This window comes from Sycon ciliatum, chromosome 2, assembly GCF_964019385.1.
Source record: "Sycon ciliatum chromosome 2, ocSycCili1.1, whole genome shotgun sequence".
NCBI classification, from domain to species: Eukaryota; Metazoa; Porifera; class Calcarea; order Leucosolenida; family Sycettidae; genus Sycon; species Sycon ciliatum.
In genome coordinates this window covers 46444588-46566489 of record NC_088644.1, presented here as the reverse complement: position 1 = coordinate 46566489, position 121902 = coordinate 46444588, and the positions used below count along the sequence as shown (strand labels likewise).

Here is a 121902-nt window from a genome sequence, read left to right as displayed (position 1 = left end):
CTCCGCCTCCATGAGCGTTTCTGTCATGTCGGATTGGGGGAGCGTATCCGGACAGACAGACCTCACTGTCAGTGACCTTTGCGGTTGAGAATTTTGTCTCCGTAACAGCGATGACATCAGGTGAGGAGCACATTGCAACATGTGCAAGTTCACCAAGCTTTGACTTTAGGCCAAAAGCATTGGTGAGTAGGAGCCTGAGGAAGTGCTTCATTGGTGACCATGTAGGTCATGTTGTGGCGCAGATCCGTTTGATCTGTTCAGGTCTCCAGCCTCTGGTGGGGAGAGGTGGGAGTTTCTCCGTTTTTGGCCACCAGGCAGTGGAGTAGAGATGATGTCTGCCGGTGGTGGTGGCGGCGGTGGTGGCGGCGGCGGCGGCGGGGAGGAGGTTGAGCCCTGCTGCTGTTGTTGCTGTTGCTGTTTAGTCAGAACACTGGCAGAGTTGCTGTTTCTGCTACCGTGGCAGCGACTGCTGGTGCTGCCCTCAGGACTGGTTTCAGAGAACCTCCATGGCCTGCAGTATAGGCGTCTTGGCCAGAAGTTGGGCGCTGTAACTGTGGAGAATGAAGTGGCATCGATGGTCACTCTGGCGGAAGCACGCCCACTTTCTGACAGCCATACACTGCAGGTGTGGACAGGAATAGAGGCGCCCAGAAACTCACTCCTGGTTTTGATAAATTGCCTGAAGTGGCTCTCACTGCTATCTGTGGCGATATTGCCCACGTACACTACGGCACGCTTGTTCTTGGGTGGTTCTGAGGAGACAAGCTTCCATGAGTCATCCTCGATAACATGGACGATTGGCTTGCCGTTGGACTCTGTCACATCTGCCTGGGACTTGGACTCTGTCACATCTGCCTGGGACTTGGACTCTGTCACATCTGTCTTGGGCTGTGACTCAGAACACTCTGCCTTTGCCAAGCCACCGCTTCTCTGGGCCTGGGGGCCGTGGGGCTTTCGATCCGCGCTTGTGACGCCAGTACGTGATACGGTGCTGCTGGGTTCCATGTGAGCTGCAGCTTGCTTGGCGCTGCGTTTGCTGGCACGGGTACTACCGGTACTACTTTGCGTACGATGTACGTCTGCTTGAACTGGTGAGCTGTTTCTCGTCGTCTTCGGCTGCATCCAGGCAATGGAGGAGTTTTTTGAAACAACTAACTCTTCCTTCAAATCTTTTACTTCCGCTGCCAGCTCACCAATTTTGCGTTTCATACGCGCTTCGCAATCAGCAGACTCGGTCGCGAACTTTGCCAGCGTTTGCATCACTGCAAGGAGACCCTGCTCAATACCCGGGAGGGTGCAAAGCAGCTTCGTAACGGCCTCAGCAGAGAGCTCGCCCATGGCGAAGGGTTCCTGCCTGGCCCTACCTAACTATCCTACACTATTTCTACTACTACTACTACCCACCTAGCTATCTCCAGTCCGGCCTGATGCCGGCTGGGGTGTCCAAAAAAACGAAAAGCTACGAGCTTGAAAAACGCGTGCCACACTCGTAGCTGCAAAAAAAACATCCCCATCGTAAATTGGACCGAGGCTGAAATCAAGACCACAGATCGAGCGACAAGATCAGCGTTGACTGCGTCTGGATTTCACCACCCCAAAGCCTCAGTCAACAGGCTCTACATGAAGAGGGGAGATGGAGGCCGGGCCTTGGTCTCTTGTGAGGATATGCACGGCCGGAGCATGTGTGGCCTGGCCCGCTACATGAGTACCAGACCAATAGACAGAATAAGCCTGCTTTATCAGTATCATCAACAAAAACCTACAACAAAAAGCCACTCAATAACTGCAAAGGCCGCTAAGTTCCTGTCGAGTTTGGATCTGCCAGCAGCTGGACCAGCTTTACCCAATAAGCATACCATTAAACAAGCGTGCGCTGAGCGAAAATCCAAAACACTTTCCACTAGGCCGCTGCATGGGAGATATTGGAGCCGATTGGAGGAGAATCGCCTAGATAAGGAGCTTACCTTCATGTGGTTGAAATCAAGGACACTGAAACCTTCAACTGAAGGCATGATTATGGCAGCACAAGACCAATCCCTCAAAACGAAAAATCACCAATACGCCATAATGAAGTCAATTGCTCGAACTGATGCCGATTGCAGGCTTTGCAAGGGCAGCTTAGAAACAATTGACCACATTGTCAGTGCCTGCCCAGTTCTTGCTCGGACCAGTTACATCGAACGACATAACCGGATAGTAAAGTATGTGCACTTCGAAATGTGTAGAGCACGAGATCTACCTACTGGTGCTTCACGACTCGACCACGAGCTCAAGGCATTGGTCAAGAGTGATCGGTATCGCCTCTATTGGGAGTATGCTGTCCCAACTGACCTGAAACTATCAGCAAACAGGCCCGATCTGCTCCTTGTTGATGACAAGGAGCGCATCGCCTACATTATAGACATCAGCGTTCCTGGTGAGAACAACATCAATAAGAAAATGGCTGAAAAGCGCTCGAAATATTATGATTTGAAGCGGGAGATTTCCAGGATTTGGTCCCTCGCCCAGGTTGACGTGGTCCCTGTGGTTGTCGGTGCCCTGGGAGGCTTGGCGGGGGAGACTCATCAATGCCTTCGGACTGTGCAGGGAGGAGACCTGGCTATTGTGCAACAGGAGGCTATCCAAGGTTCGATTAAAATACTAAGAATTATCCTTAACATGTAGATGCACCTCTGCTGCGTTTGCATGTTCAATAGCTAAGATACTTGAATAACGACTGATAAAGACTGATATTTCTTTTGTTACTCTCTTCATTAGTGAATGTACTTTGCCTGTCGCTGCAAATTCTTTATTATTGTTTTGATGTTGGAGTTCGGATTGAGTTTCTTTCCTTTCTTCCTCTTCCTTCAACTATTTCTTGTCCCTTTGGTTTTTATTTTTTTGTACTTTGCAAATTCTTTATTATTGTTTTGATGTTGGAGTTCGGATTGAGTTTCTTTCCTTTCTTCCTCTTCCTTCAACTATTTCTTGTCCCTTTGGTTTTTATTTTTTATTTTTCACTTTCTTTTTGCTGTCCCACCAATGGAAATATTTCCCGGTGGGTCTGGCTTATCGCCTTCGAAAGAAGTGAATAAAGGAGATATAATAATATCGGCCCTAGGGCACACCTACCTAGCCTGGCCATCCGCCGCACTGTTGCCTCGCTTGCCTGCCTGTACAGGCTTCACTACTTGCCTGGCCCTCCGCAGCTGCTCTCTGTGTTGCTACCACGCCACATCATCTCTACCAACCCCAGAACTCGCAGGGAGCACGGTGCTGTCGGTGGCCATGACCACCAGCTCCAACACCAGCTGCCTGCATCTGCCCCGCTGGCACTGAAGCGCTCGTTCCCACACTGCAGCATCAACGATTGGAACTCCCTCCCTGCCGCTCTCTTATCCCAGCCCCTCCCCCCCCCCCACAGCAAAAGAATGCAATCATTCAAAACGAATGTTTACCGCCATCTTCGCAGCAGAAACTGGCTCTGGGCAGTCGATTCCCTTTTTTTCCTATGAATAGTATGATGCTAAGACAGTTTCTTCCCCACAATCGCTCGTGTTAAGCCTTGAGCTTTTGCATCTTTTTTGCCTGTAAAGCTCTATCTTCTTTTTTTCATTGTTTTTGGTGCGTGTTTTTGGCCGTGACGCCGAGACCTCAGGTCGGCAGAGTCATCAATGCCCCACCATCACTGCTGCGTCTCGGTGCAGCGCCTGCTCATTAGTTGTCACGTTTGTCCTAGTCTCTGTACCATTGTCTTTCCTTATTCTTTTCGAGCTGGTTATGTGAACATAGTAAAAAAAAAAAAAAAAAAAAAAAAAAAAACATGCGGATCCAGCGGCAATGGCAAGCAAGGAATTTCGTTTGTACTCAGAAAAGTCCTCTCTACGGAAGTTAGCGTAGACATTTTCTAGGGCATTCGACAGCTTCGGTGCGCTGACTGAAGAAGAATCAAGCGCAGCACCGAGTACTGCATTCTTTACAGTATAATGTAAGTATCGAAAAGTGGTGAATATGAGATAAGTGGTGAATATAAGCGGTGAATATTCAGCATTAGCCCCATCCCTCATACAAACAAGTCAACAAAGAGGCATCTTTGGATTGAGGAGTGCTGGTTCCGAAACAACTGGTTTGAAGCTCAAAGTAGAGCTGCTGTTAGCTCAAAGTAGAGCTGCGGTTAGCTCAAAGTAGCGCTGCTGTTAGCTCAAAGTAGAGCTGCTGTTAGCTCAACGAAGAGCTGCAATGCTGAATGGATGTAATATAGCGCAAGGCAGAGCCGCAGCAAATAGCTAGATAACACCAGTTGTGAGAGCGGACCCGATTAGTGGGTACGATAATAATGATGGTGTGAATAAGTTGGATAGGGAGGGATGGTGGGAAAAGAAACACTGCTGAAGCACGATCCGTTGTCTGCAAGAGCATAACAGGGCAAGCAAGATTTGTTTTTCTTTTCCGCAAAATGGGCTGGTGCCATTTGTGACTAGGCAGCAAAACAAAGCGCATGACGTCAGTCTTGAATGGAGTACAAAGCAATGCAGTGCAGTGTGTGCGCTAGTTCGGATTGTTGCTAACAAGTACTAGCACAGCTAGTACACCATTAGCCCCATCCCTCACACAAACAAGTCAACAAAGAGGCATCTTTGTATTGAGGAGTGCTGGTTTCGAAACAACTGGTTTGAAGCTCAAAGTAGAGCTGGTGTTAGCTCAGAGCAGAGCTGGTGTTAGCTCAGAGCAGAGCTGCTGTTAGCTCAAAGCAGAGCTGCGGTTAGCTCATAGTAGAACTGCGGTTAGCTCAAAGTAGAGCTGGTGTTAGCTCAAAGTAGAGCTGCTGTTAGCTCAAAGTAGAGCTGCGGTTAGCTCAAAGTAGAGCTGCTGTTAGCTCAAAGAAGAGCTGCTGTTAGCTCAAAGAAGAGCTGCTGTTAGCTCAAAGTAGAGCTGCGGTTAGCTCAAAGTAGAGCCGCTGTTAGCTCAACGTAGAGCTGCAATGCTAAATGGATGTAATATAGCGCAAGGCAGAGCCGCAGCAAATAGCTAGATAACACCAGTTGTGAGAGTGGACCCATGAAACCAGCATTCCGTTAACTAGGCACTATTGACGCACAGCAAGGGTCAATTAATGTCAGCTCAGGCAAGCATTGCGCAGCTAGAGTTCAGTAACTCATTACTCACCCGAGTTGGGGATCATGGCATCCATGGCACGGCAGCAAACCGGGACGATAGCTGGCGCTTAGCGCTTGTTGTAGTCCGGATGTAGCGTAGACACGCATCGCTCTTTCCACTGACCTGCCACTCGAAAGAAGGAGTCAGGGGCACTAGCCATAGCAGCGGTGGTAGCTGCACCAATGTGGACCGAATGCCCGAAGTAGTTCGACTGGGATGGTACACCGGCCGCAGCGACAAGGGACCATACTGTTACTGTGAATGACTGCCTGGTCAGCTGCTGTCTGTTCGAGAGTACGAAGAAGAGTTGCTCCGGTTCCTCGCGACGAGTGACAAATGGGTGGCTAACAATGGCACGGACCGGGCAGCACGGTGGTACAGACGGGCCAATGTCACTAATAACGCCTTTACCGAATGGGTCCGTCTTGGATGAAAGCAGGAAGAGTTGCAGGCGTCCGTCACCAGGGGAGCTAGTACAGCCCCGTGTGATGCCATTAGTGAATTCAGCACACCGAAGAAATCCAAAGAAGCAGCATGGCGGCTTGGTAGAGCAGCTTGTCATGGCCATTCAGGATACTACTTTTCCGGCGTGCATCCGTCAGGTGTCGTAGGATTGGCATAGTTGAAGGAAGGCGAGGGGTGAGTACAGCCGTACCATAGCATCGCTGGATGCCCTTTAACACCCTCTTCAGAAGCCACGCATCTACTAAGGGGCCGGCAAACCCATTCTCAAAGTGGGCTTTATGCACCCCACTCGCATACACAGATACAGTTCAGGGCACGCTGATCATAGTTCACGCATGAATGTGTGTCCAGGAACGATAACTCGGGCAGCAAAAGTGAGCTTCCCAGGAGGGACTCGAGTTGACGCTGGCCGATGCTGCGCTCGCTGCTAGTAGCCATGAGTGGCGCACGGATCACGGACAGCTCCTCCTCTGGTAGCCGAGCTTCGTGGCGCTCGCAGTCTAGGACAATACCAAGGAAGGTCAATGATGGTGAAGGCCCTTCGAGCTGGGATAGAGCAAAGAGGAGTGCCGAGATACGTGAATGCCCGGAGGGGGATGGTGAGTTGCTGGTTGGCTGCAGCCAACCTAGTGGAGATATCGAGAAAGTCATCGAGGTAATGAAGCCGGTTATCTATAGCAAACTCGTGCTGCATGATCCAGTTGACTGCTGTGGCTACTGAGTCAATGACAGCTAGGCTGGAGCGAAGGCCGAAAGGCAGAAAGCGCTCGTAGTAGTAGGAGCCTTCCCAGCAAAGTCCTGACGGCGGACTGGGATCTGCCAAATTGCACTGCGTACATCGAGCTTGGACAAATACACAGGCTGTGGGCATGACATGATGATGTTGATCGCGTTGTCAATGTTCGCGTAGTGCAGAGAGAGCGGCTCGGCAGGATTGCTGTCGTTCGCGCCGGTGCCTTCCAGACTAGACAGATGGTGGATCATTCGCAGCTTGCCGTTCTTTTTGGGGATGGCACCAATACCAGAGCGGCGCATGAACTGAAATGGAGGTGACAGAAATGGGCCTGTGGTCTCGCTGCGGGCGCAGTAAGCAGCTAATTGCTCGGATTTATATGCCGAGTGATTGAAAGCCAAGGGTAGATTATTAGAGAAAACCGTGTTGGCCAGCAGATCCAAGAGTAAAGCCACGGCGCAGGCCAAGGAGAACATACGCAACACATGATTGATCTGAGTGGTTACGTAACAGGCGGGCAAAGTGGTCAGCTAGCAGTGTGGTGTCTGCAGAGTGTATAGGAAAGAAGCTACGTACCAAGTCAAGCGATTCAGTAGCCATTCTGCTAGGATTGGCGGGGTGGCCGATTGGCTCCGCGCTGCTGCTGGTTGCACATGATACATGGGTGGTCCTTGCCACACTGGCTGCAGGTGTGGGAGAAGCGGCACGACGACGAAGAACAGCGACCTCCATTGAAGTTGCGGCAGATTTCTTGGCCGTCGCTGGTATCGTTGCGACCACTGGAGGTAAATGCTGCTGGCTTGGGGACGAAATGGACACAAACCGCCCCTGGATGGACCGTCTTACATTGAGCGCATTTTGGGTGTGCATGACCTGTGGCAGCTATCTGCCATAGGTTCACGTCGATGGTGTCCAACCTCTTCGTGCCTGGTTACTGGGTCACGAGCATCCGCAGCTGGCGGTCGTACTCTAGCCACGCGCTTGGGAAGAACTGGCGGTTAGCAGTCAGGATCAACTGCTGGTACGCAAACAGTTCAGCAGTTCAGCAGTGCAAAGCTGAAAAGCTGAAGAGGAATGGGAAGCGTGCGCTCTATGATGATGTGCTGATCAGGGATTACCGGGAGCTTGGAGCAATTGAGCTTCAGCCATGTGAGAGCGATGCCGGGTACTATGTACCGCATCAAGGTGTATTCCGCGAGCACGCTGCAACCACGAAGTTAAGAGTGGTGTTCAATGCCTCGGCGACAGCTCCAGATGGCAAGTCGTTGCACGACATGGTTGACTCTGGACCGTCGCTATCGCCGAGTCCCGCAGGTATGCTATTACGGTTCCGTGAATACAAGAGCGCGCTGCAAGCGGACATCCGCAAGGCTTTCTTCATGGTTGCGGTTAATCCCGAAGACCGTCCGTACCTGCGTTTCTTGTGGCCCGGTCGAAGCGACAGCGATGAACTGTTAACCTGCAGGCTAACGAAACTGCCATTTAGCGTAAACTGCTCGCCATACATGCTTACTGCGGTGATTCAGCATCACTTGAAGGAGCTACGGGAGTTGTCTGCACCCAAAGAGCGAGATCGTATTGATCTCTTGCTCACGAGTTTCTACGTTGACGATTTGGTCTCTAGTGTCTCAAATGCCTCGGAAGCCAAGGAGATGCAAAAGTTCAGCGTGCGTGTGCTTACGGATGCTGGCATGGAGTTACGCAAGTGGCGAGGCACCAAAATCCCGTGCGATCCAGAGGCCGGAGGTAAAGTCCTCGGTCTGAAATGGAAAACCAGTGATGACTTGCTCAGCAAAGCAGCGCTAGGCGAGTCCGATAGGCCGTCTGTTTGGACCCTGCGAACCCTCCTCAAGTGTGTTGTGTCAGTGTTTGATCCGCTAGGTTTAGCAACACTGGCAGTTGTGCCGGGAAAGATTCTGCTACAGCAAGCCTGGAAAGTCGGAGGCGACTGGGATGATAAGTTGCCTGATGGTCATCGCAGCCGCATGTGCGCAATGGTGGGAAGAGTTGGCCGAAGTGGTGAGCATTGACATACCACGTTGCATTTGCTGCAATCTTGACACGCCGATTGCGCTTCATGCCTTCGCCGATGCCAGTGAGAAAGCGTTTGGATGTTGTTTGTATGCAGTCGTCAATGGACAGTCGCACTTGGTATTTGCCAAGGCCAAAGTGGCACCCGTGTCTCCACCCACGTTAGCCCGCCTTGAGTTACAAGCAGTATGTCTAGCGGCTCGCTACGCTGTTTTTGTGGTGAAGGAGCAGCGTGTGACCGTCACGCAAGTCTATGGCTGGACTGACAGTCTCACTACTGTTCATTGGATCAGTAATCCATCGTACAAATGGAAAACATTTGTGGCTAACCGCGTCAGTCAAGTCGAAGAGATATCGAAGAAGGTCGGCATTGTGTGGAACCATTGCCCGGGCCTTCACAACCCAGCAGATTTACCGTCGCGTGGGAGTAGTGCACCGCATATCCGTAGTCCGTTCTGGAGGGGCGGACCAACCTGGATCACGGGGCCCAATAACTGGCCCACCGCATCCTCAACCGCAGCTACAGATGAGTCCAGTGTAGAAGTACGAGTATCACCCACCACCTGTGGTCGAGAATCTGAAAAGGAATGGTGGCTCCGATTCAGTAAATGGTCGAGGGCACAGGCCATGGTGACTCGGATGTAGCGGTGGAAGCACACTGAGCCTCGTGCTGAACTCTATTTTGCAGCAGACAACGTATTGTACCGCATCGTTCAAACTGCATGTTTCGCTGAGGATCTTGAGCTGATCAAGCAAGGTCAACCAGTGAAGCCTGGGTCGAAGGTGTATCAGCTTGCACCGTTTCTGGATGAGCATGGAGTGCTCAGAGCCGGGGGACGACTTCAGCACAGCGAGTTGGCGTATGGAGCCAAGCACCTAGTCCTGTTAGGCAAACATCATCTGACCGAGTTGCTGTTGGAGAAAATGCATGTTGAAAGGATGCACCAAGGTGTGGAAGGAGTCTTGTCGTTCATCCGTCAGAAATTCTGGATTATCGGTGGTCGACGAGCGCTACGCAACATTACTCAGCGATGTGTTACGTGCCGCCGCTACAAGGCTAAGGCTGCCTCAGAAGTCCGCCTGCCGCTGCCAGAAGACCTAGTTGTGCAAGAGAGGCCGTTCGCAACTACCGGCATCGACTATGCTGGTCCGTTGTACGTGCGCCGTGGTGAGTCATCTCCGAAGGTATGGATAGCATTGTTTGTGTGTACCACCACCAGAGCAGTTCACTTATTATTATTATTATTATTATTATTTGAGGGATTCCCCAAAGGCCGAAGCCTAAATCAAGGGGGTCTCCGAGAATTAATATACGTGTACAATGCGTGTGCAATAGGGTGCAATTCTTAAAAGAAAGAAAATATTACGATAAAAAAAGATTAATGTGAAGAGGTTAAATAAGAAGTCTGAGTAGAAGCAAGCGAAAAGGGTACTGGTAAAGAAGGGGGGTAATCAGGAAGTGAGAAAACCTCGAGGATGGAATCTATACCTGCGGAAATGGAGGTGGCCGATGGTTTAAGTACTGAGTCATTCTTGATAGCATTTTGGAAGTTTGTCGCGAGACGTAGTTTGCCGTCTCGGATCAGGTCTGATAACGCTACAACGTTCAAGGCGGCATCTGAAAAACTGAGTTTGCCATGGTTGTATAATCCTCCACCTGCAACATGTCATGGAGGCTTCTATGAGCGAATGGTCGGTACAGTGAAGAGTGCCTTGAAAAAGGTAATGGGAACAGCGTTTCTGAAGGTCCATGAGCTTGAGACCCTCTTGTATGAGGTTGAAGCAGTGGTGAATAGTCGTCCGCTAACTTATGTGTCTGATAGCCTGGATGAGCCACCAGTAACCCCTGCAATGATGATGGGTAACATCTGGATGTCGTCAGAGAAGCCAGCAGGTACCCTGGACACTGCGCAGATGTCATCGAGATTGCGCTACCTCAGGCGGACACTGAAGCATGTCAAGAATCGTTGGGAGGTGGAGTACCTAAGTCAGCTGAACAAGCACCAACAGACCATGTCGCGCACTTTAGCTGTGGGTGATGTTGTCTTTGTTCTCGATGATGCCAAGCGCAAACAGTTCTGGCGTTTGGGACGGATCATCGAGTTATTCCCTGGTCGAGATGGTAAGCGTCGTGTTGCCAAGGTTAAGTTGAGTACCAGTACCCTGTTGAGGCCGATCCAAAGGTTAGTGCCATTGGTATCGTCACAGGACGTGGCTCCTGGGCTGTCCGATACCGCTCAACCTGCTATCGTCCCTCAGCAGCCAGCGTACGAACCGTCAGCACCGTTACCACCACAACGGCAGCAGGAGATGACGCGTTCTGGGCGCGAAGTCAGAGCCCCGGTTCGCTTTTGACTTGTGTGCATTGTTGTACGGCGGTGAGAAGCCCTTTGGTGGAGAGAATGTTGCAAACCACCAGATCTCAATTGGGAAAGGCCTTCGCGCTTATGGCATTGTATTCGTTGCAATGATGTATTTCGACTCCGCCGTACCGCTGATGTTGCTGCATGGCATACGCTAGATTGTCAGGATCGTACGACCACACGGCACGAGGACAACTCTTTTCCTTTACACAGTATATTTCACTTCATCGAATGAACACTAATAACACCAGCTATTTATAGCATGCAAAAACAGCGTACATGCAAAACATACGCATTATATAACTGGACATAACAGCGTATACAGCAAAACGCACACAGCGCATATAGCGTATGCCATGCAGCAACATCAGCGGTACGGCGGAGTCGAAATACAACATTGCAACGAATACAATGCCATAAGCGCGAAGGCCTTTCCCAATTGAGAACTGTTGGTTTGCAACACTAATGTTTTAGCGTTTGTCTCTTGTAATTTAGTGGAACCTGTATTGAGTAACTGAGTTTTATGTTTCGTTACATTGTCGACAGATCTCCTGTGATCCGGTTTTGTGGCACAATGATTATGGCCATTATATTTTGTCGTCTTCATTCTTGTGCAATCATGCATTATGTCACCCAGCACCACCAGTTCAAACAAGCCTGCCTCCAGTTCTGTCTTGCTAGAAGTAGCACCCACTACTGAACACTACAGGAATGTTTGAACGTTTGCGGTACTCCACAGTACCAGTCATGTGCTGTTTACCGCCTCCCCGTTGTTGTATTCTAACGTTAACGTTATTCATTGACTGAGCGTTCTTTGCTTTGTACTACACCCTGCTATCATGTTAGGCTATTTCCTACAATATTTTACTGTTTCCATTCGCTTCCATGTAATTGGGCGACACCGCTCGTTTGGTTCTGCGAATTCAAATAAAAATGTACCTACCTATGTAGGTTGGTTCTCTTTATGTTATTTTGACCTATTTGAGGCTATTTCATAGATGTTGGTTGCCTCGTTGCTTTCTCTCCCCTCTCCTCTCATCCAAGCCATTCTGCATAAGCGAAGCTGTGGACGCAGCATACTGCTGCTTCACTTCAACGCGGAAATGCATATACAAATAATAACCCGTTTGTCTCTTTCCCTCGAACTAGTGAAGATTTTATGACTTGGGGCTCCCCGCGTGCTAGAGTGTACGTGAAGTGTGTGGGTACAGTGAGGGCTGCGTCCCACCCGCATATGTGGATTCACAGGAAGTGTGAGCTACGAAGTCTGAAGAAAATGTTGAACAGTCTCTGCTGGGATGACGACTACACCATAGCTCAGTGGTTAGAGCATCGCTAGCTACAAGCGAGGGTCCGTGGTTCGAGTCCAGGTGGTGACAGTCAATTTTTTCTTCAGACTTTTCCCGTTTGTCTCTTTCCCTCGAACTAGTGAAGATTTTATGACTTGGGGCTCCCCGCGTGCTAGAGTGTACGTGAAGTGGGTGGGTACAGTGAGGGCTGCGTCCCACCTGCCTGTGTGGATTCACAGGAAGTGTGAGCTACGAAGTCTGAAGAAAATGTTGAACAGTCTCTGCTGGGATGACGACTACACCATAGCTCAGTGGTTAGAGCATCGCTAGCTACAAGCGAGGGTCCCTGGTTCGAGTCCAGGTGGTGACAGTCAATTTTTTCTTCAGACTTTTCCCGTTTGTCTCTTTCCCTCGAACTAGTGAAGATTTTATGACTTGGGGCTCCCCGCGTGCTAGAGTGTACGTGAAGTGGGTGGGTACAGTGAGGGCTGCGTCCCACCTGCCTGTGTGGATTCACAGGAAGTGTGAGCTACGAAGTCTGAAGAAAATGTTGAACAGTCTCTGCTGGGATGACGACTACACCATAGCTCAGTGGTTAGAGCATCGCTGGCTACAATCGAGGGTCCCTGGTTCGAGTCCTGGTGGTGGCAGTCAATTTTTTCTTCAGACTTTTCCCGTTTGTCTTTTTCCCTCAAACTAGTGAAGATGTTATGACTTGGGGCTCCACGCGTGCTAGAGTGTACGTGAAGTGTGTGGGTACAGTGAGGGCTGCGTCCCACCTGCCTGTGTGGATTCACAGGAAGTGTGAGCTACGAAGTCTGAAGAAAATGTTGAACAGTCTCTGCTGGGATGACGACTACACCATAGCTCAGTGGTTAGAGCATCGCTAGCTACAAGCGAGGGTCCCTGGTTCGAGTCCTGGTGGTGACAGTCAATTTTTTCTTCAGATTTTTCCCGTTTGTCTCTTTCCCTCAAACTAGTGAAAATAATAATAATAATAATTTCAGGCCAAAAACGAAGCTAGGTTTAAATAGAATAAACACCTCTGTCATGTGTTTATGGGAATATAAACACTGTCTAAAAAAACCTCGGCTACGCCTCGGTTTTTATAGCAGGGTTTATATTCCCATAAACACTACGACATCGGTGTTTATTCTATACATATTCACCACTTATGTAGATGGCCAATTATATGTGGGTTAATATGGAGTGAGGTATAAAGGGGGAGGGGGGGGGGAGGGTTCCAGTATAGTCAAAACTGAATAGCTGATACATGTACATGGACACGCATCTGGTTACCAGTTGTACAGTTACGAAATTCAGGGGTCCCGTGGAACCCCTGGAACCCCTCCTGGATCCGCCACTGCGACGATGGAAATTTTTCTCACCAACACCTTGGACTAGGCTAGTATAGAACGTGGTGTTATTATACACGCATCTGGTTACCAGTTGTACATTTACAACATTTAGGGGATTCCGTGGAACCCCTGGAACCCCTGCTGGATCCGCCACTGCTTAGGCTTGTGTTAGTAAGTCAGCAAAGGATATCTACGTGCAGCAGCCAACTGAGCTGCTGCGGAGTACCATAGACTGATATCACGGCACTCCTCGTGCGTGTGTTTGGCATATGCCTGCAGAGAGTCAAAGCAGAAAGCGAGCAAATAGTAATTTATTTGTTTCATTGAGGGCTTTGCTCCCAGAAGCAGCGCTCATTTTCGCAAGGCAAACGAACCTTATCGTGATCCTTGTGCTACACCCAATTGATCTTGGAATATACACCAACAGCTGGTATGTTGAAACATTTGGTTAGTTTTGTTTGGTGAATGGTGATTGATTCAAGGTAACTCGATGGTTCCTATCCTTCTGTTGTCTCCTATAGGGTTTTGTTGGCCGGATTTGAATTTACCATTGTTATTGGGAACATTTCCCAGTGCTGGTTTTCAACAGTGTTGCAACCAGTAGAGACGAGCACTATGGTGCTTCAGTTTAAGGTAAGTGACGCTGTAATGTAGGTGTGACTCAACAATGTTTCTAAGTTAGCAGGGTTACGTCCACTATGCTCCCTAACAAATGCGGGTAGTGGTGGAGGGGCCGTGCTACTCAGGCCAGCTTGATGTTGTTGGCGTCTGCACACACAAAGTACGCCATAATCAGGATTCCTTGAAAGGAAAAGAAACGACATCAACAAAACCAAAAAGTACCACAGGACAAGTTTTCCGAATTTCATTCCCCTTACACCTCTACTGCAGAGGGAGACCGTTTCACTTACCTTCTACGTTATCTACTCTTTCTAGACATTGCCGTGATGTCCTTTCTTTTCCTTTCAAAGGACCGTTAAAATACTGAATGAAACGTATAGGCAATGAAAACATACAAGGCAAGTACATGTGTATCGGATAGGGGAAGTGTGGTTCACCATAAAGTTAACTCGTAGCCTGGCACAAGGAAAACATGGATGCAGCAAATGGGATTTTCGGTCATTGACTACTTGATGGTCGGTCTGATCTGCGGCTTGATCCTGGAGAGTTTTGACACTCGTGTGGATGCGAAAACTCTGCCTGGCTGAGTCTCATGGAAAATCTTCATTATACACGAGAGGTTCGAAGTTCAGGGCTCTAAGTTTGCTTTTTTGCCTTGGTGACCTAGGCAAAAGAAGCATAGGGATGTTTTAAAATGTTCGTTTCTCCTATAACCTGGGATTCGAACCCGCACTATCGCCCTGCGTGTATCCCCCGATACACTTCGCATACAAACTAATTCCTCCCAGTTGCTTCACGTTATGATCTTGCATTTGAAAGCCCTACTTGAATATTGGGGCTTTGATGGTACGGTACGTTACGGGACAGATACGGGATAGAGCCAAGCATGACACAAACAAACAAACATATACCAAATTAAAGCTGTGTGGACCCTGGGGGGGGGGGGGGGTCATGCCCCACAGGTGGGTTCCCTTCCATCCGCCACAATGACGTGCGCGACATCACCGCAACTTTGTTGAAGAAGGTGGCGTACAATGTGGCAGTGGAGTCTCACCTCCACCCGGTAACCGGAGAGCAATTTCGCATTCGCTCCGCCAATGTTCAGGAATAGGTCCGCCTGGATATATCTTCCAGTGTCCTTTGGGGTGGCCGATTTGAGCGCACGTTTATTGATGTCAGGGTGTTTAACCCGTGTGCGTCCTCAAATCGAGCCACTCCACTGGCCTCCACCTACACTCGGCAGGAGAAGGAGAAGCGCTGGGATTATGAGCAAAGTGTGCGTGATATCGAACATGCATCGGCTGTTCCAGCAGTCTTTGCCACAACGGGTGGGATGAGTCGGCATTGCAATGCACTCTACAAGAGGATTACCTTCCTGCTTGCTGATAAAACCAGGGAGCCTTACAGCACCGTCATGGCATGGGTCCACTGTAGACTCAGCTTTGCCCTCCTCCGTGCTAGTGTGATGTGCCTCCGTGGATCCCGCACTCTGCGCGCCCCTGTTGGCTCAAACTCCCCTGCTTCGCTTGTTGCAGCTGAGGCAGTGGTCCCAGGACACTAATCATTTGCTTTTGCTATTATTATCAGGCTGTTTTCGGTTTGTTATGATTTCTCGGTTTTCCATATTAGACTGTATTCGCGTTCCAAACTGTAAAAAAGAAAAGAAAAAAGTGTGGATCCTGGCTAGCGCCCGACGTTACTGAAGTAACGTCCTCTGCATAGCTACGGGAATAAAACTCACGTTCCGTGTCTTGTTCTCCTATGTCGCGTTTTTGGGTCTCCCGCAAACACTCCTGCTTAGCTCAAAATGGATGTGATTTTCTTTCCAGTCTGTGACGACTCTCACTGCAGGGCCTTTACTAGAGTCCCTCTTGCATTACGCAAGCAACCACAGATAAATGTAGCGTGTACGAATGTGAAGGTTACACCATACATTAGTCAGATATGATTATTGCCAAAATTTGAAGCTGTTCATTTTTTCCGGTGCATCAGGTCCCTTGGCAGTCTCCTCACCTCACAAATCTTCATGACCCGAATTGATGCTTCCCCCACTACCTCCCAGACCAGAGGCAAAACATTTAGTAGTATCTTTCTCACCCTATTCATGTCCAGGCCAGGCCTCTACAGTCCCTCATTTCTTGGTGCAGACCGCTCTTCGTGCACTACCTACGATCATACGATCTCAGCCTTCCTTGCCTGCTTTTCGCGCTAGCTGCTCACAATTTTTCCTTGGGCACTCTGTAAGAAGGCTATAGGCCTGTTGCCAGGCTGTTGGGTATACCCAAATAAAATACTACTACTACTACTTCCACTTAAACGGCAAGGTGAAGATAACTCAGAAGTTGCGACGAACTCTGCCATTTGAAAATAAATTGAAATTCGTCACCTATCCGCACTGCGCTCTTGGTTCACATTCTCCAAACCATAGCGAGGAATTCCGTTCTTGGATAAATGTATGGTGACTAATTACGCGGAGATGAAGTTTGAAAATGTTACTCGTATCTCTGGAGAGGAACCCTCCCTAACTTCGTGATATCCTATTTGTACTTTCGAACAAAAATTGATAAAAAAGGTTTTATAAATGGATTGTTACTTAATCTGCGGACAGAACTGTTTCGTCCTTTGTGGACTCAGCAGTGCAGCACAGAGGAAATGAGCCCGAACCTGGTGACAATGAAAAAAAATAGTTTCCAAGCCAGATTTAAACCAAGCAGGAACGTAACTTGTCAGAGTGCTCAAACTGACACGTCAGGAAAGCAAACAGCAAAGGTACTACCCCACACAAGAATGCTTAACTGCTACTAGCAGGAGCGTAATAAACGAATGGGTTGTTTTCTTCTCGTGAACTTTCGATGAAAAACGAGAGAGCTTGGAAGCTCAGGGCCCTACGCTATGCTTTTTTGCCTTGATGATCTAGACAAAAAACGTATAGGGATGTTATAAATTCTTATAAGTTTCTATTTTTTGTTTTTAGACATAACCTGGGATTCGAACTAGGCCTTGACGGATTATGCTAATATTTTCGTGAAATTATGCTTTTCGCATTGCTCAAAAAATTGCAGAATTATGCTATTTTTATGCTAAAAGTAATCATATTATGCCGCATTATTTTACATATGCTGCTAATGTACAATGATGGTTCTGTGCAAAAGAACAGGGGAATTTTTTTGAAGAGGGCGTTTTACTGTAGTAGCAAAAGCTCAACGGCGTCCACGCACCGTCCGACCTACATGTACATGTACATGCAGCTAAGACCGTCACTGATTGTAGTGGACTGGACATGTTATCAAGGGAGTCGTAAAACTACGACTTTCTGGTGGATCTACTTGTACTTGTACTTGTAGAACATGTACAACTGTAGGGAATTTGATGGGAACAGGCGGATTTGTCCAATTATGCGATTCGTATGCAATTTGCCTCGAATTATGCAACTATTCTATTTTAAACAATCGACGAGGAGACAATAGTCGTAAAATGGCAATAAATAAGATAAATTGTGCACTCATAACAACAGCAAAAATGAAGAAAGTCAAGTTTCATAACGTTTTCTCGTGACTGTCATCAGTGGAACGCCGTCGCATAAAAATGTAATAACTAAAACACACACTTATATACATGTAGCTAATAATGGTTTCAGGTAGAAATACAGCAGCTAACAAGTACAAAAAGCGAAGTTTGCACCTTTGTAATGTGTGAATATAGTGTATGTGAGAAAGGTAGTGGCAGATGAATGTGATACTGTGTGAATGAATGTAATGGTGCGTGTGTATTATTTGAAGAGTGTGAGTGATACAACGTTTTCTTTCTGTTTACATAGCACAGGGTCACGAGTGCGAATATTCACAGCTTCCAACACCTGCAGTTGCTTGAAGAAACGTGCGCAACGAATAACACTAAACCAGGAATCGTCAAACACCTTACGACATTCTGGACTGGACACCAAATGCTTGTACACTGCAGACTTCCTCTTGTCAACATCAAACTCCTCCTCATCACTACTCTCATCCTCCACCTCCATTCCAATGCCGCCGTCCATCCCATCGCACTCGTATTCGTCGTCATCAGTCTCAATCTCCTCGCGACACCGCTTCCACGGCATTGGAATGGAGGTGGAGGATGAGAGTAGTGATGAGGAGGAGTTTGATGTTGACAAGAGGAAGTCTGCAGTGTACAAGCATTTGGTGTCCAGTCCAGAATGTCGTAAGGTGTTTGACGATTCCTGGTTTAGTGTTATTCGTTGCGCACGTTTCTTCAAGCAACTGCAGGTGTTGGAAGCTGTGTATATTCGTACTCGTGACCCTGTGCTATGTAAACAGAAAGAAAACGTTGTATCACTCACACTCTTCAAATAATACACACGCACCATTACATTCATTCACACAGTATCACATTCATCTGCCACTACCTTTCTCACATACACTATATTCACACATTACAAAGGTGCAAACTTCGCTTTTTGTACTTGTTAGCTGCTGTATTTCTATTCTATTTTGGTAGGAATTATGCGAAATATTATGCTGGCATAATCCGTCAAGGCCTAATTCGAACCAGCACTATCACCCTGCATGCATCCCCGATACACTTCGCATACTTACTGGCCACAGTATTCGTCATACTGGTATTAGTTTAGTCCCACAACCTGCGAAAAAATGATCAGCTGCAGCACCTACTCCACTTTTATGTTATTATTATTATTAGACACAATCTCATAGCATGTGAGAAGCATAGCTAATGCAGGGACAGAATCCCCTGAGACAAGGGCGTTGAGCCAGCCACGGCAATAGTAAGCTAGGAAAACAAAGCAAATATGAATTAAAGCAGAAAATGAATGGAAAATTACAAAGAAAAACGATTAACGGAAGTGAGCACTATCAAAATTCGTGCATCACCCAGGTATTCGAGAATGTTCTTCGATGATAATTATTGCGTCTAGTTCAGTTGTGATAGTAGATCTTTAAACTGACCAATAGAAGAACAAGTTTTCAGACCGTATGGTAATGATAACCAATAAGAGTAGCCGGAAAACAAAGGGGACTTTAGATACTGGGCTGACTTAACAAGAGGCAGGGTGAGCGCGTTACGGGTTGAGCTTGTCGAAAACCAATTGTACTTCATCATGTGTGAAGGGGTTTTATGAAGAAATATCTTATGAACCAGTGTACAGAGATGGTGCTTATGACGAACGGAGAGAGGAGAAGTGTGTGCAAGTCGATAAAGGGCATCCGAAGGAAAACATCGATCCTTGTTGTAAAGAATTTTAAGTATAAATCTATGGTGGACTTCTAATTGGCTCAGAGTTGTGTCAGAAAGGCCACACCAAGCGGTATCGCAAAAGTCGAATATAGGGAGAATATAGCACTGATAAAATAATAGTTTACACTGGATGGGCAAATGAGTGCAATGCGGTTGTACCCCTAAGGCTGAACTGGTTCGCTTGCATACACAGTTGACATGTGCAGCCCAAGAGAGTTTGCAGTCAAACATCACACCTAGATGTTTGTGCTGAGTAACAACACGGATAGGCATAGTCGAGTCAGGGAAGAATAATGGTTGATCAGTAGGGGATGAAGAAATATACATGGCTTCTGTCTTGCCTAAATTGGGCTGGAGTTTCCACGTTTGCATCCACATGACAGTGCTGTTGATGCGATGCTGCATGGTAAGGAGTAATTGTGCAGGGGAGGAATCAGAACAGATAAGGCCAGGGTCATCCGCATACAAACTAACATCGGGGACAACTGAAGGTAGGTCATTAACGTAAAGCAAGAATAACAAAGGACCCAGAATGGAACCTTGGGGCACTCCAGACGTTACAGGGAGGGGATCAGACAAGAAATAGAACAAGCGAACAGCCTGAGAACGAGCAGACAGATACGAGGATATCCAACGCAAGGCAGCATCCTCCACCCGGAAGGTGACCTTCAACTTGGCAAGTAAGCCACGATGCCAAACGGTGTCGAATGCCTTAGCCAAGTCGAAAAACACCATTCCCACGTGCTCCCCACAGTTCCTCTTTGTCGCTATGTCTTGGACAAGTCGAATCACCTGGTATTGAGTTGAGTCACCACTGCAGAATCCCGACTGAGCTGGTGAGAGAGCCGGAGCGATGTGCAGGTAGAGGGAATCGAATACAATACGCTCACATGTTTATGTATCTATGTCATTCGGATCTTCCCAAGTTGTACAATGTACTGTTGATATACCGAATTCAAATAAATCAATACCATACCAATACCATACTAATTCTTCCAGGTTGCTTCACGTTATGATCTTGCATTTGAATGCCCTATTTGAATATGCATTGTGGCCAGCCGTCTTTGAATGTACGGTACGGTACGGGATAGGTACTGGACAGGTACGGTCGAGGGTAATACGACACCGTCTACCGCCTTGATTTATATTCATTTATTTATTTATTATTTCACCGTTCAATGGCAGAAGCCAATGCAAAGGAGGGGGCGTCAGCCAGCCTTGGCAAGAGAAGAAAAAAATGAAGGAAAGAAGATGATAAACGGAAGAAAATAATGCATCGGCGGGGTGAAATGTATCACTATGTTGACCATGGTGGAGAGTGGCGATGTAAGCTAGCAAAAGAGGCGAGCGAGCCTACAACGTGGCATGTTAACCCTTTATGGACGGATTACTAGCACAGTACGCACCAGAATTACAAAATGTCAGTACAATTTTCAACTTTACCATGTCATAACTTTGGTCTCCTTCACTTGATTTTCACAATCAAGGGCTCATTGGAAAGCTCTTGACGAGAGCAACGCCAGGGTACCAATCTCCATTATCCAGCCGCCACAAATCAGGCGCGGTAACACAGCAAAGTCGTCTCCAAGCCTGATATGCAAGCAAATTCGTCCCATCAACGCCATTCCATTCTCCTTCATCGCAGAACGCTCAAATCTGTTTGAGACGATTCAAACTTCAGCCGGCTACGTCATTATCATGTGCTCAGTCGCTCAAAGAGCACACGAAAAGGGGTTTTCCCCCAAAATGGCGAAATGATCGATCAAAAATTTGAATATGCCGAGGTAAGAATACGGCGTGCGATATCTCTGGCGTCCGACATCGTAACTCTTCGGCGATTGTTGCATTGGACAGCTTGGAGTTTCCGCTACCACGTAGACCCCTCGATTATGGAATTTGATTAAGAAACGATGGAGTTACGAAGATTTTACCGCCTGCAGACTTTCGATCGTATTAGATCGAAACTCGTACAGTCCGTCCACAAAGGGTTAACATGGTCTATGAACTGTCTAATATTGGATATTGTCTTCATTTCCATGGGCAGCTTGAGCCAATACGAGTATTCAGAGAAGATAGGAGATTTGGTAAACATAGTTGACAAAGCTTTGGGAATTACTATGCCATTGCGAGTGTCCCATGCGAAAGTAAACCAATTATACTTGGTGAGATGTTCAGGGACAATGTTCAGTTTATTACGATGGACCAGAACGCATGAATGTCTCTGCGACTGTGTAGAGATGGGGCTGGTGGAGGCCAAACTATATAGTTCAGTAGAGGGGAAAAGAGAGGGTTAACGAAAAATAATTTTCAACACTAGTTTATAATATATTTCTAGTGTCTGTACAGCAGATTTACTAAGCAGGGAATGCCAAGCAGTGGCGCCGTACAGAAAGATAGGAAGGAGGTAGCATTTATAAAAGAGACGAATACATTCAGGGGAAAAGTGGGAGCAGTGAGACATCAGGCAACCTACAGATTTGCTAACTTTGTTGCATACAAAATCTACGTGAGAATTCCAGGACACTTGCGAGTCAAATACAACACCCAAATGCCTGTGCGTATCAACAATATTAATACTAATAGTCGAATCAAGTCGGGGAAGGGTAAATGTCGGAGGGTGGTCTAGTTTAGGGAGAAAGACTATTTCTGTTTTCAAGATATTGGGTTTCAGACGCCATGACAACATCCATTTATGAATAACATTGATTCCATTCTGAAGCGTCGTACACAGGTTTGCAATGTCAGCGTCAAACTGAATGAGGGCTGTGTCATCAGCAAATAGTGACAAACCATCTATACAGTCAGGTAGATCGTTTATATACAACAAGAATAGTAGAGGCCCAAGTATAGATCCCTGGGGGACTCCCGACTTCACAGGCAGTGGGTCTGAGAGTACCCCATCGACTGACACTGATTGCGTTCTATCTGTTAGGTAGTCCGTAATCCACGCCAGAGACGCTCCGGAAACATTGTACATCGCAGATAATTTAGCTAGGAGTCCACGGAACCATACCGTGTCAAACGCCTTTGCTAGGTCGAAAAAACAAATACCAACATGTTGGTGGTCATGACGAAGGGCCACAATGTCCTGCACAAGGCATGTAAGCTGCATCGTGGTTTAGTCTCCTCATCAAAAACCAGATTGGACTGGGGCAAGGGCCGGCGACACATGAGCATAAAGCTTATCAAAGAATAATCGCTCACATAGTTCCGATACACAGGACAACAAGGAGATAGGACGGTAATTGCTGGCTTATGACTTGGAGCCTTTGCTCTTGTAAACCGGAACAACCTTCGCGAGTTTCCATGCTGCTGTAAATTTACCCGTCGAAAAGGACACATTAAAAATATGGCAGGGGGGGGGGGGTACGATATCGACGGGGCAAGTTTCTTCAGGACATTCGTAATGGTGTCCAAGCCAGGACTGCGGCGAGACTTTAGTCGGCCTTTCTAATATCCGCAGTTGTGGTGATGACCTGAAAAAATGTTTCATGAAGTTGACTGTGGGCACGAAGAGCTGGAAGTGATAATGACGGATCATCCGGCACAGGAACGGAGGCGCACTGCTGGTTGAGGACTGTAGCCTTGTCGAAACTGCCAGAAACTGGATGACCGCCTTCATCAATGTGGTGAGGAAGGCCACGATCCTGCTGACGATTCCGCTGAGAACGAACAAACTGGTACATGTTAAGGTTTCCTGACGCCATGCTGGCCTGTACAGATGCCACATAGTCACGGTGAAGAGATCGAGATAAGTTTCGTACTCTGTTGCGCTGAACTTTGAAGGCAGACTGGTTAGCTGGGGTTGGGAACTTCCTATATCGGCTGTAGAGTTCATACTTTAACTTAATGGCAAGTACTAAATCTCGATTAACCCACGGAGGATATTTCCTAGATACAGCTCGCTGGGTGGAGGAAGAGATTTTCCGATAAGGCGACAGGAAGTGGGAACATGCATCATTCAAGGAAGAGGAGAATCTGGCTAATGCGTCGCCGACATCTGGTGTGTCCATGAGATCATACCAGTTGAGCGAGGAAAGATACATATTTACTGCTACCCAGACAGAAGGTGGCACTTGCGCAAAATTGTATGGAGTGGCTGGGGAACTACGGGCAGGATAGCATGGTAGTTCCTTTGCAGGCGTTCGGGTTACAGTTCTGTAGAAAAGGGTGGTAACTACCTGTGAATGGTCAGACGTACCAAGCGGGGCAGCATCGTCAACAGAGAATACTGATTGAGGACGATTGGTAGCGAGCAAGTCTAGGCACGACAGGGTTCCGTTAGGAGAGGTGTGAGTGGGAAAATCTACCAGCTGGGAGAGACCGAAGCTGGAGAATATATGCGAAAGTTCCTTTCCAGCGCGTGATGTAGCGTCACCCCTCCACCAGTCAGAGTTGTGAGCATTGTAGTCACCAGTGAGGAATATATCAACGGATGAGAGGTCTACAGCCCGTAGGGTATCCGTCATCATGTCACAAAATGAGGTAAGTTCAGGCAAGGATTGCGAAGGAGGGCGATACTGACAGCCAATGAGTATAGGATTAGCATCCATGTCTGCAGGAAGTCCAAGCTCAACCCATATTATGTTTTCGCATTGGGGAGAGTCAAGGTCTGAGCGCTGGGCTGCATGCAAAAATGTCCCATCTCGTACAAGGATGGCAACACCACCATAACCTCGGAACTGGGCCCTTTAGTTTGCTGGTATTGGCCTATCTCGGCGGAAGCATGTATAACCGAGTACACTGAGCATATGTATCGGGCAGAGCCAGGTTTCTGTCAGACATAGGATAGTCGGTGTGCTGGATCGACACAATGCATGGAGTTCAGAGATTTTGTTCGACACGGAGCGACATTAAATCGTAACAATAGTGATATTATGTTGAGTCTTAGGAAAATATGGGATGGCCTGGGCGCTCAGCGGTGCCGAAGCCATCATTCTGACGACGTGGAGGATTTACCTGGTTTGTTCGTATTTGAATCTGCAAACCGCCACTTTCTTACGGTGTGCTGGATAGTTGCAGGCCAGAATCCGTCACCCAGTACCTTTTCCGTAGCTGAGGCTGGGAATGTCACTCTGGCGTAAGCTGTTCCGAAGGTGCGGGATTCCAAGATGGTGCAGTTGAGCACATCCACTGCACGCTCTTGGCACCAATCATTGATGGAGTCGGCACTGCAGCCCGTGTGGACGTTTCCTACATAGAATATCGCTTTGTCCACCTTTTCGACACCTGTCAGGACTACAGGGTTTGTTTCGACCGTGGGCATAGGCTTGACGTACCGAGATGTGACCCGACGTCGTACAACATCTACCCAAGAGCTCTGTCCATCTGATTTGTTGCGGGAACTGCTGTCCGTAGTGACGTGACCGTTGCTAGCAGGTCTAGGTGCTGTACGAGTAGTGTCTCTGGACTGGGAAGCGGCACGTGGTTGCGAGTGCATACCGGTAGTACGATCATTTGAACTTGAGCGTGCATGCTGCGATGTGGAGGTGTGCTGTGATTGCGGTGCAGTGGTGATGGATGTGTCAGTTTCATACAGGGAGGGCTCTACGGTAACTTCGTTAGCACTTGTTCGACGGTTGTGGGTGTCATTGGCAGTTTGAGAAAGTGCGCCTGTAGTGAAGTTCCTCAGCTCTAGTACTTCCAATTTTAGGCTGGAAACCTCATCCCGAAGTGAAGAAACAATGGCATTATCATGCTTCGCTTGCTCAAGTTGATCTCTTAGCTCTATCACTACACATACAAGCTCGTTTAGAGACTTCAGACTACTACTTGTACTGACCTCATTGGACTTGATCGGGGTTACACCCACACCAGCTTGTCTTAGGGAAACCACAAGATCAACTCGGCTCTTTGACTCAGCTCCGTCAATAGGATGTTGTTTGGCAAGATGTCGCAGCTCTTCGAAAGTCAGCAAGGCGAGGTCGATGTCCATATTCAATGCCATATTCCTAGTGTGTCCAGATCAAGTTCTCTGCCACAGGTACCTAAAGTAAGCGGAGCATAAAAACTTGCATCCGCACCTTACCCATGTAATCAAGAATTATAACAGACCTGCGATTTGCAGATGACATTGATCTTGATGACAGCAAAAAAAAGGATGTTATAAATTTTTCAATTCTCCTTTTTTTTAGGCAATACCTGGGATTCGAACCCGCACTATCGCCCCACATGCATTCCCCATACACTTCGCATTCATACTCCTTCTTTAAAGTTGCTTCATGTTATGATCTTGCGTTTGAAAGCCCTATTTGAATATTGCGGCAAGCTGTAGGTGGCCAGCTGTGTTTGATGGTACGGTACGGTACGGGACAGATACGGGATAGCGCCAGGCGTGACACAAACACACAACCTTGAAACCTTGAAACTGCCACCTAAAGGTGATGCAGTGCCTCAAAGAGGCAAGGAGGGCAGAGTTACTTCTTGCATTTGTTTTGAGCCAGGTACTGGGGACGTGTAAACTTCCGAGAGCAGGTCGGGCATGGAATGGTGCAGCGCTCGGAGCCAGAGCTGAATGTTCTGCGGTTGCAGTTGCAGTTGTGCCGGCGGTGCCCAGCTTTGCTCCGGAAACAGCGGTCACAGGTGTGGCAGTGGTAATGACATTGGCTGCAATCAGGTGGGCGAGGTGCAACAATCTCTGGAACTGGAGCGTCACCAAGACTGGGAGAGCAGCTGTGCACAGCAAATCCACCTCGGCTAGCAAACCAACGATGGCACGTTTCGCACAACACAGCACCGGCCTGTTCATGGATCAGCGTCATTACACCCGGACATTGAATGTTTGCCGGCGCACGGCTTTTGCTTCACCACTTCATACAAGTTTACGCACTCACTCAATTCGAAATACTGGAACGAGACCAAACCGAATGTGACTGTAACAGTATAGACTTGATTGATTGGAGAATTCGTCGAATGATGTTCAAACCAGAGGTTATAAAGCAAAAGAAAGGTGAGAACCGCAGGAGTGAGAATAGTAGGAACACAAGGTGTTACCATAAGACAAGCAAGAAGTGTCAAGGTAAAACTATTACACTCTCCCGGCCCCATAGGAAGCCCAAGGTTCTATTAGATAACACAATCCAGTTAGGAGATGCAATTGGAAAGGGGAATATTAAATAATCACTCATGCACATGCATAACCACATTGAAGTGTAATCCAACTCAACTTCATCACTCTCACAAGGAGATGACGCAAAACTATATCAGTCTATAACATAATTATTAACTATCTCAGTAAGAGATGCATATGGCTCAGCCCAGTTAGATCAAGGCTGCTGTCGTTGTGAGGCTAGATAGTTCTGCAGCGGTTTAATATTCCGACCAGACTCATCACATAGGTTGCCAGCGGGCTCCCACGTAGCTTCGCTGCTGGGGTAAACCTTCCAATGCACCAGGAAGTGTTGCTCACCACTGCGGTGTCGGTGATTCAAAACGGCTTCGACAACATAGCGTGTGTGTCCATCTAGATCTGTGAAGGGCGGAGGCGGGGGTTGGTGTCTTCCAGGAATCGTGTTCTCTTCGTAGCGTTTAAGAGCAGTGACATTAAACACGGGATGGCAGCGAAGTTCACGGGGTAGTTCCAAGCGAAAAGCATTCGCTCCAATCTTAGCCTGGATACGATACGGACCAAACCACTTGGGTTGCAACTTCCGAGAGGGCTGGCCACGAGCTTCCGGGGTCAGTAGAAAGTCTCTGTAGACAAGAACGCTATCACCAACCTTCAAATCACTGGGCGTTCTCGTCTGGTCTGCGTATAGAGCTTGCCTTGCCTGGGCGTCGAGCATAGCATCTCGAGCTATCCTTAGTGCGGCTTCCTGCTCATGAAGCCAATCGACCGAATCACTCCTTTCCCCTCCCGTAAGAATGAATTCGGGCGGGGACTTAGGGTCAAACCCATAGTTCAGATAGAACGGTGTATTAGCTACAGATGACTGTTGTGAACTATTTATTGCAAACTCGCAGAGTGGTAGAAGCGAATCCCAATTGTCCTGTCTCAAGTTCACAAATGCTCTTAGAACATCTCCCACTTGCCGGTTAACTCTCTCTGTCAAACCATCCGTTTGAGGGTGGTTAGCAGTGCTGAATGCCAATTTAGTTCCTAGCTGAGAGAATACTTCTTTGAAAAAAGCTGCAGTGAATCGTGGATCGCGATCGGAAACAATGGTTGAGCTCAGCCCGTGCAGACGAAACACGTTTTGAATGTACAGTTGAGCGCTGCCCTTAGCATCAATCTTCGAGTTGGTTGGAACAAGATGTACGCATTTCGTAAGTCGGTCCACAAAGGTGTAAATTGCGTCGAAGCCACGAGAAGTAAGGGGCAATCCAACAATAAAATCCATTGAGATATCCTGCCAAGGACTATTAGGTATTGGAAGTGACTGGAGAAGCCCTGTTCGTGGCTGACCTCCCTTCGTTCGCTGGCAGAGATCACAGGTTTTGACAAATCTCTTGATATCGAGACCCATTCGGGGCCAGTAGAAAAAACGTGCTAGGCGGAAGTACGTTCGATCACGACCCGGGTGGCCAGCCGTTGCACACTCATGGTGTTCTTGAATGAGCTTTAACCGGACACCGCACTGTGGTATGCACAACCGGTTATTGGGGGATGCCTTGAGGTACAAGCGATCAGTGGATTCGTCCCAATAATAGCGATCATGCAAATTATCTCGGAGAGAATGCTTCAATCTTTCTATGATGGGAGTTAGCTCTTTGTCTCTCTGGTAGGCATCTGATATTGTATTGGACACGTCATCATTCATTGCTAAAGCATACTCAATAGCATTCAAACGTGGTACTGCATTCTCCACGAGGTTACTCTCATGGAGATCTGGGCGACGCGAAAGGGGATCTGCAGGGTTCTCTCTGCCGGGTCTGTGACGGACTGTGTAGTTATAGTCAGCTAGGAATTCAACCCATCGCGCCTCTCTCTTTGTAATGCTTGGTTTTGTTTTCAGATAAACTACCGCCATGTTGTCTGTAATGACCTCAAAGTGTTGAAAGAGGTAGATGCGCCAGGTCTTTAGCGCAAACACTACGGCCAATGTTTCTCTTTCTGTAGCTGTATAATTCTGTTCCGCAGCAGACAATTTTCGGCTAGCATAAGCCACTGGATGCCAGGCATCTTCCTCTAGTTCTTGGAGAAGAACACATCCCAAGGCGAAATCGCTTGCATCTGTTACCACTCTGAATGGTCGGTTCACATCAGCCAGCCGCAATAGGGGCGCATTCAACAAGGCATGCTTTAGCGATTCAAAGGCATGTTGCCGAGAGCTGTTCCACTCGAATCGTGCATGTTTTCCCGTTATCTCCTCTAAGTTCTTAGAGAGCGATGAGTATTGATCTATGAATCGCCTAAAATAATTCGTAAATCCAAGAAATTGCCTCACCTCTGTGACGGAAGTCGGAGCGGGCCAGACCTTTACTGCGGCAATCTTGTCTGGGTCAGGGGCGATGTGCAGTCCATCGATGCAATGTCCCAGGAACCGCACACTCTCCACGCCAAATTCACATTTTGACCGTTTGCAAAATAACTGGTTGTCCCGGAGCACGCTCAATACCGACCGGACATGCTGCATATGCTCCGACCACGTTTTGCTGAAGATGAGTATGTCATCTAGGAACACGACTACGAACTCCCTCAGATATGGTTGAAGAATCGTATTCATCATGGATTGAAATGTTGCCGGTGCATTGGTGAGACCAAATCCCATGACCCTAAATTGGTAATGCCCAAAGGGAGTGTTAATCGCGGTTTTGGGCACGTCCTCAGCTTGAATGCGAATCTGATTATACCCTGATCGGAGGTCTAGTTTCGTGAAGTACCTAGCGCCCTGTACGGTATCGAATAAATCATCCACATTGGGCAAGCACGCCTTGTTCTTAACAGTTATCTTGTTTAGCTCCCTCCAATCGCAGACCATGCGTAACGAACCATCAGCTTTCTTGACAAAAAACACCGGTGCACCAAAGGGGGACTTACTTGGTTCTACGAAACCCTTTTTCAAGAGTTCTGTGAGCTGTTTCTTCAATTCCTCCATTTCTGGCCTGGGCAGGCGATAGGCAGGTCGCGATGGGGGTGATGAGCCTTCCTCCAGGCGGATTTCGTGGTCTACAGACCTCTCTGGTGGGAGTCTAGCTGGCAGATCATCCGGGAAAAGATCGTCATAGTCACGGAACATGGCCTTGAGATCTGGGTGCTCGTTCTGAGTGGATTTGTCGGGAGGTTCCTTGCCAATGCCGTCTTCTACGCTGACCCACGCCAGAACACCTTCGTCTCCACTCCTAAGGGCATGCCTAGCCTGACGACCAGATATGAACATCGCCTCCACAGGAGCGGTCGGTTCGCTTTGACTGGGCGACGCACAAGGCAAACCATTCGAGTTCAACCTGACTTCATTCGTCCGGAAGTTTATGTCTGGATTGTTACGCGTTAACCAAGGTTTCCCCAATATAGCGTCATAGCGATGAAGGGGGAACACCGTGAAGGTTTGGTTATCGCTGAAGTCGCCTACGATAACCTTCAATTCATGGGTCGTCTCCATGGGAAACGAGCTTGATGCTCCATCAGCCAGCGTGACATTCAGGTTTTCCGAGCCAATTTCGGTTGGCAGGTTAACTCTCCTGGCAAACTGTTCGGCAATGAAATCATGGGTCGAGCCCGAATCTATTAACATAAGCGCGCGACGACCGTTGATTTTGCCTTCTACACGCAGGAGCTCATGTTCCGTTTCCACATTGACGCTGGTAACCTGGGCCTCAATAGTTGGTGTAACATCTCGCTTGAAATTGGCTTCGGAGCATTCAGCATCATCGTCAACATCCTCCACAGCGAGGCTACTGAATCGGTTACGGGTAGAGACGGAGCACACACTACACGCAGGTGATGCCTTTTCTTGCTGCGTCAGTAATCGCATCGGCCTTACTGACGTCCACCGTTTGGGTGATCTCGATGCTGCGGGCAATTCTGGGCCATATGGCCTGGTCGACGACATGCGAAGCAGCCCCCCTGGGCTCGTAATGTCTCACGTTCCTCGGGGCTTAGTTTTGTTAGCTTTTTGCTACCTGATGGTGGTGCGAATCCCGGCGCGGTCGCCAGTGGTGATCTGCGCTGAAATCGGCTGTCTGAGGCGACTGCTAGCGCTGACTGAACGGCGGCTGACAGTGTAGTGGGGTGTTCCTTCACTACCAAGGTCCGCATGTTACCGTGCAGGCCGTTGACAAATAGCAAGGCTCTGGAGAGTTCGTCAAGTTCCGGCACCTGTAAACTTAGCCGAGAAAACTCCGTTACGTACGATTCAATTGACCCACGCTGTTGGATAGAGAACATATCCAACCGCACTCTTTCCCCATCATAGTGCGGGCCATACACTCGCGCTAGGGCGCTTTTCAAAGAATGCCAATCCGAAAATTGCTCACCTGCTTCCAGGGAAGAAATTAGCCAAAGACGCGCATTCCCAGCGAGGTAGCTAGCCGCAAAGTTAACTTGGCTCTCCGGGTCACCTTGAGGTGAGCACTTCAAGGCTAACTCGACCGTAAATACCCATTCTTTGAACTCGGAAGGGTTGCCATGGAAAACATTCGGTTCTCTGGTAACGCGTTTGACGCTCGGGCTTGTCTGGGAGAGAGAACGCGATCGACACGGGGCTAGATCCGGAGGACTTGAGCTTGATGTAGCAGGTAATTGATGTCGTCCAACTGTAGCAGCCACGTTGTCCCGAGCGCGGCGGATCTCACGGAAAGCGGCATATAGCAGAGCAGTAGCGGCCAGGAGCACAAGGCACGTCAAAGGGCAAACGATGATCTCAACCATCCTCAAGCTACCAGTGTAACAGTATAGACTTGATTGATTGGAGAATTCGTCGAATGATGTTCAAACCAGAGGTTATAAAGCAAAAGAAAGGTGAGAACCGCAGGAGTGAGAATAGTAGGAACACAAGGTGTTACCATAAGACAAGCAAGAAGTGTCAAGGTAAAACTATTACAGTGACAACTACAATTATAAGAGCGAGTTGTGCATTTGTTGGAACAACGTTCGGGCATTGCGAGAAGGATATCAGCAGGGTCCAACAATGGCAGCAACAGCACCAGGTGATGATGGAGAGTACCAAGAAGCTTGTATCATGCACATTACAGTGAGCAACAAGAGAAACTGTACTGTGGTACGTGAAATCAGAGCCTGGGCAGGATGATCGAGACTGTGCTACAGCGCCTCAATTGTGCGAAAGAAAACAAACAGACCAGCAAGCACAGATCATGAACTGGTACACAACATTGACAAAGCACAAACTGCACAGCATAGTTACAGGGCCGCTATGATAGCCGAGCGTTTTGTTGCCAATGCATTGATTGAGAAGGGAGCAGTATTCCTTGTAACATTGCATGGAGTATACGAGAACGCAGGGTCAGAACCAGGCGTAGCAAGGCAAGACGGCTACTGTACAGGGGACAGGCTTGATGATCACTTGCATACTCGCAATTTTGGTACAACCAGGAAATTAGGCATTACGTCACACCGAAGTGGCTTCGACACGCTACATTGCATTCATAGCTGTACAGTGAACCTGTTACACGAGCTTCTGTGAAACAGACAGCATGCCAATGACCTGCAAGAACCAACAAACGCAGCCGGTAAAACAAACGCAACATAACTGCCCAACATAAACTTGTACATGCTGATGAGAAGCAAGAATGTGCTTGATGTTGGAAGTTATGCTCGCATATTCAAAAACATGCATGGAAAAACATCAATGACATTGTTCACGAATACAACAGATACATCATACAGGGAGAATAAGTAATCCTTCCTCCGTTTTGTATACGCGCACGCGCACGCGTGGTAGATAAATCTGTTTGGCATGACTTTCGATCGAGGTTGCTTTCACTGTAGAGATAGGTGAACTCGAAGCCAACACCTCTCACTTTCGCTCTACTGCCCCTTTGAGGCCGATGCGATCCTTGTGCAAAGTTGTGGTAGTGGCTCAACAGAACATGACAGGTGTGTGTGTGTGCACGCATGTGTGTGTGTGTGTGTGTGTGTGTGTGCGTGTGTGTATGTGTAAGTGTGGTTTCTGAACTTTTCTCACAATCGTATAAGTTAAATGCTAGTGATAAATACAGGTACTACGAAATACTGTCTTTTTGATCTGTTAACACAAGCTGGCTTTGTAGCTTCAGTCGTCCAGAATATTCATTTTATTTCGCGGTTGCCGCATATTTAACACGCAACTGTACTTGTGCAAGTCTCCAAACGCTACATAATTGGCCGACATTTACTTGTCCACGGTGATGAGAAGCACGGCTCCTAATTTTTAAATCATGAAAGGATTACATACGCAGGTACATCCACAAAATGTGCACTATCCTGAAGTCGTGCGCAAGTATTCAAAATCATTCACCGAACACAGAGAGGCGCACATACCGTAAAGTACCGCGAGAGCGCCCCACCTTGATTTTGCCGCGACAGATTTTACAGCCAGGGAGAGGAAAATCGTATGGTAGAGTGCAACGAAGTTTGTACGGGGTGAGCAACTTAGTGTACGAAGGTCACACTAAGCAGGTTTTTGTGTGAAGCTCGTGTCAGCTCCAAGGTACGGATTGTCTGCAGAACGTGCAATATGTGTACAAAGTTCGTGTCGAATAACCTACAGACAGGAGACCACCTCAACAATACGACCCCGAAAGGACGAGATGGTGGGGCGCTCTGGCGGTACTTTACGGTACATGTAAATACGAAGGAACCACATGCGCAGCAAGGAGATTAGTCATTACTTTACTTATGAGTTGATGGATAGAAGCTTCCTTTCAGCTGACCATTATTATTATTATTATTATTATTATTATTATTATTATTTCACCGACAACACGCACCGCTACACCTTATTCCACAACACGCACGATCCACTCGACCACGGAGGGGACGTCCAGCAAAGAATCATCCTGGTACAAGATGGTCCAACGCAGCGGCATCAACACCAAGGAACGTCACCTCACAATTAACTAGACCACCAGAAAAACAACCGGACAAGACACCTACGTGCGTGGCAGTGACAGGAACCGCATCAACCAGAAGAATAACAAGATCGGCAACGGCGGCGATGGCAGCGACTAAAGCACAGACAGAGGCAACGGCTAGGGTCCACTCGACTAGCCATGTGAAATCGGATGTGTCCACCGCACATGCTGATTGTTCTGATGTTAGTTCTGATAAGTATGAGTCGTCCATTGCTAGTCATTTGTTTGAGCATCCTGATTGTCGTGCTGTGTATTCGGATGATTGTTTTTCGATTGTGTCACGTGTACGCAGTGCTAGATTGCTGAATGTTTTGGAAGCTGTATACATCCACACAAGGAAACCCAACCTTTGCAAGCAGAAACAAATCAAATTCACACTTAGGCTGTTAGGTAGGTCGTCAAAACCTCGTTAGTTACATGTATGTCCAGTGGTTGTCTCTTGTTGTCGCACTACATGTCGCGCTTATTGAGTTTTCTCGCATTTGCACCTTTGTGTCATTATTGCAATTTTCGCTGTTTACTTTAGCTATCTCCTTTCTTTCTTTCTTTCTTTTTGCGCTGTTTTACCACCTTCTTACTGTATTTAATCCACTGTTCCTGTTCCTTTTCCCTTGCCTGTATTTCACCTGATGAGAAGGCTTGAAAGTATACTTGTGAAGACAAAAACTTTCAAGATGTTTGTAATGAGCCTGAAGTGTGTCCTTTTTATGAGTATTATTATTATTATTATTATTATTATTATTATTATTATTATTATTATTATTATTATTATTATTATTATTATTATTATTATTATTACGAACATAGAAGTTGCGACTTCGGCGATAATAGTCAACTTCATGATTATTATTATTATTATTATTAACTGGTTTGAGGGAAAGAGACAAACGGGAAAAGTCTGAATCTTATCGCTGAAGTCGCCTACGATAACCTTCAATTCATGGGTCGTCTCCATGGGAAACGAGCTTGATGCTCCATCAGCCAGCGTGACATTCAGGTTTTCCGAGCCAATTTCGGTTGGCAGGTTAACTCTCCTGGCAAACTGTTCGGCAATGAAATCATGGGTCGAGCCCGAATCTATTAACATAAGCGCGCGACGACCGTTGATTTTGCCTTCTACACGCAGGAGCTCATGTTCCGTTTCCACATTGACGCTGGTAACCTGGGCCTCAATAGTTGGTGTAACATCTCGCTTGAAATTGGCTTCGGAGCATTCAGCATCATCGTCAACATCCTCCACAGCGAGGCTACTGAATCGGTTACGGGTAGAGACGGAGCACACACTACACGCAGGTGATGCCTTTTCTTGCTGCGTCAGTAATCGCATCGGCCTTACTGACGTCCACCGTTTGGGTGATCTCGATGCTGCGGGCAATTCTGGGCCATATGGCCTGGTCGACGACATGCGAAGCAGCCCCCCTGGGCTCGTAATGTCTCACGTTCCTCGGGGCTTAGTTTTGTTAGCTTTTTGCTACCTGATGGTGGTGCGAATCCCGGCGCGGTCGCCAGTGGTGATCTGCGCTGAAATCGGCTGTCTGAGGCGACTGCTAGCGCTGACTGAACGGCGGCTGACAGTATAGTGGGGTGTTCCTTCACTACCAAGGTCCGCATGTTACCGTGCAGGCCGTTGACAAATAGCAAGGCTCTGGAGAGTTCGTCAAGTTCCGGCACCTGTAAACTTAGCCGAGAAAACTCCGTTACGTACGATTCAATTGACCCACGCTGTTGGATAGAGAACATATCCAACCGCACTCTTTCCCCATCATAGTGCGGGCCATACACTCGCGCTAGGGCGCTTTTCAAAGAATGCCAATCCGAAAATTGCTCACCTGCTTCCAGGGAAGAAATTAGCCAAAGACGCGCATTCCCAGCGAGGTAGCTAGCCGCAAAGTTAACTTGGCTCTCCGGGTCACCTTGAGGTGAGCACTTCAAGGCTAACTCGACCGTAAATACCCATTCTTTGAACTCGGAAGGGTTGCCATGGAAAACATTCGGTTCTCTGGTAACGCGTTTGACGCTCGGGCTTGTCTGGGAGAGAGAACGCGATCGACACGGGGCTAGATCCGGAGGACTTGAGCTTGATGTAGCAGGTAATTGATGTCGTCCAACTGTAGCAGCCACGTTGTCCCGAGCGCGGCGGATCTCACGGAAAGCGGCATATAGCAGAGCAGTAGCGGCCAGGAGCACAAGGCACGTCAAAGGGCAAACGATGATCTCAACCATCCTCAAGCTACCAGTGTAACAGTATAGACTTGATTGATTGGAGAATTCGTCGAATGATGTTCAAACCAGAGGTTATAAAGCAAAAGAAAGGTGAGAACCGCAGGAGTGAGAATAGTAGGAACACAAGGTGTTACCATAAGACAAGCAAGAAGTGTCAAGGTAAAACTATTACAGTGACAACTACAATTATAAGAGCGAGTTGTGCATTTGTTGGAACAACGTTCGGGCATTGCGAGAAGGATATCAGCAGGGTCCAACAATGGCAGCAACAGCACCAGGTGATGATGGAGAGTACCAAGAAGCTTGTATCATGCACATTACAGTGAGCAACAAGAGAAACTGTACTGTGGTACGTGAAATCAGAGCCTGGGCAGGATGATCGAGACTGTGCTACAGCGCCTCAATTGTGCGAAAGAAAACAAACAGACCAGCAAGCACAGATCATGAACTGGTACACAACATTGACAAAGCACAAACTGCACAGCATAGTTACAGGGCCGCTATGATAGCCGAGCGTTTTGTTGCCAATGCATTGATTGAGAAGGGAGCAGTATTCCTTGTAACATTGCATGGAGTATACGAGAACGCAGGGTCAGAACCAGGCGTAGCAAGGCAAGACGGCTACTGTACAGGGGACAGGCTTGATGATCACTTGCATACTCGCAATTTTGGTACAACCAGGAAATTAGGCATTACGTCACACCGAAGTGGCTTCGACACGCTACATTGCATTCATAGCTGTACAGTGAACCTGTTACACGAGCTTCTGTGAAACAGACAGCATGCCAATGACCTGCAAGAACCAACAAACGCAGCCGGTAAAACAAACGCAACATAACTGCCCAACATAAACTTGTACATGCTGATGAGAAGCAAGAATGTGCTTGATGTTGGAAGTTATGCTCGCATATTCAAAAACATGCATGGAAAAACATCAATGACATTGTTCACGAATACAACAGATACATCATACAGGGAGAATAAGTAATCCTTCCTCCGTTTTGTATACGCGCACGCGCACGCGTGGTAGATAAATCTGTTTGGCATGACTTTCGATCGAGGTTGCTTTCACTGTAGAGATAGGTGAACTCGAAGCCAACACCTCTCACTTTCGCTCTACTGCCCCTTTGAGGCCGATGCGATCCTTGTGCAAAGTTGTGGTAGTGGCTCAACAGAACATGACAGGTGTGTGTGTGTGCACGCATGTGTGTGTGTGTGTGTGTGTGTGTGTGTGTGTGTGTGCGTGTGTGTATGTGTAAGTGTGGTTTCTGAACTTTTCTCACAATCGTATAAGTTAAATGCTAGTGATAAATACAGGTACTACGAAATACTGTCTTTTTGATCTGTTAACACAAGCTGGCTTTGTAGCTTCAGTCGTCCAGAATATTCATTTTATTTCGCGGTTGCCGCATATTTAACACGCAACTGTACTTGTGCAAGTCTCCAAACGCTACATAATTGGCCGACATTTACTTGTCCACGGTGATGAGAAGCACGGCTCCTAATTTTTAAATCATGAAAGGATTACATACGCAGGTACATCCACAAAATGTGCACTATCCTGAAGTCGTGCGCAAGTATTCAAAATCATTCACCGAACACAGAGAGGCGCACATACCGTAAAGTACCGCGAGAGCGCCCCACCTTGATTTTGCCGCGACAGATTTTACAGCCAGGGAGAGGAAAATCGTATGGTAGAGTGCAACGAAGTTTGTACGGGGTGAGCAACTTAGTGTACGAAGGTCACACTAAGCAGGTTTTTGTGTGAAGCTGGTGTCAGCTCCAAGGTACGGATTGTCTGCAGAACGTGCAATATGTGTACAAAGTTCGTGTCGAATAACCTACAGACAGGAGACCACCTCAACAATACGACCCCGAAAGGACGAGATGGTGGGGCGCTCTGGCGGTACTTTACGGTACATGTAAATACGAAGGAACCACATGCGCAGCAAGGAGATTAGTCATTACTTTACTTATGAGTTGATGGATAGAAGCTTCCTTTCAGCTGACCATTATTATTATTATTATTATTATTATTATTATTATTTCACCGACAACACGCACCGCTACACCTTATTCCACAACACGCACGATCCACTCGACCACGGAGGGGACGTCCAGCAAAGAATCATCCTGGTACAAGATGGTCCAACGCAGCGGCATCAACACCAAGGAACGTCACCTCACAATTAACTAGACCACCAGAAAAACAACCGGACAAGACACCTACGTGCGTGGCAGTGACAGGAACCGCATCAACCAGAAGAATAACAAGATCGGCAACGGCGGCGATGGCAGCGACTAAAGCACAGACAGAGGCAACGGCTAGGGTCCACTCGACTAGCCATGTGAAATCGGATGTGTCCACCGCACATGCTGATTGTTCTGATGTTAGTTCTGATAAGTATGAGTCGTCCATTGCTAGTCATTTGTTTGAGCATCCTGATTGTCGTGCTGTGTATTCGGATGATTGTTTTTCGATTGTGTCACGTGTACGCAGTGCTAGATTGCTGAATGTTTTGGAAGCTGTATACATCCACACAAGGAAACCCAACCTTTGCAAGCAGAAACAAATCAAATTCACACTTAGGCTGTTAGGTAGGTCGTCAAAACCTCGTTAGTTACATGTATGTCCAGTGGTTGTCTCTTGTTGTCGCACTACATGTCGCGCTTATTGAGTTTTCTCGCATTTGCACCTTTGTGTCATTATTGCAATTTTCGCTGTTTACTTTAGCTATCTCCTTTCTTTCTTTCTTTCTTTTTGCGCTGTTTTACCACCTTCTTACTGTATTTAATCCACTGTTCCTGTTCCTTTTCCCTTGCCTGTATTTCACCTGATGAGAAGGCTTGAAAGTATACTTGTGAAGACAAAAACTTTCAAGATGTTTGTAATGAGCCTGAAGTGTGTCCTTTTTATGAGTATTATTATTATTATTATTATTATTATTAACTCACACTTCCTGTGAATCCACACAGGCGGGTGGGACGCAGCCCTCACTGTAACCCACACACTTCACGTACAAACTAGCACGCGGGGAGCCCCAAGTCATAAAATATTAACTGGTTTGAGGGAAAGAGACAAACGGGAAAAGTCTGAAGAAAAAATTGACTGTCACCACCAGGACTCGAACCGTTTGTCTCTTTCCCTCAAACCAGTTAGTATTATTATTATTATTATTATTATTATTATTATTATTATTATTATTACGAACATAGAAGTTGCGACTTCGGCGATAATAGTCAACTTCATGATTATTTTAACTGCTTTTGAGGGAAAGAGACAAACGGGAAAAGTCTGAAGAAAAAATTGACTGTCACCACCAGGACTATTATTATTATTATTATTATTAACTGGTTTGAGGGAAAGAGACAAACGGGAAAAGTCTGAAGAAAAAATTGACTGTCACCACCAGGACTCGAACCAGGGACCCTCGCTTGTAGCCAGCGATGCTCTAACCACTGAGCTATGGTGTAGTCGTCATCCCAGCAGAGGCCGTTTTAACATTTTCTTCAGACTTCGTAACTCACACTTCCTGTGAATCCACACAGGCGGGTGGGACGCAGCCCTCACTGTAACCCACACACTTCACGTACAAACTAGCACGCGGGGAGCCCCAAGTCATAAAATATTAACTGGTTTGAGGGAAAGAGACAAACGGGAAAAGTCTGAAGAAAAAATTGACTGTCACCACCAGGACTCGAACCGTTTGTCTCTTTCCCTCAAACCAGTTAGTATTATTATTATTATTATTATTATTATTATTATTACGAACATAGAAGTTGCGACTTCGGCGATAATAGTCAACTTCATGATTATTATTATTATTATTATTATTATTAACTGGTTTGAGGGAAAGAGACAAACGGGAAAAGTCTGAAGAAAAAATTGACTGTCACCACCAGGACTCGAACCAGGGACCCTCGCTTGTAGCCAGCGATGCTCTAACCACTGAGCTATGGTGTAGTCGTCATCCCAGCAGAGGCCGTTTTAACATTTTCTTCAGACTTCGTAACTCACACTTCCTGTGAATCCACACAGGCGGGTGGGACGCAGCCCTCACTGTAACCCACACACTTCACGTACAAACTAGCACGCGGGGAGCCCCAAGTCATAAAATATTAACTGGTTTGAGGGAAAGAGACAAACGGGAAAAGTCTGAAGAAAAAATTGACTGTCACCACCAGGACTCGAACCAGGGACCCTCGCTTGTAGCCAGCGATGCTCTAACCACTGAGCTTTGGTGTAGTCGTCATCCCAGCAGAGGCCATTCAACATTTTCTTCAGACTTCGTAACTCACACTTCCTGTGAATCCACACAGGCGGGTGGGACGCCCCCCCTCACTGTGACCCACACACTTCACGTACAAACTAGCACGCGGGGAGCCCCAAGTCATAAAATATTAACTGGTTTGAGGGAAAGAGACAAACGGGAAAAGTCTGAAGAAAAAATTGACTGTCACCACCAGGACTCGAACCAGGGACCCTCGCTTGTAGCCAGCGATGCTCTAACCACTGAGCTATGGTGTAGTCGTCATCCCAGCAGAGGCCGCTCAACATTTTCTTCAGACTTCGTAACTCACACTTCCTGTGAATCCACACAGGCGGGTGGGACGCAGCCCCCACTGTAACCCACACACTTCACGTACAAACTAGCACGCGGGGAGCCCCAAGTCATAAAATATTAACTGGTTTGAGGGAAAGAGACAAACGGGAAAAGTCTGAAGAAAAAATTGACTGTCACCACCAGGACTCGAACCAGGGACCCTCGCTTGTAGCCAGCGATGCTCTAACCACTGAGCTATGGTGTAGTCGTCATTATTATTATTATTATTATTCAAACAGTAGTTTGGAGGCGGTGGGAAAAACAGTTTCGTAATACGTATTCGCATGCAACGACGCAAATCCACACAATTCAGTAGACACTTTTTCTATCAAACGTTTTCTTTCCCTTCTCTTCAGGATAGTACAGGGAATGTTGGAAATTAGAAAAACACATAACTATATAGAGAATGAAAGAAAGAAAAAGTCAACACTTCGACATAGGTGTTAAAATGATTAAAGTGTTAAAAACTCAAAAACAAACAGCTGCAAGTTGTAGACAAACACGTTGAACACATCAGGGAACACTTGTCACACTTTCACGAGGTGTGACACCAAACAGCTGCAACGATAACACATTCTCCTTCTGTACACATAGTTCTGGATCTAGTTTACGAATATACAGAGCTTCTAACACAGCAAGATGTAACTTAGACCTTCCACGAGTCAAAATCGAAAAGATATCATCACTATACAACTTACGACAACTAGCACTGCCCGACAAATGACGCTTGATGGACGATGTCCGATCACTTAGCTCTGTCACCTTCGACGCCTGCCGTTGTTCTCTTCCGTTAGGCTTGTTTGGTTGGTTGCTCCGGTCCACACCTCCAACGTCCGTTGATTTCAGGTCCGTTTTTGTTGATTTCATGGCCGTTTTCGTGTCACTTCTTGGTCTTCCTCGTTTCCTCTTGTTGATCGTTGTTGTCACTTCCATTATCGACGTATTCAGATCACCAGTACTCCGTCTCTTCACCTTGCTTCTGGTAACTCTTCCGGTGTCTATGAGCTCCAGTGTCACATTGGGTGGTTTGCGAGACGGTCTCCCTCGCTTCCTCACGCTTGTCTGAGATGGGCCAAGATCCCCGCCCGTCGAGGCGGAGGCGCGCATGCGTACATCTACACTGGACGCAGACAAAGGCGTTCCAGTATCGGACTGCACAGCACATTTTGGAGGACGGCCACGACGAGGACGAGTACCACGAGCGTCAACAGGGACAAGACCTAACGGCACATGTTGACGGATGCGTGCGCCCAGGTGTTGAAGGGTTCTACCTACGTACCGATCTTCACATTCTCGGCACTGAAAAAAATAGATAAGGTTGCTTCTACTAAGGGTAGGTAGAACGTCCTTCTTCACACTGAACGCACGCGTCGTTCCAAATACTAAATACAATTTCACGCACGGGTAAGACGAACAGACAATGTTGCGCACCTCCTTCTCGACGCGCGCAGAACCAGCACCCACCCAGGGTAAGCGTAGTACCACGGGGCACCTGTCTGGTCCAAATGGTTTCGGATCCTGCGTGATTGGTTTGTTATTAATAAGTTTTGTTAGTAGTGACGAGGGGTATCCATTGTTTGTCAAAATTGATGTGCCTCAGTTCTTCTTGAAGAAGGTGAGGAGAGCAGATTCGATGGGCACAATAGACTAGTGCTTTGACAAGGTGAACTTTGGATTTAGTTGGTGTGTAGCTTCCCCATGGAATATACAAGCCAGTAAAGGTGGGTTTTCTGTAAACCGTCATGTCTAAACTCTTGGTGTCGTTGTTGCGGGTAATATTGACATCTAAGAAGGATATCACACCGTCCCGTTCACCTTCTGCAGTGAATTTTAATGCAGGATGTAGTCCGTTTAGGGTTGTTAAAAAGTTCTCGCAGGTTTCTTGGTCCTCGTCGTGACAAAAAACATCATCTACAAAACGGTAGTATACCGAGGGCCATAGCGATGGGGGAATGGATGACTCGCAAAATCCAACGAATATGTTTGCTAATACCGGACCAAGTGGAGATCCCATCGCAACTCCGTCCAACTGTTTATACATGACATTGTCAAAGGAAAACTCAACACCAGAAGTGACCATTAACATCATTTCACAATCAACGGACGTTGGAGGTGTGGACCGGAGCAACCAACCAAACAAGCCTAACGGAAGAGAACAACGGCAGGCGTCGAAGGTGACAGAGCTAAGTGATCGGACATCGTCCATCAAGCGTCATTTGTCGGGCAGTGCTAGTTGTCGTAAGTTGTATAGTGATGATATCTTTTCGATTTTGACTCGTGGAAGGTCTAAGTTACATCTTGCTGTGTTAGAAGCTCTGTATATTCGTAAACTAGATCCAGAACTATGTGTACAGAAGGAGAATGTGTTATCGTTGCAGCTGTTTGGTGTCACACCTCGTGAAAGTGTGACAAGTGTTCCCTGATGTGTTCAACGTGTTTGTCTACAACTTGCAGCTGTTTGTTTTTGAGTTTTTAACACTTTAATCATTTTTAACACCTATGTCGAAGTGTTGACTTTTTCCTTCTTTCATTCTCTATATAGTTATGTGTTTTTCTAATTTCCAACATTCCCTGTACTATCCTGAAGAGAAGGGAAAGAAAACGTTTGATAGAAAAAGTGTCTACTGAATTGTGTGGATTTGCGTCGTTGCATGCGAATACGTATTATTATTATTATTATTATTATTTCCCTCAAACCAGTTAATATTATTATTATTATTATTATTATTTCAAATTTGGACTTCACGGAGAATTTTCAAAGTGTTAGGAAATTTGAGGCCACATGCCACGTAATGCTCTTTTCTCTCCGAAACTCAACACTTGCAAGCCAGATATGGAAGAAAGAAAAAATCATCAGTCACACCACCGGGATTCGAACCAGGGACCTTGCTATTCGCGAGCAATGCTCTAACCAACTGAGCTACAGTATGACTCTTATCCACAGTGATGGCAAATCTATCCTTCTTCGATCAATCAATATCTGGCTTGCATCATACTGGCAACTCACACCAATCAAGAGGGCCCTCGGCCATTCGCTTGATATCATGATATCAAGCGAATGGCCGAGGGCCCTCTTGATTGGTGTGAGTTGCCAGTATGATGCAAGCCAGATATTGATTGATCGAAGAAGGATAGATTTGCCATCACTGTGGATAAGAGTCATACTGTAGCTCAGTTGGTTAGAGCATGGCTCGCGAATAGCAAGGTCCCTGGTTCGAGTCCCGGTGGTGTGACTGATGATTTTTTCTTTCTTCCATATCTGGCTTGCAAGTGTTTAGTTTCGGAGAGAAAAGAGCATTACGTGGCATGTGGCCTCAAATTTCCTAACACTTTGAAAATTCTTCGTGAAGTCCAAATTTGAAATTGCAATTTGTATTTGCTCGCAGTGGACATAGTTTGATGCGCTCCCCATGATATCAAGCGAATGGCCGAGGGCCCTCTTGATTGGTGTGAGTTGCCAGTATGATGCAAGCCAGATATTGATTGATCGAAGAAGGATAGATTTGCCATCACTGTGGATAAGAGTCATACTGTAGCTCAGTTGGTTAGAGCATTGCTCGCGAATAGCAAGGTCCCTGGTTCGAGTCCCGGTGGTGTGACTGATGATTTTTTCTTTCTTCCATATCTGGCTTGCAAGTGTTGAGTTTCGGATAGAAAAGAGCATTACGTGGCATGTGGCCTCAAATTTCCTAATTATTATTATTATTATTATTATTTTACAAGAAGTCGGAGGCGGATAATACTTTAGTAACGAAGGTACGTGTTGGGTCGTAAGTATCCACGCAAACACACATCCAGTCAAAATAAGGAGACTACACCCAACGGAGCTAAGAATCGCACTTCGTCCATTAAGCAACATCTGTCAGCCCGTACCAATTGTCGTGAGTTGTACAGTGATAATGTGTTCTCAATATTGTCACGTGGTAGATGTGCGTTGCATCTGGCTGTGTTAGAAGCTTTGTATATCCGTAAGTTAGATCCTGAACTTTGCGTACAGAAAGAAAATGTGTTGTCGCTACAATTGTTTGGTGTTACTCCTCGTCGAGGTGTTAACAATGTAACTTAATTTGCTCACTATGTTCTTGTCGCTATTATTATTTCCTTCGAGTTTTGTGTCGTGCTGAACTTGATACTTTTTCCACCTTGTCACGAGTGTTGTTATCTCATATCTTTACGCTATATAAGTTTTAGTCTTTCTAACTTGAGCCATTCCCTGTATAATCCTTGATGAGAAGGGACCGAAAACGTTCGGATACTTTGACAAGTGCCTTATTTTGACTGGATGTGTGTTTGCGTGGATACTTACGACCCAACACGTACCTTCGTTACTAAAGTATTATTATTATTTGAAACTCGGATGTTGAGCCATAAATAAATGTAGAAGAGAAAAGGACATATCGATACGAGTTTTAAGAGTAACTTTCCATCACTGTAACATGATACTATATACAGTCAGAAAGTGCAATAACTAGGCACAAAACTGACAGAGACTGAGAGAGGTGTCAGGACGTTGAATGTTTCAGTACTCTGTCAGTTTTGTGCCTAGTTATTGCACTTTCTGACTGTATATAGTATCATGTTACAGTGATGGAAAGTTACTCTTAAAACTCGTATCGATATGTCCTTTTCTCTTCTACATTATTATTATTATTATTATTATTATTCTCGGATCCGTCCCGAATGGGACTCACGACGGCAGAATTAACTGTGAGCATGTGTGTGTAAGAGTGGGAGAACGAAATGAAAAAGAAAAGAAGAGTCTTGTAATAATGGTCAAATTTAAGAAGAGCAGTACTAGACTAAATGGCTGAGCAGATGTTACTCCATTGTTTTCTGTCGCTGACCATTACCACTCATGAAAGCAATAGTGAATGCTGTTGTTCTGATTCAAAGGTATATATTTGGCCCTTAGCGCAATGTGTTTTCGAAGCTAGGCACAAGATTTGCATGAAGAAATCTAGCAAAGATGTGGCATAAGGCCCCACAAACAGGAACTAGGTAAAGGGATGCCATTATTTGCAATTGCAGTACCTTGGCATAGGAAAATTTGTGGATAATTGTGTTGATCAATTTCACATAATTCAGGACAGGTCATAGTTTATTTAGTGGGATGTTGTGGGCCAAGGATCTACGACCATGTCTTTTGCATTTCGAACAAGTAGACACTGTCTACAATTCATACAAAAAACGCCTTCAGTGCAAAACATACCGTTCGGACACACCAGGCAGTACTTTCCAGCCTTGATTTTCAAGTGCAGACGTGTCCACGATGATCTTCGAGTGAACTGCGGCTTGGAACACTTTGAATACAAACCACACACTCAAACTAACTAGACCTGTAACAGTATAGACTTGATTGATTGGAGAATTCGTCGAATGATGTTCAAACCAGAGGTTATAAAGCAAAAGAAAGGTGAGAACCGCAGGAGTGAGAATAGTAGGAACACAAGGTGTTACCATAAGACAAGCAAGAAGTGTCAAGGTAAAACTATTACACTCTCCCGGCCCCATAGGAAGCCCAAGGTTCTATTAGATAACACAATCCAGTTAGGAGATGCAATTGTGGAAAGGGGAATATTAAATAATCACTCATGCACATGCATAACCACATTGAAGTGTAATCCAACTCAACTTCATCACTCTCACAAGGAGATGACGCAAAACTATATCAGTCTATAACATAATTATTAACTATCTCAGTAAGAGATGCATATGGCTCAGCCCAGTTAGATCAAGGCTGCTGTCGTTGTGAGGCTAGATAGTTCTGCAGCGGTTTAATATTCCGACCAGACTCATCACATAGGTTGCCAGCGGGGTCCCACGTAGCTTCGCTGCTGGGGTAACCCTTCCAATGCACCAGGAAGTGTTGCTCACCACTGCGGTGTCGGTGATTCAAAACGGCTTCGACAACATAGCGTGTGTGTCCATCTAGATCTGTGAAGGGCGGAGGCGGGGGTTGGTGTCTTCCAGGAATCGTGTTCTCTTCGTAGCGTTTAAGAGCAGTGACATTAAACACGGGATGGCAGCGAAGTTCACGGGGTAGTTCCAAGCGAAAAGCATTCGCTCCAATCTTAGCCTGGATACGATACGGACCAAACCACTTGGGTTGCAACTTCCGAGAGGGCTGGCCACGAGCTTCCGGGGTCAGTAGAAAGTCTCTGTAGACAAGAACGCTATCACCAACCTTCAAATCACTGGGCGTTCTCGTCTGGTCTGCGTATAGAGCTTGCTTTGCCTGGGCGTCGAGCATAGCATCTCGAGCTATCCTTAGTGCGGCTTCCTGCTCATGAAGCCAATCGACCGAATCACTCCTTTCCCTTCCCGTAAGAATGAATTCGGGCGGGGACTTAGGGTCAAACCCATAGTTCAGATAGAACGGTGTATTAGCTACAGATGACTGTTGTGAACTATTTATTGCAAACTCGCAGAGTGGTAGAAGCGAATCCCAATTGTCCTGTCTCAAGTTCACAAATGCTCTTAGAACATCTCCCACTTGCCGGTTAACTCTCTCTGTCAAACCATCCGTTTGAGGGTGGTTAGCAGTGCTGAATGCCAATTTAGTTCCTAGCTGAGAGAATACTTCTTTGAAAAAAGCTGCAGTGAATCGTGGATCGCGATCGGAAACAATGGTTGAGCTCAGCCCGTGCAGACGAAACACGTTTTGAATGTACAGTTGAGCGCTGCCCTTAGCATCAATCTTCGAGTTTGTTGGAACAAGATGTACGCATTTCGTAAGTCGGTCCACAAAGGTGTAAATTGCGTCGAAGCCACGAGAAGTAAGGGGCAATCCAACAATAAAATCCATTGAGATATCCTGCCAAGGACTATTAGGTATTGGAAGTGACTGGAGAAGCCCTGTTCGTGGCTGACCTCCCTTCGTTCGCTGGCAGAGATCACAGGTTTTGACAAATCTCTTGATATCGAGACCCATTCGGGGCCAGTAGAAAAAACGTGCTAGGCGGAAGTACGTTCGATCACGACCCGGGTGGCCAGCCGTTGCACACTCGTGGTGTTCTTGAATGAGCTTTAACCGGACACCGCACTGGGGTATGCACAACCGGTTATTGGGGGATGCCTTGAGGTACAAGCGATCAGTGGATTCGTCCCAATAATAGCGATCATGCAAATTATCTCGGAGAGAATGCTTCAATCTTTCTATGATGGGAGTTAGCTCTTTGTTTCTCTGGTAGGCATCTGATATTGTATTGGACACGTCATCATTCATTGCTAAAGCATACTCAATAGCATTCAAACGTGGTACTGCATTCTCCACGAGGTTACTCTCATGGAGATCTGGGCGACGCGAAAGGGGATCTGCAGGGTTCTCTCTGCCGGGTCTGTGACGGACTGTGTAGTTATAGTCAGCTAGGAATTCAACCCATCGCGCCTCTCTCTTTGTAATGCTTGGTTTTGTTTTCAGATAAACTACCGCCATGTTGTCTGTAATGACCTCAAAGTGTTGAAAGAGGTAGATGCGCCAGGTCTTTAGCGCAAACACTACGGCCAATGTTTCTCTTTCTGTAGCTGTATAATTCTGTTCCGCAGCAGACAATTTTCGGCTAGCATAAGCCACTGGATGCCAGGCATCTTCCTCTAGTTCTTGGAGAAGAACACATCCCAAGGCGAAATCGCTTGCATCTGTTACCACTCTGAATGGTCGGTTCACATCAGCCAGCCGCAATAGGGGCGCATTCAACAAGGCATGCTTTAGCGATTCAAAGGCATGTTGCCGAGAGCTGTTCCACTCGAATCGTGCATGTTTTCCCGTTATCTCCTCTAAGTTCTTAGAGAGCGATGAGTATTGATCTATGAATCGCCTAAAATAATTCGTAAATCCAAGAAATTGCCTCACCTCTGTGACGGAAGTCGGAGCGGGCCAGACCTTTACTGCGGCAATCTTGTCTGGGTCAGGGGCGATGTGCAGTCCATCGATGCAATGTCCCAGGAACCGCACACTCTCCACGCCAAATTCACATTTTGACCGTTTGCAAAATAACTGGTTGTCCCGGAGCACGCTCAATACCGACCGGACATGCTGCATATGCTCCGACCACGTTTTGCTGAAGATGAGTATGTCATCTAGGAACACGACTACGAACTCCCTCAGATATGGTTGAAGAATCGTATTCATCATGGATTGAAATGTTGCCGGTGCATTGGTGAGACCAAATCCCATGACCCTAAATTGGTAATGCCCAAAGGGAGTGTTAATCGCGGTTTTGGGCACGTCCTCAGCTTGAATGCGAATCTGATTATACCCTGATCGGAGGTCTAGTTTCGTGAAGTACCTAGCGCCCTGTACGGTATCGAATAAATCATCCACATTGGGCAAGCACGCCTTGTTCTTAACAGTTATCTTGTTTAGCTCCCTCCAATCGCAGACCATGCGTAACGAACCATCAGCTTTCTTGACAAAAAACACCGGTGCACCAAAGGGGGACTTACTTGGTTCTACGAAACCCTTTTTCAAGAGTTCTGTGAGCTGTTTCTTCAATTCCTCCATTTCTGGCCTGGGCAGGCGATAGGCAGGTCGCGATGGGGGTGATGAGCCTTCCTCCAGGCGGATTTCGTGGTCTACAGACCTCTCTGGTGGGAGTCTAGCTGGCAGATCATCCGGGAAAAGATCGTCATAGTCACGGAACATGGCCTTGAGATCTGGGTGCTCGTTCTGGGTGGATTTGTCGGGAGGTTCCTTGCCAATGCCGTCTTCTACGCTGACCCACGCCAGAACACCTTCGTCTCCACTCCTAAGGGCATGCCTAGCCTGACGACCAGATATGAACATCGCCTCCACAGGAGCGGTCGGTTCGCTTTGACTGGGCGACGCACAAGGCAAACCATTCGAGTTCAACCTGACTTCATTCGTCCGGAAGTTTATGTCTGGATTGTTACGCGTTAACCAAGGTTTCCCCAATATAGCGTCATAGCGATGAAGGGGGAACACCGTGAAGGTTTGGTTATCGCTGAAGTCGCCTACGATAACCTTCAATTCATGGGTCGTCTCCATGGGAAACGAGCTTGATGCTCCATCAGCCAGCGTGACATTCAGGTTTTCCGAGCCAATTTCGGTTGGCAGGTTAACTCTCCTGGCAAACTGTTCGGCAATGAAATCATGGGTCGAGCCCGAATCTATTAACATAAGCGCGCGACGACCGTTGATTTTGCCTTCTACACGCAGGAGCTCATGTTCCGTTTCCACATTGACGCTGGTAACCTGGGCCTCAATAGTTGGTGTAACATCTCGCTTGAAATTGGCTTCGGAGCATTCAGCATCATCGTCAACATCCTCCACAGCGAGGCTACTGAATCGGTTACGGGTAGAGACGGAGCACACACTACACGCAGGTGATGCCTTTTCTTGCTGCGTCAGTAATCGCATCGGCCTTACTGACGTCCACCGTTTGGGTGATCTCGATGCTGCGGGCAATTCTGGGCCATATGGCCTGGTCGACGACATGCGAAGCAGCCCCCCTGGGCTCGTAATGTCTCACGTTCCTCGGGGCTTAGTTTTGTTAGCTTTTTGCTACCTGATGGTGGTGCGAATCCCGGCGCGGTCGCCAGTGGTGGTCTGCGCTGAAATCGGCTGTCTGAGGCGACTGCTAGCGCTGACTGAACGGCGGCTGACAGTGTAGTGGGGTGTTCCTTCACTACCAAGGTCCGCATGTTACCGTGCAGGCCGTTGACAAATAGCAAGGCTCTGGAGAGTTCGTCAAGTTCCGGCACCTGTAAACTTAGCCGAGAAAACTCCGTTACGTACGATTCAATTGACCCACGCTGTTGGATAGAGAACATATCCAAACGCACTCTTTCCCCATCATAGTGCGGGCCATACACTCGCGCTAGGGCGCTTTTCAAAGAATGCCAATCCGAAAATTGCTCACCTGCTTCCAGGGAAGAAATTAGCCAAAGACGCGCATTCCCAGCGAGGTAGCTAGCCGCAAAGTTAACTTGGCTCTCCGGGTCACCTTGAGGTGAGCACTTCAAGGCTAACTCGACCGTAAATACCCATTCTTTGAACTCGGAAGGGTTGCCATGGAAAACATTCGGTTCTCTGGTAACGCGTTTGACGCTCGGGCTTGTCTGGGAGAGAGAACGCGATCGACACGGGGCTAGATCCGGAGGACTTGAGCTTGATGTAGCAGGTAATTGATGTCGTCCAACTGTAGCAGCCACGTTGTCCCGAGCGCGGCGGATCTCACGGAAAGCGGCGTATAGCAGAGCAGTAGCGGCCAGGAGCACAAGGCACGTCAAAGGGCAAACGATGATCTCAACCATCCTCAAGCTACCAGTGTAACAGTATAGACTTGATTGATTGGAGAATTCGTCGAATGATGTTCAAACCAGAGGTTATAAAGCAAAAGAAAGGTGAGAACCGCAGGAGTGAGAATAGTAGGAACACAAGGTGTTACCATAAGACAAGCAAGAAGTGTCAAGGTAAAACTATTACAAGACCACCGCATAGCTGGTGTATTCACGGAGCCAAAGAAGTCTCCTTCTGCCCCCACAGGGTCTTCGTTAGTTCTCTAGAAGGGACGAGAGCCATACCTAAATTCAATCAATTCTCCTATTCGAAAAACCTCAAATGAAGGCGTCTTGGTGACTTCGTTTCCCGCGGTTGCAAATAAAATCAGCCCTTGAGTACGCCTTGGCGCACGGACTGTGTTCTTGAGCGCAGTAACAACACAAGTGTGATCACTTCCAGACCAACGGGCGTTCAAGGCGAGTAACACGCGCACATGACGAAGGTGACTCTGAGTCTGAAATCTCCAGAGCCATGATCCACGCGACTTGGCATTCTTGCGTCACAAGGCACGTGATTTCACCGTGCCTCGTGTATTAAAATTTATGAATTGCGCTCATGCCTTCAGTCACTTTTGCATCAATAGTCGCACAAAACATTATTGCTGGCGCCTGGAGAAGCTTGTCGTTTGGAGTGACAAGTGATCACTGCTGCTTTTCCTTGTCAGAGCCAACAATACACTTTGTTCTGCGGCCTTGGGAGTAGTGTTGGAGTAGAAATTGCTGAGGAGACATCGCGGAGGGGCGAGCTTTCCTGCGCAGGTATGACTTTGGCCGTATTTCAGCATGGTCGAGTGGAAAAATTAAAAAAAATAGATTTCAAGAAAACCTCAAAAGGAAGATGGGGGACATGTCCTCAGCGCTATAAGAGGTGTTCTACTATCTGCCGGTGTATAGTTCTGGCCAATTGAGGACGAAGCCGGCTGTTTGCCCGCGCTTGTAAATTGGCTATTTTCAAGACGATCATTTGTGGCGTCAGAGGTTGATGGACCTCGTCTTCTGGGATGCTGGCGTGGCTAAGCAGTACCGCTCCAGGAACTCTTCTAAGGTGAGGCAATGTTGGCTTGATGGAGTTTTGTTCATAGCTTGTTCGCATACGCTGTGGCGTGACTCGTTTCTAGACCCATAAATAATGTGATATTTCGGCCATTTCTGAGGGGTATCCAAATTTCAAGGTTCTCTTCAGAAACCTTTTCAAGGGCTTTGTACAATCGATCCACACCCCAAAGGGAACCTACCTGCAAATTTTGAGCGAAATCGGAGAGATCCTCTTGCACACATACTTTGGCATTCTCAGGCATGCTCTCTTAAGAGTAACTCTCCATCACTGTAACCAGATACTCTACAGCCAGAAAATGCAACAACTAGGCACAAAGCTGACAAAGTACTGAGACATTCGACGTCCTTCCACCTAGCTTCAACACATCTCCGTAGCGCTAACCGACAGCGTTTCCAATTGTGCCAAGTTGTTGCACTTTCTGACTGTATAATTATAGTATCTGGTTACAGTGATGGAGAGTTTTAACTCGTATCCATATGTTCTCTTCCTTTCTACATTTATTATTGGCTCAACATCCGAGTTTCAAGAAGTTTTGGAAGCTATTTGTCCTAAAGTAGTCCAAATGTCACAGTCTCCTTTGTTAGATCTAAAACTGATACAAGAAACACTAATATCCTATAGCTAGCACTATTAGAGGCATGATTACATGAGCAGCGAGCAGTGTGAAAGCAAGTTTAGATTGGAGAAATGCAGGTGAGAAGAAAGGTACATGTATGTGAGTGTGGGTATGTGAGTGTGGATATGTGAGTGTGGGTATGTGAGTGTGGGTATGTGAGTGTGGGTATGTGAGTGTTGGTATGTGAGTGTTGGTATGTGAGTGTGGGTATGTGAGTGTGGGTATGTGAGTGTGGACATGTGAGTGTTGGTATGTGAGTGTGGGTATGTGAGTGTGGGCATGTGAGTGTGGGTATGTTATGTGATGAGTGTGAACTAATATTATTTAGTATTTTTTCTTACTTGTATTCTGTTAGGGGAATGCTGTAACGAATTCTTTCTGTTTGTATGAATCTGGATCACGAGTACGAATAAACATGGCGTCTAATACGTAGAGTAGACGAAAACTACTAGCTCAGCACACCACACTGAAGCAGAAAATCATCTTACAATTGCAAACACTGGGGGTTGGACGCCAAATGCTTGAGTACTGCAGATCTACGAGTACTCACACACATTGCACACTGCCGCGGCTTGCTGCTCATGTAATCACGCCTCCAATAGTGCTATCTTCAGAATATCAGTGTTTCTTGTATTAGTTTTAGATTTTAATAATCTACACCTCATGATACCTCATGATACCATAAATAAAATAGTCCCCTTTGTGTACAACATTTCAATCGATCGTAACTCAGTCAGTCCTGTTATTTATTTATTTATCTATTACAGCATCTCATAGCACAATGAGAACACCGGCCAATACAAAGAGAGAGGGAGTTAGCCAACCACGGCAAGGAAGTGAGCAGGGGAGGAAAAGAAAAAGGAACCGGCATGGATAAGCAGTGATTGCAACAAAATGAGAAACACAAAATCAAAGTCAAGGCGCGACAACGCTCTTAAAAAGGCGGAGGAAAGAAGGGTCCTTAGCTTCTTGGGGAAGTGCCAGCCACGCAGAGTACGCGGTAAAAAAGGGAGAGTGAAGTAGAAAGGAGGACTTAGGTTTCGGAAGGGAAAGGGAGTTTCTCGTGCTACGGGAAGAGAACCAGTTGAAACAATGGAGGTGAGGTGGACACAGATTGAGTTTGAGAGAATGGATAAGGGTGACTAGATGTGCATTACGTCTCTTAGACAAAGGGGTTGTGTCAGCAAGGGCATAAAGGGTGGAAGATGGAAGCATGCGGGGTTTCCGGAGGAGGATTTTGAGAACTTTTTTGTGGTGAATTTCGAGCTTGGCAGCACGGGTTGTGGAAATTCCAGCCCAAGCAGTATCTGCATAATCAAAAATGGGGCGTAGGTAAGCTGAGTAAAAGAGGAGTTTGCAAGAGATTGGGATAGGGCAACAGTCAGAAGAGAGGATTCCTAAAGATGAACTTGATCGTTTACATATGTAATTAATGCGGGGTTCCCATGAAAGATTAGAGTCAATGAAAATGCCAAGATGCTTATGGCTGGAAACTATGTCTATAGGCTGGGGGAAAGTGGGATGGAGGAGGGGCGGAACATCAGGCTGAGAAGGAAAGAGCATGATTTTAGTTTTAGACAGATTGGGCGATAACCGCCAAGACGACATCCAGGAAATTACTCTTTGAATGCCGTTACCTAGGTTACTCATCAGGCCAGTGATGTTAGGAGATGCCCGTAGGAGCGTTGTGTCGTCTGCGAACAGTGAGGTGCCCGGGGCAGCTGCGGGCAGATCATTGACGTATAAAATATAAAGAAGGGGGCCGAGGATGGAACCCTGTGGAACTCCGGAGTACTGTTGTGTCGGCCGAGGACGTCCCATGTACCGTGACGTACTGCGTTCGCCCAGTTATTTAAGATGTCAGCCATAGCAGGGGATTGCCGTCTAAAGTAAATGATCCACGAAGCTTGGCCAAAAGCCCCCGATGCCAGACGGTATCGAAGACCTTGGCAAGGTCGAAAAAGCAGATCCCGACTAGATCTCCAGCATCCCGATGTCGACACACTAATTGCAACAGGCGCGTCAGCTGAAGGGTGGTAGAATCGCCTCTGCGAAGTCCGGACTGAGCTGAACTCAAACGTGACGAGACATTACAGTACAATTGGTCGTAGAAAACGCGCTCACAGAGTTTGGAAACACAGGACAGTAGAGATATCGGACGGTAGTTTGATGCTTCGTGGCGAGACCCTTTCTTGTAGATCGGTATAATATTAGCTGTTTTCCATGCAGAGGGAAAACGACCAGTGCGGAATGTTAGGTTGAAAATCAGACATAAGGCGTATGCTATTGAGGGCGCAAGGGACTTTAATACCAGATTAGTGATGCCATCTGGGCCCGGCGCCTTGTGAGACCGGAGCTTTCGAATGTAACGTCCGATGGCAGCAGTCGTAGTAAAGACAGATGTGAGGCGGTCAACCTCACCCGACTCCTCGGCAATGGGGGAATGGGTAGAGAAGGGTCATCAGGCACGGCCACTGAGGCGAACTGAGAGTTCAATGCAGTGGCTTTAGCTGTAGATGTAGTAGCCTGCTGCGTAGAACTAATGATGAGTGTCGGGATGTCACGAAATACTTTATGATTTTTTATATTTTTATATTTCCAAGAACTAAAATTCGTAAATGTAGGTCGAAAAGACTATTCACAGCTGTCAATTGAAACAATCGTGGAAGCGCCCCGATGTGTGGTTCCAGAGTTACGAAGCCTGAAAGTGGAATCGCGGCGAATGTCGCGCAATAGCAGCGTGCGCCGATTTGAATGAGGGACTTCCCCATCATTTTTATTTATTTATTTTTTTACAAATGAGCCCGGATCAGCGAAAACCATCGCTTGTGTTTGATATCAAGTTGATCAAAAAGTGACGTTGAAGTCGAGCGAAAGAAAAGTCGCGGACCTAACAACTACCCACCACCTTTCTGTCTTTCTTGTCACTAGTGTTTCTTTCCACCTGACAAGCCCGTGTTTGTTTGTTTGCCAGTGACTAGCTAGCTAGACGAGCCCCAGGCAAGTGAGGAGACTGGGAAACCCCACGTACCTTAGCTTGGCTGGCGAATAGGTACGATCGCGGGGCGCGAGCATCGCACGCGCATCGATCGTCGTTGACGCCAATCACGACACGACATTTTTTGGTGATGACTGGGATGGCGATTGCTCATCAAGGGAGTCAGGTGAAAGCCGCGGAGCTCCAGAGGACGACTCTCTCCTGCCGCAAAGCGACTCGGCGAGGCTGCAGACTTCGTGTAGAAGAAAGCAGCGCTGATGAGAATGACGACGACTCGAGTGGATATTGTTGAGCTATGAACGACTCCTTCACTAGTAAGTTTGTCGGATATCGACAGTGACGATGCAGAGCAAAGGCGTCTCGATTCACGACTGGAAGAGCAACGAGAGCTACCGCCAGACAAGATCTGCTTTGTTGGCTTGGACACTGAGGAACGTTACTTGAAACATTTATTTGGTCCATGCAGCAGCTCCCAAAATAATTCAAAAAAATATGTTCCTGTAGGGTCAGGTAACCGTTGAATGTATCTGCACCTAGTTCGTACCTCATGCTCATGAGCCTGTGTGCTAAGTAGTCACAGCTGCTGTGATTGCACTCCGTGTGTGCAGATATGTTTTCATGGAAGTGAAGGGCTTGGAGAGCATCAGTACAGAGCCTGGTGTGGATGCAATATCAGCCCCTGGAACTTGGCCATATGCCGTTAGCTGCGCGATGGTCAGTGAAGCCAATGATTTACTTGGACGAGCCAGTGTCTGAGTACACCCCCAAGGACTATAAAATTCCTCCTTGTTAGCCGGCTGAGTGATGGCAATGCCTGACAGGATCAGACACATACCAACGCCCATACTTGCATCCTACACAGAAATGCCACTTCCAACATTTGTACAGAGATGTGGTGTACCGCATTTTTTGGTCACTTACGGTGCTGTGATTGATCTAAAATTTCTTGAGACTGGTTATCAGTGGTTGTGGATCAATTTGGAGCACAAAAATATTTTTCGAAAAATTTGCACATGTGATGGTTTTTGCTGATCCAGGCTCAAATATTGTTTTTATTCCATTTCACATTTTTCATTCGTGTTGGGTTTAACTACTCACTGTACTGATACATGGTGATGATTGTGCTTTGCTTTGCCCGTAAAAGAGGCCTTCCCAATTGAAAAAAAAAAAAAAATCATTCTCGGCATGTAGTGACGGTGAAACACGGTCAAAATGGCATACGGACTAGTGGCAGTTTGTGAACTTTCTGAAGTAATAATAGTAGTTACGAGCAAGGCTGAGAGCGAAATGGCAAGACGACTTCTGTTGGATTATTGGCGTGGCAACTAAGACACTGGGATATAGCGCCAGAGTTTTGACATTCGTGATGGCAAGTGCAGGCTCCTCTTGCAACGAGCTTTCCAGGAAGCGCAAGATTGAAAAAATCGTCAAAAGGAGACCAAAGTCATAGCCCGGAGAATTATGGAATTTGAGGTGAGTCGAGATCAAATTCAGTCGGCGTACATTTTCCGTACATAAAGGGCTTCAGAGAGCATGATATCTTGCGCGACTGTTGACGTCATTGTTGATTTGTTGCCGAGGATCAGTTCATGACTCGTATTTCTCGTCCCCTGGTGCTGTCGCCAGCGTGTTGCGGATCCTTGCGATATCACTACAAGAGAGGGCGAGGGCATGGATGTTTCAGTGCTGGTAGATTAGTGGAAAGGCATGTGGTCTGGATCTATGTGTGACACATGACGCTGAATTATTTAACTTAGGACTAATACCCTCGTTTCCGCCCTGGCAGATCGACCACGGATGGTGTCTTTTACGCCATGACGATGTGTGAGCGCGCACTACTTGGCGACTGGTCATATTCATCGGCACTATTGGACTTCAGCGGTGCGTTTGACACTGTCATTCGTCAGGTTGCTCTGGAGAGGTTAGCCACTGCTGGCGCACCAACGTCCACCACTGCAGTCCTAGTATCGAACACAACAGCCCGCACGAAGCTTGGTAAACAACTAAGCAAACCATTTCCAACGAACATCGGCGTCGTCCAGGGTGACCCAATGTCACCAATAATGTTTATAACTTACGCCGAAGGTTCCATGCGTAAGATCCGAGAGCAAGCTCTACCCACGTCAGACCTACCAGCAACTTTCACACAATACGCAGACGACACCACTGCCCATCAGAACGAGCGATCATCTGTGGAAGAAACCGTCCGTGTGTGTGAACCCGTTTTCTCGGATGACAATCTGAAGCTGAACGTGGCAAAAACTCAATATTTCACTGTGACCAAGGAAGATGATTCCTGGAAATCGGTGAAGCTGCTGGGGAGTATGCTAGGCACAGCAGAAGACATAGCAGCCAGAGTGTCTGCTGCAAATCGGGCATTTGCAAGCATTCCATGGAAACGCCACAACCTGAATTCCAGGCTGTGTATGTTTTCCTGCCTGATATTGCCTGTCTTGCTGTATAATTGTGCGCTTTGGACCTTATCGCAAACATTAACCGACGTCGTCAATGTATGGCACCGGAAGAAACTACGTACCATCATTGGTATCACGTACCCACAACGAATCTCGAACACATGCAGCGCTGTATGCCAGAACCGAGCAGACCCCACTATCCCAAGTCTGCAGGCGACGGAGACTGCTGTGGTTCGGCCATGTAGTGAGGGAAGGCGAAGAATCGTCCTCTTTCCAAGCCCTCCTAATGTCAATCAACACAACAGACATACGACGACCCCGAGGACGACCACGTCTGAAGTGGATCGACGTTGTCAAGAAAGACTTACAATGCATCAATCTGTCGCTTCTGGATGCTGTGCAATCTGCTTCTGATAGAGGTGCTGGGCTCAAAATTGTTAACAGATGCGTTGACCTCATGCAATGAGTGAAATGCGAACTGTCATTATTATTATTATTATTATTATTATTATTAATACCCTCGCAGTCAGCATTATTGGCCTCATTGGTTTCCAGATGTTGTTAAAGATGATGTGACTAATCCAGCGGTGCTAAACATGTTTGTTGTTTGTTTGTTGCCAAGAACCCAGTAACGTGAGAGCGAATGTGATGATGACTACGGCAAACATCTTCGTGTCCTGTGTCTAACAGATGTCAATCCACACTGTACTGTCCTTGGTCATCTGCTACTATGTACTCACCGGTACTACAGTGATGAGTTGTCCAGCATCATGTACGTGTGTTGGTGCACCTGTTTACCGTGTAGATTGCTCCGCTCGCGGATTAACAATGGTGCCTGGTGGAATGCCGAATACAGCAACAACACTGTAAGTCACCGATCTTGTAACATGCCATGCAGCCATTCACACTTTCCATATCCGTTACACTGAATTGTCGGCATTTGCAATGGGATGAGATCATCTGCTCAAAGCTCCGTATGTGATGGATATTCATGATCCATTGTTCAATGGAAGGATCAGGACAAGAAGAAGCCATTGTACCAAGTCGCATCCCAATTTTAACACTCTCACCACCAGCATTACAGAAATCGACCCACGGCGGTCGTTATCATAAATAATTTGAACACACTAAAATGTTTTCAGTTCATTACAAATTGTGGATCAACGTCGTTTGAAGACCTGGGTTTTCGAGCAAAAGCATCGCATTTTTTATTATTATTATTCCACAGTCACGATGACATAGTGCCAATAAACATGTGATGCGGGCGATTTTAACCAGCCATGGTGGGGAAAACTGAGAAAAAGAAGGAGGAAAAAGAACAATGAAACCAAAACAAAAGGAGAACTAACTAACGTCATCAATCCAACTTAGGTAGGCGGGTGCAGAATGGAACAAAATGCAGCATAGGTGTCACGGGATTTTGCCTCCTGCGAAAGCCGAGACCAATGAGAATAATACTTAAATAGAGGGGATTTTAAAAGGATCGATGATCTGGCAAGTGGGAACTGGAGAGAACATCTAGTAGGCGAGCTATTATTGAACCAGCTTTACCCCTTTAGCGCGAGCATCGTACTAGTCCGACGCACATGACTTGCATGCCCCACGACCGTTGTACTAGTACGACGCGAGCTGTACACTGTACAGTGAACCTGCATCTCATAGTCGTGGGTCCGTGTTGAGTCAATAGTGACTTGTTCAAACTATCGTAACTCGTATCATAACTTCCTTCTTGCTGTGCAGTACCGCGTTGATATAGTCTGCACCCATCAGCGTAATATGCATTTCGTCTGATGTTCCTTGTTGAGGCTTGTCACTCAGCTCTACTCCCCAATTGTGCCAATGCGCAATGGTCTGCGGACTTGCGCACTACAGGTCCAGCTCTAGCGTTGGTTTCACGAACGCGCGTACCCGAATGCTATCGGAGCTACCCTGGATCGTGATGGCGTACTTATCCATGCGCTGTTGGATTGGTTCCGGGCCGAACGGCTTCACCTCTACATGTTCAACCCCAACGTGTTCTGCATCGATTGCTGACACCAACGCTGCAGTCACGAATGATGCCTCAGCACCCGAGTCCAGGAACACGCGAACCTTCGCATTTCGAGTTCTTCCCTCAACTCGTGCCACTCCCGTCATCAGCCGCACCCTTGGCGAGTGTAGACAGCATGATCTACCATTCTTCCCTGTTACTATCTCAGTCGGTTTCTCCCGGCTGTAACCTGCTCTATCCAACACATGTATTAGCAGGTGGTGTTTCCTCTCGCATTTCGTGCATCTCGAGCCTGACCGACATTCTCTGGCCATATGGCCATACTTAAGAGAGCATGTCTGAAAATACCAAAGTATGTGTGCAAGTGGATCTCTCCGATTTCGCTCAAAATTTGCAGGTAGGTTGCCTTTGGGGTGTGGATCGATTGTGCAAAGCCCTTGAAAAAGTTTCTGAAGGGAACCTTGAAATTTGCGTACCCCTCAAAAATGGCCGAAATATCACATTATTTATGGGTCTAGAAACGAGTCATGCCACAGCGTATACGAACAAGCTATGAACAAAACTCCATCAAGCCAACATTGCCTCACCTTAGAAGAGTTCCTGGAGCAGTACAGCTTAGCCACGCCAGCATCCCAGAAGACGAGATCCATCACCCCCTGACGCCACAAATGATCGTCTTGAAAATAGCCAATTCACAAGCGCTGACAAAACAGCCAGCTACGTCCTCAATTGGCCAGAACTATACACCGGCAGATAGTAGAACACCTCTTCTAGCGCTGAGGACATGTCCCCCATCTTCCTTTTGGGGTTTTCTTGGAATAAACCTTTGGGAATTTTTCCACTCGACCATGCTGAAATACGGCCAAAGCCATACCTGCGCAGGAAAGCTCGCCCCTCCGCGACGTCTCCTCAGCAATTTCTACTCCAACACTACTCCCAAGGCCGCAGAACAAAGTATAGTGTTGACTCTGACAAGGTAAAGCAGCGGTGATCACTTGTCACTCCAAACGACAAGCTTCTCCTTGCGCCACCAATACTTTTTGTGCGACTGTTGATGCAAAAGTGACTGAAGGCCTGAGCGCAGTTTTTGAATTTTATTGCAAGATGCACGGTGAAATCACGTGCCTTGTTACGGAAGAATGCCAAGTCGCATGGCCCACGGCTCACGAGATTTCAGAGTCACCTTTGTCAAGTGCGCTTGTTACTGGCCTTGAACGCCCGTTGGTCTGGAAGTGATCACACTTGTGTTGTTACTGCGCTCAAGAACACGCTGACCGTGTTGTAGGCCTACGAACCGGGACTTTCCCTGACCATGTAGGTCGAAGACCAGGGAAATGATGATGAAATCACATTCTTTATGACGTAAGAAATCTCTCGTGCAGTTCACGCGACAAGTGCGTGCAGCCAGTGCTGCTTGCGTGCGCGTGCCAGTCAACACAAAGGGACCGAGCTAGCCGCTTTTGTCGAGCATCGATATGAAAACAAAGGACTTTTACTGTTGGACTATGTTCGGGATTGCAGGAGGTAAATGTGAAAGACGAATAACTCTCCATGCTGTACGGGGCATATTTCAACGGCTTGCTGCCTTTGCAACACTCCTAGGACAGTTTGTGGGGGTTCTCAGCATTTCAAGCAGGAAATGAAGATCATCTTACCTCTGCCATCATGGTCTGTTCCGAGTAGCGTTCCAGGCACATTCGCGAACGATGGCCGGCCGCGTATCGTGATGCAGGAAGCGTCATCCTACGTCACAGAGCACGCGATCTCACCGTGCATCTTGCAATAAAATTCAAAAACTGCGCTCAGGCCTTCAGTCACTTTTGCATCAACAGTCGCACAAAAAATTATTGGTGGCGCAAGGAGAAGCTTGTCGTTTGGAGTGACAAGTGATCACCGCTGCTTTTCCTTGTCAGAGTCAACACTACACTTTGTTCTGCGGCCTTGGGAGTAGTGTTGGAGTAGAAATTGCTGAGGAGACGTCGCTGAGTGGCGAGCTTTCCTGCGCAGGTATGACTTTGGCCGTATTTCAGCATGGTCGAGTGGAAAAATTCAAAAAAGTTTATTTCAAGAAAACCCCAAAAGGAAGATGGGGGACATGTCCTCAGCGCTAGAAGAGGTGTTCTACGATCTGCCGGTGTATAGTTCTGACCAATTGAGGACGTAGCTGGCTGTTTTGCCAGCGCTTGTAAATTGGCTATTTTCAAGACGATCATTTGTGGCGTCAGGGGGTGATGGACCTCGTCTTCTGGGATGCTGGCGTGGCTAAGCTGTACTGCTCCAGGAACTCTTCTAAGGTGAGGCAATGTTGGCTTGATGGGGTTTGGTTCATAGCTTGTTCGTATACGCTGTGGTGTGACTCGTTTCTAGAACCATAAATAATGTGATATTTCGGCCATTTTTGAGGGGTATGCAAATTTCAAGGTTCCCTTCAGAACATTTTTCAAGGGCTTTGCACAATCGATCCACACCCCAAAGGCAACCTACCTGCAAATTTTGAGCGAAATCGGAGAGATCCACTTGCACACATACTTTGGTATTCTCAGACATGCTCTCTTAAGGCAGTTCCAGCAGAGTCTTTCTTGCTACAGAAAACCCTTTCTCCCTTCCTGTGGCAGCGACTTAAGCTGCTTTTCTGCATCTGCGACCGATATCGCCATGCACTGTGCCGACGCCGTGGGCCTTGGCACGGATCGTTCTACTGGCTTCCTGGCAGTATCACCCTGTCGTCCGTGCGCGACCTGGTAAGACGCGCCGTGCTCCTGTACCTGGCGCAGAGACATCCCGTAGCACTGCCGTTCGACCAGGTACGTCTTCATCTCAGGTCCACATTGCTCCAAGATTACCTGTGTTGCCTTTGCTTGCAGCACCGGGGCCATTTTACCTATATCGGCGCTATACTTGGTGTCCACCTCGCCATCTTCTGTCATAGCGAGTGTGGCCCAGAACTCTACCTCTCGGCAAACACGGACAACGTATTGGTGAAACGACTCATCTGACCGCTGCTTGCCTGTCAGCAATGTCTTCCATGCTTTATCCGGAGTCTTTCCGAGCGAGGCAAGCAACTCTCGCTTTGCTTCCTCGTTATTATTGCATCCAATACATATCCTCTCCGCTTTGCTACAGTCGCAGCAGCCATTCGCTTTCTTCGAACTCGTTCTTGGAACAGAGGTCCTCGAACAGGTCAAGATAACGCTCCAATGGCTGCGTTCCATCATATCGCCCCACGATCACGACCAATTCACGATGGAGGACGGGAGCACTTCTGGAGCTTCTGCTCCTGCCTCATTTATGTTTAGGGTCCACAAGGACTGGCCTTTGGACCATGTATTTTTTATCAAGGAGCTGTCTAGACTGGGTGTTCAGCCCTCCGAACTCAGCCAACTGGACCTAAACGGGAAGCCTAGCTGGTGCAATGTCACCTTCGTCACGCAAGGAGTGCGCGACCGCCTGTTGACGTCAGAGGAAGAATTCGTATTTGCCAGTAAGAATGTCGAAGTTGTAATGGGAGGCATGCCAGTTACGACTCTCCATGTATTCGGATGCCCCCTGTCATTGCAAGATGGTGCTCTTGTGCATGAAATTTCACTCTATGGTCGGGTCCATGGTCCTCCAAAGAGGAAGATTGTTAGCCATGAGGGCTTTGCAGTTGACACCGGGACCAGGTATGTCAAAGTTTCCTTGAGGAAGGCTGTGCCTTCTGGCTTGCGAGTAGGTTCCCGTACCGTAAGAGTATGCCACAAAGGTCAAATTCAAACTTGTTGGCGCTGCAGTGTCTCTGGCCATCGGGCAAAAGACTGCCCAGGCACAGCAGCTGTAGGTGCGAGAAATGGCGTACACAACTCGCAGACCAACATGTCCTACGCAGACTCCTTGCAAGGGCAATTGAGTTCTAGTACGGGTCACCAAGAGGCGCCAAGCCAAGAACAGATAAATGAAAGCCCTCACACAGAAACTGCAGCAGTTGATGTTGGCGCCAGTGCGGGAGAGTCCACCGTACCTGACAAGGTCAATGGGAAGCCTAGCACAAGATCAGCTGGGACGCGCAAGAACCAGTCCCCCCGCAAGCACGTACATACACACACTGTTGAAGATGAAAACAGCTGCGACAAGGTCAAGTCGTTGGCGGATGAGCTCCCGGAAAATAGAAGCTGGGAAGATGTCGGCTCCGAAATCGAAGACGAGAACGGTGGCTCTGATTCTGAAGCTTTCACAGATGTTCGTACCAGGAAGCAAAGGAAAGCCAAGAAGCCCATCAGAATCCGCTCACAGCGGAGGATCTGGCGCCGTAGCCCGTAGATTGATTCTTCGCACGCACAATTGTTCTTTATCTTCGTTTTGATTGCTTTGTATTGTGTTACGGAAGTTTTCTACTATGCATCACCATTTTCACCAGGCACAGTACCCCACAAAATAGGTCAACTCCCTTGACAATTGCATTCCTAAATGTTTGCAGTCTGCGACACAAGACACATGAAATTAAGGCACTCCTAGATAGCTCCCAGATCGACGTTATTGGCCTTGCAGAGACATGGCTGGATGAGACTATCAGTAATGGAGAACTAGTTATCCCAGACTACTCCCTCGTGAGACTTGACCGTGGCTGGACCTTGCGCAGGATGGCCTGGAAGCTCTTTGGTTACAGACAACGAATTCTGGGAAAGCCCACCATGTATTTGCTTGTGTCTACCGCCCACCAACTGAGCCTATCAGCTTTTGGACCCGACTAGAGAGAGCGCTTGACGGAGCCTCACGGATAACCCCATCCATAACTCTCCTCGGCGATTTCAACACGAATGCCAGACCGCCTGGTATTGATACCAGCAGGACACACTATCAAACTCGCCATCTATTTGACTTGGCAGGTGCATATGGTCTGGCCAACCATGTGGATAGTGCCACGCGCGTGACGCCCGACTGCCCCCAAGGTACCGTAATCGACCTAATCCTAGCCCGTCCCGAAACAGTAGCGATGTGCCATGTCATTCAGTGCACGATCAGTGACCACTTTGCAGTTCTTGCCAAGCTGGACATTTCCGTGCCCAAGCAGTCGACCAGTAAGCCGGCTACATCCACCCGAAATCTCCGCAACATCAATATAAACGACTTCCGAAATGACCTTACTGCTGCAAACTTGTATGCTTTTCCTGCTCAGGCTAACGTGGATGAAATGTGGCAAGACTGCCATTCAAAGTTTATAACTGTTCTGGATCGCCATGCTCCATTCACTTGCAAGCAAAGCCGGAAACGCCCAAGCGAACCACCGTGGTCGGACAGAGAGCTGTATCAGCTCACTATGCGGAAGAACAGGCTGCACAAGCGTTGGCTATCGGACAAAACTTGCCCGCAGGCCCACTTAGCGTTCAAACAGGCCCGGTCCGCTGCATCAAATGCCTACAGGCGTAAACGGAACGAGTTCTTTCGAAACAAGTGCGTGGAGAACACGGGAAACCCCGTCAGCTATGGTCCGTCATAAACTCCTTTACCGGTCGCAAGCGGACACATCAGGAGCCATCGTGTGGTGTAGAGGCGATTACGTCTGCTTTCGAAACTGTCGTCACCGACATCACTCGGCCATCCAAACTACTCCTGCCTGCGGGACCCCCTGCAGAGCATTCCCTAGTGTCCTTTCCACCCGTCACAGTGGGTGCTTTGGAGCGCTTACTGCAGCAAGTCTACCCGGCCAAAGCTACTGGAAGTGATGGAATCCCGGGTCTCCTAATCAAGTATTGTGCTGATATATTAGCTTCATCCCTTACCACTTTGTTTAATGCATCATTATCCAGCGGCGAAGTTCCACAGCAGTTCAAATTAGCTCACGTTGTTCCGCTCCACAAGTCTGGTGATCCCTCTGTTCCCAAATATTTCCGACCGGTATCACTGCTACCGATACTGTCCAATATCTTTGAGAAGGTCGTGCAGAAATCGTTGGTGGAACATGTCGCACGGATGAACATCTTGCCAGTGACCCAATTTGCGTTCCGTCATGGGCACTCTACGGAAGACGCTCTTTCCCTACTAACTGACAGAGTCGACACTGGGAGAGATGACGGTCTAGTTGTGGCAACCTGCCTTCTAGATATGTCGAAAGCCTTCAACAAAGTCAAGCACAGCATTCTTATCCAGGACCCTTTTGACATTGGCGTTACTGGAGGAGCACTGACTTGGTTCAAACATTACCTGTCAAGTCGCCAACAGCAAGTGCGCACTGGTACCGGACTCGGCAGGGTTGTTACATGCACCTGCGGTGTTCCGCAGGGTTCGGTCCTGGGGCCGCTGCTCTTCAGCATATACACTAGAGACGTACCGACTGTTACCTGCCCGACTATGTCAATCCAGTTTGCAGACGATATAGCCTTGACTTCCACCCGCCGCAGCGCTGACCTCGTTTCTTCTGAGCTCACAACAGCCGTCTCTAACCTAGCTCGCTGGCTAGCCTCCCGTGGTCTCATCCTCAACGCCACCAAAAGTCAGCTCCTTGTCTTTGCAGGATCCAATGGCCAGAGTCCCAACGTTGTGGTAAAGTGCGATGGCATACCCGTGCCAAGCGTCACCAGTGCCCGCTACCTTGGCATCACCTTGGATGTACGCATGTCATGGCAGCCCCAGGTCGATGCGAGCATCACGAAAGGCAACAAGAAAATTGGAACTCTGTCGCGAAAATTGGACACGAAAGTCGCTAACACTTGCTAGCCGTGTGCTGTTCTTCAAGGCAGCTATCATGCCGGATCTACTGTATGGGTCCGTTGCGTTTAGTTCAGGTCTCACTCAGGCCCAGACCGACCGGCTCCAAGTAGCACAAAACCGTGGGGCAAGAGCAGTTTATGGCCGTTCGGGGTTCTCTCGTGCCAGTGATCTCCTGGAACGCATGCAGGTGTTCAGGATTGGAGATATACATCGGCAGAAGGTCCTGGTCTTTGTCTGGAGGTGCATACACGCCAGTGCGAGTCCATCCCTCCAGGAGCTCTTCCTACGCTGCGGGGATCGTAGGACGCGCCTGGATCTCGCCCTGGGGCTCCGTCTACCAGCTACACGAACCCGCGCCGGACGATCTCGCCCTGCCTCCCGAGGTAGTGCCCTTTGGAACGTCCTACCGGATGCAGTCAGAGTACTGTCGTCTCTCAGCAGCTTCAAAGCTGCCGTCGTACTGTATACCCTCCGATCTTCCTGATGTTATGATTAGAAACTTGCCCTGAGACAGCTTCCTGTCTGTGGTTGATTTTCACTGTTTACCATTATTATTTGCCATGGTGACCCCCGTAAGTCCGTAACTGGCAGGGCAGGGTTGGGCCTTTCATCCTCCCGATGTTAGTAGCAAGTACTCTCGTTAGCAGTAACTGTTAGTACTTTGTTTGTTTGTTTTTTTTATTTTATTTTTATTTTATTTTCTCGATTTTATTCTCTTTACCAGGCGTGGGCCATCCCCTGGACAAACAAAATGGGTGCCTTATTATTATTTTTCTGTTTCTGTTTTAATGACAGTCCACTGCACGCCTGAAAAAAAGTACTTAGTTTATTAGGCGGGTTACAGAACTATCGACTTATCGTTCGCTGGCTTACTTGTAGTTTGATAACGCTTCGCTCTTCATTGAGATATCTACCATTATCTCTTTGTTCTCCTTATTTTCTCCCCAACCCTCCTTCCCTGTAACATAATAACATATTCGCTGCCTTGTCATTGAGCATTTGTGCTCGTTTGGATTTGCGAATTCTAATAAAGTATACATACATACATACATATGAGGGGATTTTCATCAACGGTTGACGCCCCCCCGCTGTGACAGGAAGCTTCCTCTGTACCTCCCATCGCGGCTTTACCCTCACCCTCATACGCATTGGCGATGCGCTCGTTAATCTCCTTTAATGTTTCGTCAAACTCGGTGCGGAGCGCCTCCTCTCGCCGTCTGGCGCTGCGCTCCTCACGCTCCTCGTACTGCTGGAGCCTCTGTTCTTCACATGTTCCATCAACAACTCTCCTTCTAATCCTTACCGAACTCCATTGGCGATAAAGCTGGCTTCCAAATTGTGTAGTTTCTCTGCCATGCTCGCTCCTATCCTGGCGTGGTCGCCAAATATTTGTGAACCCTCTAAGATTCTCTAAATTGTCAGGATCGTACGACCACACGGCACGAGGACAACTCTTTTCCTTTACACAGTATATTTCACTTCATCGAATAATTAACAATGAACACTAATAACACCAGCTAATTATAGCATGCAAAAAACAGCGTACATGCAAAACATACGCATATAAAACTGGACATCACAGCGTAAACAGCAAAACGCACACAGCGCATATAGCGTATGCCATGCAGCAACATCAGCGGTACGGCGGAGTCGAAATACAACATTGCAACGAATACAATGCCATAAGTGCGAAGGCCTTTCCCAATTGAGAACTGGTGGTATGCAACACCTTATGAAGACGAGTACTACAAGCACCACTATGATCGGTCCAAGAGCATCATGCACCCGCGGGTAACGTGCCTGAAACAAGAGATACTTTGGACACCAACATCTCTCCCCAGGACCATCAAGATCAAGATTTTGTGGGATTTCACCATCTTGTGCGATCGCTTTATTGAGCACTGGAGGCTTCATATTTTTCTTATTGATTTGAAACAAACTCCCAATAAAGTCGCATTTTTGTCTCATACAGAATGTTCCTGAACGCTCCATGGATTCACCTCGAATGTCCCGTTCTTTAAAAAAAATTACGGTGCACAATCACACTTCGAACTGCGCACGGCACTTTCAAGACCTGACCAGCCTAGCCTGCAAGATCTCTAGTGGCAGGCGCGGGTGCCGACTGTTCGAACTGCTGTACGCAGACCTGCAGTCTATGCCGTCGAAGGTTTTTTTGCGGGAAAACGTCTTTTTGTCTTGTTTTCGAGCTATTCAGGGATTTTGAGAGAAATCCATGGATTCTGCATGTCTTGACAAGGTATAGAAATTTTGTAGGTTGGCCAGTATGGATTTGTTTTATCTTTATTACTGCTTGTTCTTTGTGGTTTCTTTGTGTCTTTCCTGTTGTCTTTTCGTTTGACCTTTGTTTTCGATTCTCCTCCTGCGCCTTTGTCATTTGTTCTTATAATAATAAGAATTGAGACACTATCTAAAGTTAGCGTTGCTGTGTGGCGGGAACCAGTGGGAGAACAACACTATTTCCATCTCACTAAGACCCCATCCCAATAAGCAAAGGGACGTCCGCCTACAGCTGACAATCACAGGTCATACGCAAAAAAAGAGAGCATGAAGAACGAGCGGATTCAGATCCTTCACAGAGAGGTTGCATCTAGCTGAGCCATAACTAGCGAGAGATTGAAAGAAAGTTAGACGATGTCCATATGTCCAGAGTAGTAACTGGGCACCGTCAAGAGGTAAAACCCTAGTCCTTGTGTGATAGATTTGTGTCACGTGTTTGTTTCGTCTTGGTCGCTGTGCACCCGCGTCATTGGTGGGTGGTGTTGTGCGCATGCGCGAGACTATGTGAGCTGGTCTTTTGTCTGTCGTCGTGTGAAGATGTAGTCGTTTTCCGTGGTCCTGCTTGTCGCAATAAATCGAGTGTATAAAGGCAGTCCAGTGGTGGCGGTTGAGCTGGTGGAGGAGTAATGTTACACTTACAACATGGTGTTAAAGTTACAACACTGTGTTACAATTACAACACTTGGATGAAAAGGGTTTCGGGCATGGGATACCCAGACGGGAGCGCACAGAAAACGGAGCAACAAATTCATCCTACATGATCAGAACTGCATTACAGTGGCCAATGTAAAATCATGTATCCCTCTATAACTTTATTTTATTTTTATTTATTTATTTCTGCTCCTCGTGGCATGTCAAGCTAGCCAATTAAATTGAGGAGAGGGTGAGACCAACCACGGAAGAAGAGAAAAAAGAAAATGAAGAGCACTTTCACAAAGTGGGAAGGGATTGGTAACTTACAAAGCAATGGGATGCTCAGCGAGCTATGCAGCGAAAGTGGTGACTGTGATTTTGTTTACTGGGAGATACTGAAGTGCTGTCTGACGAGGGTACGGAATTTGGGCATATCTGGAGCTTGTCTACCACTGGGAGACAGTTGGAGCCACGTGGTGTAGGAGGAAAAGAAGGGGGAATTTACGAATAGGGCAGACCTAGCTAGGGGGAGACGAACGCAGCTTCGGGTGGTGCCACCTGACTTAAACCAATTAAGAGAGCATGTCTGAGAATACCAAAGTATGTGTGCAAGTGGATCTCTCCGATTTCGCTCAAAATTTGCAGGTAGGTTTCCTTTGGGGTGTGGATCGATTGTGAAAAGCCCTTGAAAAAGTTTCTGAAGGGAACCTTGAAATTTGCATACCCCTCAAAAATGGCCGAAATATCACATTATTTATGGATCTAGAAACGAGTCACGCCACAGCGAATACGAACAAGCTATGAACAAAACTCCATCAAGCCAACATTGCCTCACCTTAGAAGAGTTCCTGGAGCAGTACAGCTTAGCCACGCCAGCATCCCAGAAGACGAGGTCCATCACCCCCTGACGCCACAAATGATCGTCTTGAAAATAGCCAATTTACAAGCGCTGGCAAAACAGCCAGCTACGTCCTCAATTGGTCAGAACTATACACCGGCAGATAGTAGAACACCTCTTCTAGCGCTGAGGACATGTCCCCCATCTTCCTTTTGGGGTTTTCTTGAAATAAACTTTTTTGAATTTTTCCACTCGACCATGCTGAAATACGGCCAAAGTCATACCTGCGCAGGAAAGCTCGCTCTCCGCGACGTCTCCTCAGCAATTTCTACTCCAACACTACTCTCAAGGCCGCAGAACAAAGTGTAGTGTTGACTCTGACAAGGAAAAGCAGCGGTGATCACTTGTCACACAAACGACAAGCTTCTTTTTGCGCCACCAATAATTTTTTGTGCGACTGTTGATGCAAAAGTGACTGAAGGCCTGAGCGCAGTTTTTGAATTTTTTTGCAAGATGCACGGTGCAATCAGAGATAGGGTGACCAGGATCATCCAGAAAGTGGAAGATGGGCACTGGATCTGTGGGAGGGAGAAAAAGGAGGAGCTCGGTTTGGTCACATTTGCCTTAAGGTACCAAGTGCTCATCCAGTGAACAATGTCGTTGATACAGGTCTGAACTTTGGGGTACAGGGTGGCGAGAGATGGGGAGGAAGCAAGGACAGTGGTATCATCTGCAAACAAAGAAATATTGGGAATTGCATATGGGAGGTCATTAACGTATGTGAAGTAGAGCAGGGGACCTAAAATTGGGCCCTGGGGCACACCGGATGTCACAGACTTGGGGTGAGATAAGATTCCATTCAATGTGAAGCACTGATTTTGGTCCAAGAGGTAGCTAGTTATCCAGGCGAGTAGGGAGCCGGAGACACCATGGGCACGAAGTTTGGCGATCAGGCCCTTGTGCTACACGGTGTCGAAGGCCTTGGAGAGGTCGAAGAAACAGATGCAGGAGACCTGCCGCTGGTCTTTTAGGGAGCAGAGGTCTTGGATTATGCGGGACAATTGGAGTGATGTGTTGTCCTTACGACGGAAGCCAGATTGTGCTGGGTGAAGAAGAGGGGAGATATGGCCATACAAGTGGTCGTACACTATTCCCTCTAGCAGTTTGGAGACACAGGACAGGAGGAAGATTGGTCGGTAATTAGACGGGTCGTTCTTGTCGCCTTTATTTTTGTACACTAGAATGACAGTGGCTGACTTCCATTGTGAAGGTAATGTGCCGGAGGAGAGGGAAAGGTTAAAAGGGATGGAGAGTGGGCGGGCAATTGAGTAGCTCAGTTTCCTGAGAATCTCATTAGTGATACTATCAGCTCCGGGGGATTTGTTCAGAGGCAGTCTTGCAATATACTTGTGAACATTCGATGAGGTGATGATCAGGGAGTGCAATGTAGTGGCTGGTGGAGGTAGGGAGGAAATAGGGGGAATAGGAGCATCGGGGTCAACCTGTAAGCCAGCACTGGCGACGTGGTGGTTCAATATGTTACCAATGGATGCCGGGGAGGTGCTTGTTCGACCATTGGGGCCCACCATCTTCGAAGGTATGCTGGTAGGATTTCGCAGTTGACGAATGAGCACAGGGAGGGATGGGAGGCGAGGGTTTGTGGGAGACATCGTGGCACGGAGGTTGCGGATGTAGCAGCGATGGCAGGATCTGGACAGGCATATTACATAGGTACGTTGGTGTTTGTTTTTGTTGAAATTTGAAGGGGATGGGTATTTCCGGTAGATGCTGTAGAGATCACTCTTGACTTTAATAGCTGCTTTCAGACTTTCAATTATTCTGAAGTTTTAGGAAGCGCAGAACGAAGATGATAATTATGTCCTTTAAATTACTAATTGTAGCCATGAGGCATTCACCCATTGCGAATAATTCTCTAAAACAATCACAGACTCTGTTCGAAAAGCATTGACATTTCCAGAACCTTCAAACCTTGTGGCATGCACTTCCTTTATTTCTGCTCCATTTTTCATGAATTGTTGTCAACATAACGATACATTAATTTTAAAACGAACCATAAAGAAGACCGAGGATTTTTGAACCTTTTCTATTGCCATGATCTGCCAAAGACTATGAATCCCTGGGGAAGTCCCAGTTTAGGTATACTGTCATATTCAGTTCTCATGCAATTTGTAACAATTCAAGCCAGTATATTGTTCATTCTTCGGCGGCCAGTTATTTGTCTGCATTGTCAAACTATGCATCGTTAGAAATTGTGTTTTCTTAGCTTTGCAACAAACCTCTTGCTTGACAACAGAAGAAAAATTACGGAGACTATATTGACAGTGGTGTATGTGAACCGTGCAACCTAATCCGGTTGCATACGAATCATGTTGTGGTAAGGAGTCTAGGTTATTTCTGAAAACAAGGTCATGATTCGGCCTTATAGATTAGAACTACATTATCCTAGACTCGGTGTTTTGTACACTACCCGGAACATAGCAAGAGCAACATTGTCTTTGTGCTATGGCATTTGTAGATATATGTTCTCTAATCAGATCCAGAATTTAAGTGACGGTGTGTTCTCTGGTCTACCAAACCTCCGAGAACTGTAAGTATTCTCAACTGTATCACTGAACGCAGAGAATAGTAATTATACCTGTGTGTATATAGAGTACTGCTGGATACGTGATGAACAAACCTCGATTATATGTGAGTATTATTATCTGCTGTAGTGATTGAAGGAAACAGTTGTAGACGCTGTGTGTGAAATTGGAGTATTCCTGCCCGACCAATACGGAAGCAGTACGGAACTAATACGGAGCTTTGCCTGATGTATATTTAGTGTATCTCCGTATGTAAGCGTACTGCGTCTGCTGCATAAAAGCGGCTGCGCATTTCTGTTTTGATGAAAAAAGTTTAGATTAGATAGCAACGAAAGCTAACTCGAAGAAGAAGTAGTGAACCTCGGAGAGCTGGCATGGCTTGCCGACCTTCACAGTCCTGACATCATCTGTGTCAACGAGACCTGGCTAGACGACACCGTGTCTGATGGAGAGATAGCTTTGGATGGCTTCAACATACTGCGCTCAGACAGAAAAGATCAGGCCGGTGGAGGAGTCTGCCTGTACTCCAAGGCATCCCTCCTGGTTAAGCCAAGAATGGACCTCACAGAATCGGCAATTGAGAGCTGCTGGGGAGAAATCCATTGCCAATCTGGAACTTGTTTGATAGGAACCATTTATCGACCTCCATCTGAGCCAGTTCGATACTGGGACTGCCTGGACGACCATCTCCATTCAGCTATAATGCCCGGGAAGAACGTGATTATTTGTGGCGACATCAACATAAACACCAATCCAACAGCACCTCCAGATCCACAGCTTCATTATCTATCTGACCTCGTGGCCAGCTACAGTTTATATCCCGGAGTTCACCAGCCGACTCGGTTCTCAGCAAACTCTGCACCAACCACACTGGATCAATTTTACAATACATTCGACCCTCTAAATATGGCTACTGTTATCCCCATCGCGTTCAGTGACCATGCAGCAGTTCTCAGTGAATTTCAACTCAGCCCAGTAAGAAGTACTGTAACTTCTGGGCTACGGCGACACTACCGAAACATAAATCATGACCAGTTCAAGGCAGATTTGGTCCAACAGGATTTTTGTGAAATTGACGGAAGCCCAACTGTCATGTGGACTGAGTGGGCCAGCCGCTTTCTACAAGTGTTAGACAGACATGCTCCTCTTGCACCAAGCCCTCGACGCAAGAAAAAACCGCCAGTTATTACACCTCTTGACCAAGCGCAACCGGCTCCATAGGAGGTGGCTTAGTGATGGAACAGAACATTCCCACTCAGCTTTCAAGGCTGCCAGGCGGGAAGCTACCAGCTATAATAGGCAACAGAAAGAGACCTACTACCAATCCAAGTTTCGAGCTGCGTCTGGCAATACCAAACAGACATGGCACACGATCAAAGAATTGAGTGGTAAACATCGACAATCTCAGCCACCTCAATGTTCTGTTGATGCCATCCGAAACACCTTTGCAGAGATAGTAGAGGACGCCAGCCGCCCAGTGCATCTCTCATTTCCCTACGGGCCCGCCTCAAGCACTGATCTGACAGCCTTTGCGCCAGTGTCTATTGCCAGAGTGAGGAAGCTCCTCGGACGTTTAAATCCGGCCAAGTCCAGCGGTGATGATGACATTTCTGCAGCCCTTCTCCGCGCACATGCAGACGTACTGGCGCCATCTCTGACTTTGATCTTTAACAAGTCCCTGAGAGAGGGCATATTTCCTGCCCAGATGAAAAGTGCTAGGATATCGCCACTCTTCAAAGGCGGAGATCCGAGCATGCCAAAGAATCATCGACCAGTGTCCTTGTTATCGATTGCATCCAAAGTGTTGGAAAGGATAGTCCACGAGCAACTCACACGATATCTAGTTCAGAGCAATTTATTCCCGCCAACTCAATTCGGCTACAGATCCCACCACTCTACATCCGACGCACTAGTGCTAGCTGTGGAAGGTATCTGTGAGGCCCGCATGAACAGACTCAACACAGGTGTAGCCTTTGTTGATATGTCAAAGGCATTCGATAAAGTGAAACATCAAACTCTTGTGCAAGATCTGTTCGAACTTGGCATCTGCGACACGGCACTCTGTTGGCTGGTGGATTACCTCTCTGATAGAGAACAGTACGTTCAGGTTGGCCAGACTAGAAGTCTCCCGTACACCAGTTACTCAGGTGTCCCCCAGGGGTCGGTACTGGGCCCACTGCTATTTATTGTCTATGCCCGCGGCATAGCAGAAGAACTATCACCGTTTAATGTGGGAGCAATCCAGTTTGCTGATGACATCTCTATACGATGTAGCAGGGAGTCTGCGGAAGCTGTTTCTGCACACCTTTCAGCTGCTGTTCAGCACCTGGCCACCTGGCTGAAGGGCCGTGGTTTAATTCTTAATGAAAGAAAGACACAGATATTGCCTATTCCCCCATCCCCATCTCAAGCACTTGAGCTGCATGTCATTTGTAATGGGCAGACGCTGCCTGTTGTGAAAACGGCCAAGTATCTTGGCCTACATTTCGACTCAGACATGAGATGGAACACCATGACAAGCCATGTTGCACGCCGCGTTGCCGCTAAGATTGGGCTACTAAATCGAAGTGCAGCATGTTTGCCTTTTTCTTGCCGTGTTCAGTTTTTCAGGTCCTTTATACTATCAGAATTTGACTATGCATCTGCTGCCTATGCCCCTTTCTTATCGTCTTATCAGGATAAGCGCCTAAATAGTTTGTTCAAACGTGCGGCTCGCTCGGTGTGCAGGGCAGCCCCTCGCACTCACACGGCTCCCTTACTTGAACGCATGAATGCCCATACCCTCAGCATATACACCCACATGCACATCCTTGTATTCATTTGGCGCTGCCTGAACAAATCTTCAAGTACTCTGTTTGCAAGCTTTTTCACCCGTAGTCCCTCTCTCCGAACACGAGGAGGGAACAGCAAGTTACTCATCATTCCTGTCTCCCCCACTGCATCCTCAGCTAAGCGCATTAGCCATGCTGGAGCTATCCTGTGGAACCAGCTCCCAGACACAGCACGCCTCGAAAGAAAGCGCTCCACTTTCAAATCGCTAAGCCTGGCCTTTCTGTTAGGCAGTACCGTCAACTAGGATGAACTCATCTGCTTCACTACCTCTCTCTCTCTCTCTCTCTCTCTCTCTCTCTCTCTCTCTCTCTCTCTCTCTCTCTCTCTCTCTCTCTCACTCACTCACTCACTCACTCCTTTCTTCCCGGTTGCCGTGCTTGTGACTTTTTTTCCCCTGCTGCCGTGCTCATATTAGTTATCTAACTACAGCTGTATCTTCTTCTTGGTTCTGTTTGTCCGCTTATTATTATATTTTCTTTTCTCTTATTATCAGTGGGACCATTGTCATTAGGTTTAGGCCTGTTTTGGAACTCCACTTTAAATAAAGCCAAACAACAACAACCTCTAGGTGAGCACCGGAGAGAAAGTTATTTATTTTGCCGCTTCTTCTTTCACTAATAATTATATCTCAGGTGTGTACGTGAAAGAAGTAGAATAAAAGATAACTCGTGTTAATTGCACCGCGCCTACCACTCGGCTACCCATTACATTGGTGGCAGCGGTGTAGTTTTAAATAAAACAACGTGATTCGACCCCAGAACCCGATGGCTCAACCCGCTACAGCTCCGTGCGACGAATCAAGATGAGAATCATGTTTCTTGCCTTCCTGGGCGTGGCCCTGCTTATTAGCCTGCAGCACAGTCAGGCTGCTAGCGTGGATCGCCCTTCTCGCCGCACGGCACTCACTGGAGACTCCGGTGGCGATTCCAAGTGACCCGCTACCTACATGTATACTACCGGTGGTGATGGCGAAGCTGATGAGGACGACAACAGGCAGGCTGCTGCCCAAGACAAGGAGGGTATTCCCCAAGACCAGCAGCGTTTAATTTTCGCCGGAACGCAGTCAGAAGCAGGAGCCCACTCTTCATTTGGTACTTCGCCTCCGTAGTGGGATGCAGATTTTCGTCAGCACTCTTCCTGGCTAGACCATCACTCTTTACGTCGCGCAAAGCGATGCTATCGACAATGTGAAGACCACGATTCAAGACGAGGAGGGAGGTCATTTGTCTGACGCCGAGCTAGCCGCTCTGAGTGACCGGCTCAACCAAGATGAAGATAAAACCTGGCTTGCCCTCCCCCGTAGCTCCAGGCGCCGCCGTGGTTACTAACGCTGATTCTAGGTATGGCATTTTCTTTCCTCTCTTCCTTTAGTCTCCCTGTTCTTTTCAGTCTTCCTTTATGCGAGTGTGTGAATCCAGTTTAGTTTGGTAGGCGTCTGATCATGGTGAGCCACGGTTTACCCAGCTACCGTTGGACAATGTGTGTGACAACGCCCCTTATAGTTATAGTGTATTCAGTTCTGTTTTTGAACTGCGATGTTCCTTGCGGGTTGTGCCAGCGTTGTGCAGCAAGAGTGCTGTGGATTTTCAGGTCTTATTTGGAGGACAGTTCTTTCCCCTTTTGACCCCGTGAGATCGTGTGAACCTGGTGTGCTTCTACTTTATGATTTGTCATCAGTTCATTTATTCTGTCTACTCTAAACGTTATCATTTCCGATATAATTTGACATCTTCCGGTTGACGCTGTGTTCGTAACTCTTCACTAATCTTTTTGAAAATCACGACGGCGTGATTATCTATAGGAAGGGAGGGTGACGTAGCGCTTTCTAATCAAGGCAAGGAGGGGCGAGGTCATCAACGGGCAATTTTTCCGACGGGTTTTCCTGTGTTTCCTGGTTACGTACGCTGCGATGATATCAAGCACAGCATTGACTTTCCCTGTCCACTCGTCCAACATCAGGTCTGGGGTACGGGATGTAAAGATATGAAGATCGGAGGACAGCAGCATATCGCAGAAACGCTGAGCGTTGAAGTTCCGGTAGTCTCTGCGTGTTTGATGGGTAGTAGTATTGCTCCGCGCATCCATGATGGGCACTGGGACGGAAGTAATGACGAGGCGATGGTCTGAAAACTCTCAGTCCACGACAGAGGCTGACGGAACTCGATCAATGTTCGTGAGAATACAGTCAATGGATGTACGGGCAGAGCCTGTTCTTCTTGTTGCTTCAGTTACTTAATTGGCCAGTCTGCACGGAAATAGCAACGTGTCTTTGAGATGGTGGAACGCTCTGGACGTCTGACGACGAAAGTCCACATTTATGTCACCTAGCAACACAATATTCTCGCCGTCCAGCTGCTCGGTGGATGTGGCGAGCCGATTCCAAAACTCTACCGGCTCGGATGGGGGACGGTATATGCAAACAAACAAGGTACTATCTTTGCCCGTGCCAGCTCTAAGCCAATTCAACTCTAGATTGGAGTGTGAGTGGTCCAAGATGTGCTTAGCCTTAACATGTTCCTTTACGAAGATGCAGATCCCGCCTCCTTTACCACATGGAGTGCAGGAGGATTGGCAAGTGCATTCATCAGCGCACGGCCTGTCTCGACGTAAGAGAATTGCGGCTGGTACAGAAACCTCAGTGTCCGAGATGCTTGAGTCGAGCCACGTTTCCGTAACCGCCAGCAGATCTAGGCAGTGCTCATCTATTAGCTTAGTTATAACATGGGTTTTATGTCGTAGGCTGCAAATGTTTATGTGGCCAACATTTAGTCGGTTGGATGGATGAATTGTAGAGTAGAATGCTGGGGTTGAGGGATTTGGAGACGAAGGGGTGAACACAGGAGCATGCGGGTTCAGGGGCTGTGAATACCGGTAGGTGGTGTAGTAGTAGTAGTAGTATTCTTTTATTTTCCATCGGAAGCCTCAACAGTGATGAACACAACTCTTAAGAGGGCCGATAACAGGGTAGAGGGGTGTGGGGTGAGAAAAAATAATAATAATAATAAGAGATATTTAAACTAAACTAAACTGATACTTGGAACAATGTGTGTGGCATTATGTGAGTGCTGGAGCTGTGCCGTCAGCACCAAAGCGCCATTCACGAACTGCAAAACCGTAATTTAATAGGCTCACCATCCGAGTTGAATTTTTCCTTATTCTTTTCTTTTCTTGCCAAAGTTGGCTATCACCCCTCTCTCGCACTTTGCCTGCCAATTAGTGATGGACCACGAGTTGTGTGTAATAATTTAATAAAACGTTCCCTTTTTATACAAATAACCTACGTGGAGATAATAATTTTAATATAGCTATGAATAGGATGAAGGCCGAAGACTTCACGCAACTACGTTACTTGTTTGACATGTATTACTGTGTATTTTAGAACAAAAATATAATTGAAAACCCAGAATCGATTTTCTAGTTCCTATCATCAGTGGGAAAAAACGGAACTAAGGATACAACCAAAGAAACTGAAGTTAAGTACTGTAAATAGAAAGGTGTTAGAAATAACCTCAAGATACAAGTGCAATAAAACCACTAAAGGAAACGCAAAAAAGTGTAACAAGATTACATAACCAAAAGGCGAGAAGGCACTGAACGAAGTGTCAACCTACGACTACAACTTCAGTGCAACAATGTGCTCTTTCTGCTTACACAAAACAGGCTTATGAATACGTATACAAACTGCCTCTAGGACTTTCAACTGTTGGACATAACGCGCACGACACAGTACAGAAAAATGAGAGTCATCATACACACCAAGACAGTCAGGACGAGATAACAAGTGTAGATACACAGCTGACTTCTTACGATCAACACATTCATCCGCCTCATCTCGCTCCTTCCCACCCGACTCCTCCTCGTCCAACTCATCGTCCTCTTCCTCGTTCCGCTCGTCATCCTCACGATCATCGTCACCACCATCATCTGCCTCCTCATCTGTCTCCTCACCAACCGTTTCGTCATCCAATTCCTCTTCCATCCTCTGATCATCCGTCTCATCCTCCGTTTCATTCCAGACCACTTGTCTCCCATTTGCTAGCTGCTCGTCCCGTGAGCGGAGTTGTTCCTCTAGATCCGCTTCACTCACTGACTCATGATACTGCTCGACCCTCCTCCTGTTGGTACTGTCCACAACGCGCGTTTCTGGCATAGTTCTCTGTGGAGTAGTTTGCTGTTGCCCTCCGAGGTCTCTGGATTAATGTGGGCGGCGTGGCAATTCGTGTGAGAGTTGGTGATGCCAGCGCGAGTGTAGGTGGGTCCACCCCAGCCCCCGCCACAAGAAGAGCCGGTGGAGGTTCTGGTGGTGGCAAGGGCGACGGTGGTGCTGCTGGAGTTGGCAACTTGGGCAGCCTAGCTCTCCCACACGGCACCGCATTCTGTGTTGGCTCAGTCTGTACCACTGGCACAGGGGGTAGGTTCTTGCGCGGTCGGCCACGCTTCGGCCGCTTGAATTTAGCTGCATCCGAGTAGAGTAGAATACACATCCAAAATGGCGGTCATCTTGAACGATGACTCCAAGTTCTTAAAACTCGGTCCAGTCTCAACCCATGATAAAACTGTAAAAGTCGAGAAAGCTCTGATTCAGTATCTAAAGAAATTAAAATCTGATAATGAAATCATCAATTCGGAGTTCCTGAGAATAAAACCAATAGGCTCCGCCCGTCCGCGGCTATATGGACTCCCAAAAATACATAAGGCCAATTGTCCTCTGCGCCCCATATTATCGATGGTGGCTTCACCGCAATACAAAGTATCGAAGTGGCTCTGTGTTATCTTGGGAGCCGTACAAGATCATTATTGTAAGCACAATGTAAAAGACAGCTTCGAGTTCGTAGATCTCCTACGCACCCACAAAGTTCCTTCCAATGCGCACTTGTGTTCCTTCGATGTAGTGAGTTTGTTCACGAATGTGCCTTTAGAAGAGACCATTGACATATGTTCAGATGTACTGTATCGTAATAGCGACGTTGACACACCATGGATACCTGAACCTTCCTTTCGTAAACTCATGTCCCTCGTCACGACGGGCGTAGAGTTTTCGTTTGGTGATGTTATGTATCGACAGGTGGATGGAGTAGCCATGGGCTCTCCACTTGCTCCAGTGCTCGCAAACATTTTTGTTGGTTACTGTGAGTCCTTGATTGATGCGTCGCTGTGGCCTGAGCTGTATGTCCGGTTCGTTGACGACTCGTTTACGTATTTTGATTCCACGGAGCAGTGCGACCACTTCCTTCATCATCTGAATAGCTTACATCCGTCTCTAAACTACACATGCGAGCATGAGCACGACAATAAACTCTCGTTTCTTGACGTATTGGTTGAGAAATCGAATGATAATATCATTACCTCCGTATACAGAAAGCCCACGTTCACCGGGCAGTATATTGTGTATGATTCGTACTGCTCCTACCAGTACAAAGTGAATTTGGTGCGGAACCTAGTTGACAGGGCACGGCGCATTTGCTCGCCAAGTAAACTCAGCGAGGAGTTACAATACTTAAAGTCTGTGTTTCTAAAGAACGGATACCCTGAAGATGTACTCCATAAACTAATGAAAACAGAAGACAAATCGAAAGAAGTGAGTGTTGGTCCTGCTCGATGCCCAATTTATCTTTGTTTGCTTTGGAAAGGAAACACATCGCTGACCATGTGCCGGGCAGTCAAGACGCTAGTAATGAAAACATACTTCGCAGCATATGTCATTCCTGTATTCACGACGATACGTGCGTTCATGGTGAGGAAGGACGTCCTACCATCCCATCTTTTGGGCCATTTGGTTTACCAATTTGAGTGGCGGAATTGTAGTAGCCGGTACGTTGGTAGGACCCTTCAACACCTGACTGTACGAATCAAACAGCATGTACCGCTGCATATTCTACCGGATGCAGCTAAATCCAAGCGGCCGAAGCGTGGCCGACCGCACAAGAACCCACCCCCTGTGTCAGTGGTACAGACTGAGCCAACACAGAATGCGGTGCCGTATGGAAGAGCTACGCTGCCCAAGTTGCCAACTCCAGCAGCACCACCGTCGCCCTTGCCACCACCAGAACCACCACCGGCTCTTTGTTGTTGTTGTGTTTATTTTAATTCGCAAACCAAACGGGCAGATCTGCCCAATGAAAAGGTGGCGAATGCAGATAGGAAGCAGTAATAAATGAAATTGGGGCTCTTCTTGTGGCGGGGGCTGGGATGGACCCACCTACACTCGCGCTTGCATCACCAACTCTCACACGAATTACCACGCCGCCCACATTAATCCAGAGACCTCGGAGGGCAACAGCAAACTACTCCACAGAGATCTATGCCAGAAACGGCCAAGGACCGCGCGATGTGGACAGTACCAACAGGAGGAGGGTCGAGCAGTATCATGAGTCAGTGAGTGAAGCGGATCTGGAGGAACAACTCCGCTCACGGGACGAGCAGCTAGCAAATGGGAGACAAGTGGTCTGGAATGAAACGAAGGATGAGACGGATGATCAGAGGATGGAAGAGGAATTGGATGACGAAACGGTTGGTGAGAAGACAGAGGAGGAGGCAGATGATTGTGGTGACGATGATCGTGAGGATGACGAGCGGAACGAGGAAGAGGACGATGAGATGGACGGGGAGGAGTCGGGTGGGAAGGAGCGAGATGAGGCGGATGAATGTGTTGATCGTAAGAAGTCAGCTGTGTATCTACACTTGTTATCTCGTCCTGACTGTCTTGGTGTGTATGATGACTTTCATTTTTCAGTACTGTGTCGTCCGCGTTATGTCTAACAGTTGAAAGTCCTAGAGGCAGTTTGTATACGTATTCATAAGCCTGTTTTGTGTAAGCAGAAAGAGCACATTGTTGCACTGAAGTTGTATTCGTAGGTTGACACTTCGTTCAGTGCCTTCTCGCCTTTTGGTTATGTAATCTTGTTACCCTTTTTGCGTTTCATCTAGTGGTTTTATTGCCCTTGTATCTTGATGTTATTTCTAACACCTTTCTATTTACAGTTCTTAACTTCAGTTTCTTTGGTTGTATCCTTAGTTCCGTTTTTTTCCCACTGATAATAGGAACGAGAAAATCGATTCTGGGTTTTCAATAATATTTTTGTTATAAAATACACAGTAATACATGTCAAACAAGTAACGTAGTTGCGTGATGTCTGCGGCCTTCATCCTATTCATAGCTATATTAAAATTATTATCTCCACGTAGGTTATTTGTATATTTTAAACGGAGATACACGAGACAACAGATAGACATTCTGAATAATGCCCTCCGAAAGCGCCATGTTTGTAATTGCCTTTCACTGAATATTTCGTTTCTTAAACAGTGTCGTGATTGTGGTGTTTGTCCGAATTCTATTCCTCTTTTATTATTTCTATTTATTTTATTTTAAAATAATCGACGTGGAGACAACAATTTTATAATAGCAATAAAGAGAACAAATTCTCCTGGTTCGCCAAACTACAACGAAGGCGTAAAAGTTTACCAAAATTAATTTTCTTGTCACATTTATCAGCGGAAAGTCGTAACTGAAGAGTAACCATGCTAAACAATGATTAAAAATACATTCAATAATGTGTTTTACATGCTTTTTTAAGAGAACAAAATAAAGTACTAAATATGGAATGAGTGTCGTGAACCCTCTGGTGTTCTAAAGTGTCAAGAACGAACGACCCCACACGGCACGACTACAACAATTTATTCTCAACAGTATATTTCACTTCCATTGACTAACTAAACAATGAATGAATGAACAACTGAATAACTAACACTAAAACCAGCAGGTAGTTATAGCGTGAAAATGACAGCGTATATGAGAAAAGCATAGACATACAACATACAACTACAGCGCACACAGCAAACCGCACCTAGCGCCTGTAGCGTATGCCACGTCGTAAACATCAGCGGTACGGCGGAGTCGGGATACAGATGCATTGAAACGAACACAATGTCACAAGCGAGAAGGCCTTTCACTCTCGAGCGGCTTCTCACCGCCGTACAACAACTCACAAGTCAAACGATTTGGGACTTACTACGCGTCATCTTCTGCTGCGGTGGTGGCCATGGTAGAATATCACTAATGCCCACCACTTCGGCCAACTCGATTTCGCGGAGCTTGCCGCTGTGGGCTGTTGCACACGACACTGTCACCGATGCATTGAAACGAACACAATGTCACAAGCGAGAAGGCCTTTCACTCTCGAGAACTTGTCGTTTCACAACATTCTCCCCACCAAAGGGCTTCTCACCGCCGTACAACAACTCACAAGTCAAACGATTTGGGGCTTACTACGCGTCTTCTTCTGCTGCTGTGGTGGCCATGGTAGAATATCACTAATGCCCACCACTTCGGCCAACTCGATTTCGCGGAGCTTGCCGCTGTGGGCTGTTGCACACGACACTGTCACCGATCCACTTCGACATGGCGCGGACGATGGACCAGACAACACACAACCGATAAGCTTGCAGATCTTGGCTGTCACACATGACACCGTTACTGGGCCACTGCCTCGTGGGGCGGACGCTGAACCGGATAACATACATCTAATCTCCATGTTCCACACAGTCTCGCCGCTCACTTTTTCCGTGCTAACTTCTTCTATGCTAACCAGTATCGCCCTTCGCATTTCCTTAGCTTCTACGCCTTGTGCTTCTACGTCTTGCGCTTCTACGTCTTGCTCTCCTACGTATTGCGCGTCTACGTCTTGCGCTTCTACGTCTTGCGCTTCTACGTCTTGCGCTTCTACGTCTTGAGCCTCTACGTCTTGCGCCTCTACGTCTTGCGCCTCTACGTCTTGCGCCTCTACGTCTTGCGCCTCTACGTCTTGCGCCTCTACGTCTTGCGCCTCTACGTCTTGCGCCTCTACGTCTTGCGCCTCTACGTCTTGCGCCTCTACGTCTTGAGCCTCTACGTCTTGCGCCTCTACGTCTTGCGCCTCTACGTCGTTCGGCCGAGACTCCAGCTGCTTCTGAGCGTCTCCGACCGATGTCGCCATGCTCTGTACGGACGCAGTGGGCTTTGGATCTCATCCTCCCACTGGCTTCAAGTACTCTTCAGACCACTGCTTGTCTGTAAGCAAAGTCTTACACGCCTTGTCCGGCGTCCCTCCGGGCGAGGCAAGCAAATCTCGCTTTGCTTCCTCATAATATGTACTGACGGCGATGCGCTCGGCCATCTTCTTGAGCTTTTCATTAAACTCTGCGCGGAGCTCACACTCTTGCCGTCTAGCACTGAGCTCTTCAAACTCCTCGCCCTGTCGGAGCCTCTTCTCCACGTATTCTCCCAACCTATCGCCTTCAAATCCTTACCGAATTCCGTTGGCGATAAAGCTGGCTTCAATGATCCATAGTTCCTGTGCCATGCTCGCTTCGTATCCTGGCGTGGTCGCCAAATGTTGCGAACCCTCTGGTTCTCTCAAGTATCAGGAACGAACGACCCCACACGGCACGAGGACAACTATTTATTCTCAACAGTATATTTCACTTCCATCGACTAATAACAATGAACAATGAATGACTAACTGAACAACTGAAACAATGAAACTAACACTAAAACCACCAGGTAGTTATAGCGTGAAAATGACAACGTATATGAGAAAAGCATACACACACAACATACAACTTCAGCGCATACAGCAAACCGCACATAGCGCCTGTAGCGTATGGCACGTCGTAAACATCAGCGGTACGGCGGAGTCGGGATACAGCTGCATTAAAACGAACACAATGTCACAAGCGAGAAGGCCTTTCACTCTCGAGAACTTGTCGTTTCACAACGATGAGGGAGGGTGAGGAAATAGAAGTGAAGTGAGAGCTATGTGCAACGGCGGGTGAGAAACTAATTGTAACGCTAGAACTGTGTAGTGAGACAAACCATCATGCTGTGCACCTACGAAAACAATCTTAATGCAACTACAGTGAAACTTGTAATTAACGACCACCGTGACTAGCGACCGACCTGGTACTACCAACCACTTTGTCAGGCGTGGACGGTCTCACATTCAAAATGCACTGTGACTAGCGACGACCTGCTGAACGCGACCAACGACCGCCTTTTCTTGTCCCAATGTCGAATTTTGACCCGTAACTAGCGACCGCGATTAGCCCTTTTCCAAAGGTGCTCGCCTTTTTTGCCCTTTTTGCAAACTCCCGTTTCTTTCGCCCTTTATTGCGTTTTTTTGGTGAATATCACTCTTTTTGAGCTTTTTTAGCTGATAAAGTGCTAAAATCTGTTTGCTCATGCATGCGGTCACAGTTTCCGAGTGCTCGATCTGGATGGGCTTTGGCAGGCCGAATTTTCGGGGGGGGGGCAACAAGTTGGTGAAGCTTGTACCCGGTGTACAGAATGCTGTAAAAGTGAGTGTTTTGAACTTTACTTCCTGTTTTGCCTTTCGTGGACCAATAAATGGAAGAGCGCGTATTCATTTCTCAGCTTGGGTTAATATCTGAACATGTATCATGGCTTACAGCATCATGGAGTGAGGTGCAGCCCACAACAATCCAGAAGTGCTTCAGCCATTGTGGATTTGCAGTAGAAGCACCGTCATCAGGGTTGGATGAACCTGAATTTAACGAGCTACCTGCTGCAGGGAGTGTCCTTGGAGATCAAACATTGTCGGATTATGCAGTAATAGACAACGAGCTTGGAACAAACGAAATTCCGTCTGATGATTGGGAGAATAGAATCTTCCAAGAAGCACGGGGTGAGCCTGATGATCATGATGATGCGGTCGATGCCAGTGGGGATGAGTGTGATGCTGAAAAGTCTACAGAGGCCACATATCATATAATGGGATCCATATATGGTCACGCGGTGCAAACCTCTAACTAAAGACCACCTGCCTCTAAAACCACTTTTTCGGGCACCAAGGGGTGGTCGTTAGTTACAGGTTTTACTGTACACGTTTCTTCTGCTTACAAAATCCAGGCTTAAGCAAACTAATGTTGTTGTGAAACGACAAGTTCTCGAGAGTGAAAGGCCTTCTCGCTTGTGACATTGTGTTCGTTTCAATGCAGCTGTATCCCGACTTCGCCGTACCGCTGATGTTTACGACGTGGCATACGCTACATGCGCTATGTGCGGTTTGCTGTGTGCGCTGTAGTTGTATGTTGTATGTGTATGCTTTTCTCATATACGCTGTCATTTTCCCGCTATAACTACCTGGTGGTTTTAGTGTTTGATTTCAGTTCATTCCGTTGTTCATACATTCATTGTTCATTGGTATTAGTCGATGGAAGTGAAATATACTGTTGAGAATAAATAGTTGTCCTCGTGCCGTGTGGGGTCGTTCGTTCCTGACACTTTCGAGAACCAGAGGGTTCGCAACATTTGGCGACCACGCCAGGATACGAAGTGAGCATGGCACAGGAACTATGGATCATTGAAGCCAGCTTTATCGCTAACGGAATTCGGTATGGATTGGAAGGCGATAGGTTGAGAGAATACGTGGAGAAGAGGCTCCGACAGAGCGAGGAGTTTGAAGAGCTCAGTGCTAGACGGTAAGAGGGTGCGCTCCGCACAGAGTTTAACGAAAAGCTCAAGAAGTGTAACGAGCGCATCGCCAGCAGTAAATATGAGGGAGCAAAGCGAGATTTGCTTGCCACACGCGAAAGGACGCCTGACAAGGCGTGGAAGACTTTGCTTACAGACAAGCAGCGGTCAGAGGAGCATTCGAAGCCAGTGGGAGGATCAGATCCAAGGCCCACTGGGTCGGTGCAGTGCATGGCGACATCGGTCGGAGACGCTCAGAAGCAGCTGGAGTCTCGGCCGAACGACGTAGAGGCGAACGAGTTGGAGGCGCAAGAGTTGGAGGCGAACGAGTTGGAGGCGCAAGAGTTGGAGGCGCAAGAGTTGGAGGCGCAAGTGTTGGAGGCGCAAGAGTTGGAGGCGCAAGAGTTGGAGGCGCAAGAGTTGGAGGCGCAAGAGTTAGAGGCGCAAGACTTAGAAACGCAAGGCGTAGTAGCGAAGAAAATGAGAAGGGCGATACTACTGGTTAGCACGCAAGAAGTAAGCGGCGAGACTGTGTGGAACACAGAGATCCGATGTGTGTCCTCGGATTCCGCGCCCGCCCCGGGTCGAAGCAGTGTACCAGTGACCGTGTCGTGGGTGACAGCCCACAACGTCGAGCTTTATGACATTATCGGTTGTGTGTTGTCTCGTCCAGCGTCTGCCTCATGTCGAAGTGGATCGGTGACAGTGTCGTGTGCGACAACCCACAGCGGCAAGCTTCACGAAATCGAGATGGCTGAAGTGGTGGGCATTAGTGATATTCTACCATGGCCACCACCGCAGCAGCAGATGACGCGTAGTAAGCCCCAAATCGTTTGACTTGTGAGTTGTTGTACGGCGGTGAGAAGCCCTTTGGTGGGGAGAATGTTGTGAAACGACAAGTTCTCGAGAGTGAAAGGCCTTCTTGCTTGTGACATTGTGTTCGTTTCAATGTAGCTGTATCCCGACTCCGCCGTGCCGCTGATGTTTACGACGTGGCATACGCTACATGCGCTAGGTACGGTTTGCTGTGTGCGCTGTAGTTGTATGTTGTATGTGTATGCTTTTCTCATATACGCTGTCATTTTCCCGCTATAACTACCTGGTGGTTTTAGTGTTAGATTTCAGTTCATTCCGTTGTTCATACATTCATTGTTCATTGGTATTAGTCGATGGAAGTGAAATATACTGTTGAGAATAAATAGTTGTCCTCGTGCCGTGTGGGGTCGTTCGTTCCTGATACTTTAGAGAACCGGAGGGTTCACAACAAATGCAAACAGCCTCAAGTACTTTCAGCTGACTACAGATATGCACTTCCAGATCAGAAACACTGTTATCTAGCCAGGTCTCGGAAACGGCTAGTATATCCAGCTGCTGTTCTATCATTATACTTTCAACTTCACACAGTTTGTGGCATAGACTGCGTAATAATTATGCTATATTGATGTGGCCAATGTTAAGTGTACTACTGTGCTGGGTCAGGTGGTGGGTGTGCGGGTGAAACGGGGCGGCATGTGGATTAAGCTTCATGCTGATCCGATTGGTGTGTTGAGCATGTGGGTTCAAGGGAAGTGGGTCGGTGGTTTGAGCCATTATGATTTAACGGGTTTAGGAGCCCAGGCCTCTGTACCAAATCGCCACTCTCTTACAGTACGGCCAACTTCATCAGGCCAGAACGATTCTTCCGCGACCTTCTTGGCGTCCGTGACCAAGACTGTAATACGAGGAGAGGCTGTTGTAAAGTGCATGGAGGTGTACACGACGCTTTGTACTACAGATATACCTTGTGCCTCGCAGTGTTCAGCTATTGAATCCGCATCGCAGTCCGGGTCAACATTTCCAATGTAGTACACCGTCACGCAGGGTCGTCCTACGAGTCCAGGTGCACTGTTGGGTGTTTTCGGTGCCGTGTACCGCGATGTCTCCTCCCTATGGTGGTTTGGCTTTTGCGAACGATCGTCATGGCCAGGTGCATGCGGCCTTGGTGGCTGCCTTGCGGAGTCTGCGTACGAATTTTCTACAATGTGCTGTGCAGCTTGGCCTTGTGTTTGTACCGGTGCATGTGACAATGTCGGAATCTCTAACCTGTACATTCATATCTTTCTTCGTCTCTAGCCTTGATTTCAGTTCTCTTACTACCCCGGTAAGTTCGGAGAGTGCGGCGCAATCGCTAGCTACATCAGGGTTAGCACGACTCACGGGAGCCGAGTCCTTGGATCCTCTCAGTAGGGCAATCAGCATTGGCCTCTTCGCCTTTCTGGGGAACTCCAGTCCCAGTCGCTGGATGAGCTCGTTGAGCTCGTCATCAGTGAGCACGGCGATGTCCGTATTGGGGTCGAGGGCGGAGTGCCCCGGGAAACCGAAAAAAGGAGTAAAGGTCAGGAGCTCGCAAACTTGCATCCACCCTGACAATTAAAAATTGTAATCATGCTAGTTATGGCAACGGAAAATAAAATTATGCAGATTGATAAGCGCCTGGTTCGATCGTGAGCAGAGTACGAAAATAGCACACATCCAAACTGTGCAACAGAAGCAGAAGAGGAAATCGAAAATGAACACTGTCGTTCAGTGAAGTGCTTCTGTCCAAGGGTGCTCGCACCCGACGGGGTGACAGCGCCCCTAGTCAGACAATACAAGGCAAACGAAATAGAATTTAGCTGAGGCACAGCGCGGGACTGCGAAACGAAAACCGGTGAGTATGTAAATATTAATTGGTCGTACCTGCTGTACAAAGTAACAATTGCTCAAATTCATAACGCACTTTCAAACTAGCACTCGTAGAATTGTAGTTCGAATGTGCCACTCGATTATAGTAACAACGACAAAGAGATACTCTTCTAAACATTTCTCTTCCTTCCCCCTGTGCCGAAATTCACAGTGACCAAAAAATACGAAAATTGACTATTGTTCTGAAATAGGCAAACAAGGAGCTACTCACAGAACAGCTTGCAAAGACGCACGATTGGGCGGGTGTAGGTCTTGTCGCCCACCTTGACCTTCACAAATCGCACGTGTCCGTCTGGACCAGGGTGCACTTCGGTGACACGACCCATTGGCCAAGTGCCCCGCGGGTTGTCTTGGGATGTCAATAGAACGATGTCGTCGATCTTGAGGTCTGTCTCGGCCGTCCTCCACTTGACTGGCCGGTTCAGCTCTGGCACGTCTTCCTGCATCCATCTCCGCCAAAAGTGCAGCACGAGTTCTTGCACTGCACGCCAGCGTTGCCGAGGGTTGAACTCGCTCTCGTCCACTCCTGCAGGTGCAAACCGAGTACCGACCCGGCTGTACAGGTAATGGTTGGGCGTTAGTGGAGTCGGGTCACGACCAGCTGCCGACATGTAGGACAGGGGCCGTGAGTTCATGAGCGCCTCTGCGCCGACAATAGCAGACAAAAGCTCCTCGTCTGTGACCTCCGTGTTCTTCAGAATCGGCGAGATAGCACGCTTTGCCGATTTTACTAACGCCTCATGCACTCCGCCGAAATGTGGTACTGCTGGAGGGTTGAAACGCCAGCTAGTCTGCTGGTCCGCTGTCTGCCGCTGAATCACCTCTGCATCAAGCTGTTTGACTAGCTGAGCAAGCTCATTGGTGAAGCCGACGAAATTCGTGCCATTGTCGGAGATGACGTCGATCAGCACTCCCCGTTGATTGGCGAAGCGTACGTACGCCTGCAGAAACGAGTCCGTTGTCAACGCGTATGACAGCTCGAGATGCACTGCTCTCGTCTGCAAGCAGGTGAACAAGCACAGATACCGCTTGTGTTGTGTCTGGCCGCGACCCGGCTTCGTCATAAATGGTCCGGCGTAGTCTACAGAGACTCGGCTGAATGCGCGTAGCGGCAGGCTAACTCGGACCTAAGGTAGTGACGCCATCACCTGAATTGCCGGCTTCGTACGGTTCCGGGCGCTCCTCGCACACTTGGCTTCCCAAGCTCGCACCTCTTCACGGCCAGCGACGATCCAGTAGCGTTATGAGAGTTCGCCTAGCGTGTGGCTGACACGGAACGCGTGATATCCTCGTTCGTGACATGCCTTGACAATCAGCTGTGTCGCATGATCTCCTCGTGGGAGGACGATTGGATTGCATTGTTCTGCAGTCAAGAAGTCAGCATGCCGTAGTCGACCTCCGACGCGTAGAAGGCCAGCGTCGTCAATCATTGGCTTGAGCGAGACCAGCTTGCAGGTTGCAGGGATCGGCTTCCCTGCCTTAACTGCAGCATACTCTGGCAGCGACTGTTGCTGCGCTCACTTGTTGTAAAACTCATCAGAGTCCCGGATTGCCTGTGCCGATAATTCGTCAAACTCTCGCTTTGCGGGTGGAAACGAGCAATTCGTAGCGAATCGCACACACCAAGCATGAATACAGCACAATCGTACCCAGTCGGAGTAGCGGCTTGGCTCATGACGATTCAGCTGGCCGTGGCATTGGTCGACGGTCATCGCAGCCAGCTCGATGGACTTGCCCGTTGGTTGGTTGACTTTCTTCAACTCCAGAGTTGACGGACGGGGCTTCAGTTCCGGCTGAACTGGCCGTTCACTTTCAGCGGCACCGAAGAAGCCAGGACGGTTCCACCATAAACTGCTTCCCGCCAACTCTTGCATTGACATTCCTCGAGAGACCGGGTCGGCTTGATTGAGCACGGTGGGCAAATACCGCCACTGGGTAGGATTGGTTTGCCGTTGAATCTCGCCCACTGGACTAGCCACAAACTGCTTGAAGGTGCGGCTGTGATTGGTGATCAAGTGCAGAACGTTGCTGCTGTCCGACCATAGCGTCGTTGTTCGGGGGTCGAGGTTCAGTGACTCGGCGGATAATATGGCGAGCGTTGCTCCGGTTGTCGCCGCCATAAGCTCAAGACGCGGAACGCTGACAGCAGTCACTGGTGCCTCACGGACCTTGCTTGCGACGAACCGTGCTGTCGGTTCTCCAGTGTCATAGTGACTGACAAGACACGCGACTGCTCCGTATGCTATCTCGGACGCATCTGAGAACACGTGAAGCTGGCTACTGATTGCTGTGCGCGCTGTGGCCGTCAGGCAGTGTGGTACACGTACTGTTGATAGCTCCGTCACCTGCTCAAGCCAACCAAGAACCTTCTTGGCGATTGCTGGGGGCAGTTGCTCATCCCATGCTGCTCCACAAAGCCACATTTCTTGCAGCAGGATCCTTGCTTGCACGAGGTACGGTGCGAGGAGTCCAAGTGGATCAAATAAACTTGCTGTTGCACTGAGAAACGCGCGCTTCGTTGGATTAGAGCCGATCTCCGATAGCTGCAGTTCGAATGTGAACTGATCCTCTTTCGCAAGCCAGAGGATTCCCAGTGGCTTGACATTCGGCAGCTCTCCCTTCGTGAGGTTGCTCTCCTTAGTGCGATCCTCCTCCGGGATGGTCTGCAGTCCTGCCGTGGAGTTGCTCAGCCATTTGCGCGGGTGCATACTGGCTTTGTGCCTCAACGCCAACAGCTGCCTTACGAGCTCAACGCCTTCCTCATCGCTTCGAACAGAGTCCATGGAGGCATCCATGTACGTTGACGCAAGGACCGTTTTCGCTGCACGAGGATAGGTGTCGACGTGCTGATGGGCATTGTGCCTTGCCACGTGTACTGCGCTAGGAAAGGCGACGCGTTCACACGGAAGACAACCCGGTTGAACTCAAACGTGGTCGGTTCCTGTTAATTAACCCACCACAGAAAGCGATGGAAGGGCCTGTCCTCCGGAGCCGGGGATATCTGGAGATACATTTCCTGGATGTCGCAGATGATGGCGACCTTGTTCTGCCGGTAGCGCAGGAGTGCCTACGGCAGCGATCGCTGCAGCTTGGAAGCAGCACTGATAACATCGTACAGCGCTACACCTTTGCTGATGCCAGCTGCGTCGAAAACCACACATGTCTTTGTGGTAGCCTTATCTTCACGGATGATGGTGAAGTGTGGACGGTACCATTCATTTACAGAACCTCCACACTCTTTGTCTGGCACTCGTCGAATGTACACGTTGGCTAGGTACTTGCGGATGACACCACTGTACGCTGTTGCTGCTGCTGAGTCACGTCGAAGCCGTTTTTCTAATCTGTGCAGATGGCCGGGTGCCTTCGCTGGGCTTTCAGGCATGACTCATTGGCTACTGTCTTGCCACCTCTTGGAAAATCGGACCATGCCTGTATACTTGCTGACTTCCAGATCCGTGCATCACGCGAGCCTCCCATATCAAGAACAGTATGGAGGTATCAGCATGCTGATTGGGCCAGGCTCCGTCACTTCTTCAGAACCACCAATTGGGCAGCTATTGCTTGGACTGATCCAGACCTGTCATGCACTGGCATCTCAGAGAGGATCCTGGAGGGTATGAAGAGATTCATCCCCTCTAAAATTCTGAAAACCCGAGCATCAGATCCTCCATGGTGGACCCCTGAGTGCACTGCTGCCACAGTGAGGAAACGACGTGCATGGAAGTGCCTGAGAGACGACCAGTCTGACGACGATTGGCAGTCAGCCTACCAAGATGCACGGCTCTCAACGATTGCCTGTCTCAAAACTGCCAAGAGTGCTTTCATGGCGAAACTGAGACAGAAAATGACCTCAAAGCAGCTGCCACCCGGTGACTGGTGGCGCACCGTCAAGCGTGCCTCTGGCAATGGGCGTAGTCAATCTGTTCCGACATTACGTGATCCCGATGGACGTGAGTACACAGCTAGCGCAGACAAAGCAGAATGTATGGCCCGCTATTTTGCAAGCAAATGCAGTCTCGGACAAGATGACCTGTCAGCCCCATTCCCATATGTCAGACCTCGAACTGACCAGGCTCTTTCGGACGTCCGTTTCCGCGTCGCTGCTGTTGAACGCACCCTTCGCCAGCTCAACCCATCAAAGGCAACCGGGCCGGATAGGATACCGGCACGAGTGTTGAAAGCCTGCTCTGCTGAACTGGCGCAACCGCTTTCCATACTGTTTACCCAATGCTTCCAAACTGGGATACAGCCCAAGACATGGAAGATTGCCAACATAGTCCCTATATTCAAACGGAAATCAAAGTCTCTACCCTCCAATTACCGTCCAGTTTTGCTCTTGTGTATTCTGTCGAAGGTGATGGAGACAATCATCAACAGAACAATCACAAATTTCCTCGAGTCGAACAACGTCTTCTCCACCAGACAGTTTGGATTTCGCCATGGTCATAGTGCAGCCGACCTCCTTACCAGCCTCCACCACCAGTGGCTGCATACAGCCGGGGAAAAAGGCGCAGCACGCATACTCGCCATTGACAGCGCCGGTGCGTCTGATCGCGTATCACACCCCGGTGTGCTACACAAGTCCGACGTATACGGCCTGCGTGGGCAACTGCACCAGTGGCTCAACAGCTACCTCAGTGAACTCTACCTTCAAGTGGTCATTTGCGGCCAGACATCCTCAAGGCTCCCAATTCAGGCTGGAGTCCCCCCGGGCAGTATTCTGGGTCCGACTCTCTTCCTCATGTGCGTGAACGACTGCGAGGACCACGTACCAGCCGGTGCTGACCTAGCCTCGTTCGCAGACGACACTACGCTGTATGCCAACATCACCCCCACCACCCAAGAAGATACCACCCAAGCCCTCCAGCTAGCAGTCAACAACATCTCCCGCTGGGGTCAAGAATGGAAAATATAATTTGAACCAGCCAAATCCCAGGCACTGACCGTCAGTTTCCACCGCACCCAATGGGACATGCCACCGATTGACTTCAACGGATCAAATGTGATGGAACAGGAGGAGCTCAAAATCTTGGGCATCAGTTTCGATGGTCAGCTTACCTTCCGGCGCCACCTTCGAACCGTAGCCCTCCGGGCAACACAGCGACTTGGTGCTTTGCGTAAGGCTTTCCACCTCCTAGACGTGCCCGGTCGCATCCAAGCCTACAATGCTTTTGTGCGCCCAGTGATGGAGTACTGCCCTATTGTCTGGATGGGAGCGGCCCCATCCCATCTTGCAAGACTCGACCGTGTGCAAGCCCGGGCCATCCGTGCCATCGCCCCAATGTGTTGGCTGCCAAGTCTTGCTCTTCGTCGGATGGTTGCAGCACTTTGCCTCCTGTACAAGATGCATTGTCCGGATGCGCTTCCCCTTCTACAGAGGATTCTGCCACCCCAGCAGCCCCAACACCGAACAGTCCACTACACCCGTAGTAAATTCCAGAGATGTAATGCTCACGCACACCAACTGGCCAATGAACTTCCAGTCCGTTCCCGAAACAACCTGTGTCGAGCCTACCCTCACGCAGTTGTCCCCGTCTGGAACCAGCTGCCCGTCGGAGTCTTCTCTGGTCCTTTCTGCACCAAGAACTTGCAACACTTCAAAGTTGCAGCCAACCGCTATTTGAAGACCAACGACTGGTCGTGGGCACATGACCATCTCTGATCATCATCATCATATCTGCCTCACCCCATGACTTCCAAATTCCGCTCCACATACTATTCCCAATAACGTCTGTTCTTCTTTTCTCTCCTTCTTCTCCTAGCACTGTCTGTATGTACTGTCTCTCCTCCTAACATTTCGTATCAAGTACCGGTCACTCCTTTCATTTTTCTTCTTTTTTTGGTGCGTTTTATGTCCCCATGACGTCGAGACCTCAGGTCGGCTGAGGGCAAAAAGCCTCACCATCACTATGCTCCCACTATGCAATTTTTTGTCTTTGCCTGTGAGCTGTGATCATTGTAAAAAAAAAAAAAATGACTGGACGTTTTAATTTCCAGGGTATGCCAACGCAGTAGCGGCCGTCCGTCACCTTCAACGACGTTGTAATTTTCTGCTCTGCCGCCTTGTCGTCGTGTGACATGAATTTCGTAGTGCTGCTGTTCACTTCTTCGATTTCCCACAGGCGCTTCAAGCTGTTCTGTAGGTCACCGTCGCTGAACATTGTGAAGCAGCAGCTCGCCGCTGGGTGTGCTGGTTGTACTTGGCCGATGCAGGTCCAAGCTAATGCCGTCCGACGCGCCACGGGCTCATGACTGTTACCCGAGAGCTCTCCATGCGCCATGTGAAGCTCCGGATAGTCGGCACCGATAAGCACGTCAATGTGGCGTTTCGACGGTAGCGGTGGAAACTCAACGTTGGCTAGATTTGCCTATTGCTTTCCCAGGTGGTGCCAGTCTACAACCTCCATGTTGCCTGTTGGCTGCTCGATTGTGCATGCATTAAGAGTCGTCGATGTGGCTCCGGTAATACTTCGCAGAGTGCACGATACTGGTACGGTGTGAATGGTTTCTTGCTGTCCATTCAGCTTGCTGATTGTCAGCGACATGCTGGATCCCACCAGGCCGAGTTCAGCCGTAACATTGCTTGCTATGTAGGAGCGCGTGCTGGCGTCGTCCAGCAGTGTGTTGACAGTTAGCGACCGCTTTCCGTTGGATAGCTGAACGGTAACTGTCCGAATTGACGTCACCGTCCGTACGATCCGCTACTCTCCCTTCGTTCTGTTTCCGAGGGAGACAGCACAGAAGTTCTCTGGCTGCATGGCTCCAGTCTCTCCGGAGGCGTGGGTAGACGACGCTGGAGGCGGTTGACGGGGCTTAGTGTGCAGCAGGCGATGGTGATGCTGCGTGCACCCGTCGATACCGCACTCCCGGTCCCGTGGGCAATCCTTGCCGCTGTGCCCAGTCGCAAGGCATCTATATCATGACTTGCTTCGCTTCGCGCTGCCCAGCGCTGGATTACAGCTTGTTTCTGAAACTCCGGGCAGCGCCTTATCGGGTGCTCGCTGCCATTGCAACATTGATACATGGACCTCGCGGATGGCATTTTGCCGCTGGTGTTTGTAGATGTCACAAACGTGGTCGTGCGCGGCTGCACCGTGTCATGTGCTGTTGCCGTCCGAGTCGGCTGATTTCGACTTGTCCCGCTGGTTGACAATTGGCTCCTGACCTGATGCTGCTTACTGATGCCTTTGACAGTTTCTGTGGCGACAGCAAGAACGTCTGCCTCGGCATTCAGCCACTCCAGCAGCGCCTCCACCGATTCGTCTTTTTGATGGTGTACTATCCAGCGGCGATACTGTGCCAACAAGTTTACCGGCAGCTTCTGCTGGATCCGCTGGTAGAGAATGCCTGCACCTAGCTCGGTGTGCATACCGGCATCCTTTAACGTCACAACTGCCATGTCGAGCACATCAGTAAAGCGCTCCAGGTCCTGGGCTCTACCGGATTGAATAGGTGGAGATTGTTCCAGCTCTTCCAGCCTAACCGCAAGGCGCTGGGGACTCCCACGGAAGCGTCGCTCCAACCGCCGCAAAGCAGCCTCGTATGCTGCTGCCGAGTAGCCAAGACTCTCCATGGCATCCAGTGCCTCCCCCGCCACGTACTGTCGGATCTTCAGCAGCTTGAATTCAGCGAAAAGTGGTTGCTGGTCCACACAAACGCTGAAAACAGATTTCCAGCGCTCGTATTTTCGTTTCTTTCCAGTGAACACGGCAATTTCGATCCGCTTCAACTTACTGGCGATGTTAATCTGTGCAGCTGCCGCTGGTGCAGTCCGTGGCGCAGGTCGAGCTGCGGTGCCTCTGACATATATCGGAACTGGGGTGAATACTGGGGTACGGGGTGCTTGGATGCCAGCGCTGGGTCTCGTACGGAACTGTGACGCTCCGGCAGAGATGGTGTGCGATGGTCCAGTAGACACGGGTGAGTTGTACACGACTGCACTATTGCTCGCACTCCACTGCGGTTGCTGTTGTTGTTGTTGGTACATATATGCCTGCTGCGGCCTAGCACTATTGTTGCCATACGTTGCATACATCATACTAGGTGTTTGATCAGCAGGAGCGTGGATCAGGAAGGTAGAGCCTTGTTCCTGATTTATACTTATAGCCGGAGCGTTGCTGCCCGCGGTCATAATTGCAAATGGCCCTGGCGGCACTGAACTACATGGCTGGTACTCTGCGGCTGCTGCAGATAAAGCGGTGCACGCATTTTGCGGTGGCGCGTATGCTGACGCGGTTGCCTTGGCAACGGTCGGGAAGGGTTCGGCAGGTTCCCCCACACGCTGACCACTGATCATCACAAAAGGGCTGTCCGGCTCTACTTTTACCCGTTCTCCGTCATCTGCAGCCCTGGGCAACATCACCCGCGTGTCGTCCAGGCGACCAAGAAACGGTGCATCTTCGAGCGCCGCACGCAGATCCTGAATTTCTCTGCTTTCCTCGCGCACTAACGCCAGTAACGGCGTTGCTCCTCTCAGCGGCGATTGCTTGGGACTAGGAGTCTCCCTGGTCGACGCTGCGAGGCTCGCTCTGCTGCTCCTGATGAGCACACTCCTGGCCAATTTCATGGCATCTGCATACTGGAATTCCAGCTGTTTGTATTGTTTCTGGAGACCAGCATGTCTTCTGGAGTCAGTGTCCACCACCGCTTCCATGAGCTCCAATAAGACCTTCTTGGTCTCCTGGTACGCTATCCTCAAGCGGCTCCATGCCTGTACGTCCTTGTGGTTAGGCAACTCATTTGTTTACTCTACGGTCAAATTTCTCCGGGTATTAGTGAAATCCGTTTTCAGCTCTCGCTTTTCCGTGCTAGATCTTCCAGTTTTGCAGCCATGATGGCTTCCTAAGAACCATCCTCTGCTACCAATGATTTGGAGTTTACAGAGGGCATGCAAATCGAAACCACGCGCTATCAACGACCCGTTCTCGTTATTCCGCCACAGAAAACGATGGAAGGGCCTGTCCTCTGGAGCCAGGGATATCTTGAGATACATCTCCTGGATGTTGCAGATGAATGCGACCTTGTTCTGCTGGAAGCGCAGGAGTACCTTCGGCAGCTTGGTTTGGAGTTGACAGAGGGCATGCAAATCGAAACCACGCCCAGTCAACGACCCGTTCTTTCTCAGTTTTAACGACCACTACTCAGCAAAGAACAATAAAACAACGAAGCACAACGACACACCAACGCTGATGTGGCATCGCAAATCCCGTACCGTGCACGCAGGCACTGGGTTGAAACAGAAGAAAGATGCGCTGCAAGCGTGCCAAGCAGCGAGTGAGTACACAATGCGTACTAATGCTAGTCATGGCAATGGAAGATAAAATGATGGAGATCGATCCGCGCCTGGTTCGATCGTGAGCAGAGTACGAAAAAAGCACACATTCAAACTGTGCAACAGAAGCAGAAGAGGAAATCGAAAATGAACACTGTCGTTCAGTGAAGTGCTTCTGTCCAAGGGTGCTCGCACCCGACGGGGTGACAGCGCCCCTAGTCAGACAATACAAGGCAAACGAAATAGAAATTAGCTGAGTCACAATGCGGGACTGCGAAACGAAAACCGGTGACTATGTAAATATTTATTGTTCGTACCTGCTGTACAACGTAGTAGAACGTAACAATTGCTCAAATTCATAACGCAATTTCAAACTAGCACTCGTAGAATTGTAGTTCGAATGTGCCACTCGATTATAGTAACAACGACAAAGAGATACTCTTCTAAACAAGCATCATCAGGAATGAGGTGGACATGAAAAAAACAGCAGTATAAAAGAAGGAAACAAAGCGAGGTACGTAGTAAGAGCTCCGGTAGAAAATTGCAAAGCACGTCAAGGCGGGTGCATTGCAACATATACATGACAACACAAGCACAAACGGCGAGGAGCGTAGATATTGTGCTACAGGAGTGATACAAGCACAGCTCTAGTCTCACACCTCCAGTGAGGTGTGTAGAACCCCGCGCCACTCCCAGTAAATAATAAATAATAAAATGTAAATAATTAGGGCTGAAACGATAATTCAATAACTCCTATCGATCAACCAATATCATTAACGATCGATTTATTGGTTTTATCGATTCTTGTTGGCTCTACCCATGTACCTCGAACACCAGTTTAGGAAGAACTTCCATGATACCTTTGCTATGTTCGAAATTTGTGGCACCGCACTGTTGATATCTGAATCTTGCCATCACCATCTGGCAACTGCTCTTATCTCCAACCTCTCCAGGAAATGCACCAATAAGACAAAGTCTTCTCTTCCAATCTCTTTCAAAGCCATACATCAATTGTATTGCTCTTGAAAGTACATGATTGCACTCGTATTCACTATCGGATGAATTGCAAGGGCTAGAATGCTATCACTGATGTGCATGCATGAAAAATCGTTAGCACTCATTTTGAACACTAACGATTATCGATTACACTCTTAACGATCGATATGCGAGTAATCGGTATAATTGTTTCAGCCCTATAAATAATAAATAATAAGTAATACAATTAATAACCTACGTGGAGATAATAATTTTAATATAGCTATGAACAGGATGAAGGCCGCAGACATCACGCAACTACGTTACTTGTTTGACATGTGCGCGTTATGTCCAACAGTTGAAAGTCCTAGAGGCAGTTTGTATACGTATTCATAAGCCTGTTTTGTGTAAGCAGAAAGAGCCCCTTGTTGCACTGAAGTTGTATTCGTAGGTTGACACTTCGTTCAGTGCCTTCTCGCCTTTGGTTATGTAATCTTGTTACCTTTTTTGCGTTTCCTTTAGTGGTTTTATTGCACTTGTATCTTGATGGTATTTCTGACACCTTTCTACTTACAGTACTTGACTTCAGTTTCTTTGGTTGTATCCTTAGTTCCGTTTTTCCCACTGATGATAGGAACGCGAAAATCGATTCTGGGTTTTCAATAATATTTTTGTTATAAAATACACAGTAATACATGTCAAACAAGTAACGTAGTTGCGTGATGTCTGCGACCTTCATCCTATTCATAGCTATAATAAAATTAATAGTAAATAATATGAAGTAGTGGTTGCGACTTCGGCGATGATTTGTAAGAAAGGGTCAAGTGTCAAGTAACGTCGGCGGAATAGCGCGAGCTCCGGTGTGGGGAGTGGACCCTTTCTTACAAATCATCGCCGAAGTCGCAACCACTACTTCGTACTGTTGTGCCCAGCGCGGGCTTGCGACTAGTTGGTTTGGAGGTGACAGCGTTGCGAATGACCGAGGGTCCTCGACGTCTGTCTCACCGTCCAGGAGCGACACTGACTCACGCTGCTACTCAGGTAGAATAAGGACACTTTTCTGGTGCCGCTGCACTTCAAGATCAGCGCTGCAACTCGCCATGGTGATAATGTGGCTGACGTCATGTTACCAAGGAAAACATGGCGTTTGGCCGTGTTCGCCGCACTCGAGCGCTCACCTTTTTTTCACAATCTGGTTTTGAAAAATACTTCAAGTCTTTTGCAGCACTTTTGGAGGCCAGTCACATCGCGATCTGTACGAGTATCTTTATCATGGCCATTGTCTTGTGTCGTTTTGAGCTCGAATAGCTTTCTCTGATGAAGGATTCAAAATATATCATGACGTTCTCTTTTATCGTGGGCATGAAGCTCCCCACTCGCAGCGGAGATGACATCGGACGGAATAAATGTGTCGAGTCCCGAGCAGTTCTGCTGACAAAAGTGATTAGCTCCTCGCGACCTGGGCATGTGAGGACTACAGTTCTAGTTGGGCAATACCCCACGGACACATCTAGCTGGAAGCGCAGAGTCGATTGAGAAAAATGTCATGACGTTCTCTTGTATCGTGGGCATGAAGCTCCCCACTCGCAGCGGGGATGACATCGGACGGAATAAATGTGTCGAGTCCCGAGCAGGAGTTCTGCTGACAAAAGTGATTAGCTCCTCGCGACCTGGGGCATGTGAGGACTACAGTTCTAGTTGGGCAATACCCCACGGACACATCTAGCTGGAAGCGCAGAGTCGATTGAGAAAAATGACCAAGATCATAAAGAAGTCTTGTTTGCTTCCACAAAATGTTTTAGTAGCCGAGTCCACGCACTGAAAACTGCACTTGCATTGTTCCTGTCCAGTCGACTAGTCATACAGTACATCAGTGCATGCAGTACAGAGTGCACTTGCAAGTCACAACGACACGAGCATAGTCGCGTGTAGTCTACCAGGTGTACAGACTCAGTTCACAGTTGTGACCAGCGATCGCGCGTGGGAGTCAAGTACCCTACTCAAGTGCGCATGCTCGGCTCGCTGCATGCACTGTCTGTAGATCTACAGCAGATTGCTGGTGTGATGCACTACATGTACAGCGCAGTCATTTATGTGTAAGAGACAATGTCGGCTATTTTGAAACGGCAATGACAGCTTCATCCATAAACGCGGAGCGTGGGGAATGTCTTTGGCGAATGAGAGCTGTTGCATTGGCTAGCTGTACATCCCAGCAAGCGGGAATGTGCTGGATATCGATACTAAACACCCGTTCATCGCGGTGGTGAGTCTGAACAGACCCCGAGGTACGACAGCTTCGTATACTAAATGTGTACAGTGCGTATAGTGAAACAAGTCGATACTGGTTTCCAGCGAAATGTTGTTATCTATGTACAATATCCACCAATATCCTTTATCTAGGGCCCAAAGGCTATCCAGTTCACCAGGATTTGTGGCCTTACTATTTTTCGTTTTCTCCGCGTTTTGGGTTGAAATCTGAACATAAAAAGTAGCACTGATGACGTCATTCAGCTCATAATTTAAATTTGATATTGGAAATCGATGACAACTAACCCAATGTATCACCACAGAAAATTTGGTTGAAAAATATTAATGTATGCCAAAGTTATTACCAATACAGGTTTTGTACACACATGATCACCTTATTATACCTGAGTATCTGGTGTTCACGAGGTGTTTGTCGCGCTGGAAACGGAGCGTCTCTGTAAGTTTGTATCCCTGGTGATGTTTGTGCCTGGAGAGCGCTATATAAGTGGTGCTCTTCAGGCACAATTTTCCTCAGCCTACTCAAGCTCAACTGATGAGGGGCGAATTCCCCGAAACACTGTGTATTGAGCAGGGAGTGGTGCTTTCTTGCAGGTTTGCCGAGTCGAAGGTTCGATGGACTTTTCGTGTGCTCTGGATGGCAGTCGTGAGTCAGTCAAGTGTCAAGTAACGTCGGCGGAATAGCGCGAGCTCCGGTGTGGGGAGCGGACCCTTTCTTAGTAAATAATATATAAGTTGTATTGAATGCCGGCAAAACGGACAGGTCAGTTCTACAACATCCCAAGCATAATGCTGTAGGTAGCTGAGTAAAAAGTAAGATTGTGTAGACCATGGACCATGGCAGAGTGTGGAAAAGCATACTCCAAAAAAATGGTACCCAAGGTACGTGAAGGCATGCATTGCCCACACACATCTGCCGAGTGTATGACCCAGAACGCATGTTAGAAACTAATAATATTATGGCGCACAAGTGGTATTATTGCAGGTGCCAGCCACTGTTGTTGTTGATTTTCGGGGATCGCTCCCTGATGTTGATGGCCTCACGGATCCTTCTCCTGGGGCGGTAACGCTCAGAACCAAGAACCCGGATACCCGAAAAGGTCGTTGCTCCCAATGGTAATGGTTCAGATGCATGCTTGGCTGGAAAATGCTCACCCAGCGCGGTGCCGCTCACTGTGTTGCGTGCGTCGTCGTTGTGTTCTTTTGTCCTTGTAGCGAGGCTGCGGTAAGTCTCTCGGACATATCTATCACCAAATTTGCACTCGAGGTGGTATACAACGTTTCGCTCTGTGCATGCTTCTGAACCGGACATGCAGGCAACAGAAGCAGCTTTGGGCCGCCCCCGTTTACCGGGCTTGGACGGGTCTACATACGTGCGGCATGGTGGTTTGCTGAGGGCAGACGTGCAAATCATCGAACTTAGACGCCGGGAACTAGACTACGTGACAAGGTCACTTGGAACACCCATGTAAACATTATATTTGGCTGGCCTGCACAGGATCTCGAGTGAACGGAGCATGGTCAGGCTGCTACAGGCATTAAGGACGAGGAGGAATTTCGTTTTTTGCTATTGCTTAGTTTTGAGATTCTAACGTCATCAATTTTTTCCCGCCCACGAAAAGGATGAACTAAGGCGCCATTATTTTTGCCTCACCGTCGCAGAAGCTCTTGTGCAGATTATCGCACATGTATTCAATCTTTCTAGGGGCTCCCGTAAGAAGACCATAGGTCAGTGGGAAACACCCTAGTAAAATAAATAAGTTTGCTCCCACACTGGAGATCGCACTATTCCGCCGACGACTTGACACTTGACTGACTCCCGAATGCCATCCAGAGAACACGAGAATGACAGTGGCTGACTTCCATCGTGAAGGTAATGTGCCGGAGGAGAGGGAAAGGTTAAAAGGAATGGAGAGTGGGCGGGCAATTGAGTAGCTCAGTTTCCTGAGAATCTCATTGGTGAACCTATCAGCTCCGGGGGATTTGTTCAGAGGCAGTCTTGCAATGTACTTGTGAACATTCGATGAGGTGATGATCAGGGAGTGCAATGTAGTGGCTGGTGGAGGTAGGGAGGAAATAGGGGGAATAGGAGCATCGGGGTCAACCTGTAAGCCAGCCCTGGCGACGTGGTGGTTCAATAAGTTACCAATGGATGCCGGGGAGGTGCTTGTTCGACCATTGGGGCCCACCATCTTCGAAGGTATGCTGGTAGGATTTCGCAGTTGACGAATGAGCACAGGGAGGGATGGGGGCGATGGTTTGTGGGAGACATCGTGGCACGGAGGTTGCGGATGTAGCAGCGATGGCAGGATCTGGACAGGCGTATTACATAGGTACGTTGGTGTTTGTTTTTGTTGAAATTTGTAGGGGATGGGTATTTCCGGTAGATGCTGTAGAGATCACTCTTGACTTTAATAGCTGCTTTCAGACTTTCAAATATTCTGAAGTTCAGGAAGCGCAGAACGAAGATGATAATTATGTCCTTTAAATTACTAATTGTAGCCATGAGGCATTCACCCATTGCGAATAATTCTCTAAAACAATCACAGATTCTGTTCGAAAAGCATTGACATTTCCAGAACCTTCAAACCTTGTGGCATGCACTTCCTTTATTTCTGCTCCATTTTTCATGAATTGTTGTCAACATAACGATACATTAATTTTAGGGGTGAAACAATTATACCGAGTACTCGAGTACTCGCTCGGTTTTTTCAAAAATAATCGTACTCGGAATAAATCAGAGTACTCGTTCATACATGGTACATGCATTTACTACAGAAATCTGCAGTTTCAGGGCAGCAGTCGGCAGATGGTGATGTGCAGGCTGTGTGGTGAACATTTGTTCACGAGTAGAGAGAGCCCAAATGACCCACCAACCAATACACCCGAGAAAAATGACTGCTACTCCGTTCAATCAGGGTTGTATCATGTTATTTTAATGCCCTTGGTGTTCAATCTTTAGGAGATGAAAAATACTCGAATACTCGAATATTCGATCGGAGAAAATCAGAATACTCGAACTCGGGATCTCAGTGCCAACTTTCACCCCTAATTAATTTTAAAACGAACCATAAAGAAGACCGAGGATTTTTGAACCTTTTCTATTGCCATGATCTGCCAAAGACTATGAATCCCTGGGGAAGTCCCAGTTTAGGTATACTGTCATATTCAGTTCACATGCAATTTGTAACAATTCAAGCCAGTATATTGTTCATTCTTCGGCGGCCAGTTATTTGTCTGCATTGTCAAACTATGCATCGTTAGAAATTGTGTTTTCTTAGCTTTGCAACAAACCTCTTGCTTGACAATAGAAGAAAAATTACGGAGACTATATTGACAGTGGTGTATGTGAACCGTGCAACCTAACCCGGTTGCATACGAATCATGTTGTGTTAAGGAGTCTAGGTTATTTCTGAAAACAAGGTCATGATTCGGCCTTATAGATTAGAACTACATTATCCTAGACTCGGTGTTTTGTGCACTACCCGGAACATAGCAAGAGCAACATTGTCTTTGTGCTTTGGCATTTGTAGATATTTGCACGGTAATCAGATCCAGAGTTTAAGTGACGGTGTGTTCTCTGGTCTACCAAACCTCCAAGCAATGTAAGTATTCTCAACTGTACCACTGAACGCAGAGAATAGGAATTATACCTGTGTGTATATAGAGTACTGCTGGATACGTGATGAACAAACCTCGATTATATGTGAGTATTATTATCTGCTGTAGTGATTGAAGGAAACAGTTGTAAACGCAGTGTGTGAAATTGTAGTATCCCTGCCGGACCAATACGGAAGCAGTACGGAACTAATACGGTGCTTTGCCTGATGTATATGTAGTGTATCTCTGTATGTAAGCGTACGGCGTCTGCTGCATAAAAGCGGCTGCGCATTTCTGTTTTGATGAAAAAAGATTAGATTAGATAGAAACGAAAGCTAACTCGAAGAAGAAGTAGTGAACCTCTAGGTGAGCACCGGAGAGAAAGTTATTTATTTTGCCTCTTCTTCTTTCACTAATAATTATATCTCAGGTGTGTACCTGAAAGAAATAGAATAAAAGATAACTCGTGTTAATTGCACCGCGCCTACCACTCGGCTACCCATTACATTGGTGGCAGCGGTGTAGTTTTAAATAAAACAACGTGATTCGACCCCAGACCCCGATGGCTCAACCCGCTACAGCTCCGTGCGACGAATCAAGATGAGAATCATGTTTCTTGCCTTCCTGGGCTTGGCCCTGCATATTAGCCTGCAGCACAGTCAGGATGCTAGCGTGGATCGCCCTTCTCGCCGCACGGCACTCACTGGAGACTCCGATGGCGATTCCAAGCGGCCCGCTACCTACATGTATACTACCGGTGGTGATGGCGAAGCTGATGAGGACGACAACAGGCAGGCTGCTTCCCAAGACAAGGAGGGTATTCCCCAAGACCAGCAGCGTTTAATTTTCGCCGGAACGCAGGCGGAAGCAGGAGCCCACTCTTCATTTGGTACTTCGCCTCCGTAGTGGGATGCAGATTTTCGTCAACACTCTTTCTGGCTAGACCATCACTCTTTACGTCGCGCAAAGCGATGCTATCGACAATGTGAAGACCACGATTCAAGACGAGGAGGGAGGTCATTTGTCTGACGCCGAGGTAGCCGCTCTGAGTGACCGGCTCAACCAAGATGAAGATAAAACCTGGCTTGCCCTCCGGCGTAGCTCCAGCAACCGCTGTGGTTACTAACGCTGATTCTTGGTATGGCATTTCTTTCCTCTCTTCCTTTAGTCTCCCTGTTCTTTTCAGTCTTTCTTTATGCGAGTGTGTGAATCCAGTTTAGTTTGGTAGGCGTCTGATCATGGTGAGCCACGGTTTACCCAGCTAACGTTGGACAATGTGTGTGACACCGCCCCTTATAGTTATAGTGTATTCAGTTCCGTTTCTGAACTGCGATGTTCCTGGCGGGTTGTGCCAGCGTTGTGCAGCAAGAGTGATGTGGATTTTCAGGTCCTATTTGAAGGACAGTTCTTTCCCCTTTTGACCCCGTGAGATCGTGTGAACCTGGTGTGCTTCTACTTTATGATTTGTTATCAGTTCATTTATTCTGTCTACTCTAAACGTTATCATTTCCCATATAATTTGCCATCTTCCGGTTGACGCTGTGTTCGTAACTCTTCACTCATTTTTTGAAAATAACGAGGGCGTGATTATCTGTAGGAAGGGAGGGTGTAGTATCCCTGCCCGACCAATACGGAAGCAGTACGGAACTAATACGGAGCTTTGCCTGATGTATATTTAGTGTATCTCCGTATGTAAGCGTACGGCGTCTGCTGCATAAAAGGGGCTGCGCATTTCTGTTTTGATGAAAACAGATTAGATTAGATAGCAACGAAAGCTAACTCGAAGAAGAAGTAGTGAACCTCTAGGTGAGCACCGGAGAGATAGTTATTTATTTTGCCGCTTCTTCTTTCACTAATAATTATATCTCAGGTGTGTACCTGAAAGAAGTAGAATAAAAGATAACTCGTGTTAATTGCACCGCGCCTACCACTCGGCTACCCATTACAAAATGCGTTGCTATTAAGCCTCGTATTCTCGTAAGTGTCAGGAATGAACGAGCACACGGCACGAGGACAACTGCTTTTTCTTAACGGTATATTTCACTTGATCGAACATGACTACCAGATTTGTGAAGCAAATGACAGCGTAGACAGTAAATCGCACACAGCGCATATAGTGTATACGATGCATGATGCATCAGCGATAGGCGGAGTCGAAATACTTCGAGAAGTGTTGGAGCTAGGTGTCAGGTCTCCGAATGTCCCAGTACTCCTTGTCAGTTTTGTGCAAATTTGTGGCAATCACTGACCTTATAAGATCTGGTTACGTTGACGGACAGTTAGTCAAAACTCGTAAAAAGAATTGTTCTCCTTTTTCACCATAATTTACTAATAGGCTCACCATCCGAGTTGAATTTTTCCTTATTCTTTTTTTTTTCTTGCCAAAGTTGGCTATCACCCCTCTCTCGCACTTTGCCTGCCAATTAGTGATGGACCACGAGTTGAGTGTAATAATTTAATAAAACATTCCTCTTTTATTATTTTTATTTGTTTTATTTTAAAATAATCGACGTGGAGACAACAATTTTATAATAGCAATAAAGAGAACAAATTCTCCTGGTTCGCCAAACTACAACGAAGGCATACAGTTTTCCAAAATTAATTTTCACACTTTTTTAAGAGAACACAATAAAGTGCTAAATATGAAATGAGTGCTGTGAACCCTCTGGTTCTCTAAAGTGTCAGGAACGAACGACCCCACACAGCACGATGACAAATTTTTATTCTCAACAGTATATTTCACTTCCATTGACTAACTAAACAATGAATGAATGAACAACTGAATAACTAACACTAAAACCACCAGGTAGTTATAGCGTGAAAATGACAGCGTGTGAGAGAAAAGCATACACATACAACATACAACTACAGCGCACACAGCAAACCGCACCTAGCGCCTGTGCAGTATGCCACGTCGTAAACATCAGCGGTACGGCGGAGTCGGGATACAGCTACATTGAAACGAACACAATGTCACAAGCGAGAAGGCCTTTCACTCTCGAGAACTTGTCGTTTCACAACATTTTCCCCGCCAAAGGGCTTCTCAACAACTCACAAGTCAAACGATTCGGGGCTTACTACGCGTCATCTTCTGCCACGGTGGTGGCCATGGTAGAATATCACTAATGCCCACCACTTCGGCCAACTCGATTTCGCGGAGCTTGCCGCTGTGGGCTGTTGCACACGACACTGTCACCGATGCATTGAAACGAACACAATGTCACAAGCGAGAAGGCCTTTCACTCTCGAGAACTTGTCGTTTCACAACATTCTCCCCACCAAAGGGCTTCTCACCGCCCTACAACAACTCACAAGTCAAACGATTTGGGGCTTACTATGCGTCATCTTCTGCTGCGGTGGTGGCCATGGTAGAATATCACTAATGCCCACCACTTTGGCCAACTCGATTTCGCGGAGCTTGCTGCTGTGGGCTGTTGCACACTACACTGTCACCGATCCACTTTGACATGGGGCGGACGATGGACCAGACAACACACAACCGATAAGCTTGCAGATCTTGGCTGTCACTCATGACACCATTACTGGGCCACTGCCTCGTGGGGCGGACGCTGGACCGGATAACATACATCTAATCTCCATGTTCCACACAGTCTCGCCGCTCACTTTTTCCGCGTTAACTTCTTCCATGCTAACCAGTATCGCCCTTCGCATTTCCTTAGCTTCTACGCCTTGCGCTTCTACGTCTTGCGCTTCTACGTCCTGCGCGTCTACGTCTTGCGCTTCTACGTCTTGAGCTTCTATGTCTTGCGCTTCTACGTCTTGCGCCTCTACGTCTTGAGCCTCAACGTCTTGCGCCTCTACGCCTTGCGCTTCTACGTCTTGCGCTTCTACGTCTTGCGCCTCTACGTCTTGCGCCTCTACGTTTTGCGCCTTTACGTCTTGCGCCTCTACGTCTTGCGCCTCTACGTCTTGCGCCTCTACGTTTTGCGCCTTTACGTCGTTCGGCCGAGACTCCTGCTGCTTCTGAGCGTCTCCGACCGATGTCGCCATGCTCTGTACTGACGCAGTGGGCCTTGGATCTGATCCTCCCACTGGCTTCAAGTACTCTTCTGACCGCTGCTTGTCTGTAAGCAAAGTCTTACACGCCTTGTCCGGCGTCCTTCCGGGCGAGGCAAGCAAATCTCGCTTTACTTCCTCATAATATGTACTGACGGCGATGCTCTCGGCCATCTTCTTGAGCTTTTCGTTAAACTCTGCGCGGAGCGCACACTCTTGCCGTCTAGCACTGCGCTCTTCAAACTCCTCGCTCTGTCGGAGCCTCTTCTCCACGTATTCTCAACCTATCGCCTTCAAATCCTTACCGAATTCCGTTGGCGATAAAGCTGGCTTCAATGATCCATAGTTCCTGTGCCATGCTCGCTTCGTATCCTGGCGTGGTCGCCAAATGTTGTGAACCCTCTGGTTCTCGTAAGTATCAGGAACGAACGACCCTATACGGCACGAGGACAAATGTAAGTTTGCAGCGTACGGCAAACCGTAGTTATCGCTGACAACCGAGCAGCAGGCAAAAGCCACGTGCGTGGCTAGGCGCGCAACAATGGGGGTGTCTGGCATGCAATGGCGGGCAGCCGTACTGGGGAAAGCCCAGGCCGCAGTACGAGTACGCCCATATGCGCGGGCGAGACTACTCCATATTTGCATAAAGGTATCAGCGCTACTAATGCAATGTTTACTACAAGCAGGGCCCATGGCGCCTAATCTCTATATTAGGAAGCAGTTCCTTTCATGGCACGAAAGGACTCCAGCGCGCGTACTAAGCCTCAGCCAAGGTACAGTACTAACCGAGTACGCAAGATACAATGTAGAACAGGCGGTGTGGCGGAGCAAACATACCACGTATGGAAGAGGCGAAGTCCCCGGATGCCGCCCGGTCCACAATGACAGACACCACCATGCTTATATGGGAAATAAGGCGCGAGAGCCCACCAGGTTAGGCGGGCCGCATAAGCACGTGGCAAGCGCAAATAGCGTAAGACGTACCTACGAGGCCACAACGCGAGAGTACGGCAGCATGAGCAGAGTACGAGAGTACGATGCCGGATCAACGCAGGGCGGACCAAGGTGTGGTAGTGCCACAGCACGAGGCACCTCACCAGTTGGAGGTGGCGAACGCAGGGACAGCATCAATATTGGCAGCTAGCAGCAGCAGCAGATGGGCGTGATTTTTTTGTTTCAGAGCGTAAAGTAAATTATATAAAGTACAGTGTAGCAGCAATTATTATATTCTGTGGCAGTCGTCGGCATGCCGGCAATGGAGCTGTCCCCAGCACAGCTGAGAGCCATCAGCGAGGCTGCTTCCTCCGCTGTCTGGGCCGCGTGGAACCAGCTAGCGGGCCCCAGTCAGGCGACCGATACCTCTGCGGCGGAAGTCCAAGGTATGGAACATTAGCCAGTGGCGATATAAGAATGCCCTCGTGTGTAGCACATGTGTCTGCGGATTCCATTAGAAAGATCATGAACATTGAGTATGTAGAGCTGGCAACACTATGGCCAAGCCGCAGTGTAGGAATGGAGCCATCCGCTAAACGCTTCCGAGTTGACGAAAACGCTGCTGACGCTTCAGTACTAATTTCTACCGTGTCGACACCCAGGCGTAAAATTGAAAATGTCACCGACTGGATCGAAGCCTGGTCGATCTTTAGGGTCATTGCTAGCGAGGGCGCACCAGGGCATGTGCTGGTACATGGTCTCATGGAGCGCCAGCTAAGGGTAGTACAAGCGGCGAAAAAATATCGTTTTGCTGCGGTGCAAGTATACGACACTCGGTTGCGACAGGCGATGTCAAGAGACCACAGCATCAGCATCGGTAATCTACACATGGAACTCTTCACGCAGTCCTTCACCGGCCAAGCTCTGCTCGTGTGCGCTAAATGTAAGAGGACAGGCTACTCCACCGTGGCATGTGTAGCGAAGCCTTCACTGATCGCGCCTTTTCGTGCACCCACCTCTGGGCCCAGCGGAAAGCCGATCTGCAAAATGTTTAACAAAGGGAACTGTACCTTTTTCAAATTGCAGCTACCAGCTCAGGTGCATGTTCTGCAAGGGAACACACCAAGCAATGGAGTGTCCCACCCGCACTTCGGCCTGAAAAGCCTCATTACACTCCTGTACAGCAGTCATTAGTTCGCGAGAACGCTATGTCCCCATCTGCTAATTCTTTAAGTTTAAACTCAGTCTCCACACCAATAAATGTTGATGCAGTTAGTGTAGAGCTTGCTGGCCACCCTGATCGGGTCTTAGTGGAAACTATCTTGCTCAATTTTGCGTTTTTGCTGCCGCATCGAGTTTGCAGGCGATCGCGCACTTCAGTTGCTTCTAGTAATCTTGCCTCTGCATCCACAGATCTAGCTATTGTAGATGCCTATTTAGCCAAGGAATGCAAACTTTTAAGCACACTAGTGACGCTTTTGACACGCCACCTTTCTTACCTTTGCGCATGTCTGGTACGGGTGTAGTACCAAAAAATAAGACGGCGGCCACCGATTAATTATGCATGGTCTGCCCCTTGCTGGGAATAGCGTTAATTTATCGACCGAGATTTGGCACGTGTTGGCGAGACAAATTTATTCTGACCTTTTGGCTTGCGGTCGTCACCCTTATTTTTTTAATCGTTTTGCTGATGCACTGGCGCGGATCTGTCGCGGAACCCACTCTGTTGAGAACTTTGAGCATTATTTAGACGATTTCATCAATGAATAACACGCACGCAAAACCGCACAGCCAGGGTTCCCTGGCAAGCGCATGCCAGGGCTGGCAGACTGTCTTCATTCCGCTTTTTGCATGCACCGGCTTGCATGGATATTGTGTCACCACTGGTTCAGCATAGGCTGACACACAGGCAATGCGGGCATCCGGGCTAACACTTAGCGCGAGTGTAACAGTTTTCCCCTGTTCTCTATAACTTTACACTCCCTCGCACCTCATGCGTCTTACGCCTGTCTATTAGCACCTTCATTGGCGCCATTGCCACATGTATACTATCACATTTTGCATATAACTTGTCGAGGCACGCTCAACCAGGCCTCTTACTTTTCAAGTTTGATTAAACCTGTTACACTGGTAGCAGAGGATGGTTACTACTCTGCTTTTGGCAGGTGTTCTGGTCGCTCTGCTTACGCTCCTCGCACTCGTCGTTCGGCTGATAAACGATATCAAGACCGCTCAGCGCGTTAGCCAAGGAAACCGAACGATACATCCGAACTCGGAACCGTGGGAGCCAACACCCCGCCTTACGAAAGAGCCGCCTGTGTTTGGAGGAGATTCCGCTACATTCAAAGAATGGACGTTTGCAATGGACATGGCCCTACGGTCGTTGGCACTCCCAAATGCGGCACAGAGGGTCGACTACGCGGCAGGATTTTTGACTGGAAACGCTCGTCTTTGGTTGATAGCGGCATTGGAAGCTAACCAAGTGTTTTCCGACTGGCCTGCTCTGAAAGCGGCACTTGGCGATGTGTACGGACCACGGCACAACGAGGAAACATCGCGTATGGGACTAATTTCCGCAGCGCAGCGCGGGTCGCTGGACGCATACATTGCTGCTTTCACTCGCCTCAGCCTGCAAGTGCCGGAAATCGACCACCACACCAGAGCGCTGCTGTTCGTCAGGGGTCTAGTGCCGCACATCCAGCGACAGGTCATGCGTGAGCATCCACGTACCCTGGAGCAAGCTGTCATGGCAGCAAACACCGTGGAGCAGTCGTCAGGGCCACCGGCGTCGGGGCCACCAGCCAGTAGAGAGTCGCGTTCCGTGCCCAGCTTCCGTGGTCAGGGCCTCCGCAAGCTGACGGACCAAGAGCGTGTCCAACTGCGAGCAATGGGACACTGCTTTGCTTGCAGGAAGCCAGGCCACCTCGCTAAAGACTGTACTGAGGGTGGACAGCGCTACCCAAACGCTGGTCGCCATTTAGAAAGGGGGTGCGCTTACTGGCGACGACCCAAGCGCCCACGCCGGTACCAGTCGGTAACCGGTTCGGAGCTCTGGAGGTTGAAGACGTTGCTCTCCAGGAACCTACGGAGCCGGAGACACCCATAGCTGTAGAAAATTGTCCCGTTGCAGAAAGGTGTCATGTCAGCAACGTCAGCGTCGGCAATGAACCTGAACACGACCTACTGCGCATACAGGGAAAGATCGGCGGTCGCCGTGCAGTGATGCTGATAGATTCCGGTTCGACGCATGACTTCATTGCAGACAGTTTTGTTCGAAAGCATCATCTTGACACGGATGCAAGCTCAGCAGTGCTGAGCGTAACATTGGCGGACGGCTCGACCAGCGAGGTCCCGCAGATTTCCACACGCACGCTAAGGGTGACAGTCGGGGGCTTCAGTGAGGAACAGCACTTTACTGTGTATCCCCTGACTCGCTACGACGCTATTCTTGGCAAGCCGTGGCTTACAAGGAACAACCCCAGCATCAACTTCCGTACGAACGAAGTTCAGTTGGACGGTGAGCCCTTTGTTGCCAAATTGCCTTCAGCTAACCCGCCGACAGCCGACCGGCCATCTGTGGAAAGCATGTTTATCAGTGGCCGACAAGCTCGTCATGCCCTGAGGAGTGGAGCCGAGGGGTTTCTTGCATGGGTCACTGCTGCAAACGAGGAGAATCGTTCCGGGCCACAACTCCAGGAATCAGAGCAACAAGACATCCAGAACCTGCTCAAGAGGTACCAGGATTTATTTCCAGACGAGCTGCCGAATGAGCTTCCACCGAAGAGACCAGTCGACCATGCAATCCAGATAGAAGATGGAGCCAGACCACCGTCTCGACCCGCCTACCGCCTGCCGAAACCAGAGATGGACGAGCTCCAGTCACAGCTATCAGAATTACTTGAGAAGGGATTCATTGAGCCAAGTAAGTCGCCATACGGTGCACCTGTGTTTTTTGTGAAAAAGTCGGATGGTACTCTGAGAATGGTGTGCGATTGGCGAGAATTGAATAGAATTACGATCAAAAACAAAGCTTGTCTTCCTAATATTGATGACTTATTCGACACGATCCAGGGCAGTGCATATTTCTCCAAGTTGGACTTGCGGTCAGGCTACAATCAAATCAGAATTCAAGACTCGGATGTTTCTAAGACGGCCATTAATACGCCGTTCGGCCACTTCCAATTTAGAGTCATGGGATTCGGGCTGACTAATGCCCCGGCCACCTTTCAGTCACTCATGAACTCTATTCTGCAACCGCATCTCCGAAAATTCGTTGTAGTATTCTTGGATGACATTCTAGTTTTCAGCAAGACCTGGGAAGATCATCAGCATCATCTTCAACCAGTTCTAGAAACACTTAGAAATAGTGAGCTGTATTGCAAACAGTCTAAATGCGAATTCGGCGTGAGAGAAGTTCTCTTCTTGGGGCATAAAATCAACGGCACATCTATTTCCCCTGATCCCAAGAAGATAAGTGCTGTGGAAACATGGCCAACTCCGTCGTCAGTAACTGATGTGAGGAAGTTTCTTGGCTTTGCAAACTATTTCCGAAGGTTCATAGATCGACACTCGACCATCTCTCGTCCATTAGAAGAAATCACCGGAAAAATTCACGCTTTGAATGGAGCGCTGCTAGACAGAAGGCATTCGAGTCTCTAAAATCAGCATTACTCGAGGCGCCAGTGTTGCAACTGGCCGATGTTGAGAAAAGCTTCATGGTAGAAACTGACGCAAGTGACTTTGCCGTGGCGGGTGTGCTCCTGCAGCAGGGAGAAGATATGGATTTGCATCCCGTAGCCTATTGTAGTCGGAAACTGTCAGCTGCAGAACGCAACTATACTGCGGCCGAGAGGGAAACGTTGGCTGTGGTATTTGCATTAAAGTGCTGGAGAATCTATCTATTCCGCCACTTTGACCTGATGACTGATAATATGGGTGTTGTCTATTTACGAACCAAACCGACTCTCACCAAGCGTGAGGCAAGATGGGTAGAGTTTTTAGCTGACTATGACTTTACGGTCTTTCACAAACCAGGAAAGAAAAACATTGCCGACCCGCTTTCACGCCGTCCAGATCTGTTCAGTGATTCTGAAATAGGCGGGTCATCCTATCCTCCTAACATTCAGTTGAATGCCATAGAGCATACCCTAGAGATTAATCCAGACTTAGCGCAGTTAATTGTCAGCGGTTACAAGTGCGACAAGGATCTTGCTCCCATTATCAGGAGACTGAAAAATTCAAGCCATGACAATCTGCACGACCGTTACCTTCTAAATGAAACACCCGGTTATCTTTATCTCAGATCTTCACCACAGAACAGGTTATGCATTCCAAAGAGTAGCAAACTCCGACTCGCCCTGCTTCAAGAATACCATGACTGTGTGACTGCGGGGCATCCCGGTCGAGATCGCACCTATTTCAGACTCTCTAGATATTTCTATTGGCCCAGAATGGGACTGGATGTAAAGGCGTTTGTCAAGTCATGTGACGTCTGCCAACGAGTTAAAGGCGGCCAGCTAAAAACTGGTCTCTTGCAGAATTTACCAGTGCCCAGTCAGCCGTGGGCGGATATCTCGATGGATTTTATCATGGGTTTGCCTAGGACCGATACAGGTCATGATGCTATATATGTATTTGTAGACCGCTTGACAAAGTGTGTACATTTAGCACCTACTTCCTCTACTATTGACGCTAAAGGAAGTGCTGATCTGTATATTCAACATGTATTTCGACTTCATGGTTTGAGTTCTAGTATTGTATGTGATCGTGATCCAAGATTTACGGCAGCATTTTTTCAGGAATTGTTTGATCGCTTAGGAACGAAACTAGCATTTAGTACTGCCAATCACCCTCAGACAGATGGCCTAACTGAACGAGTAAACAGAATAGTAGAGGATGTGCTGAGGGCTTTTGTAAATCATAAACAAGATAACTGGGATATGCTCCTACCTCTCTGTGAGTTTTCTATCAACAGCGCTACTCAATCATCTACAGGAAACACACCGTTCTTCTTAAATTACGGTCTAAATCCCAGAGCGCCACCCGACTTCCTCAACCCTATTCAGGGAGGCAGAGATTCAGCTGATTGGTTGCAAGCAAGACAAGACGCGGTCAAGATCTCACAAGATGCGCTAGTGGCAGCTCAAGCTCGTCAGGCCTTCTATGCAGATCGGACAAGGGTCGAGGGAAAGCTGAAGGTGGGAGATTTGGTAATGGTCTACCGGGATTTCCTCCTGACTCCTGAAGCTCGGGACCGACCATCCCATAAATTACGCCCCAAGTGGTTTGGCCCCTTTCCTATAACCCATGTGGTCGGCCCGAATGCCTACAAGCTCAAGTTGCCTCATACCAGCCGCTGTCACCCGGTATTTAATGTGTCGGCACTCCGTGCCTACGAGAAGAACGCTATTCCTAATAGGAGACAGCCTACGCCTCCGCCTATCACGGACCTTGATGGTCATGCCCGCTATGTGGTGGAGAACATTCTCAGTCACCGCCGCCGGCAGAATCAGCTTCAGTACCTAGTCAAGTGGCAAGGCTACTCTGATGCCACTTGGGAGCATGAACATTATTTGTTGGATGAATCTGGTAATGACATTGTTCCACTTCAGAAGTACAAAACCTTGGCTTCTGCCCGCTGAGTTTTGCAGTTGAACTTCTAGTTTCACCTTACACATTTGTTGAGCTTATTACACTTTATTTGCATGGAGTTTCAGTCGTCTTATTGTGTTACTTCAGTGCGAAGCCTTTTTTCGTCTCGCACGTGTTTGCGCTTATTGTACTCTATTCCACTTGAGCATTTGGGTTATAAGCTCCTTCCTCTCCATAGGAGGGGGATGATGTAACAGTTTTCCCCTGTTCTCTATAACTTTACACTCCCTCGCACCTCATGCGTCTTACGCCTGTCTATTAGCACCTTCATTGGCGCCATTGCCACATGTATACTATCACATTTTGCATATAACTTGTCGAGGCACGCTCAACCAGGCCTCTTACTTTTCAAGTTTGATTAAACCTGTTACAGCGAGGGTCAGCCTCAGGGCGGCGGGTAAAGCCCAGCTATAAATTATCATCACGGCCGTGGCAGGAGGTTGGCAAAGGGCACGGGCGTTGCCTTGATGATTATGTGCAATTTTATAAGCAGAGTTAACCTAACATGCTAGGCGTTGGGGGACTCTCCCAATAATACATAAGCATATAATTATGGAAGGCTACTTAGACGCCGCAGCGCGTGCACTGCATTAAAGCTTATATTCATCCCGCGCGGGACTAGCATGGCGTACAGCGGACTTAGCGCGTGCCACAGACCGCTTGACAAACTTTAGCAGCTCAGCCAGGCACGGCATCTTGGGTCCCATAAGGCGCATAGCAATAATTATGTATACCCATGCGGGGCAGCATTGCGGCGCGCAGGGCATATGCGGCGTTGCCTTATGCGCTTGCCAAAGGGCACGGGCGTTGCTAAAAAATTAATAATACATAAAGCATACATTATAGAAGGCTATTTAGATGCGGCAGCGCGCAATGTATTCTAAAAAGCCTATATTCATCCTGCGCGGGACTAGCATGGTATACAGCGGACCTGGCGCGCGCCACAGACCACTTGACAAACTAGCAGCTCAGCCAAGCACGGCTTCGCAGGTAGATCGCGCGCGCGGGTCCCATAAGGCGCATAGCAATAATTATGTATACCCATGCGGGGCAGCATTGTGGCGCGCAGGGCATATGCGGCGTTGCCTTATTCGATTGGCAAAGGGCACGGGCGTTGCCAGAAATTTAATAATACATAAAGTATACATTATGGAAGGCTATTTAGATGCCGCAGTGCGCGCAATGTATTCTAAAAAGTATATATTCATCCCGCGCGGGACTGGCATGGCATACAGCAGACCTGGCGCGCGCCACAGACCGCTTGACAAACTTTAGCAGTAAGCCAAGCACGGCTTCTCAGGTAGACCGCGCGCGCGGGTCCCATAAGGCGCATAGCAATATGTATACCCATGCGGGGCAGCATTGCGGCGCGCAGGGCATATGCGGCGTTGCCTTATGCGCTTGGCAAAGGGCACGGGCGTTGCCAGAAATTATAACAATACATGCTTTAAGCATATATTATAGAAGCCTATTTATATGCCGCAGTGCGCGCAATGTATTTAAAAAGTCTATAATTATTCATCCCGCGCTGGACTAGCATGGCATACAGCAGACCTGGCGCGCGCCACAGACCGCTTGACAAACTTAAGCAGCTCAGCCAAGCACGGCTTGTAAGGTAGACCGCGCGCGCGGGTCCCATAAGGCGCATAGCAATATGTATACCCATGCGGGGCAGCATTGTGGCGCGCAGGGCGTATGCGGCGTTGCCTTATGCAGTTGGCAAAGGGCACGGGCGTTGCCAGTAATTATAACAATACATGCTTTAAGCATATATTATAGAAGCCTATTTATATGCCGCAGTGCGCGCAATGTATTTAAAAAGTCTATAATTATTCATCCCGCGCTGGACTAGCATGGCATACAGCAGACCTGGCGCGCGCCACAGACCGCTTGACAAACTTAAGCAGCTCAGCCAAGCACGGCTTCTAAGGTAGACCGCGCGCGCGGGTCCCATAAGGCGCATAGCAATATGTATACCCATGCGGGGCAGCATTGTGGCGCGCAGGGCGTATGCGGCGTTGCCTTATGCAGTTGGCAAAGGGCACGGGGCGTTGCCAGTAATTATAATAATACATAAGCATACATTATAGAAGGCCAATTCGACGCCGCTGTGCGTACAGTATATTAAAGTCTATAATCATCCCGCGCGGGACTAGCATGGCGTACAGCGGAGTTGGTGCATGCCACAGACCGCTTGATAAACCTTAACAGCGCAGCCAAGCATGGCAGGTCGTGCAGCCTGCACGCGCGGGTGCCATAAGGCGCATGGCAATGCGACTGTATACCCAAGCGGGGCAGAATTGCGACACACAGAGCCTATGCGGCATCCCATGTCGGTCAAGCGAACCAAGGAGCATATGGCCAAGGCATAGCATTAGCTCTCCTAAGGGAGCTCCCCACTACTATTTTTGGAGGTTGCTTGGCCTAGAGTAAGGGCATGTCCGAGCAGGATGAGAGGTCAAGGAAAGGCAGGACACACGTACAACATCCACTTTTTCGCAGATGCGTTTGGTCTGCACAGGCGATGTCGGGAAGCCCGAGTTGTCTCGTGATGCCAACACCCTGGTAGCATTGTCGGTCGCGCCCAGCCCAGCGCCCAGCACACGTAAGACATACCAGCCAGGCATTAAAGCATACTTGAAATCCGCGTCAGCGGTCGGCTTCAACCCGGCTCAGCCGAACAACGAAGAGATCGTGCGCTTTGTTACCTCATTTTCAGAGTTAGTGTCTGCAGGCAACACTTAAGGTATACTTGGCTGCGATAAGGTTTCACCTGCTATCGCAAGGCATGTCCGTAGAGGGACTGCGCTCACAACGCCTCGTTGCCGTATTGAAAGGCATCGAGCGAACGCAATTTGACACACGGAGGTCGGAGGCAGGTAACCATGCGGGCCGGCAGCGCCTACCAGTTGCACCGTCAGATCTGCTCACCATAAAAGCGCAAGTGTGCACGTCCGCCCACTCGGCAAGCGATAAAGCAATGATATGGGCAGTACTGTTGACGGCATTTTACGGGCTGCTGTGCGTAGGTGTATATGCCTCAACGTCAACGGGCGAAGGACGCAATTTCGACACCATGACCGTGGATTAGGTCCAGATAGCGCAGACAAAGGTGGTAATCAAGCTTGGTCCCACCAACACCTCGCAGTTCGGCAGAGGCGGCACAGCGTTGCTTTAAGCGGCAGCCAACAAAGAGCTGTGTCCCGTAGAGGCCGTCATGGCATACAGATACAGGCGACGGTGGCCAAACGCCGGGGCACCCTTCTTTGTCCACGGCAATGGCAAGCAGCTCACACAGAAGGACATCAACCTACTGCTGAGAGCTTTGCGCCCCGAGGTCGGTAGCCACTCCCTGCGCAAGGGCGGTGCCACCGAGTTGGCAGCACAACAGGCACCAGAGCGGAAGCGGCAGGCAGCCGGACGTCGGCGCAGCTCAGCGTACAAGCGGTACATCCACACATCTGCAGGCTTGCCCTCCCACTAGCTGGGTGGCATGGAAACACGGCACACAGGACCGATGCAAAACCTATTTTTGGAGGAGCAGCAGGCAACCCTCCTTTCACTCGTGATTGCTTAATCACATGGCAAAAACAATAAAAAATGCAACCCCATTCTATGGTGCTATGATGTGTGTGTCTCGGGGGGAGGGGCGATAAATGTAGGTTTGCAGCGTACGGCAAACCGTAGTTATCGCTGACAACCGAGCAGCAGGCAAAAGCCACGCGCGTGGCTAGGCGCGCAACAATGGGGGTGTCTGGCATGCAATGGCGGGCAGCCGTACTGGGGAATGCCCAGGCCGCAGTACGAGTACGCCCATATGCGCGGGCGAGACTACCCCATATTTGCATAAAGGTATCAGCGCTACTAGTGCAATGTTTACTACAAGTGTAGCGTATAGCGCATCCCCGTACGTTAGCATATCCCCGTACTGTATCCCCTTACGTTAGCGTATCCCCGTACATTAGCGTACGGAGTCTGCCTTTGCATAAAAGCTGCTGCTCACGATTCTTTTATTGCCAGTTAGTTAATTTAGTAGCCAATCAGTTAATTTAGTTGCCAGTTAGTTAATTTCGTTGCCAGTACATTTCAATTGCCAGTTACAGTGTGTTCACTGAGACCCGTGTGCATTTGCCTCCGAGAGACTGCGGCCCGCTACACAAGCAGGGCTCATGGCGTCTAATCTCTATATTAGGAAGCAGTTCCTTTCATGGCACGAAAGGACTCCAGCGCGCGTACTAAGCCTCAGCCAAGGTACAGTACTAACCGAGTACGCAAGATACAATGTAGAACAGGCGGTGTGGCGGAGCAAACATACCACGTATGGAAGAGGCGAAGTCCCCGGATGCCGCCCGGTCCACAATGACAGACACCACCATGCTTATATGGGAAATAAGGCGCGAGAGCCCACCAGGTTAGGCGGGCCGCATAACCACGTGGCAAGCGCAAATAGCGTAAGACGTACCCACGAGGCCACAACGCGAGAGTACGGCAGCATGAGCAGAGTACGAGAGTACGATGCCGGACCGAGGTGTGGTAGTGCCACAGCACGAGGCACCTCACCAGTTGGAGGTGGCGAACGCAGGGACAGCATCAATATTGATTTTTTTTTCTTCTTCAAGACTAGCAACGAGGAGCAGCAGGCAACCCT

General features: G+C 48.1%; 3 protein-coding genes and 1 long non-coding RNA gene across 4 annotated transcripts; 1 reads left to right on the top strand and 3 right to left on the bottom strand.

The window, feature by feature from the left end:
• Positions 1-207: 207 nt before the first annotated feature.
• On the bottom strand, positions 208-1338 carry LOC135810643 (uncharacterized protein DDB_G0284459-like). Its single transcript, XM_065324134.1, has one exon. The coding sequence runs from the start codon at positions 1336-1338 to the stop codon at positions 208-210; it is 1131 nt and encodes a 376-aa protein (XP_065180206.1).
• Positions 1339-13717: 12379 nt separating this feature from the next.
• Positions 13718-58309, top strand: LOC135810915 (uncharacterized). The gene is made up of 3 exons (XR_010552457.1): positions 13718-13805; positions 13897-14008; positions 58164-58309. It is a non-coding gene; the product is annotated as an uncharacterized LOC135810915 (long non-coding RNA).
• Positions 58310-89745: 31436 nt separating this feature from the next.
• Positions 89746-90606, bottom strand: LOC135810642 (uncharacterized). Its single transcript, XM_065324133.1, has one exon. The coding sequence runs from the start codon at positions 90604-90606 to the stop codon at positions 89746-89748; it is 861 nt and encodes a 286-aa protein (XP_065180205.1).
• Positions 90607-91059: 453 nt separating this feature from the next.
• Positions 91060-92337, bottom strand: LOC135810640 (uncharacterized). Its single transcript, XM_065324132.1, has one exon. The coding sequence runs from the start codon at positions 92335-92337 to the stop codon at positions 91060-91062; it is 1278 nt and encodes a 425-aa protein (XP_065180204.1).
• Positions 92338-121902: the final 29565 nt, after the last annotated feature.

What these genes read in the sequence shown, in the direction of transcription:
- LOC135810643 (XM_065324134.1), bottom strand. Translation starts at nt 1,338, where the DNA reads ATGGGCGAGCTCTCTGCTGAGGCCGTTACGAAGCTGCTTTGCACCCTC.
- LOC135810642 (XM_065324133.1), bottom strand. Translation starts at nt 90,606, where the DNA reads ATGACGAAGCCGGGTCGCGGCCAGACACAACACAAGCGGTATCTGTGC.
- LOC135810640 (XM_065324132.1), bottom strand. Translation starts at nt 92,337, where the DNA reads ATGGATGCCTCCATGGACTCTGTTCGAAGCGATGAGGAAGGCGTTGAG.